The sequence below is a fragment of the Hydra vulgaris genome, chromosome 06 (assembly GCF_038396675.1).
Source record: "Hydra vulgaris chromosome 06, alternate assembly HydraT2T_AEP".
NCBI lineage: Eukaryota > Metazoa > Cnidaria > Hydrozoa > Anthoathecata > Hydridae > Hydra > Hydra vulgaris.
The window spans coordinates 28,871,039-29,015,000 of NC_088925.1; the positions used below are offsets into that span (position 1 = coordinate 28,871,039).

At 28.1% G+C, this 143,962-nt stretch overlaps 7 protein-coding genes across 8 annotated transcripts in view; 5 read left to right on the forward strand and 2 right to left on the reverse strand.

The window, feature by feature from the left end:
• Positions 1-1,986: 1,986 nt before the first annotated feature.
• On the forward strand, positions 1,987-43,027 carry LOC100215142 (proline rich transmembrane protein 1B). Its single transcript, XM_065799807.1, has 4 exons — positions 1,987-2,131; positions 10,466-10,593; positions 42,209-42,367; positions 42,478-43,027. The coding sequence occupies exons 1-4, from the start codon at positions 2,119-2,121 to the stop codon at positions 42,670-42,672; spliced, it is 495 nt and encodes a 164-aa protein (XP_065655879.1). The 5' UTR covers positions 1,987-2,118; the 3' UTR covers positions 42,673-43,027.
• A 737-nt stretch (positions 43,028-43,764) lies between these two features.
• On the forward strand, positions 43,765-44,319 carry LOC100204463 (small ribosomal subunit protein eS8). Its single transcript, XM_065798622.1, has one exon. It carries the CDS (start codon positions 43,765-43,767, stop codon positions 44,317-44,319), a length of 555 nt encoding a protein of 184 aa, XP_065654694.1.
• A 3,714-nt stretch (positions 44,320-48,033) lies between these two features.
• LOC136081314 (zinc finger BED domain-containing protein 4-like) lies at positions 48,034-49,797 on the forward strand. The gene has a single exon (XM_065798623.1). The coding sequence runs from the start codon at positions 48,034-48,036 to the stop codon at positions 49,795-49,797; it is 1,764 nt and encodes a 587-aa protein (XP_065654695.1).
• Positions 49,798-69,558: 19,761 nt separating this feature from the next.
• On the reverse strand, positions 69,559-72,752 carry LOC136081760 (uncharacterized). Its single transcript, XM_065799808.1, has 2 exons — positions 72,498-72,752; positions 69,559-72,030 (listed from the first exon to the last, which is right to left on the reverse strand). Exons 1-2 carry the CDS (start codon positions 72,533-72,535, stop codon positions 70,155-70,157), a joined length of 1,914 nt encoding a protein of 637 aa, XP_065655880.1. The 5' UTR covers positions 72,536-72,752; the 3' UTR covers positions 69,559-70,154.
• Positions 72,753-80,376: 7,624 nt separating this feature from the next.
• On the reverse strand, positions 80,377-82,267 carry LOC136081000 (uncharacterized). Its single transcript, XM_065798344.1, has 2 exons — positions 81,879-82,267; positions 80,377-81,077 (listed from the first exon to the last, which is right to left on the reverse strand). Exons 1-2 carry the CDS (start codon positions 82,004-82,006, stop codon positions 80,858-80,860), a joined length of 348 nt encoding a protein of 115 aa, XP_065654416.1. The 5' UTR covers positions 82,007-82,267; the 3' UTR covers positions 80,377-80,857.
• A 12,957-nt stretch (positions 82,268-95,224) lies between these two features.
• LOC100200841 (uncharacterized) lies at positions 95,225-119,264 on the forward strand. Its single transcript, XM_065799809.1, has 4 exons — positions 95,225-95,299; positions 96,241-96,446; positions 107,905-108,060; positions 119,089-119,264. The coding sequence occupies exons 1-4, from the start codon at positions 95,290-95,292 to the stop codon at positions 119,260-119,262; spliced, it is 546 nt and encodes a 181-aa protein (XP_065655881.1). The 5' UTR covers positions 95,225-95,289; the 3' UTR covers positions 119,263-119,264.
• A 15,353-nt stretch (positions 119,265-134,617) lies between these two features.
• The window catches only part of LOC136081761 (uncharacterized), a 26,634-nt gene continuing 17,289 nt past the window's right edge, over positions 134,618-143,962 (forward strand). The window contains exons 1-3 of one of the 2 annotated variants that reach the window (XM_065799811.1): positions 134,618-134,634; positions 134,799-134,862; positions 138,592-138,655. In XM_065799811.1, coding sequence (XP_065655883.1) covers positions 138,628-138,655 — 28 coding nt within the window. In that variant the 5' untranslated portion in view covers positions 134,618-134,634; positions 134,799-134,862; positions 138,592-138,627. Of the gene's footprint in view, positions 134,635-134,798; positions 134,863-138,591; positions 138,656-143,962 lie in introns of those variants that run through there. The other variant, XM_065799812.1, reaches the window with a different exon arrangement.

Sequence of the window (143,962 nt, forward strand, 5' to 3'; positions counted from 1 at the left end):
AAAAAAATAAGTTTTTCATACATTCCATTGTCTTTAAATAGAGTTTTGTGTAATAAGTCTTAATTTATTTTTTCAAGTCTAACATTGGGTTAGTGGGTCAAATAATTGTATTTCAACCAATGGCCTGTGGGTCACCATTATTATTTGTGCCCTATCTACTATAAAGACCAGATCAAAAAGAGGGTAACCAGCCATATATTTCTTTTTATTAAAAAAATGACTTATAATTAGTTGTACCCTTCGCATAGGCTAGTAGGCAAATCAGAGGGACACTGGTTTCTTGTAACACATTCAACTGTTGATAATTGAAAAATAGGGTTATTTAAAAAAGCTGGCATTTTTGGTGTAAATTTGACAAGTTTATAATGTTTGCATTTTCATATAGTTGGGTCTAATGGTCTTATATGCTGTTAATCTTAGATCAAAATAAAGTGATAGAAAAATTTATAATCATGTCAAAATGGCTGAAAATTGGACTTTTTAGGCAAATGGACATTTTGCTTTTAGATATGTTTAAGTTCTAAACTGCAACAAGCTGCCTATATTTTGCCCATTTATTGCAGGCAGTTGTAGCTCATCAGAAAACTTATCTGTAAAGACTTGTGGATGAATAGAAAAATGCTACAGTTAGTTTCATTTTGGCATGTTTGAGCAATTTTAGGATTTTTTTCAAAGTTGAGGAGGTCATAATTTTTCTCTAATTTAATACAAGTTAATAAAAACTACTTTTTTAAAGAGAAAACTGTCCAGAAAATAGTTCTAGAAAAAATAAGACACTTTTTAAAAGTGAGAAAAAATTTATACAGCTCTAAAGTAGTCTGTTTTAACAATTTGTAAATTGAGGGGGACCACTGTGTCATGTTTCTAAGGCTATAATTTCTTAACCGTTGTACTTGGAAGTGTGAAATTTCAAATTTAACCTATCTACATAATGTACATAACAATATGTAAAAATCAGGAAAATCAGAGATGGTGACCCACAAAGTTTTGTTCAATTTGATTAAAATATAATGATTTGACCCTAGTAACCAATATACTAGTTTTAAATGTTAAATGATTTAAGGCATGTAATTACTTATTAATTCATTTTATTGTGCTAAAAAAATTAACCTACTAAAATTAATAAAAAGTTAGTTATATCCTTATGCATTTTAAACTAAAACTTTTTTTCGTATTTTTAATAAAAATAGCAAAAGTAAAACAACCAATAATAAAAATTTTTGGGCGCTAGTTTTTGGGTGCCTATACCACTCCAGCAGTACAAATAGTATTGTGCATTTAGCTAAGCAATCTGATATCATACTAAAATAGGAAGCTGTGAGATCTTCATTATAAAGTATAAGTGCAAGTATAATAAATTTACCCTTCAGTATAAATGTTAAAGTGTGTATAGTATGTATACATACATATAGTAATATTTTTTTTAAATGTCAACATTATTCTAGACACTTTTTTAGAAAAAAATGAATGAAAAAATTAAAAAAAAAAGAAATTTTTTAAAAATAATCTTATTCGTTTTTGCAAAAAGTATATATTGTGGGCTAACAGCAAAAATGTTCTAACCGACATTATTGCAAAATGGAGAAAATACTGTTCAAAAGTTGATATGTCTTCCTAAATCGATGTTGTGTGCTCACATGGTATGTGGTGAATGATCTTAGGAAAATTCAACCATATTTAGGTATTACCCCAAAGACTACATCAAATTATGCACCAAACTCAATTTTGACCATCTTGTCAGTTACAATGTTTTTGCTCTGAGCCTGTGATATAATATATTATAAGTATAGATAAAAGAAGTTTGAAAAATCAGTAACGTTGTTTTAAAGTTTTTTTTGAAAGTTACTAATGGTGTTCAACAATATAATTACATGGCATATTTTCTAAAATTTTATTCATTTTTTCTTTTCATTATTTTAAATGTTATAATAAATCTTGTTGTATGGAATTCAACTTAAAAAAATGGACATACGGCATGTAATTTAATTCGCCAAATGACATGTGATTTAAATGGACAAATGACTTAAGATTTGATTGGACAAATTACATATGATTTAGCTTATAATCAATAATAAAATTCTTTTTAGTTAAAGACTTAACAGATTAATCAGATTGAAAATGGATAACAAAAGTGAGTATTTTCTTTCATATAATAGGTAACTAATGTTTAAATGCTTGAACTAACAGACAATTATTACTTAGCTAAGACTTTAAAAGTTGATATTTGGACCTCTCAAAAGTTGACAGGGCAATTTGAAATTAATTTAAAATGTCCCACCATATTAACAATAAAAATGTTTAAATATCTAAAATGATTAAAGTTGATTATGTATTTTCAGAATTATTGCAAATAAAAGTTATGTTTTTCAATAAATTACAGTTTTTTAAATATTAACAATAGCTTTGAGGTTTTTTAATTTATAAGTAAAAATGTTAGACCAATGGTCAGTTAGACAACCAGGTCAAAACATATGATGTTTTCAGATGGAAAAAAAAAGATGAATATAAAATAAATCAAAACTAAGTTATTCTTACTATATTTAATTAATGTGTACACAAAGAAATACAAATTTATTGTTTTCGTCAAAATTCGCCTGCTGTTTTTTTTTTTTTTTAGATATTAGAATCTTTATAAAAGCACACAGGTTTTATGGTTCCTTTTAAAATGTAAACTATGTGCATCATATATGTGGTTCTATTAGTGCTTGATATTTATAACTTTTTCTTTTACTTTTATTTAGTTTTTTTTTTTTTTAACTTATCTAAATTAATATTATTTTGAATTAGTTGTGTTTTTATGCTGAACAAAAGACTTGCGTGTACATTTGTTTAAAATTTCTGTATAGAACTCAAAAGGATCATTCCAGCTCAATTCAATTTATGCTTGGCACCATGCCATCTCAGATTTTGGTGATTTTCGCAATACAAGCTCATATTAATGAAAGAAAACTTCACTCCAACTTTTAGTATCTGAATCCTTACGGTTTCAGAGATATTGATACTCAGTCCCAATCTCTTTGTTGATTTTTTTTTCAGTGCTATTTACTTTTTATACTAATTACATAACACAATTAGCTTTAACTTATGAAATACTTGCTCAATAGTGTTGAAAATTTGTACCTAACTATTTTTTAGAGAGAAGAACTCAAAAATGATACCTAAAACACTAAAAAATTAAAGCTTCTTTATGAAATTTTTAATATGGTTCTATTATATAACAAAACTCCTTATTACAAAAAAACTGCATAGGTTTTCTTTTATGAATCTGATTTATTTGCATCGAAAGTTTTATTTAAAAAATAAGAAAAATTGATATTTAATAATGAAAACAAAAGTTATTTACATTAATTTTTGCATTGTTTTAAAAAGATTTTAGAATCTCAGGTACAGTTCTAATATATAAACTTGTTTGCATTTCACATTAAAGATCTTCACTTTGCACAACCTTCATGTTTAATGAAGGATTTTCTATTTATGAATTTTCAAATAATTATTTGAAAAATATTTCTTACAGAACTAAAAAATAATATGAAAATATTAATGTTAAAGAAAGATGTTCAATTGGAATAATAAATAAAGAAAATTCTATAATAAAGAAACGATATGTTCATAATGTATAATTAAATTGATGTCATTTAAGGATGATGGGCTAGGAGAACCGACTAGCAGCCATATTTATATGAGGAAATTAAATGAAAAGCAAATGATATGGATATACTTTAGGAAAAATCAAAGAAAACTTAACTTTCAAATGGAATCAGAAAATTTAATTACTACTGGTTCCAATACCTTGGTCTAACAAATGTATAGAAAAAGAATTTAGTGTTACTTATTATTTGGTGCAGATATCATGCAAACTGCTGCTGAAAAATGGTGTTTATCTTTCCCTGAAAAAAAAAAAAATTGACTGTACGCTAAGTTTAAAATCAGTTATTCTGATATAAAAACTTGTTTTTCTCAATGTTGCTCAAATCGTCCAAAATGGTGCATTACAGTGTGAGCATCTGGTTAATGATTAGTGCAGTTGAATTATTCAAGGTTTATCATGAACTTATTGATTTATTTTTAGTAGGGCTAACAAGAATTGTATCTTACATTGTTGTCCTTTGTGTCCAGAAGATTTTATATTAAAACATTATCTTGAAAATAAATTCTACTCTCAAGAAGATATTGATGAAGATCATGGTTATTGTATAGATTACAAACAATGGAAGACAACAGACCGATCTGAGATAGTAAGTCTAACAGAAATCAAGTAGCTTAATTAATACTTTAATAAATAAGTTACAAAAACTTACTGTTCATTCTTACATTGCAAAACACTCATACATTGCTGATTTTTTATAGAAATTAAAAAATGAGTTAAATAGTACTGAGGTCATTGTCCTTTGTGATTTTTTAAAAAATTATGAGTTTCTTGTACAATACGAAGTACAAATTTTTCACTGGAACAAAGTTCAAGCAACATTACATCCTACAGTAGTTTATTATAAAGTAAATGTCCTTAAATGTGATTCAATATGTTTTATCTCAGATGTTTCCTGCATGATATAGATAGGGTATATCATGCAATGAAGTTATCAATGGAACATATTAAAAGCAATATTTCTCATCAAATAGTAACTGTTCATTACTTTTCAGATGGGTGTGCTGACCAGTACAAAATTGCGAACACTTCATAAATATATGCCACCATGGAAAAGATTTTGCTATGAAATGTACATGGTTTTTCTTTGCAACAAATCATGGTAAATCACCCTATGATGGTTTTGGTGGGACTGTTAAAAAACTAACTTCAATTGCTAGCCTTCATTGAGCAACAACAAATCATACTTACAGCATCTGGAATGTTTTTTTTTTACCAAAATGAAATCATAGGAATTAGTTTTTGATACGTATCTAAGGAGTCAAACATGATAACGCAAATTGAAATTTTTTTCAAAGATTTTCAACAAAAACGTTATCAAGCACCCACAGCTATCACAATTTCATTCCAACAAAAATTCAAACTAAAGTTGTTTCTGAACAAAAAGATTATTCATTTGTTTTTAATTTTCAAACTGATGAGATTATTAAAGATTGCTTGCCTAATATAAGCATTGAAATTTGCCTAATATAAGCATTGATTTATAATAACAACCCATAGATTGGACTAGTGGAGGATATTGATGTTGAAATTAAAGACTTTCAAGTTAGGTTCATGCATCCATTTTACCTTTCAAGGTCATATTGCCAGCCTTCTAGAGATGGTGTGCTAGTTTCCATCAACAAACTTATTCTTAATGATTAATATTCCAACAATTGTCACAGGAAGACAATATGAAATCAGTGAAATTGATCATCAAAGCATTAAAGAAAGCTGAGTAAACTTTAAACCAGAGAACTAATTTTTTATGAAACTGTTAAAGATTGTTAATTCTTATTGCCTTATTTAATTTTTTATTACAATTTAATTATATCCATGGTTTATTTTGGAATTTTAATATTTTTAGGGTTTAGAAATATAAAACTTTAAATGCAAATAAATCTGATTTAAAAAAAATTACCCTTGCAGTTTTTTTGTTTTATGGCATTTGTTATATATAGAACATTAGAAAAAAAAATTTATAATCATGTCTTTCAGGCATCTCAAGATAAACATATTTTGTACAAGGCATCAAAAAACTTACAAAAAACTTTACATTATTTTGAAACTAAATTTTTAGATAGAAGCTTTAATTTTTTAGTATTTTAGCCATCATTTTCGAGTTCCTCTCCCTAAAATTATGCCATAAATAGAAAATCCTTCATTAATCATAAAGGTTGTATAAAGTAAAGATCTTTAATGTGAAATGCGAACAAGTTATATTAGAACATTACCTGAGATTCTAAAACCTTTCTAAAACAATGCAAAAATTAATGTATATAATTTTTTTTTTCACTATTAAATAACAATATTTTAAATTTTTTTATAAAACTTTCAATGCAAATAAATCAGATTCAAAATAGAAAACCCTTACAGTTTTTTTGTAATAAGGAGTTTGTTATATATAGAACCATAGGAAAAAATTTCAGAATCATATCTTTTTAGGCATCTCAAGATATACTTTTTTTTGTACGGGGCATCAAAGCACTTATAAAAAATGTTACACCATTTTGAAATTGAATTTTCATAAAGAAGTTTTAATTTTTTAGTGTTTTAGGTATCATTTTTGAGTTCTTCTCTAAAAAATAGTTAGGTACAAATTTTCATCACTATTGAGCAAGTATTTCATAAGTTAAAGCTAATTGTGTTATGTAATTAGCGAAAAAAGAAAACAGCGCTGAAAAATATAATCAAAAAAGAGATTGGGACTGAGTATCAATATCTCTGAAATTGTAAGGAGTCAGACACTAAAATTTGGAGTGAAGTTTCTTTCATTAATATGAGCTTGTATTCTGAAAATCATCAAAATCTGAAGTGGCATGGAGCTGAAAAATTTTTTTTGGTGTTGATTTGACATGGAATGACCCAAAATTGTTTACATTGTTGGTTATTATATACTAGTAATGTACCGATGGCACTTTTTTGGCCGATAGCGATACCAATGAATTAAGTAGTTATTAAAATTTTGAAAATATAAAACCATACAACTTTAAACCGTGTAATCTTTTTCATGGAATCAATACTGGTAAACAATTACTTGGATGCAAATCAGAGCCAAACCATTATTTTAAAGGATATTAGAAAAAATCAGTTAAAAAAGTATACATTTTTTAGTTTTTTTTACTATAAAAAGAAATCTTTCAAAAAAATAAATACAGTATTTTTATTTCAATTTTATAAAATAAAATGGTACTATCATAGTACCATTTTTTTTTATAAAAGATAAGTTGAAGAAGTCTAAGTTTACTTAGAATTCTTTATTAATTTATTAGTAATTTTTATATCTAAAAAATGATCATATGTTGTTTAGATATCTAAATTATTTTTTAGATATATATTTAGCTGTTTTTAGAATAGTTTAAAGTTGTTTTTAGAATAAAGTTTTTTTAGAATAATTTTATTTTGTGATGTTTAATCCCCACCATGTCCCTGGTAGTACAGTACTCAACTTGTTTCTCTGCACAGTGGTCGTGTTTGTCAATGTTTGTGTTTTGGAGTTATAAAGTTGAGAGAGGGTTGTAACCTTAACTAAAGTAGCCTCCTCGACTGGAGTTGCTTTCATGGCCTTGGGGAGGTGAATCGAACTAAACAATATATATATATATATATATATATATATATATATATATATATATATATATATATATATATATATATATATATATATATATATATACATATATATATATATATACATATATATATATATATATATATATATATATATATACATATATATATATATATATATATATATATATATATATATATATATATAAATATATATATATATATATATATATATATAATATATATATATATATATATATATATATATATATATATATATATATATATATATATATATATATATATATATATATATATATATATATATATATATAGAAATATAGTAGGCTGTTCTTAAACACATATAGGTAACAATGTTTAAATAATAGGCTGTTCTTAAACACATATAGGTAACAATGTTACTTTTAAGTATAACAATAGAGCAACACAAAATAAATTATTCTAAAAACAACATTATGGTAATAAAAGTATAAGTACATTCAGCTGTTAAATTAAATCTTGTAAACATCATCTTAAGAATAAACAATATTGTCTGTAAACTAAGTCAAATTTTCTCAAAAATATAGTAATGCATTAAGTTTAGTTAATTCATTATTTAATTATTGTCATAATGAGGATAAAAATATTAAAATGCCATTGGTTGGAAAATCGGTAAATTAATAAAAAAAGGACGATGTCAATTCCAACTATGCAAAAAGTGGCCGATTAAGCCGATGCTGATTAATCGGTGCATCACTATTATATACATTGATGAAAGCATAAAATGTTTAGTAGAAAACATTTTATGTTTTAGTTAAATTTTAGTGAAAAACATTTGTTGAGAACATATAATATTCATGCCGTTAAATCGTCCCTTAGCTTATAACACCACGCATGTTGAAAGTTAGCAGTTTTTACATTTTAATTTCCATCGATGGAGCTGCTCGTTGCGTATCTAACCACTGGTCACATATAGATTTCAGCAAATTTTGTTGAAATCTAAATCATTTGACTTGTGTGGTATTATAAGCTAAGGACGAAATATTAATAATTATAAGTTTAGGCTATACCAATAAAAAATGCAAAATATTTACACTAAGAACTTAAAATATTTTGATTTAAATATTAAGAACTTAAAATATTTAAGCCATATATACGTAAAATAGTTCACAACAGCAATCAAAACAATTAAGGTGAAGAAATTGTTAACTACCAAGGAAGAACTGTACCTCAAAAGTACACTGGCTTACACCGCAGTCAAGTTGTTTTGTATTTGATGTTACTAATAGATTTACAATTTCATTTTCAAAAGTTTGTAATTAAATGCAGTATAAAAGTATTTTTTTAGCTGCAAGATGAATTATCAACGAAGAAGATCAAATCCTTCAAACCTTGATTGATTCCCAAGAAAAAAGAGAGGCGACCCAGGAAGGAAAAGAGTTCTAAATTTAAAAAGTGCTACCTTTAAATATCACCTTATGGTGGGTTCTGATCAAATGTAGATATGCTTTAAAGCTTTTTTAAGTTCGTATGCTGTTATAAAAATGAATTAAAAGATTGGAAGCTTTAAAAATCATTAAGAAAAGTCCAGTTAATAATAGAGGATGTCATATAAAACAAGCATTGTCTAAAGAAACCAAACTTTCTATCAGACAGCACATTGAAAGCTTTCTAACTAAAGAAAGCCACTAACTTGGAAATAGCCTATATACTATCTAGATGTCACTTTAAATGTTAAAACTATGTAAAGGCTGTTATAGAAAAATAATTTTCAATAAAGATTGGTGAAACAAATTTTTACAACTACTTTAAAGAAAACTATAATCTTTTCTTTGAAAGACTGCAAGTTGACATATGCTGCTCTTGAGAAAAATTCAATTGAAAGTTAAGGAGTCCTTGTTTTAACGAGGCACTAAAGAGATGTGCTCAATCTGAACTTGGTGTATGTAAATGCAAATTTAAAAATTTTTATGATCGAATCGAAAAAGATGTCAATGACAAGGACAATAGTCAAATTTTATTATTGTGTTTTGACTTGCAGAATATACAGATTTCAAAAATACCACTGCAAAAAACCTTCTATCTGAGGCAATTTTTCCTTAATGTTTTTTGTGTTCATAACAATAAAGGTAACAAAGCATACGTTTTTGTTTACCACCGTGGCACATCAGACAAGATGTAATCTGTTCCCAATCATTATTTAGACTACTATTAGTCATGACTAATCTAAAGAAATTTGAAAAGTTTGAGCAATTCTAGCCATTAAGTGTGCACTCCTTCTTACAGTGTGATAGGGATTTAAGTATAACAAAGCGAGAATTTAACCAACACGATAAGCTGTACACAGTAGACCAAGTATGTGACCTTATCAAGATATCCTCCAAAAATGATAAACTTATGGTACAAAAAGTTAAGTCCTCAGAAAGTTTCACAATTTATAAGAAACTTCTTGAAAGACTTTCTTTAAAAAAAAAAAAAATGTTTTTTTAAATGAGGAAAATTTTTGTAAAAATATTGTTTAAATTAAAGATACTTCATATATATTTTATAAAGATAAAGACTTTAAATGATTTTTAATGTGATTTCAAATTAAATTTGAATTTCAATGCAAAACTTTAAAATATGCAAAAAACATAATTTAGATTTTAACAATGTAAATATGATTATTAAGTAAAGTTACATTTACTTGCATTATGTTTTTTTCTGTTATGCAACAAAATCTCACGACAAGGCCTAAGGATAATTTATATATTTTTTAATCTGAGTTCTGAACCTTTTATAATGGAATCGAAAAAAGTAAAATTTAATTTCAAGTCAGTTGAAATATCCTGAATCAATAATGATTACATTAAAGATTTCAAGAATTAAAACTACTTTAATGAATGAAAGTAAGAACAAAAAAGCCTAATTTAGCTGGGGATGCAAATCACCAGGGTCAATTATTATTTATTTTATCTATATATTTTATAATATTGTTGACTTAATGTAAATGTAAAATTATTTCTTAGCTTTATTTTTTATTTGTTACATGATTCTTTTTTTTCTTTTTTTTTAACTTTTTGCGATGGTATGGTAGATGTTTTGGAGAAGGCCTTATAATTTAACTTTTAACTTTTTAAACATTTAACAGTGTTAAATATGTTAGAGTCTTCTACAATTTAAAGTTTAACAGCCTGTCAATATTCATGAAAATAAGTTTTGCACAATTTTAAGTTTAGATAAGTTTGTTAAAAGTTGATTTTAGTTACTAATAGAATTATTTTCTATAAGGTGGACCACCTCCAGATTATAACCAAGCATCAGGAATGAATAATATGAATCAACCGCAGAATCCTGTATATCCTCCTCAAAACCCAAACTTCTACCAACTGCAACCAGGCCAAGTGCCTTACTATAATGTAAGTCAGTTTTAATAAATTTTTATATCCAATATTTGTTTAAAGCTGGGATTAGAATGGGGTTCTACCCTAAACCTAAACTCACCAAAATTTGGAAATCTAGAAACACAAATTTAGGTTAGGCTCTAGAACCCCAAATTTAGATAGGGTTCTAGAATCCCAAATTTTCTGGGAAAAAGGTTCAGAAACTCACACGTTCTAGAACTCCGCAAATTGGGGTTCTGAGAAAGGCAAGCCTTTCCAGGAAACATGTGCGGTTTTTCATCTTGTATGTCTGCGCAAAAGTATTTTATTTTAGACAACTTTGTCATAGCCATTTGCAAGTTTTTTCATATTAGGGATTGCGGAAAAAACTAAGTTTTAAAAACAAAGAAAGCAAAATTAACAAAATAGGAAACTAATATCCAAGCAATCAGAGAGTATTGGCTTCTTATCATGACAAGAATAAATTGTAGTCTCATCAGCAAACAATGCTACCTTAGATGTGAGAAGATCGGAAGATCGTTAATGTAGATTAAAAAGAGTAAAAGGTCAAGAATTGAACCTTGAGGAACCCTTAAAGTTACAGGATATGAAGAAGAGTGCTGTCCATAGAGGACAGCTTTCATACTACAATTGAAAAGAAAGGATTCAATAATCTTAAAGATGCTACCACATACATTGTAAGAAGAAAGCTTATGGAGAAGACCAGAATGCCAAACTTTATCAAAAGCTTTAGAAATGTCAAGAGCGATAGCCTTAACCTCTATCTAATGCACAATAAAACCTATTGGTTATAACTGTTAGCAAATCAGCTGTAGAACGAGAAGATTGAAATCCATATTGGTGATCAGAAAATAATTTATTAGATTTAAGATGAGAGATTAAGTGTTGGTTGATTAAAGATTCAAAAACCTTGCTTATGATAGGAAGAAGACTAATGGGGCGGTAGTTAGACAAATCAGATTGCTTTCCAGAATTTTTGAAAATAGAGATAACAAATACTGCTTTCCAGCATGCCGGAAAACAAAACTCTGATAAGCACTTGTTGAATAGTTCTGAAAGTATAGACGACAGCTCTGAAGAACACTTCTGCAAGACTATAACAGGCATGTTGTCCGGGCCACAAGCTGTAGAAGAGTCTAAGCAGGAAATCACTTTAGATACAGAAGCTGGAGTGATGCGAATGTCAAGCAATGGATCAACCTGTTTGACGGCTATATCAGGTAGAATGCAACTAGTGCAATCAAGAGATGATATTGATGAAAAGTTCCAAGCAAACAATTCTTCTTTGTCTTTAGATGAGGTGATAAATTCAGAACCATACAAGAGAGGTGGAATAACAGTTTTGCCCTTATTATTGATACTGTTAAAGATACTCTAGAAGTCATGAGAGCCTATTTTTTGTGATGAAATAGAGATTTTATGACCTACGAATAGTGAGCTTTGGCGTTTGGCAAAACCTTTTTACAATGATTTTTAGCAATAGTAAACAGACGTCTGTTTTCTGGAGAATTGTTCTGCTGATAGATATGGAAGTTTTGATCGAAAATTACAGCAGCAAAATGTGAGAAAAACCATGGAGAAGAGTGAGGCTTGACCTGATATGTTGAGAGGTAATAGAAAACTACATGCCAGCCAGAAACCACGAAGTTATGTAAGAAGCACATTAGTCAGCAGGACGACAAAAGATTTCTACCAAAGGGCCATCGTGAAGAAAATCACAGAGAGAGTCCCAGTCAGCTTTAAGGTAGTTGTAGGAGGTACGATGATAAGGAGATTCTGATGATGAAGAAGAATGAGATAATAGTTTTAGAGAGATCAAACCATGAACAGAAGCATCTAAGAGTGAATGTGGAGAAATTGAGCACTGGCTAGTATCAGAAACAAGACATAGGTCGATTGAGAAGGGGTGCGAGGCTGGTCAACAGATAGAATCTGTTTACTCCTTAAGTCTTTGCCTATGAGGCCTTCTACAAGACAGTAGCCGGATGTGTTTAACAGCTGTCCAAGATGAGGCAGGTTGTACTGAGTTACATTTTACCAGTAGCAGGATAACCTGACCTGACAGATATAGTTATATTTATGTGTCCATATGTATACGCATGTTTTGTCTATTTGGATAAGGCGTTTACTTCAAACATGGAGAGTCCGTAGTTTGAATCCTACCAATATCAATTCTTTTTAATTGTTTTTCTTTTAAATACCACTGGTCATATATTTATGGTCATAACCATTTATCTTTTTTTTTTTGTTTATAAAAATCTTTTTGTTGTACGTTTATGAATGATACACATCTCTTCACATTCAGATTTCTTATACCATTTAAGCTTTTCATTGTATTTTCTAAGTAAGGCTCACAGACATATATACATAGTTTTAATTGTTTACGTATATATCACCAATGACATAGTAAACAAAAAGGGAGGGTAGGAAAACAAAAATTTTTTGTGATGAAGTGGAGTTCAAACTAGGGACCTTCCGTATCGATGGTTTACGTCTTATCCAAATAAGCTAAACATGCGTTCACCTATGAGCTAATAAATACAATTATTTAATTAAAAAAGTTATATATATAAAAGTATATTTTGTATAACTTTCATGTAACTAGTATATATGCATGCATTACATAGGCTTTTTTATGTAGAGACAATACAACCTTGTTACATTAGGATTATACAAGTATATTTTACAAACAGATAGCAATTTATATTTTCTCTTTTCTCTTTAAAAAAAAGGAAATAAAATACAGGAAAGTCATTCTTTTTAATGTTGACTTCAAACTTTTTTTTTTTTTTGATTTGCCTTATCAAATTTTGTTGTTGAAAACAGGAACCACTCTAAAGTAACAAAAATAAAAACAGTACACAAATTATTTAAATTATTAATTTTTTTTTATTTTTTGCTACTTATTTAGTAGAATATATATTATTTTAATTTCCGATTTTGTTAGCTCTGCTTTTTTTGGTTTTAAAACTTAGTTTTTTGTGCAACGCCTAATATAAAAAAACTTGGTCACGGCAAATGGCCGTGACCAAGTTGTCTAAAATAAAATACTCTTGCGCGGACATACAAGACAAAAAACCACACATATTTCCTGGAAAGGCTTGGAAAGGAGTTCCTGATTCAAAAAAATTTTTAAATCATTCTGGGTTATAGAACCATTTAAATTTAGGGTTCTAAGGGGTAGTGGGTTTTAAACCCCTCAGCGATTCTAATCCCAGATTTAAAGTAAGGGAACTTGAATATGTATTTTGAAGTTAACAATACTATGTTTGTTACATTATTATTATTTTTTAAATTTACTATTGGTTACTGTTTCTTGATATTCTTGAAATACACACATTATTAGAGTTTTAAAAAAATAAAAGGTTTTAAGAAAATTTTTTAAAAACTTAAGGAATAATAGTTTTTTTTTTCCACCAATCATTGACCATCATTAAAGCACCATTATTGGCTATAATACACCATGTTTATTAAGTATGATTAAAGTACCAATGCTTAAAGATTGTTTCCCCCAACCATTTATGCCCACCCTAGATACAAAAAAATTTGAATTAATGTATAAATTTATTATTGACCTCAAAAAGTATTTTAAAATAAAGTATTGAAATTTTGTCATATTAAGCTCGCAATAAGTTATATGCCAACTCAGCTTTTAAATAAAGTTTACATAAAATATTTCGAAAAGATGAAAAATGCAATAATATATTTTTCTTTAAAAGTGACAATTGATACCTATTTTAATACTAAAAAAAATCTTTTTTGTAACTCTGTTTATAATTTCTTAACTTTTGTTTTGCATTTTTTAATTGCTTTATTTCAAAAGGCTTTTAAATTTGACTGGTGATATCCCAAACAATTTTATAGAAGTACCTAACTTCGTGATTGCCACTTCATCTGTGAACAAGTCTTTCACAAGTTCCACTTTTTTGTATCAGCTTTCTTATTTCAAAAGTTGTCAGTTTAACCTTTTTAAATAAGTTACTGAAAATTTGATAGTTTTATAAAATTTCATAATATATTTTTCTTTTTATTCCCATGTTAGTTTATTATTCGCATGTTGTAACTATAATGAATGTTAGAATATCTAGTACAAGCATTTTGTGTGTGTGTGTGTCAAAGTGATTGTAACACTTTGTTATTTTTCTCTTAAAACAATAGTAATAGAATTTCTTATAATTAAAAAATCTTTCTTTGAATTTGCTTTGCACAATACTTCTTTTTGAAATTTACAAGGAAGATTATTGAATTAATTAAAACTGTGTTTTCTAAAAAATTCAATTTGTGGCAATTAATATTGTGAGTTTTTATAATGTCACATTTCTTTATATAACGGGTGATGCGGAAGTTATCGGACCAAATAAAAATGTCAATAACTTATTTATAAATAAAAAAACAAACTACTATTATATTTTTTTTAAATAAAGCATTTACCTTTTAATAAAAATATACTATTTTTTATATGAAAAAACACCACCATCTGCAATTGATCTCAATTTTGCTCTGACGCCATTCATATGTGACTGTAAAAAGTTTAAATCAATCTCTTGTAGTTTTAGATTAATGCGATCGATCAAAACTTGCTCTGTTGAAGCTTGCCAATCTCCCTCGTAAACCTTCTGTGCCAAATGTCCCCGAAAATTTTCAATTGGTCGTGCTTGAGGCACATTTGGGGGATTGGATTCTTTATCAACGTAATAGACATGTTGGTCCATCCAATTTAGAGAATCTTTAGAATAATGAGAACTTGCTAAATCTGGCCAAAATAAATAGTTAAAGTCTCCATGATACTTGTGAATAAATGGAAGAAGTCGTTTTTCTAAACATTCATTAATATAGATTGATGAATTGATCGCTACAGCCTTGGAAGTGCGAAACAATGGCTCGGACATACCACGGTCAGATATGGCTATCCACATTAATAATTTTTTTGGAAATTTCTCTTTTCCCTATAAAACGAACACTTTCTGGGCATGTCTTGTTGTTTGTGTAGTATCCAGAATTTCCAGGCATGTTGTCCCCTGCAAAACAAAAGTATTTTTCGTCATCTTTTCTTTGCCTTTATTTGTTGTTCTATAGTGTATTTTGGAGTCTTTTCACATTTTCTATATTTAATATTCATTTTTTTTAACTGACGACCAATTGTCGATTGATTTACACTGAATTTAATATTTAATTTTTTAATTTAATATTTAAATTTTTAATAAAATATTTAAAATTTAATATTTTGAAATTAATATAATAATTTTTCTCTGACTGACCCCTTTTCGATTGTTGACAAGTCTCGTTAATTCGGCTTTCTATTCTCTAGTCCAGGATGTCGAACAACCGGGGTGCTTTCTATCAGAAAACAATTGAACAGTTTCAAGTCTTTTTAGGTTATCCTTTTAGGTACTTCGAGCAAATCCTTTCTTTTCAAAATGATTTACGATTTTTTTTATTTTTATATTAGGTTTACTTACAAAAAACATTTTTAGTTGCTTTCGAAAAGATTTTTGTTCAGCTGCATTTAACCTCATTTTAAATAATTGTGTTTCAAATAATAAAGTTCATATTTTATAGAACGTTTATGCCTACGCATAAAACAACAAAAACTAATTATTATGCTCAAATAATGAAATTAGGATTTGTCCGATAACTTCCGCATCACCCGTTATTTAATATCGTTATTATTTACTTGCTAAAAAATATTTACCATAAACACTGGTATTTTAATTATTCAAGCAAAATATAACATTTTGAAAAGCAACAAAAGGCCCGTAAATTACAGTTCATGGTAAGTCTGCTCTACACCTTCTACATTTCTATATCTAATCTTTATATGTTCTCTTCACATTAATGTTTTTTAATAAACTGCACACACACACACACACACACACACACACACACACACACACACACACACACACACACACACACACACACACACACATATCAGGCCTTGTTTTAAATAAAAAATGTTTAATGCATGAGCTTAACGCGATATTTGACGTCATAAAATTATCTTTATTTTTTTATTTTTTAAAGACGTTAACTTTTTTAAATTACTGCAATAATATTAATTATTGCAAAACGAGTTAAATGTTATTTGACGTCTTTTTTATTATAACTGAGTAATTCCATATGAAATCATCCAAAAAAAAAACATTTTCAACACACGTCTCAGAATTTGTTCATTTTTACGTCACTTGCAGTCCATATTAAAAAAATGATAACTGCAATAATTTTAGTTAAAAATACACATGGGTTCCAGAGATATCGTCAGTTGAAATAATGCAAACTTAGCATTTTAGTGATTATCTGAAGCGACTACAAAGCAACTTTGACATATAGTATCTTCATAATGGCTTGGGGAAATTTCCTAAAATTTGGTACCCTAATAGATTTTTACTTGAGGAATCCAAAAATAGCACCCTCAAGACTCAATTGTCTTAAGAAATGCCTCATTTATCCAATTTTGTTCAAAACTATTGACTTGTAAATTCATGAATTTTGGAGATAAAAGGAAGACTGTGGCCCAAAATTCACAGTAAAAAGTTTAATTGTATCTCAATGTTTTACTGAAAAAAATTAAATTCATCAATTGTCTATCTAATACTTGATTAAAATTTGCATTTAAAAACTGTGTCTATTTAGAAAAATTTAAATTTTGTAACGAAAGCAATTGAATTGTTTTTTAAAACATTGATTTGAATAAAACATCAAATAGTGTTATTTATTGACTAGTTTAGGACATTTATAGTCATGGGCCAAGAGAGGGCCAGGGGGCCTCTGATCAATTTTGCTACCACCCACCCCCCAACTTCCTAGAATTTTTTTTTTTAAATACATAAAATAAATTATTAATAAATAATTATTAAAGTTCAATTTAAAAGCAGAATTTTTTTAGTTTAAGTTTTAGAAATAACTTAATTTCATTATTTCAAATCAATACTTACCTCTTATTTCAAAGTAAGCTCTCAAAACTGAGATCCTTTCATGATTTTAAAAATCATAAATTTTAAAACCAAAGATATTGAAAGTTTTTTTAAAACATTTTAACAATCAATATCTTTATAGTATTACTTAGTAGTTTAAGACTAATATAGTCATTGGCATAATAAGGTGGACAGTGGTATTTATTTAAACCCCCCACCTTCTCAGTCTTCCATCCAAGGATTTGAAAAAATGAAAAAAAGAAAAAAATTCTTATTGCAAAATAGGTAAATAAAATTACAACAAAATTATTTTAAATATATATATATATATATATATTTTTTTTTTTTTTGTAACCAACTCACAGTGGGCCAGGTGGTGGACAAAAGTAAAAAAAGTACATTTTCAAAAGTGACATTATTATATACCATTTTATAGCTTAAACATTCAGTTTTTATAAAATGTATATATTTTTGTATAATTATCATGATGTATGCTTCTAAGCTGTAGAATAAAAAGCTTCTTTTTTTTTAAAAAAAAAATCTTTCCAAATTTTTTTTTAATTTGAAAATATTTTTTGTTACTAATAAGCATAGAATAGATGTTAATTTTAAAACTTTTCTTTTTATGCATAATTTAATAAAATCAAGTATTATCTTCAAATAAGCTATTACAACACTATTTAGCACAAAAGTTCAAATAAAATGAATTCAAATAATGCCATATTTAAAGTACTTTTTTAGTTGAAATTTCATTTATATAGTCAAATACATTTACAGTCCAAAGCGGTCCAGTAATTTGAGACTTACATAGAAAATACATAGTTCAATATGTATATTATCAATATAAGTTTGGTTTAAGTCCACAGATGTTCACCTGGTTTCAAATAATGATTTTTACAAGTTAAATGGTGTATCCGACTTTGTGTGGTGAAAACATTATATGTATTTTATTCAAAATGGTTATGCAATAATTGGGTCTCAGTTCGACTAGATTAGTGTTACAAACTTGTTTTATTATTAATACATCTTATTTATAAGATTTTGTAAATGAAATTCATATATTTAGTGAAAGTGGGTTTCCAGTTTTTTTTCAGGCAATGATATAATTTCATGCTCATTTTTAACTTTTCTTGCAGTTCGAACAAGACACTTCAAAGCAGCTTGATATCTTTGTACATGTCCATGATTTTGGTGCGAATGTTAACATTTATACCTTATAGCAATAAGAGTCAGTCTCTGAATTTTTTTATTTTATTAATATACATTGAAATGTTTTATTTACATACATTAAAATTAATTACATACATTAAAATGTCTAAATCATGGTCATTGTTAGTGTCGTTGTTTGAAATGGGGCTTTTTATTTCTGTTGTTAAAGAAGTTTTTTTAATGTTATATGCTAATGAGACCATTTTTGGTGTTCTGAAACTTTGGTTTTGCTGCAGGCATTTTGCTGTGTTTTGAAAGACTTTTTAGTTTGACTGGTGAAATTCCAAGCAATTTTATAGTGGTATTTAACTTAATTTTTTTCTCACTTTTTGATTCCCATTCCTTCTGTAAATGTAAATCTTCATCAGTTTCTACTGCTTTTTTGTAAAATTTACTGCAGAATTTCCAACCTGGGGTTACATAAACATTTTCAAAAATTTTGCCAAGTGTAGGGAAATCTTTATATTACCTAAGAAACAAATTTAGTTTTAAATTTATAATATAACTGATAATACAAAATTTTTTATAAATAATAAATAGTTTTTTCTTTTAATTTCCATATCAATTCTGTTGTAATTAATGTTAGATTACTTTTTATAGCAATTTTTTTGCTTTCTTTGTGTGTTCCAAAAGTGTTGCAACACTTTGTAATTTTTCTCTCAAAATATTTTCCATAGAATTGCTCATGATAACAACATGTAACTCTTATTCAACAATATTTTTCCTTTAAATTTTCTCACCATATCGTTTCTTCTTGTTTTTCACAAGGAAGATCTTTGAATTGAACAAAACCTTGTTCTCTAGAAAATCCAGTTTTGTGGCAATGAATATAAAGACTTTTTCCAACATTTCTCCATATTAAACATGTTTATCATTTATAATATTACCTCTCAAAAAAATATAAAAGCAATAAAATTCACAAGTACAACCTTTAAAAAGAACAAAACAAAATATTTGCTTGTTTTTGTTATAATAAGAGGTAATCATTTACCAATTTGAATTAAAATAATGAAAATAAATTGTTTCTCAAACTTGAAAAAAAAAAATATGTTTTTAAATTGAATTATTTATGATTAATTCAATTTATGTATTAAATAAAAAAAAGTTCCAGGGAGTTAGGGGGTACAAGCAGAGTTGGTCAGAAGCCTCCTGGCTCTCTTTCGGCCCATGACTATAAATGTCCTAAACTAGTCAAAAAATATCACTATTTGATGTTTTATTCAAATTAATGTTTTAAAAAACAATTCAATTGCTTTTGTTACAAAATTTAAAATTTTCTAAAAAGAAACAATTTTTAAGCGCAATTGATGAATCTAATTTTTTTCAGTAAAATATTGAGATACATTTAAACTTTTTACTCTGAATTTTGGGCCACAGTCTTCATTTTACCTCCAAAAATCATGAATTTACAAGTCAATAATTTTGAAAAAAATGGATAAACAAGACATTTCCTAAAACACTCAAGTCTTATGGTTGCTATTTTTGGGTTCCTCAAGTAAAAATCTATTAGGGTACCAAATATTAGGAAATTTCCCCAAGCCATTATGAAGATACTATACGTAATAGTTGCTTTGTAGTCGCTTCAGATAATTACTAAAATGCTGAGTTAGTGTTATTTCAACTGACAATATCTCTGGAACCCGTGTACTTTAGGCTAAAATTTTTGCTGTTAATATTTTTTTAATATGGACTGCAAGTGTGGCAAAAATGAACATATTCTGAGACGTAAGGGTGTCATGGTCTGGATGATTTCATATGGAATAACCCTAGTATAAAGGAATGTTTATTTTCTTTTATTATTATTTTTTTAATATTAAATAATTAAATTTAATATTGCATCTTTAAAAATGTTTGATATTAACAAATCTCTTTCTTTTCTCAATATTTGCATAAATGAATTAAAATATGTTAAATTTTTGAATTTTTAAAATGCTTGTTTCTTAAATTTCTATATGCGGCTTTGCAACTACAAATGATTTTTTATTTAAAAAGAATTAGAGTTACAAATAAAAAAATTACCTTAATTTATTTACTTTATTTATTAAAAGTTTATTAGTTTATTATTTTATTATTAAAATCATAGCTTTGTATATATCGTTTATTAAAAAACAATCTCTGCGATATAACTTGCGTTATAAAAAAGAATGTTTAACTTAGGTTTTGTGCGAATTTTTATGCAGCTGTTTATTTAAAATTTAATTTTGCGTAAAAAAAATGTTTAGGAAAGAAAATACATTTGCAATGAAAATAAGCTGATTTTTTTTTAAGAACAAATAAAATTTAAATATTGAACAATATTTACTAATATTTTTAAATAGATGAGACACAAGCTCTTTAGAACAGTGCCCAATAGAGTACTTGTAGAAAATAGAAAGAGAAGCAACATTACAACGATGCGATAATGGTTGGAGGTTGGCTGCAATTGCAAGTCAAACTATGTTTACAATCCGTTTTTCCACCCTGTCTAAAAGAGAAAGGGCATCTTTAGAAGATCTGCCCCATATATGGCAACAGTATTCCATACAAAGACAGTTTTGAGATTTAAAGAGATAAAGAATAGTATCTGGAGGAAGAAAGTGTTGAGCGCGATAAAGAGCAATCTCAGCAGATGTTATCTTAGCAGATGCTAATTTTGCAATGGATTTGATATTTGGTTTCCAAGAAAGATTGGAAGTAAGAGTATATCCCAGATCATGAAAGGCAGATGACCTGTCGTGTACATCACTGTTTATAAATATAGGAAGATCTAAATTATTGCAATAATGAATGGCCGAAAAAAATTGGGTTTTATCTGAATTAAAGTTCACCTGCCACTGTTCCATCCTGTAGCAGAAGTGAGATTCTTTTGAAGCAATCAGAGAGTGTTGGCTTCTTATCATAAAAAGAATAAATGGTAGTATCATCAGTGAACAATGCCACCTTAGATTGAGAATATCTGGAATATTGTTAATGTAAATTAAAAAGAGTATAGGGCCAATGATTGATCCTTGAGGAACCCCTGAAGTTACAGGATATGAAAAAGAGTGCTGACCATGGAGGATTTTTTATTTTTTTTACAGATTTTACCGATATTTACTGGTAAATTATGTTTTTATTTACCGATTTACTGGTAAATTTAAAAGTCTGTGAAGGCTCAACCCTAATATATATATATATATATATATATATATATATATATATATATATATATATATATATATATATATATATATATATATATATATATATATATGTATATATATATATATATGCATGTGTATAAAGATGTGTATATATATATATATATATATATATATATATATATATATATATATATATATATATATATATATATATATAGTTCTTGTTTTAAAGCATTACGTGTAGAGCGATTTATGTATTTCTAAAGCAATTTTACGTAAACAGTAAGCGTAATAGCATTTCGTTTAAGCAACTTTTTATCATTTTTTAACTATTAAATCATTTAATTATCGGTAAGATAAAAGAAGTAATTAGTTTTAAAAAAAGTCATATTAACTTTTGAATGACATTTATGTGAAAATATTTGTTACAAAAGTTTGATTGACAATTATGTTTGCTATTTACTAATGAAAAAAAATCAAATAAAATTAAAAGTTTATTTTTATTTTGTTTTTAAGTTATTGTAATGATTGATTTTTAAGCTTGAAGCAAAGATCATGAAGACATAATGTAATTCTGATAAAAAATATATGATTTAATTTAAAACTAATTTAATAAAAATATATATAATTTTATTCTGATAAAAAAAAAAAAAAATTTAATTTTGATTTTAAATAAATTTGACTAAGGGGTACACAGATTCTATATATTGCCAGCCTTGCACCCCTTCTTTATCTATTAGGCTGATGGAGATGTTTTTTTAATACATTGTTTTCTGTTTAGGATGTTGAATGCTAGATCTTCTTGACTCATTGCATAGGTTTTGCTTGTGTCTGTGTTTTTATGACTAGGCAACTCATTCTATCATCTCCTATTGAGGGTACAGCTCTAAAACTCAGTTTTATGGTTCTGAGGCCTGCTGGTAGTCAGGTTTCCTGAACTCTGTGGTAGCTCTCACTTGGGCTGATTCCATCAACAGCTGAAAAATATCAGAGTACAAACAGTGTCATGTTGAGCATGGATGGTGTCCCTGTTCAAACTTTTATGTGCTTTGTTATGGCTTTGGGTTTATTAATAGTAATGAGGAAATTGCTTGGGCTATTAAACAGTGTACTGAGTACACTCTATGCTTAATGAGTCGAGTTCTTTAACAAATTTAAAAATGACTAAAGTACTGAAAACTATAAAACACAAAAAACCATTGTGATTGCCAAGTTCTCTAAGTCTATCATTCCCTAATTCATGGTCTTCAAAATAACTTTTCTTCTATTGAGTCTTATCTCTTGCAAAGTTCACCAGACCTACTTGCTCTTTGCGAGACTAATTTGAGTTCAGCTATCTCATCTTGTGATCTTAGTGTTAATAGTTATCTTCCTTTAATTCGTAAAGACTCCAATAGTCACATTCTTTGCCTGGGTAATTACATTCGTAAGAATTCATCCATTTGTCAGGAAACTAGGTTTGAATCCACAGACTATTCTTTTACATGCTTTCGTATAGCACCACATCACTCTATCGCCTTTCTCTTTGTTCTATATCGCTCGCCTTCATCTCAAGACTGCACTCTTTTTGATTTTATTTCTGATCAAATTGATCAAGCCCTCTCTCTTTATCCATTTGCCAGTATCATTGTTGTTGGTGACTTTAATGCTCATTATTCTGAATGGCTTGGTTCTAGTGTCAGTGGCTCTGTAGGCAACAATACCCCCAACTTTTGCCTTTCTCAATCCTTAACTCAAATAGTCAACTTTTCAACTTGCTTTCCAGACAACCCGAATCATTTACCTTCTCTCTGTTGTTGTCTATACTTTCAAAACTATTTAACAAGTGTTTATCAGAGTCTTGTTTTCCAGCTTGCTTAAAAGCGACTTTTGGTAAAGTTTGGTATTCTGGTCTTCTCTATAAGCTTTCTTCTTTCAGTGTATCTAGTAACATCTTTAAGATTGTTGAATACTTTCTTTTCCATCGTAGTATAAAAGCTGTCCTCAATGAACAGCACTCTTCTTCGTATCCTGTAACTTCAGGGGTTCCTCAAGGTTCTATCCTTGGCCCTATACTCTTTAAATTTGAATTAACGATCTTCCAGATGTTCTCACATCTAAGGTGGGATTGTTCACTGATGATACTACGATTTATTCTTGTCGTGATAAGAAGCCAACACTCTCAGATTGCTTGGAGGGGACATCTGAGCTTGAAAAGGATCTTAGTTCTGCTTCAGCATGGGGCTCACAGTGGTTGTTGAACATAAAACCCAATTTTTTTCAGCCAATCGTTATTGCAATAATTTAGATCTTCCTATATTTATGAACAGTGATGTATTCTATGAGTCATCTACTCTTCATCGTCTAGGATTAACTTTTACTTTCATTCTTTCTTGGAAACTGAATATCAAATCTTTTGCAAAATTAGCATTTTCAAAGTTTGCATCTCTTTATTGCGCTAGGCACTTTCTTCCTCCAGATTCTATTCTGTATCTCTTTAAATCTAAAATCTGTCCTTGTATCGAATACTGTTGCCATATCTGGGGTGGATCTTCTAATGATGCCCTTTATATTTTAGACAAGGTGCAAAAATGTATTGTAAACCTAGTTGGACTTGCACTTGCAGCCAACCTCCAACCATTATCACATCATTGTGATGTTGTTTCTATTTTTCTTTTCTACAACTACTATAATGAACTTTGCTCTAAAGAGCTAACGTCTTTTGCGACATCTACTAAAATTCATTCTCGTGTTACTCGTCATTTAATTAAGTCTTATCCTTTTTTTGTGACAGTTCTTAAATGCTCCAAAAACTCTTATTTGTCTAGTTTTTTACCTTGAACATCAGTTCTTTAGAATTCGCTTTCTTCATCTTGTTTTCCTGATTCATATAATTTGCAATCTTTTAAGTCGTATGTCTACAATCTTCATCTTTTTTCTTCTAGTAACTTCCAACTCTAATACTGATTGCTTGCAGCCTTGTTGGAAGCAAAGATAATAATAATTAAAAAAATTTATGCTCTTTTCTGCTCTCTTTGAACTTATTAAAAACCTCACATATTTATTTATTTTGAAAAAGTTTGTATGAAATATCTTCCTACTTTAGGAAAGTTGTTTCTTAATATGTTAGATGCACAGATTTACCTAATTGATTGCATAAACACATTAATAACATATATATCTTCAACACAGATGTCAATTTCATACAGGTTTTTTTTAACATCTTAATTTCAAATAAGACAGTATACAACCACTATTAGAGTTAAACATTACTGGAGGAGAAAGGAACTTTATAAGCAAGATAACGGTTAACAGGTGACTTAAAAGATTGCAATTTATATGAATCAGGAAAACAATAGGAATGAAGCGAATTCCAAAGAACTGATGTTCAAGGAAAAAAACTAGACAAATATGAATTTTTAAAGCACTTAGGAACAGTCATAGTAAAAGGATGAGGCCTAATTGAATGACAAGTAACACCAGAACAAATTTAAGTAGATGGCACAAGAGACGCAAGCTCTTTAGAGCAGCGGCCATTGTAACATTAATAGAAAAGAAATAGAGAAGCAACATTATGACGATGTGACAATGGTTTAAGGTTGGCTGCAAGTTTAAGTCCAACACTGTTTACATTGCATTTTTGCACTTTGTCTGAAAGAGAAATGGCATCATTTGATGATTCGCAGCAGATATGGCCACAGTTTTTGATTGAAAGATGGATTTTAGATTTATAGAGATAAATAATAGAATCTGGAGTAAGGAAGTGGTGAGCACAATCAATAGATGAATCTTTAGTTGATGTTAATTTTGTAATGGATTTGATACATGGTTATCAAGAAAGATCGTAAGTAAGATTTAATCGTAGAAGACAAAGGGTAGATGACTCTTCGAGTACATTACTGTTCATAAAAATAGGAAGATCTAAAATATTGTGATGACAATTTTCTGAAAAAATTGAGTTTTATCTGAGTTAAACTTTACTAGCCACTGAAAGCCTCATGGTGTAGCTGAAGTGAGATCCTTTTCAAGCTCAAATGTCCCTCCAAACAATCAGAGAGTGATGGCTTTTTAGCAAGACAAGAATAATTGGTAGTATAATAAGCAAATAATACCACCTTTGATGTGAAAATATCTGGTAGATTGTTAATGTAAGTTAAAAAAAGTATAGCGAAAAGGGTAAATTTTTGAGGAACCCCTAAAGTTACAGGAGATGAAGAAGAGTGCTGGTTATCGAGGACAACTTTTATACTACAATTGGTAAGAAAAGATTCAATAATCTTAAAGATGTGACCTGAGAAACCATAAGATAAGAGTTTATTGAGAAAACCAGTTGCCAAACTTTATCAAAGGTTCTAGAAATACTGTGGGTGACAGCCTTAACCTCCCCAAAACTATCTAATGCAAGATAAAATCTAACAGTTATTTATGTTAACAATTCAGCATTAGAACAAGAAGATCAAAATCCATATTGATGTTTAGGAAGTTAATATATTCAAGATGAGAGATTAAGTGTTTGTTAATTAAAGTCTTTTTTTTTATTTTAGGTCATTAACACTTTAAACTACTGCAATAAATAAATTACCGCAAAACAAGTTTATTTTACTAATTATGAAAAACAAATCTTGAAGTGTTATCTTCTTAATGTATATATTGTGAAATATCTATTTTGTTATATTTATATTAATTATTACATAAATTAAGTTATACATATTATCAGGGGCATTGCCTTGGAGGGGGTAGGAGAAGTCTCCCCCTCCCAGAATCTACAAAAGAGAAAAGTTGGGAATTTCCTTGCCACGAGTTGGGACAGTTGGAAAATCAGTGATAAAATCATAAAATATTTTCTAGTTAAATAAAATTAAAATGTTTGCAAAAATCTATCAAAGATCCAATTTTTTTTTGACTTGAACAAATTTGACATATAAACTTTACGTTTATTAAACAGCTTATGGCTGTTTTCCACAAGACAAAATAAATTTTGAAGTCATAACGAAACGCCCTTTTGATTTCCACGTTGTTGTTTTTTTTTGCGCTACTTTTTTTTGTTATCAACAATAAAAATGGCAGCTGCAAGTTTATGTTTGACTAAAAGCAATAAAATGCAATAAAAATAAAAAATGCAATAAAAATAGCAGTTGCAAGTTTATGTTTGACTAAAAGCAGTTATTCTTTTTTTTCATACTTTCTACTTTGAAACGTGAATATTTATTTCCATGAATTGATTTTAGCATTTCTGTCTTTGTATAAAAGATATGATAACATTTAAAACGATATGATTCATTTTTTAATATGATAATTTTATATAAAGCTTTTTATCAGAAAGTATAAGAAAATAAATCCTAAACTCTGATATGAATGTTTTGCGCCTGTTATTACTATCAACTATCAGTATACTAAAGTAGGATCAGAATTAGGTTTGTAGGAGTAATAGGCCTAATAAGAATATATGATAGGATTATTAGTCTTATTCTATTATTATGAGACTCTTATATCTTATCACATTTATTAAGAGTGATAACTTTTATAAACATTAAATCATTTAAAAATTACAGTTACAAATCTGTTAGTATCTGAGTTTGTTTTCCAGCACTAAATATGAATAGCAAAAGATATAAATTACAATGTTGCGTATGCAAAGCAGTATTTAATAACGACTATAAAACCAGTCATGAAAGATCCGTTCATGGTGGTAGAAAGGTTCATATACAAACAGTGGGAGCCCCAGAGAATCTTTTTGTAGCCTCCTTAGCTTAAAAAAAAACGAAAAATGGAACCTCAGAATGCTGGTTTTGATGTCGAAGTGGATGATGAAATACAAAGTAGTGAACACACAAAGTTGGACTTGGTAATAATTGAAGCATCGTCTTCAACATGTGATATATCCATAGAAGAAGAAACAACATCTTCTAATAAAAAATTTGAAGAGGACGCAAGTTTAAAAATTCAAGATAATGATGCAAAAGGGGAAAACCTGGGTTATGTTGTAGTCCAGGAATAAGCAGAGAAATTTACAGAATTAAATTCTAAATCAGATCATTTGACCCAGTTTCATGACCGAGATGAAAAGGATGACACGAATATTATTAACTTGGATACTACTGAAGTAAGCAGTGAAACAACAAATTTGACTTTGCTCATGGGGAATTTGAGTGTTTTAATAGATAATCTTAAAGATTGTAATGACATTTATAAAAAATATTGTAAAGAAGAATTAGTAAATGAAAAATTCGCTGTAATTGAAATTGTGAATGCAACAAGTTCTGTGGTGGAAATGTCAAAAAATGTTTTGAAAATGGGAAACGCTTTTATAAAAAAACTCGATACCAAAGCTCAAAATATTATAATTGACAAATCAGATTCATCAGCATTGATAAGCCATGACCCAGGTTTACGTCCACATACAATTACGGTTAATCAAAAATTGTATTTAATCCAGTTAAGGCCACACCAACCAAAACTTGCTAGTTTCCCAAGTGACAGTAAAAATAGATTTAATCCCCAGTGGTACAAAGAGTTTAAACATTTAAAATACAGCACCCAGAAGGATGTAACATTTTGTTTTGTCTGCCGCCTTTTCCCCAAGGGTGTTGGAAAGAAGGGAAAAACTGAAGATGCTATGATAAATGTTGGGGTGAGATCTCGGTCCAAGATGAAAAGCTATGGGAAAGACAAACTTGGAAAGCTTCAGGCGCACTCTACCTCTCAAGCACATAAAGTTGCATTAAGTGAATATTGTCACTTTCTTATGAAAAAAGGGCATATAGATCACCTTATTGATAAATCCAATAGACTTGCTCTAATAGAAGAGCAAATAATAGAGGCGCAGAATAGAAAAACTGTCGAAATTCTTATCGATACATGCAAGACTTTAGGAAGACAAGGGCTAGCGTTTAGAGAATCGGACAATGCTAATCAAGGTAACTTTATTGCAGTTGTTAATCTTATCTCTCGCCACAATCCCACACTAAAAGACTACATACACAAATCCATCGTCTCAAAATAAAATGATTAGTTTAATTGCAACTGAATTAAAGAGTAAGATCATTGATGAAATTAACAGCTCCAATTTTTTTTCTGTGATGGCTGACACTACTCTCAATATGTCACATAAGGATATAATGAGTATAGTTGTGAGAACAGCCAGTGAAAACTGTGAGATTCGGAAAGGCTTCTGAAATCCGTCGAATTCACTGATAAGACTGGAAAAGGGATGGCTGAGCTAATTTTATCTTCTTTACGTAAAGAAGGTATTGACACATCAAAGATGGCTTTTCAGTCGTATGACTACGCGAGTTCAATTTCTAGACAATTTAAAGGAGTACAAAAGTATATAACAGAAAAAGTTGGCCATAATGTACCTTACATACCTTGTCAAGACCACAAAACAAACACTGCTCTTGAACATGCCTGCAATGTTAATGCTTTAATACGAGAATTGTTTAATGTCCTCGAACAGTTGCATGTTTTTTTCACATCAAGCACAAAAAGATTTAGTCATTTAAAAGAAAAACTTGAAGACATTGACATTGCAATACAGCTTGTAAACCTGTCAAGAACAAGATGGACCGCATGAGCAAAATTGTTAAGGCTTTAAATCAGTGTTTGGTGAAGGGTATTGATCTTCTTCAGAGCATATCAAATAATAAGATTTTTGATACTAACACAAGAACTAAAGCAATGGGACTTCTGAAAAAAGTAACAATTTTTGATTTCATTATTACTCTTTTCTTCATGAAGAATATCATTGAGAAGATAAAAATGTTAACAGAAATCTTAGAAAGTCCAAACTTCAATGTCATTGACAGCATTAATGTAATTGAAAGTACTGCCAAGAACATACAAAATATCAGTAATGATACAGATGCTATGAATAATTTGATTGAAAGTGCAGTAATATTTTCTAGGTAATTACACATTGATGCAGAAAACGATTACGAACGACACCATAGATTGATAGCAATGGAGATGAAAGCTTTTTACTGGAAAGAATCCAAAGAGGTCATTGACTCTCAAGCCATGGGTTTAACCAAAAACTCGGCAGCATTAAAGGAAATATTGCCCCTATCACCTAAATTTTTAGTTAGTCCGTTAAATAAGAATAATTTGAGTATTGAAAACTTAACAAAAGCAAGCAAACTTTTTCCTCCTGGATACAAGGATCATATTCCAGACGTTCATGTGCTGAAAGGCCAGATGGAAATTTTGATAGATATCTGTTAAGAAGAAGGTGATGAGGATTTTAAGTCATCAAGAACACCAGCCAAGACGCTGCAAAACATTTTGTACCATGTTGTGAAGTTAAAGGATATACTGAAACAAGCCCATAAACTATGCATTTTTGTAATCACAGCTGCTTATGGTGTAGTATCAAATGAGCGTTCTTTTAGTCAACTCAAGATTGTAAAATCACATCTGAGAACAACAATGAGTGACGAGAGATTGGATAGTCTCATGCTACTGAAGTGCGAAAAAGAACTTTGTAAAGGAGTTAACCCCGAACATCTTGTTAAATGATGGGTTCAGTTGAAGAAACGTCATACTAAAATCAAACAGTAGACAAAAAAAGATAGACTGATGATAAAATATTGTGCGTATAAGTTTTATTATAAAATAATATTTTGCAAATTTCTTTGTACTAACTCATTTCCGTTAAACTTTAAACTGCTATATATGCTGCCAGAATGGTTTGTAAAGTTTATTGGATTTGTAAATTGTAACATTTTTTTGGACTAATGCAATTTCATTATGAATGGGTAAAACTTTTAGATGTTTTTTGAATTGAATATTTTGTATATATGTAAAGGAAGCTATGTTTTGTTAATAGAAGTTAATAAATACTGATAATTGGCAATTCATGAGAGTGAGTGCAGTGTAGTATAACAATCAGTAGATTTTGTAAATAGGACAGAAATTGATTTCTTGAACTCTTGAATTATAAAAAACAGTTGTGAAAACTATGTTAAGCAGTTGGGAAAAACAAGGTCTTTTCCCCTTCCTACCCCCCCCTCCCCCTGGAATTTTCTCACGCAATGCCCCTGCATATATATATTATATATTACATAAATTATCTTTTACACAAGTTAAATATTACAATAATTAAATTTAATATTACATTTTTTATTATTATTCAACATAAATTAATTTCTTTCTTATCTCGACAATTGTATAAATGAATTAAAATAAATATATATTTTTTTCCATTATTTTTTAAAATAACGGCTTTGCAAATAATTATGATTTTTTACTTTTAAAAAGTTATTAAACCTTTAACAGTCCATGCCGTATTATTACGCAAATTTAAAGTGGTTTCTAAATTTCCATGCTGTAATATTACGCAAACAGAAAGTTGTTTCCAAATGACCATGCCATAATATTACGGTTTTATAATGATTAATTAATATGATTATGCGGGCATATGAGTATAACATTAGATTTGGTTAAACAATTTCAGAAAATTTAAGTTAGAAATATTTTTATAAGTTTACCATAATAATTCTAATACATTCATTTTCTTAGTAAAAATAACCTAATAAAAAAAAGCATTCTGTTGAGTTTTCGATAACAAAAATATATCAACTAAATTGTATTTTATATATAATAATATATGTATGTAACAAAATATTATCAAAGTCTAAAAATGCACTCTACAAATTAAAATCTTTTCAAACTCTCTTTTTAACTTTCTATTTTATGATTTTTATGATGGGTTCCATATCAATGCACTCATTCAAATCAAATGTCATTATGCTATGTATTTTGCTAACTCTCAACACAATCCTAGAACTTGAAAAAATAGCATCAGCGCCTTAGCGCCTCATTGATCCAAAAAGGAGGATGTTGTTTAGTTTGAATGAGGCCTACACCTTAAGGCGAAAAGCAAATGCCTTGCACTGAGGGGCATGCCTCACCACCTTGAGGCAGCACTTTTTTAAACTTTGCTTGTAATAATTAAATAAAAAACCTCTTTAGATATAACTCTGTTATCAATTTTTCAATAGAATATATCAAGGGTGTTTCGATACCCTTGTTATTAAATACCCTCGTTATTAAATTATATTTATACTTGATGTTTCAAGTATAAATATAATTTAATAATATTATTTATTTTTCAAAATAATATTTTGAGGGAGTCTAAACTCCCTCAAAATATTATTTTTAAAAAGAAATAATAGAGTTATATCCATAGAAGTTTTTTATTCATTTATAAAAAAATAAACTCTTTATAAGATGTTATATAAAGTTTGTAATAATTAATATTTTTTAATTTTTTTGATAAAATCAATTAAAAAAAAAATTAAAATGTCAAAAGTGGCGCTAATATATAATAAAATTTAATGTATACTATTTTTTAACTAATATTTTTTTGTTTTGTTTTTAATTTTTTTTAAATGCTGTAATTATTTTTGTTATTTGTTATGAGAAATTGTCTAAATAAATATTCTTGCGCTTGCAAGATGATAAAGAAAAGTTTTTTTATTAAATTTCTTTTATGGTTTCTTTTTTTACGTATCATATAACATCTTTTTTTTCTTTTGCTGAACATTTTTGATGGAAAAGTTAAGCTAATAAAATAAAATTTTCTCTGTTTTTTCTTAAGTTATTAAATTTGTAAATAGCATGAATATCAAATGTAATTGTCATTTAAACTCTTTTACATAATCGTCAAACTTCACAAGTGGTTTTTATAAAGTAAATTACCTCTTTTATCTTACCGCTGAAACAATATCTTTAGACTTATTTTAAATTTTAAAAATTGATAAAATATGAAAATGAAGCTGTTTAGTTGACGTTGAAGCTGATGTCAATGCTTAACTTTAGCAAAATTATTATTGTCCATTGTATTAAATTTTTTTAAACATATATACATTAAAAAAAATTTGAAAAATTTTTTAGTCAACAGTTATGAACATATATGTTTCTACCTTAAACAACATGAGGATTTAAAATCTGCCAATGGATTGCCTAAAAGTGTCATATCTGAAGTATTAAAAAATCTTGAGGGTGTTAATTCTTTTCATATGACTAATTTATTTGGCTTGTTAGCAGGGTTAAGGTTGATTAAATACAAATTCAAATATGCAAATTCAAGATTCTTAAATACAAGTTCAAATTCAAGTATATGTAATCAGCATTTTCCAAAAACAAATACAACTAATTGTATTTTAGGTTATGAAAAAATACAAATATTTTAAACTTAATTTTTATTTTATTTAGTTAATTACTAAAGATCAACTTTATTTATTTAACTTTATTAACTTTATTTATTACTTGAATATTTATTTAACTTTATTAACTTTATTTATTACTTACATAATTATTTAACTTTATTAACTTTATTACTTACATATTTATTTAACTTTATTAACTTTATTTATTACTTAAATATTTAATTAACTTTATTAACTTTATTTATTACTTAAATATTTATTTAACTTTATTAACTTTATTTATTACTTAAATATTTATTTAACTTTATTAACTTTATTTATTACTTAAATATTTATTTCACTTTATTAAATTAAATATTTAATTAGTTGATTTTTGCTCATTCTATTAAATAACACTGGACAACAAATTTTAACTTTTTTTGTGTAACAACAGAAATTATATTTTTCTGGTGCAATTTTTCAGGCTGAGTTCAATATCATATTGAAATCGCTGTGTAAGCTATGTATCCATACAATTTATTATGTTTATGCGTGTATCATATAAAAATTTGTATGTATCAATATATGTATATGCATGTATCAATAAAAAATATGCATGTATCAATAAAAAACGTTTAGTCATTTCAAGTTAGACACTCTAGGGCGTTTATATGCTCGCAGTGTGTGCACAGCATCTGGACATTCTCTTGCTACTGTCTAACAGTAATCTGCCATCATTAAGGTGCTCTATCGACCTTGGTACCGTTTTTCCACCTCAGCCATCTCCTGATGAAAGCATTTACCATGTTAGTCGCTCACATCTGCACAATTGAATTGAAGAAGTCTAGATAAAGCATAAATTGGTGCTCCATTTACTTACGCGCTAAGCCATTTAATGTAAACAGTAACTCATTTCATGTAAGCCATTTTTATCATTTTTTATTATTTAAACAAGTCTAAAGAAATCATTTGTGGTAAAAGAAGTAATAAGTAGTAAGATAAAAAATTTAAAGTTATAAAAACCACAAAATTTAAAACATCAAAAGTGGCGCTGATATAAAATAAAATTTAGTTATGAAAACATAAACTCGTTATAAGATGTTACCACAAATGATTTCTTTAGACTTGTTTAAATAATAAAAAATGATAAAAATGGCTTACATGAAATGAGTTACTGTTTACATTAATTTTTGAAGTTTGAATGATGATTATGTAAAAAAGTTTGCATGATGTTGGCATATTCGCCCTGTTTATAAATGTAATAGCTTAAAAAAAACAAAGAAATTTGTTTTTTATTAACCTAGTTTTTTCATCAAAAATGGTCAGTAAAAGAAAGTAAAGAAAATGTTATTGGCGCATAAAAAAGAAATCATAAAATAAACATAATAAAAAATTTTTTATTTATCATCTTGCAAGAGCAAGAATATTTATTGAGACAATTTCTCATAACAAACAATAACAAAACTAATACCCAATTTAAAGAATAAATAATAAACATAACAAAAAATTATTAGCTTAAAAATAGTACACATTAAATTTTATTTTATATCAGCGCCACTTTTGATGTTTTAAATTTTGTTTGTTTGTTTTGTTATAATGATTGATTTTATCAAAAAAATAAAAAAACATTATTACAAACTTTCAACACAACATCTTATAACGAGTTTATGTTTTCATAATTAAAAAAAACTATGGATATAACTCTATTAATAATTTTTATTTTTGAATACTTTGTTTATATTTATAAGTTTTATTTTGAAAAAAATAATAGTTTAGAAAAATAATATTATATAATAGTTATATCACTTTTTTATAAATAACAGATTGTGCGATATCTAAAAAGTAAAAACAGAAATTTCTGTTTTTACTTATAATTTTATGATGTCAAAATCACAACTAGCTAATTGGCTTAGTCTTTTTTTATTTGAAACAAGGTGCTACATGAGTCACATTCTTGACACCAGGTTCTAAGGATTGTCTCTCAGGCCATTCCCGTTTGAAGTAATGATCCACCCTCACTCAGCAATCCCACTCACAGAGAAAGCAACAGAATTTTGTATAACCAAGCTGCAATCCTAGAATAAGTGCTACAACTTTTCAAGTTGAAGCTGATGGTAGAGTGTTTGCATTGTGTAGAAGTACAGCCTTGAGACTTGTCTTTGACAAGGCTATAAATAGTCTCCATTCTTCATTAGCATACTGTATCTTTAGTTTATCCATCAAACCAGCCACATTATGACAATAGACAACTTGTTCTGTCATTGAAAAATATGGTTTAATTTACTGTGCTTGCTGCGAAATACACTTATATTCAAACATTATCTTGAAGTAGATTCACTGTTGCAATCTGGGTTATAATAGCTATTGCTCTTAGATTAGTCTTAAATTTTGAGAGATTCGATGAGGATCATCGTCAACTGCAGTAAGTAGAAATGTTATATATTCTGAAGTTGATGGCTCTGAAGCTTCTACATTGTCATTGGCATCATCATCATCATCGCAACTCAAAAAAAATAAACTGGGGCACTGGTCTCAAGGCACTTGAAATATTTGGATATTGCATTGATTATGTCATCTTCTTTATGATGCCATGATCTATGAAGGTCATTCAAAAGTAACAGTTGATAACATGATCAGTTGGTTCCCTCCAAATCATGGGTACCGCAAATGGCATGGCTTGTCTTTTGCCATGCAACCAGTTAGATATCCTTGCACTACAAAAAGTACAACAAATGTGAGGGTTGTTCTTGAACTCCCAACTTACAACCTAAGTACAAATGGTAAGCTTTCTTGATAACTGGTGTGATTGTACGTTTCTGTGAAACCAATGTCATTTTGTCACAGATATAAAAGAATGAATTCAGACTATTGACACAATTTCTTGCCATGTTTGATTAAAATTAATCAAATAATGTGACTGTATGTTGTAATAAAATCTGAAACAAACAGATAAAACAGTTAAATGAAAAATATATGAAACAAAAAATATGATTAAAGAAGTCAACACATTCAATGAAAAACCATGAAACCAATTGACAAGACCTTTAGCAGAAACTTTGAAACTAGAGCTTAACAAAATTTTTCAATATCAGATTTGTGTTCAGCAGTTTATTTCAGTTATTTTTGTTTCCGTTATAATTTCTCTGTTGACCAGTATATTATATTAATTTTAAGGAGGTATTTGAAGAAAACCTTTCATACTCAAAAATATTTCTACTTAAAAAATAAAAGAAAAGAATAGACTGTTACTTTCCTTATATGTTTCTTCAAACAATTTTTTTTATGTATTTTAATTTATTATTTTCAACTTAATATGATGATATTGAAGAAGAATTACTAAAATTATTCGATGATGAACAATTATAAAACAATACTGATGAAATAATATAGGGTCAATTCATTATATTAGAACCAATATCCTGTGGGACACCATCTCTGATTTTCCTGATTTTTACATGTTATTATGTGCAGTGTGTAGATGAGTTAAATTTTAAAAAATTTAGAACTTTTTTCTCAATTTTAACAAGTACTTTTTTCTAGATTTTTTTTTTGAAGTTCTCTCCTTAAAAAAGTGGTTTCTATTAACTTGTATCATATTGGAAAAAAGTTATAACTTCCTCAACTTGAAAAAAACTGAAAATCATTAAAGTATGTATAAATAAAGTTAAATGCAGTATTTTTTTATTCATCCACAAGTCTTTACATGTAAGTTTTTTGATTAACTACTACTGTCGGCAATAAATAGGCAAAATATAAGCAGCTTGTTGAAATTTAGAACTCAAGTATATCTAAAAGTATATTATTACCCCTTCACCAAAAAACCCAATTTTCAGCCATTTTGAAATGCTTGAAAATTTTTCTAACACTAATTTTTCTAAATAATTATTATGATATAAAGTTAACCGCATATAAGACCATAAGACTTAACTATCTAAAAATGCAAACATTTTAAACTTGTTCACACTAAAAATGCCAACATTTTTAAATAATCTTATTTTTTAACTATCAATGGATAAATGCATTGTTGGAAACCATGCATTTAACCATCATTATTGTTTATATGTGATACTTTTAAAATATTTAAATTAATTTTAAACTGAAAGCATTATTTCTTTAAATTTTATTTTATTATAGGTGAATCGCCTATAATAAAATTAAGTTTAATTTCTGATTAAGTTGCTAATAATTCAGTACACAAGGGGCACAATAACACAAAGGGCAGTGGCTTCAGGCATCAATGGTTATGTGAAGTAGAGAAGATGAGACCATAATAATAGTATAATCATAATTTAAAATCTTTAATGTTGAACTTCCTATAAAAGTTTGAAAAGGAAGTACAGCTGACTCTCGATATCTTGAACTCTCAGAGGACAGGGATAAAAGTTCAAGATATTGAAATATTGAGAGGATTTTGGCTCAAACAAGTGCGCATGGAACCGGAAATAAAGTTCTATCCTTTTAGATATTATGCAACCTTTCAGAACTTTACCAGAAACAGATAGAAGAAACCCAAGTCTAATGATATAGTTAAGATATAATCAAAATCCAAATCTTATGGTAAAAGCTTGAAAAAATGAAATTAAGCCAAAATGATAAAAATATTTTTGTTATAATTGTTCTTTAAAAAAATCATAATAGTATTATGATTTTCTTAAAGAACAATTGCCTTAAGTCCCAGCGTCTAATTGCTAAAACAAAGAAAAATAAAAAATCACGCACAGAAATGCTCTATAGCATTTAATTAACTTGTATTTTATATTTAAGTGCGTTGTATTTTTTAAAATATTTGATTTTTTGTATATATCATAAATATATTGCAATGGACTTTTAATTAAAAATAGTTAAAATGGCCTCTTTTTTTTTTGTTATAAAAGGTCAATCCTAAACAAGTTTTAAAATATTTTTTTTAATAAAATAGTACGAGACTTTTCTAAATACATTTTTAAAATTCTTCAGACTTAACTGATTTAAATATTTTTAGATTTTTATTTATATCTGAAACCAAAACAACTGCTAATACACATAAAGCAGTTGCTAAATGATTTGAGAATGTTCCTGCTGTCAAAGGAACTCGCTAATTATATAAAGGAACTTTTTATTATTTCCCACCTCAACATGTTATTTAAAAGTTTATGTATCATTAATGACCAGTAAATTTGACTTTTTTTATATGCTGGAAGATACTTGCTTACACCAAAGTCACTAAATATTTACATTACAAAAACACAACATGCTTTTACTTTCATCTTATTAAAAAAGAATAATAAATAAATAATTATATTTTATGGTCTTTAATTATCAAAGACCATAATATGACTAAGACCAATTAAAGTAAAAAACCAAACCTAATAATAAAATTTTTTAACAAGTTTTCGCTTTTTTTTATATTTTGTTATAAGATTCTTTAATACCCTTTGTATGTTATTATTAGCCTATGTACAGTGTTTTCCTTTATGTAAATCAGAACTCCTCCAACTTGTTTATTAATTTGTTCTTCAAACAAAACTCTTTTAAAACCTGGAAGATATTATTATGCTATTTTAGCGCGCAAAGTAAATGTGCATATTAGGGTTGACTTTTTAAAAAAAAATAATTTCCTCTGTCATAAATTGATAAACTTTTGTTAGAAAACATTGAAAACATATTCAGTTCCATTAGGTTGTAAAAAAAGGTTACCCCACAATTAAAATTAAGAATCCTCATTTATTTAATCTTGTTACTGCTACTACTAATACGTGTGGCTTTGCTGAAAATTATTTAAAACTTGTATAGATTAGAAGTGTTTAGAACTTTAGAACATCTTGGAAAATTCCAGAATATTTTAGATGACTTTAGAACATTCTGGAACAATTTAGAACATTCTGGAACAATTTAGAATATTATTACAATTTAGAATATATTATTACAATTTAGAATATATTAGAACAATTTAGAATATATTAGAATATATTCTAGAATAATTTAGACTGTGTATATATAGCTGCTTATCTAATTTTATAGTTATTACAGAAGCAAACATGGTGAAGTACAAGCCTAGCAATAGTAGCATTTAGAAGAACAAGGATGTCTGGACCAATAATTTAAAGACTCTCATAAAAGAAGAATGGTCCCTATGGAAGAATAATCACTGGAAGAAAAGTGCAGAATGCCTCTCCAAAAGTAAATTATAAGATGCTACCATTTCCTTGAACCAAAAATCAAAGGAAGAAAGGAGCGAATAGCGGAAATTTCCAAATAAGTCACCAAATTGTGAAGAATAAACTGAATTTTTCTCATGTATCTGATCAAGTTATATGAGCAAAGCTTGATAAAATACTGAAATGTTAATGAATGTGTCAAGCATGGAAGCTATGAACCCTTTAATGAAATTTTTGATATTACTTAAGTGGATGGAACATGGTTATCTTTCATGGACAAGCGATTGTACAATCTCCAAGTGGAAAGCAAAGGAACAATGGGATACTCTACAAGCCAAGCGGCCAGTAAAGAACAATCCATCCCTCTAAGAGACAAAAACTTTCTAATAGGTTATCCAACTCATCATCTTACTATTCTGGTTTTAGTGATTCTGACTGAGGATGACGACAGTGAACATGAAAATGATGAAGAAGATGAGACTACCCCTACACCAAGCAGAAAGCAACATAAAAGCAAAATTGCAGTCAACTTGATGACCTACGCAAGAGTATCAACAAACAAAGCTGCTAACATATGCAAGCAATTGGCTCGTGAAGGCATTGACATCCAACTCCATGTCAATCAGCTATTTACAAGTTAACAATCAAAGAGGCAATCAAGCTGAAAAAAAAAATGATTGAGAAGTTGCATATAGAAAGTTGGTCCTTACACTTTGATGGCAAGGACATCCACGGAATTGATTATCAAGTGGTCGTCTTTAAAAATTATGAATTTCACCTATGGAATTCAATATAGACGGTTGTCGCAAATACCACCAGCATTGACATTGGAAAAAAGAATGGTGTTGTTGTAACATCGCAACAAATGTTCACAGAGAAACGCATCAACAAACCTCAGTTTATCAGTTGTCAACACCATGTATTAGATAAAATTCTCCATTTGGTGATGGATGAAGAACTTGGAAGTAAAACACAATTGCCGAACATCGAATATTCATTTGTATCTCAACTATTGAAGGAGTGTGAACAACTGAAAACACAGTTTGATAACGGAATAGAAGTAATTTTTGAAACATCAGGTTGGAGAGGTGATATGAAATTTTTATTTCATCTCACTAGAGTGTTTTGATTTTTTTTTATGGAAAGGGACATTTTCCATTGATCAGGTTTCAGAAATTACACAACATCAGCAATGCGAGGTGGAATTCCAGAGCTATGCTAGCTATCCTGGCCAACAAGGACAGCTGCAGAGAGTATGTTGGTTTATATTGTATGGCTGGGCAGACCATTGGTTTACAGACCAACTTTACAATGAAAATGACTTTAACTTGGCTGAAGTACTGAATCCATACAAGAAGGCTTTAAGCTATTTAAAAAAACACTGGAAGCAAGAGTCATCCATACTACAGATCCCCAGAAGTAATCAATGCGCAGAGGGTGCAATCAAAGTAATGAAGGAAATGAATTCGTCATGCAAACATAAAGATGAATTGCACCGTCAATTACTTCTATCTTCTAAGAGCAAGGTCAACGGTCTGAGTCATTGTTGGATTGAAAATTTATTTTATTACATGACTATGACATTCTAAATACATTTGAATACATAGTAGTACTTATGTCACAATCGATTATTCAATGGCGAGGTGAATTTTTTTCAAAAGATGCAAATAATAGTTCATTTTGTGCTTTTTAGGTAAAAGTTCATCAAACTACAGTATAGGAGCATGGGGTTGAAAAAAATGTCATAGCCTTAATGCATATATGTGACTTCAGTGCCATCAGAATGCACTTTATTGATTGATAGTAGGGTTATGTGGTTTATAAGAACAACTTATACAAAAAGTATTTTTTAACAGTTACACAGGTAGCGACCCATTTTTTTGAAGAGTTCCTTGGTAGAAATTATTACAATTTTCAACAGCCCTAACTTTTAGATATATTTGTATTTTAAACTGCAACAAGCTGCTTATATTTTTTCCATTTATTCCAGACTGTAGTTGCAGTTAATAACCCCCTCTCCTAAAGCATGACAATTTATGGACGACCCCGTTATACACATAATAATATGTAAAAATTAGAAATGGTGTCCCACAATGTTTGCTTTAAATTGGTTGAAATATAATGAACTGACCTTATACTAAATAGAAGAATGAAAGTCTTTTATTTAGTATTTTATAAAACGAAAGTTGTAAGCAAAAATTAATGTTTTATATAAATACTTAAAATACAAGACTTGATAGGTATAAAATGTATAAATTAAATTAATATGATACACAAAAATAAAATTAATAAAACAAAATTTAAATATACAAATAAATATTTTTTATATAAGAATTTGTAAAAACATTATAAATAAACCAAAACAACTAAATTTAAAAATATATAAGTATATTTTCAATAGAGAGAATGATATTTTTTAATTTCCTTTTAAATGCGAAAAAGTTCCAGTTGTGAGAAAAATCAAAATGTTTCAAAATTATTATACTGTTCCATAAAAACGCCCCTCGAAAATAAATGCAATACTTGCATAAATTGGTTTTGAAAACTGGTTGAAGAAGGAAATTATCATTTCTTAAATTATATTTATTTTTTTCTTTTAAGGAATATAAATTGTCAAAAGAAAATTGTGAAAAATTTTCAAAATGTTTTGTTAAAAATGAAAAAGATTATTTGTTACAACAAGGTTAACAACAAATATCTTGGTTTTTCCAAACACAAAAAATGCCAGTCAATATAGTTTATGGAATTATAAATACATTTTCATTAAATACAAATATTTAAAAAAAATGCAATTTCTTAATCAAATACTATTTGACCCCAACCCTGCTGATAAGTACTGCAAAACTATTTTTTCCTATAGCCTGAAATGAATTTGTTTATTTTATATAATTATTTTTTCTGTTAAGTTATTTAAACCAAGCGTTTTAAACATTTAGTTTTTTATCCTTTGATAGAATGAAAACAGTGTTTCATTTTAACATTATTAACTCAAAATATTGCAATTTTCTTGTTCATTTTTACCACCAAAAATTTTATTACTTCCCAAATTATTATTATTTATTTTTTGAAATTTTATATTTATTAAAAATATGATACGCTATTATACAATGCCATCTTTTTAGCCAAATCAGACTACCATTCTTATGACACAACAACCAGGGATTATAACAAATGCGATTTATACAGGACCACCTCCAGATAATCACAGTGCACTTGCATGGTTAACTTGTTTGTTTTGCTGTTGGCCACTGGGCATTGTTTCGATAATAAAGTCCATGGAGGTTAATCCTACTTTTTTGTTAAAATAAGAAAAATTTAAGAACAATATTTTATTTGAAGTTTATTTTTATTTTAAATTTTGTACTTTTATTTTAAACACGACTATATTTAGGTCAACACTGCTATTGGGCAAGGAGATACAATGCGGGCTCGAATGGCTTCTGAATCTGCAAGAAAATTTGGCTATGCTTCTTTGGGTTGTGGGATTTTTCTCCATGCTATATGGATAATCTTTTTAATTATCTATCTGGTTGTAATTATTCCTTCTTTGAGAAGTTATAGTAATAATTGGAATAACATAGGTTAACTTGTTGGTATGGTAACCTTTAGAGTCAAATCTTTCTGTGTTTACATTAAATTTACTATACATTTGATTTTAATGATTTTGTAACGTTTTGAGGAATTAAAATTAACCAATTCTATGAAAATATTCTATGAAATTTTGTTACGTTATAAGCAATTAAAAGTAACCGATTCTATGAAAATGTCCTATGAAATTTTTTTCAAAGTAATTTTCAACTTTTATTTTTACTGCTAATTATTTTAATTGTTTTGCTTTTTAATGTTTGAAATATTATACGGAAGGAAACTATTTTAATTATATAATGTAAGGTAATATATTACATATAGTGATTTTAAATGTATTATATATAAATATGTGATATATGTTGATTTTGAATTTATATTATTTGAATATATGATTAAAGATAATTTTAAATAATGTTTAATATAATAATTTGATTTTATTTTTTTGTAATTTTGATAATATATACTATAAAAATACTGTTGGTTGTAATGTTATCATTAACGTAATTTCGTTCAATGTGGTTTTTATTAGAATTTTAATAAGGAATTATTAAAATTTTTATAAAAGCTGATATTGTGCGAGAATATGTAATATTAGATGTCTAAATCTTTAACTTTGTGGAAATATTTTTTCTTTTTTTTTTTGTGAGACCATTAACTGTGACGAAAATCGGTTTGTTGCTAAATTTATTTACTCAAACTTAAATTTTTTAACTATTTTCAAGCCTAATTTTAGGTTAGTAAACCTTTTTTTAGTTTAATTTAGATTTTTTTTTTGTATGCCATTACCTTTATATTAAATTTACTATCAAAAATATCTTCAAATTATTTTTAATGTTATATCGAGTTTGAAGTTATTTGTTGAATTCATATTGAAGATGATGTTTAATTCATCAGAATACATAATATTTTATATTATATATTTTATTGAATCTGTCATATTTTGTATATGAAATAATTATTTTATATGTAGAGAAAAATATAAAATATAATTATGTTAAATATAAACTTTATAAAAATTGTAATGGGTTGGAAAAGTTTCTTAAAACTTTTTTATTGTTTGTATTTTTTAAATTAGGTTTGAAGAATTCAAATGGCAAATAGTATTAATTATGCAAGAATTTTAAACTGCTTGAATTGTTATTTCACAAAAAGGTTATTCAACACTACATCTAACCTTGAGAGACTTCGTTCAGAGTGGAGGAGAAATAGGGCTCCAGCTAACACAAAGCTTGGCACAGAAAATATTACCGAAGTAAGAAAGGCTTACGGAGGATTTAAAAAGTGGAAAGCTGTCACAGTGAAGAGTGGTAAATATAGTTTAACATCTCAAAATATAGATCCTGAGGAACTGCAACTTGTAGATATTGCTCATTGTACTCAAGCTTATGAAGAGAAAGTTATAACATTGCACACGTATGTTATTGTAGATGTCAACCCTTTAAAAGATAAAATTAATATTGAAAAGCTGAGCTTAAGTGATTCCACCTACATACATATTAAAGAGTTGTTTGATTCGGGTAAACTGTATGCAAAAGTTACTACAAAACCAGGGCAGGTTGGATTGTGTGATGGGTACATTGTAGAAGGGTTGGAATTAGATAATTTAGTTAATAAGATAAAGAATTATCGATCTGTATTAAAATAGTTTATAGGAAATTACATTTAAAATTTGTTTGTTGTCATTTGAAACGAAAATCTTCTAAATGGTTTGCTATCATTTATAATATACAATATAATATTAACTTTAGGTAATGCAAATATTACGCGCAAAGAAATTTAAATATTACGCGCAAATTTTGAAGCTGTCTGGTTTTTGGGCAAATTGTTATAAAGAAATATTTTAGTTTTATACATATAATGAAATATTTATATTGAAATCAATAAAAAAAGTTTTATAAACTGTATTTAAAGAATCTAAATAATAAAAATATAAATCAATATAATATGTAAGTTTGAAAACAAATATAACTTTTTTTTTTAAATTAATGTATTTAGATATATTTTTTTAATTTAAATTTATATATGCTTTGCAATTTAAATATTTCGCTTTTATACTTTAAAACAAATTATTTTCTTTAAAATCATGTTAGTGAAGCGTCAAGTTGTTTTGACAACGACTTGACGTTTCACAAATATGATTTCATCTGCACGTTTTTTTATTTCTAAATAATATACAGTATCGGACAAAACGAGTGCAACCAAATAATGCTAATTTAGTTTCTTTATATAAAAGTGTTGCATTTTTTCAATTTAGAGAAATAACTAAGGTTGTTCACGAAAGCAAATGTTGAATTTTCGATAAAAAAAAAAGTTTTCGAAACTTTATTGTTGTTTCGGTAAGTTCGAAATAATTTCAAACTAATTAATTTTGTATCGAAACGATTTTTTCATTTCGAAATTGTAAAATTTGCTTCGAAATATTATTTTGATTTCGAAATTCTGAAAATATTACCGAAACAATTTTTCACTTTCGAAGTTGTAAAATTTCTTTCGAAATAATTTTGCGATTTCGAAATTCTGAAAATATTACCGAAACAATTTTTCACTTTCGAAGTTGTAAAATTTGTTTCGAAATATTTTTGCAATTTCGAAACTCTGAAAATATTACCGAAACAATTTTTCACCTTCGAAATTCTAAAATTTGCTTCGAAATAATTTTTCGATTTCGAAGTTCTAAAAATAACATCGAAACAATTTTTAACTTTCGGAATTCTAAAATTTGCTTCGAAATATGTTTGAGATTTCGAAATTCTAAAAATTATAGCGAAACAATTTTTCACTTTCGAAATTCTAAAATTTGCTTCGAAATGTTTTTGCAGGGATTAGATTAGAACCCCAACGGTTCTTTTGCAGGGATTAGAAACCTCAGGATAAGATAGGGGGTTGATATTTTGTGACATTTTGTGAAAAAGGTAGGAGGGGGATCTGAAAAGTTTTTTGCGTGACATAACTTGAAAATGACCCCTTACATCTACATGGTGAAATGTTTTATATAAAATATTAGCTCTCTCAAAATTAATAAAACCTACCTATAGCAAAAGCTACTTAAGTGGTTTTGTTTACAATTTAAATTGTAAATTTAAATTGTAAACGTATAATTTTTTAAATTTTTACTTATTCATTTATTCATGTTTTTACTTATTAATTATTGAAAAAAGATGCTTAAAAGCATATTCATTCAATATTGAATAAAAAAAATTTGAACTTCTAATTCAAAATAAAATTCAAAACTATATTTGGTTAAACTATATTTAAACTAGTGCACTAGTTACACTAATAACAGCACTAATAACAACTAGCACTAATAACATCACTATAGTGATGTTATTAAAAAGTTCGACTGTCGACTAATATATTTTCAAAAGTCAACCAAAGTCGACTTTTGAACTTATATTAAAATTGTTGAAATTATAGTTTGAACGAATAACACTTTTTTGAAATCGACTAAGTCGAATAAAAGCCGATTTAGTCGAAATGTGAGGGGGGGGGGGAGTAATAAAAGAAATCAAGTAATTTACGTCTGTTTTATATGTTTTTAAATTATACAACTTAAATATTAATGAAACAAAACAATATGAACGCCACGCAGGATAAATTTTGCTAGGTCTAAATGATTTAATATTGTGGAAAAGTCCTTTTGATTTCTTGATAAATTTAAAACAAATATAAATCTAAAATAGTAAAATAAAAATAAATATAAGTTTTAAAACAAACTATTTAGATATGAAGGGTCTCACAATTTAATTATCTTTAGAGCCCTAGTTAAAGAACGGAACGGATCAGCACTGTATATAGTATCGATATTGTATGAAAATCTTTTTTAATAATCACATGCAAAGACTGCTAAAAAAAAAACAAAAACAAAAACACATAACTATAAAGTTTTTTAATATGATAATTATTGTCATATGTTATGAAGTTGTTTAATAATGCAGGGCCGTCAGAAGAAATCTTTGGACTATAAAAAGGCAGTTGCCGAAAATCATGCGGAAAAACCATTTTTTGGCGAGCCTTCGTTAAATGATCAGTCGTAAACCCAGAAATACAGAAGCTAACTGACAATATTTTGGATTTAAATTAATTGGGATATCGAAAAAAGAAATTTGTAATTTTGATTATTTATTATTTATAAAAATACTGAAGAAATGAAAAAATAATATAAATAAAATGTTAATATAGTAAAAATAAAGAAAGAGTATACAAAAATAGTGTAAGATGAAAATAATAATATTTTTACAAACACACACCCAATGAATCTTTCCCAACTTCTTTTCAGGCCTGGTTGTTTGTATATTATTTTTTAGATACTATGTCAGAACTAAGGTTCGGCAAGTTACTGACTGTTAACATTACGAATTGTTAACTTAGGCGGTATTTAATTCTAGTTACCATACATAATTACCTAAGATGTTGTGAAGCTACTTTCAGTGTATTATAAGTTACTCTTGAGTACTTTTAGTTGTTCTCAAGTGACCGCAGATACCGGTACCGGTAACTAAAAGTAATTTTTTTGGAAGTTGCTGAAATCCTCAAACCCTTAATAGAACTTCAAGAGAGTAAACAAAAAACTTAGTGCTGGATTAGGAGAGAAGTTGTTGGGATGGAGGGAGATACTATATTTTAATTTTTTAATTTAATATGAAAGGAAGGGGGGCAAATACTATATTCCGGCTCTGAAAAAATTACATTCTATTCAACAGTCATATTTGCTTTTGATAAACAAAATGAAATTAAAAAAATTTATAATGTTCAATCAAATAAAAAGATATTAGAAATGCATGTAAAAGTACTATTATTCGACTAAATCGACTTTTAGTCGATTAGTAGATAATCCAAAGTCGATTAGATCCGCTATTAGATTTTTCAAAGTCGACTAATTTCGACTAGTAGACTTTTAATCGATTTAGTCAAAGTCGATAGCAACACTAGTTTAAACACTTTTTAATTTTAAATTTGCATAACGTAAGTTTAAAACTTTAGATTTAGAATTTACATAAAAGTTCGTGCGCTTTTCCTAAATGATATAATTACGATGTTTAAAAGTTATAACGTGCAATTCCCTAAGGGCCTCTAACGCAAGTTATGAAATCATTGTTGCAACGTAAACGGCTAATTACTCTCTAGTGATTATTTAGATGAGATTTACAACGATTTCAAACAATTATATTTATACCTTAGCAATCTTTTTGTTACATAACTCTAAAATGTAACTAAAGTTATAATAATCTCCTTAATCGCTCGGCAACCTAAGTGAAGTAACATGTGTTACACATTTACTAATAACATAAGATACTAATTTATTAATATTTGTTGTATGCGTACGAGTAAAAAAACTACTTGCTTTTTAGTTTGAATAAACATGTCAAAAACAAATAAATCCGTTATTAAGAAAGGAATAAGAAAACGAAGCTTCGTTTGGACATATTTTGAAAAAGACCAAAAGAATCAAACAAAATGCAATATATGTTATAAGATTCTACCTTACAACAGTTCGACCAGTTCAATGCAATCCCATTTATCAATTGATCATTGCATTAATTCAAAAATATCTAAAAAATCAACAATTTTACTCAACGATGACGATATATCCGATATTGAGAGCGGTAATGAAAATAGTTTTGAAGAGACTGGTCATAAAAAATTAAACAAGTTGTTGATAAACTTTATTGTTGGTACTGATCAGCCGATTTCGATAGTACGTCATCCAGATTTTGTAAATTTAGTTAGTGAGTTAAACAAAAGCTACAAAATGCCATGCATAAATACGGTGAGCAAAAAATTAATTCCATCAATTACGGACAATCTAAGATCAATTTTAATGCTAGAATTGAAGGGATGTCATTTCATTACAATTACTTGTGATGTTTGGTCATCATTGAGTAAAAACAGCTACCTCGGTGTGACTTGTCATTTTATTGACAAAAATATGATTCTGGTTGACCGAAACCTGGATCTTAGGTTTATGTCTGAAGTGAAAACAGCTGAATATTTATTTAATACGTTAAACGAAATCTTCAGTGAATGGTCAATCAGTACTAAGATTTTTGCACTAGTTACTGACTCAGGTGCAAACATTTTCTCTGCAGTAAATAAATTTGATGATAATGTTCTTAAGATTCCATGTGCTGGTCATCGTTTGAATCTTGTGGTTAACGATCTTTTAAACACGAGAGATATAAAAGTAAAAAAATTAAAAAATGGTTCAAAGTGTTACGAAGTAAAGGATTACGACGGTAATGGAAAATTAATTAATAAAGAAATTACAGAAAGTGAAGTTAAAGAAATTGAAAAAATTAACGAAGGCAAATTGGAAATCGCCAAGGTAATTTCATCCTGTAGGCATATTGTTGGTTCATTTAAGCATTCGGAGATGTTACAAAAAAAGTTAAGAGAAGTTCAAGAAACACTTCGATATGAAACTAAAATAAAGTTAGTACAGGATATAGCTATTCGCTGGAATAGCCAATTCGATATGATTGAATCTATATTAACTAATAAAACTGCGTTGGATATGATAAGCATTGAATACCAAAATATAAAAGACTATCTTCCCACTGCTAATGAATTTAAGGTGCTGGAGGATTTATGTGATTTGTTACACCCAATTAAAGAGCTAACAAAACTTTTTAGCGGAAAGAAATATGTTACAGTAACATTTCTGTTTCCAACATTGTATTCTCTACTAAATGGAATACTTGAATCGCAACCCATTTTTACAGAACTAGTTAAGACTTTTCAAAAGGAATTATTAAGGTCTCTAAAAGGACGTTTTAAATACGTTTTTGCTAATGATTTTTTCTTAGCAGCTACTTTTCTTGATTTCAAATTTCGTAAATTTGAGTTTATCAAAAATGATATCGATAGATATGAATGCATTACAAAGGCAAAAATGTTTATAAAAACATTTTATGAAATGCATCTAAAAGAATCCGAAGAAATCGATATAACAATTGAAACAAATTGTTTAAATAACACTTTAAACTCATCAAACAGCTCAACTGACAATACCATAAAAACATTTCAGCAATCGTCAACGCCACCGTTTGCAAATACTACCACTTTCGTTAACAACCAAAGACGAAAGCCAATCAACTTAATTGAACTTGTAACAGATAAATCATGATAAACGATTACAGTCTGCAATACTTTCAGAGCTACGAAAATAGTGCCATCGAATTTTTCCAAGCTAATCAAAAATTGTTCCCGGTTTTGACACAAATTGCACGGGTAATATTTTCAGTTCCAGCAACATCGGTACCATCAGAATGTTTATTTAGTTCAACCGGTTTAATAGATACGGAGCTACGGAACCGGCTGGCGTCGAGCTTATTGAAGCAGTTGGTTTTTATTAAGGAAAACAAATAATGAAAAACATTTCTTTATCAAATAATGTTAAAAGAGTTCGAATTGAATTGAAACTTGTTTTCACTTATAATTCTTAGTAACTTAAAACACTTGTATTCTTTTTTGTTTATCTGATGAGCTTTTTTACAAACAGATTAATTGAGGACAAGTTGTTTTCTTTCCAGTCTTTATTTTCTTTTCCTGTCTGGAAAAAACATCATTCAATCATTGAGCTGCCACCAGGTCAGGTGCTAGTAGGTGTCATGTGGTGGGGTGCAATTAAAATTTTTGCTAAGTAAAAAAAAAGGTCCTTGTTTTTTGAAATTTGAGGACTGACTGGTCTAAAAGGTCTACATTTGCCGGCTTATTTAAAAGGGTAAATTTTTCCGACTAAATGCACAAAAAATGCATTGAGGAGGGAAGGGGTGTGAACAATTTTAAATTTAAGTAATCCTTCCCGGTCACTGAATGGTTTGGAATTAATAACTAAAGAGACTAATTTCATAGCTTGCAACAGTAGCATTTACTGTTAAGATAGTGCCTCTTTTTAAAAAATCTTGTTGTCCAACGAACTAATTATAAATTTGTTTTTTACCCTAATTCGTTAAGAAACTGGGTAAGGTTTTTAGATTTTTGGAATAATGGTGCCTTTTCAAATTATATTCTTTGCACACTAAAACAGATTCATTACATACTAAGCATACTGGCACCAAATTAAATTTACCAAAATGGTATTATTTTACTATATATACATATATCTCTCGATATAACAGATATATATGTATACATATATATATATATATATATATATATATATACATATATATATATATATATATATATATATATATATATATATATATATATATCTTTCTCTCTCTCTCTCTATATATATATGTATATATATATATATATATATATATATATATATATATATATATATATATATATATATATATATATATATACATATATATATATATATATATATATATATATATATATATATATATATATATATATATATATATATATATATATGTATATGTATATATACATATTAATATATATATATATATATATATATATATATATATATATATGTACATATATATATATATATATATATGTATATATACATATTAATATACATATATATATATATATATATATATATATATATATATATATATATATATATGTATATATGTATATATACATATATATATATATATATATATATATATATATATATATATATATATATATATATATATATATATATATATATATATATATATATATATATATATATATATATATATATCAGAGCCGGAACCAGCTTTTTTTGGTCTTTGAGATAGCTAACTTCCAGACATGGAGCAAGCTCCAAACATTTATAAATTTATACTTATGTCAAATAAGGATGTTTTGCAAAAAAAATTGCGATGATTGGAGGCTGGAAACTAAAAAGCCCCAAAACTTGTGCCCCCCCTGTCCCAAACGTGAGAGCAACAAATTGATGAAATATTTTTTGTACTATTTGTAACTAGACTTATATTAATCAATAAATTTTAAATTTCATAGTAAAATATTTTAGCTTTCAAAAATTATGACCATATAAAGTCAGAACCCCCCTCAAATTGAGGGGATTGTAAAGTTTATATAGTCATTATTTTTGAACGCTGAAAGATAATACTATGAAACTTAAAATTTGTCAATGAATGTATATCTAGTTGAGAATAGTACAAAAAATATTTCTTCAACTTGTTGCTCTCACGTTTGGGGCAGGTGGGGCCACAAATTTTGGGGCTTATTTGTTCCCAGCCTCCAATAATCGCAATTTTTTGCAAAGCACCCTTATTTAATATAAGTATAAACATATAATTGTTTGGCGTTTGCTTCATGTTTGGAAGTTAGCTATCTCAAAGACCAAAAAAAGCTGGTTCCGGCTCTGTATATATATATATATATATATATATATATATATATATATATATATATATATATATATATATATATATATATATATATATATATATATATATATATATTTATATAGATATATATATACATATATATATATATATATATATATATATATATATATATATATATATATATATATATATATATATATATATTTATATATATATTTATATATATATTTATATATATATATTTATATACATATATTTATATACATATATTTATATATATATATATATATATAAATTTAACTTTCCAAAATTCTTTTTTTTTTTCTTCCTGAAATTAAATAAACTTTTCAAAATCTAATTTTATTTTCGAAATTAATTTAGGTTATCAAATATTGTTTTGTTTTTTTCGAAATTAATTTCACTTTTCGAAATCCACTTTTTTTTTTCGAAGTTAATTTCACATTTCGAAATTCTTTTTTTTCTTTCGAAATTAGTTTCACTTTTCGAAATCCACTTTTTTTTATCGAAGTTAATTTCACATTTCGAAATTCTGATTTTTCTTTCGAAATTAATTTCAGTTTTCGAAATACACTTTTTTTTTTCGAAGTTAATTTCACTTTTCGAAATTCTGATTTTTCTTTCGAAATTAATTTCAGTTTTCGAAATACACTTTTTTTTTTCGAAGTTAATTTCACTTTTGGAAATTCTGTTTTTTATTTCGAAATTAATTTCACTTTTCGAAGTTCAATTTTTTATTTCGAAATTAATTTAACATTTCGAAATTCCTTTTTTATTTCCGAAATTAATTTGACTAGTTCGATTATTTTCATAAGTTTTTATAGATTTCGAAAAAAAAAAAGTATTTCGATACCGTTTTAATCGAAAATTTTCGAAATTTGCAATTTCGATAATGAACCCTAGAAATAACTATGTAATTGTTTAGAGACAAAGTTCTTCAAGTTTTATTCATCACAAAGTTCATTATTTGTACACGAAAATTAATAAATTATTCAAAAGTATTAAAAAAAGTTGATTTCCTTCTGGACAAAACAAGTGCAACTCGACAAAATGTTGACCAAGCTGTATTTCGCTATCAATATTTCGTGGCGAATCCTTTGTTGTCGATCACAGCCTTGCATCTTCGAGGCATAGATTCGATCAGGTGATCAATGAAACTTTGTGGAATCGCTGCCCAGGCTTTTTGGATTTGTTCAAATAGTTGATCCTTATTACGAACACCTTCACAATTAATTCTGCGGTTGACGATCTCCCACAGGTTCTCGATAGGGTTGAGATCCGGAGATTGAGGTGACCAATCCATCACCGATAGGTGGTTGTCTTGAAACCACTGCTTGACTACTTTTGCAGTGTGTTTCGGATCGATGTCTTGCTGAAAAACCCATTTTATTGGCATATTCCATTCAGCATGAGGTAACATAACATCTTTCAGGATATTTTTATACATGAAACGGTCCATTATTCTATCGTTTCGATGTATTGGACCTAGACTGTTAGCAGAAAAACAGCCCAGACCATTACATTGCCTGCACCATGCTTCACGGTCTTATGGCAGTAACGTAAATCGAGGCGTTTTCCGGCCGGTCGACGTACACGGCAAATACCATCGCTCCCAATGATGTTGAACTTCGATTCATCACTGAACAGGACAGTTTTCCATTTCTACACATTCCAGTCAATATGAGATGTAGCAAACAGGAGTCTTTTCTTCTGGTTTTTTAGTGAAATCAGCGGTTTCTTTGCAGGGCGTCGAGAAAACAATCCGGCTTCAACAGCACGTCGTCTGATTGTTCGGTCCGATACAGGCAGCTCTAATTGCTTTTGTATCTCGACTGATGATATCCAGGGATCCTCCTTGACGGATCTGTTCTTTAATAAAACACTTTGATAAAACTCACTTCGATAAACTGTCTTGATAATACTGACTGATTGACTTCCATATACTGACTGAATTACATGTCGATTTAAATGTCTCTTATATAGTAAAATGAATCTGTGTGAACCTGTTCTGGAAGATTCTAGATGCTTCTTTTTGATGATTCTGGAAGCTTCTGGATGTTTCTGAATGTTTTTGGATACCTCTGGATGCTTCTTCTGGAGGCTTCTGCATGCTTCTGGATACTTCCTTTAATTATTAAAAAACTTCCGTGACGTTGACACGGACCAGACTTAAGAAAATGAACAAACCAAAAAAGTTGCACTTGTTTTGTCCGCTGCAAAATGGCACTTGTCAACGAAATTCTGCCTGTGTGCTGTCACCCGTCAGCTGATTGCTCATGTCATGGCATGCTATAACTCCAGACTCCTGAACTGTTTGCTGTGATAGTATAGTTCGTTTCGTTTTTCAGACATGTAAAATTAGGAACACTTTTTAGCATTGTTCGATGTTGGTTGCAAATGTTTTGTCCAATACTGTACGTCATGAGATCATGAAATTATTATTTTATTAAAGAAAGGGAAATTAATTCCCTTGCTTCCTTTCCCTTTAAATTAGAAATTAACTGAATTTTTTTCTTCGTCTATACATTTTTATACTACTTGCATCTGTTGTGTATTTTTTTGTAAAATGGTTTTTTAGACGTAATCATGGTACATCTTAATACATCACAAGAAAAGAAGTCTGTGAAAAAATCGAGAAATGGGATAAACAGAATATCCATTTAAAATCAAATATAATAAACAAAAGTTCAGTAACTCGGACCCTAGATAAGCCGGATGGATTTTCAATGCCCCTTAAACTTCTTCTATCAACTTGCTATAAAATAATCTACTTAAGTCGTACCCAGCTACGGATTCGCTAACTTGTGCTGTTTTTTGGGGTCTTTTTGGAGAAAAAAAACTTAGCTTAACAAGGACTTTTTTTTTTTAATTCCATATAAGTGCATATAAATAACAAAATATCCATTACTTCAATAAAAGTTCGAAACTTTGTTTTTTGAAACGTTCGAAAATAACATAGCTTTGCGCGAAGTATAGTTAAGCATAACTAAACATTTTCACTGATATCTTTGATTCGGTTAAACTTTGCTTAAACTCTATTTATTAATAACTCTTATTAAAAATAAAAATATCAATTAAAATTTAAAACTTAAAACGTTCGAAAAATAAATACTTTTGCATCAAATATAATTTAACAAACTAAACTTTTCTGTCAATATCTTCGATTCGAATAAATTTTATTAAAAATCGCGAGGTTAGAGTTATTGCTCGGTGAAAACATCTTATCTAACGCTCTTAAACTCAAGGGAAAGAATTTATTTATTAACGAAGACTTTAGCGATGAAACAATGCGAATTGGTAAAGAGCTATTTGTCCAAGGAAAAATACATCGTGGTAACGGAAAATACGTGAAAGTCATATAATCGATTAGAGGTAAGAGAAATGAAAAATGAGAACGATGGTGTTGTAAGCAAGTAATTTATTTATTTACGTTTTAAAAGTTTTATTAAGTACTAAATTAAGGTTTTTATTAGTTTAATTATATTAATAATAAATATATCTAAAACAATGCATAACAATGAAGCTAATTTAACAAAATTAATATCACCTAATTTTGTAATATAACAAAAATGATTATAATTTTTTGATTGAAATAGATATTAACTGCTTAAATAATGAATATTATAAACCAAAAGAATTAAAGAGAGAAAAACTTAAAGATTTAAACATTCTATGATGTCAACGAACAAAAATTTTGAATCGTTTAAACATTTTTATTATTCTTTAAACTATCTTTTTGACGTAATATGTATATCAGAAACTTGGGAAGATGCAAAATCACCCATGTCCGAAAATTCCCTATACAATTTAGGTTTATATAAAATAATAAGTCAACCACGTGTAATCAGCAAGAGAGGTTGCGTTGCAGTATATTCTTGAATAATTTGAATTAAAAAAAACAACACATTTTCAAAAACAAACATTTGAAACTTTGTGCATTGAAGTGTTAAATACTTCTGGTAAATCGATTTTAATCTCCTCATTTTATCGACCGCCATGTGGTAAACATGTTAACTTCCTTAATATCTTAAGAAATTTTATCTCTCAAAACAAAATAAGCATGTTTTCTTCGCCGGAGATACAAATATGGACGCATTATGTTATGAAAAGTTTGCAAACATAAAAAACTTTTTCAATTTACTATTTAAGTTTAATATAATAGCCACCATATTTAAGCCCACACGCATTACTAACCAATCATTTTCTGTGATTGACAATACTTTAACAAACAGTTTCCTAAATACTAAATTTGAATTAGGCCTTTTTGTTGCGGACTTTTCTATCATTTTCCGGTTTTCAATATAGCACACGAAGTACTATCTAATATTGACAATAAAAAAATGGTTTGTGACAAAGAAATCTTTCCATAAAAAACCTGAATAATTTTAAAAACAAATTGCAAATAGAACGTTGGGATAACTTTATTCATCAACAGATCCTAATATTGCGTTTGATAATTTCTCATGCACATTTCAAAATATCTTTGATAATATATGCCCAAAAATAACTACAGAAATAAAAAACAAAAGATATAAGAATCCATGGATGACAATAACTTTAATAAAAGCATCAAAAAGAAAACAAAAACTTTACGTATAATTTTTGAAATCAAAAAAATATAGATGATGAAAAAATCTTCAAAAGTTATAAAAAGTTTTTTCAACATAATATAAAAGAAGTAAAAATAAGATATTTTTCCAATCAGCTTGATAAGAATAAATTCGACATAAAAAGGACTTGGGCTGTTATAAACCAACTAACAGGAAGAGAAAAAAAGAAGCATTCTTGCTTACCACAAAAATTAATTTCCGATAAAAAAAATTATAACAAGTGAAACAAATGTATGTCAAGAATTTAACAAATATTTTGTTAATGTAGGCCCCTATCTTGCTTCTTATATTGCGCAACCAAATAAAACATATAATAATTTTTTGGGAGAAAAACCCAACACTAGTATAAATAATGAAAAGATAACTAAACTTGAATTTAATAAAGCAATTATTAAACTTAAACACAACAAGTCATGGGGATGTGATGATATTTCCAATATAGTAGCTATTTATGTTATACATACAGCATTGGTAAACCATTATTTTATTTAATATCCAGTAATGTAGCTATTTATGTTATGCAGACAGCATTAGTAAACCATTATTTTATTTAATATCATCTTCATTTGAAAATAGTATATTCCCTGACAAACTTAAATTAGCCAAAATTATTGCCATTCTCAAAAAAGGTGATTGCAATAATGTTTCTAACTACCGACCTATTTCTTATCTTCCAGTTTTTTCAAAAGCATATGAGAGAGTACATTATAATAAAGTTAATAAGTACTTTACATTAAGTAATTTATAATACAAAAATCAGTTTGGATTTCAAAGCATTTGCTCTACTGAACATGCTATTATTAAACTTGCTGACAAAATGTATAAGTCGTTTGATAGTGATGAGCTGGTATTAGGAGTTTTTATTGATCTCTCCAAGGCCTTTGATACAGTTGATCACAGTATTTTACTTTCCAAGCTAAAATATTACGGCATAATAGGCTCAACATTTAAGTGGATTCAAAGCTATTTGTCTAACAGAAAGCAATTTGTATTACTAGAAAAGTCAGGAGCCCTGATATTACGTGTGGAGTTTCTCAGAGTTCAATCCTTGGTCCATTATTGTTTTTAATATATATTAACGATATGCATAAAGCTTCCCAAAAAATATCTTCAATTATGTATGCTGATGATACAAATTTATTTTTTAATCATTCAAATCAACGTCTAGCTATCAATGAACTAAAAAATTCAACCAACATAAAATTATATCCATTTGATAAAGGTAATGGATTTGCCATTTTAAATTCAGAATATGCAATTCAAAAAATAAAGGAACAACTTGGCAATTGCGCAATATCTACAGTTGATCCAACTCAGAAGTTCCTAAATCTCTTTCAACGTACCCTTAGTAAATTAAAAAAAGATAAAAAAACTAGATAAAAAAACATATGGTAAAATATATCCTTCAGATGCAATTCCGCCCCGTTTGTACGGTTGTATTAAAGCACATAAAAGTGAAAAAGGTTATCCAATGCGAATAATAGTTTCGACAATCGACACACCACCTCATAAACTTTCGCAACATCTTGTTGAGATAATACAACCAACTTTAAATAAAAATGAATGCCGTGTTCAAAGTTCATTTTTGTTTGTATCAACAGCAAAAGAATGGTTTATTAATGACGAAGTTCAAGTGTCATTTGATGTTATTAATTTATGCCCATCAGTGCCACTTGATAAAGTAACTGTTACAATTATTGATATGCTAAACAAAGATAGAGACGATCTAATACAACGAACTAAATTATCTTTAGTAGATATTCATAAACTAATTGATCTCTGCATTAGTAAGTGTTATTTTTTATGGGAAGACAAAATATATATTCTAAAAAACTCCGGTCCAATAGGTCTATCCATAATGGTCGTCTTGTCAGAAGCATATCTATAACATATTGAATCTAATGCTATTCAACAGGCTTTAAATGCCAATATTGCACCAAAGTCTTATAAACGTTACGTTGATGTTAGCCATGCTCGATTTACTAATATTGATGAATGGAAATTTTTTTTTAACACTTTTAAATTCACAAGATAAATCAATCCAATATACATGCAAATACGAAAATAATCAACACCAATTAAATTATTTAGATATTTGTATTTCAACCAATCACTCCCTTCACAAATATGAGTTTTCCATACACCGTGAAAATGCAATTACAAACGTACTTATAAAACCAAAATCATGTATTTCACCGAATATCGCAGTTAGTATTTTTAAAGGTTTTTTAGCTCGAGCATTCAAAATTTATTCAGAACATAATATTCAAGTTGAAATTAATTTTCTTATTAAGGTTTTAACTGAAAATGGACATTCATATAAACAGTATTCAGATATTGCTAAAAATTATAAATACTCCACAAATAAATCTTGTTCTCAAAAAATTGATACCGAAAATCTTGTTATTTTACCATGGGTTCCAAAATTAAGTCTTGTTCTAAGAAGAGAGTTTCGTAAAGTCGGTGTTAAAACAGTCTTCCGTTTTGGTAATCCTTTGATCAATATACTCTGCCAAAACAAGTCTAAACAGATCTTCCGTTTTGGTAATCCTTTGATCAATATACTCTGCCGAAACAAGTCTAAACAAAAACAGACAGGGGCTCAAAGAAGATACGGATGACTGGTGTCACCACAATCTTTTCATAGAGCCCCTTTACAATATGATATTACAATGATACCGTATATGATGATTTAATGCTTATTTTATATATATATATATATATATATATATATTTATATATATATATATATATATATATATATATATATATATATATATATATATATATATATATATATATATATATATATATGTATGTATACGGACATATATACTAAGCAACATTTCTTTTGTTTTTATTACCCCACAATCAAAAATGTGTTTATAATGTCAATTTTGACAATCTCTTCAATATCGCGCTTTATATTAAGTGTATTTGGGTAAGCTTTTGTTACAATCAAGTAATATAAGAATTTTTATTAGTATTGATGATTGCTGTTTCAAGTTTTAGTGTGATTGCTTTTGTTGTAAGAGTATCTGTTTACCCCTTACACTGTAGGCGAAGGTTTCTGTTGCTTAGTCTAAACTGTTTCGGCTAAAAGTGTAAGCTGGGACGAAAATGTAAACCATTAATTAATTATGCAATCGCATTCAATAATTCAAAATGTCGCAAATTGAAAGTCGCCGTCGGTGACCATGATCACACCTTATTAGGTCTAAATGTTACATATTAATACATTATACGTAAAATCTCGGTTACGTAAAAATTACATTTTTGCACGTAACGTTACGTTACCATGTTATGTATTGTTACGTAAAATATTACGTCTCGGTTACGTAAAAATAAAGGACATTTTGCACGTATTGTTACGTAACAATGTTACGTGTCGTTACGTAAAATCTTACGTCTCGGTTACGTAAAAATAACGGACATTTTGCACGTAACGTAACGAATCTCGTTTACGTTACAATACGTAATGTAACCTAAAAATGTTATAGGGGTATCATATCCGATTTTGATCAAATATTATAAATACGTATTTTTGATAAATAAGTGGTATTGAACTCGAATTCGAAACATAAAACTAAATGCGTATTTTTCTGGTATCTATGGCGGTATATTATACGTGATCAATACTTCGAGTATTTACAATACTAGATATGCCGACTGGGTAATTTCAAATTATTAACTTGAAAAACATGTTTTTTCTACGGGCGCCATCTCTTAAAAATTACTTTAGTAATTTTTTAGTGAAAAGATACACTTGTTTATTCCTTGTTTATTCATCCCTTCCTTGTTTATTCATAATTTGTGAAATTATAATGTAGGGTATAATCAAATTTTCAAATAGAAATCAGATTTCAACTTAATAAGTTGAAATTTGAATTCTATTTTTACAGAATAAACAAGAAACTTAGATTTAAAATGATTTTTTAAGTATAGTACAGTTCAATAAATTAATGTAAGAATTTAATTAGTGCATTATTTCATTCATTTCAGCAAAGAAATATAAGAATATTTGACTTTTTCCTTTATTTTAGAAAAAACTAAAAAAGAGGAGCTCAAAAAACCTAAGAAAAAAGCTAAAAAATATGAGGAAGTCAAAAAATTACCAAAGCTTGATCAGTTTTTCATTAAAGTAAATGAAAATGCTACTGGATTGGAAACAAATAATTTGTCAGCAATCACTGAAACATCAACTCTAGCTTGTTGTAAATCATCTCCAATAATTGCAATAACTTTAAATGATCTGAGTGCTCAAATTAATAGACAGAGTGATGCCGGACTATGGGCTGATTTGTCTAAGGAGGATGTTGAATTATGGATTCAAAAAGGGTCTGAAGTCTGTCAGAATATAAATGACACATTTTTGGCTTTAAAAACTTCTTATGCAGAAAACGATCGCTATTGCTCAAAAAACCTTTTCACTAGCAAAAAAGCCAATGGTGAAGAATTTAAACGAGAATGGTTAATATATTCACCATCGCTAGGTAGTGTGTTTTGCTTTGTGTGCAAGCTGTTTAGAGTTTCTTAGTTCGCCCTAGCAACGCATGGATTTAGAGACTGGAAGAATTTGTTTTCATCGTTAAAAAGTCACGAGAATTCACCCGAACATAGAGAAGCTTTGAAGAAGTATTTAGAGCGTAAAAATAATTATAGTGTAAAAGTTCAGCTGGACTCTGAAATCAGAAAGGAACGAAATTACTGGCGACAAGTTTTAAAACGAGTAGTAGCAGTGATTTGTACTTTAATAGAAAAAAACTTGGCTTTCAGAGGATCCAACGAAAGTTTTGGCAAAGAATCCAATGGCAATTTTATAGGACTACTGGAGCTTATTTCGAAGTTTGACCCTTTTCTATCTGAACATATGGAAAATTATGGAAATGTTGGATCTGGAAAAACTATTTATTTGTCAAAGACTGTTTGTGACGAACTCGTTGCATTGATGGCCAAGAAAGTTTTACAGTCGATTAGCAACGAAGTAAAAAATTCAAAATGTTTTAGTTTATCCGTCGATTCTACACCAGACATTAGTCACAAAGATCAGCTTTGTATTATCTTGAGATATGTTGATGATACAACATTTGAACCAATTGAAAGATTTATTAATTTTGTGCAAGTTGAGGATCACTCGGGTGAGAAATTAGCTGAAGTAACCATCAATTTTTTGGATTCAACTCTCAGCTTGGACATATCCAACTGTAGATCACAATCATATGACAACGCGCCAAATATGTCTGGAAAATATAAAGGTATGAAGACGAAAATTTTGAATATCAATAAGTTGGCCACCTTTTTGAGGTGTGCTGGACATTCATTGAATTTAGTGGGTTCATCTGGTGTTGATTGTTGTATAGAGTCAATTAATTTTTTCGGAATAGTTCAATAAATATATAACTTTTTTTCGTCATCGACCAGATAATTCAGAGCAGCCGTGGCGCAGTGGTTAGAGTTCTGGCTCAGAACCCAGAAGTCCCGGGTTCGATCCCGGCTCTAACCCACTAAAAGACATTGGTAAGGAAGGAGGCGTGAACTTCTAGTTAAACGCTCTCCCGCGGTGCTCCGTGATAAGACCGTAAGGACTTCTGGGAGCACCTAAAAAATTGAAAAAAAAACAACCAAACAATGGGCTGTTCTAGAGAAATTTTTGGATAGGTCTGTTAAATCTTTGTCTAAAATCCGATGGAGTGCTCGTGCAGACTCTGTGAATACAATATATCGTAACTACGAAGACATAGAAGATTCTTTAAATGAAATTGCGGAAGATTCAAGTTTTTACTCGAATTCGAGAGCGGAGGCACATAATCTGATTGGAAAGATGGACGAATTTGAATTTGCACTACAAACAGTTTTTTGGAACACCATCCTGAGTCGAATAAACTTGGTTTCAAAATGTCTACAAGATTCAAAAATTACCCTAGACACTTGTTTGAATTTATATTCATCTCTTGGTGATTTTTTTGATAAATTAGTTGGCGATTATAATGTCATTGAAGCAGAAGCAAAAAAGTTGCTTCCAGACACCGACTACACAATCAAAAGCAACAAACAAACAAAAGATTTCCAGATGAATCTCAAACACCGCAAACCAAATTAACTCCTAAAGAAGCATTTCAACCAAATATATTTGAGAAAAGTTTGAAAATACTCAGTGTAAACTTAAAAGAACGGGCTAAAGCATATCAGGATATTTTCGCACTATTTGGATTTTTGACAAATTTAAACATATCACATGAGGATTTAAAAACTAACGTCCAAAAATTATAGAGCAATACAGTGAAGACATCGATGTAGCTTTGTATAATGAACTAATTCATTTACATAACTATATTAAGTTAACCTGCAAAAATGAAGATTTACCTATAAGTCATTTATCATTATATAAAATTATTAAAGAAAAGAAATTGAAACTGTGTTTCCAAACTCCGAAACAATTTTAAGAATCTATTTATGTTTGATGCTCACTAACTGATCTGGAGAACGAAGTTTTTCAAAGTTAAGACGAAAAATTATTTAAGATCAACTATGATACAAAATACATTAAATAGTTTTTCATTGCTATCAAGTAATGTAGATTTCATGAAAAAAATTGATTTTGACAAATTGATTGAAGAATTTGCTAAGGAAAAGTGAAGAAAAAAGTTAATGTAAAGTTTGAAAATAAAACATATTTTCACATACCGAAGTCCTTTTTTTAAATTTGGTTGAGTGTCAATATTTGAAATTGCTTTTAAAAGAACATTCTTGATTCTTGAATAAAGAATTAATATATCATTTTAGGGGCCCCAAAATTTGAATCTGCCTAGGGCCCCAAAGGGGTAAATCCGGGCCTGTATATATATATATATATATATATATATATATATATATATATATATATATATATATATATATATATATATATATATATATATATATATATATACACACATATATATATATATATATATATATATATATATATATATATATATATATATATATATATATATATATACATATATATATATATATATACATATATATATATATATATATGTATATATATATATACACACATTTATATACATATATATATGTGTGTATATATATATATATATATATATATATATATATATATATATATACACACACATATATATATATACACATATATATATATATATATATATATATATATATATATATATATATATATATATATATATATATAAAGATATATATATATATATATATATATATATATATATATATATAAAATCGAAAAATGGTAAAAAGTGTTCCTAATTTTACATGTCTGAAAAACGAAACGAACTATACTACCACAGCAAATGGTTCAGGAGTCTGAAGTCATACCATGCCATGACATGAGCAATCAGCTGACAGGTGACAACACACAGGCAGAATTTCGTTGACAAGTGCCATTTTGCAGCGGACAAAACAAGTGCAACTTTTTCGGTTTGTTTCATTTTCTTAAGTCTGGTCCGTGTCAACGTCACGGAAGTTTTTTATTAATTAAAGGAAGTATCCAAAAGTTTCCAGAAGTTTCAAGAAGCATGCAGAAGCTTCCAGAAGTTTCCAGAAGAAGCATCTGGAAGCATCCAGTAGCATCCAGAAATATCCAGAAACATTCAGAAGCATCCAGACGCATCCAGAAGCTTCCAGAATCATCGAAAAGAAGCATCTAGAATCTTCCTGAACAGGTTCACACAGGTTCATTTTACTATATAAGAGACATGTAAATCGACATGTAATTCAGTCAGTATATGGAAGTCAATCAGTCAGTATTATCAAGACAGTTTATCGAAGTGAGTTTTATCAAAGTATTTTATCGAAGAACATCAATACAAGAAGTGAAATACAACAAGTGTTTCATTACATCAATACAGTCCACATCCAACCAAGACGTTGTGTTCCACAGAGCATTATTGTATCATCACAAGGTAAATGTAACACGGTAAGCCTTGAGAAGCGTGATTATTTATTTTTATTATTTTTATGACTTCAAGTGCAAAAATGGCTCCCAACAGTCTTGGATTGGAACTAAGAAAGAAAATTATTGGCGATTACGTAAATAGAATGTCACAAAAAAGTATTTGTGATAAATATCGCGTGAAAAAATGGACCGTATCAAGACTATGTTCCAAATATCGTTCTTCGGGGAAGTTGGCAGCAGATAACAAAGATGAAAGACCGCGTTCCACCACTTCTAGAGAGGATTCTATGATCGTCAGATCCGTCAAGAAGGATCCTTGGATATCATCAGTCGAGATACAAAAGCAATTAAAGCTGCCTGTATTGGACCGAAAAATCAGACGGCATGCTGTTGAAGCCGGATTGTTTTCTCGACGCCCTGCAAAGAAACCGCTGATTTCACTTAAAAACCAGAAGAAAAGACTCCTGTTTGCTACATCTCATATTGACTGGAATGTGCAGAAATGGCGAACTGTCCTGTTCAGTGATGAATCGAAGTTCAACATCATTGGGAGCGATGACATTTGTCGTGTACGAAGACCGGCCGGAAAACAAAAATTCATTGATCACCTGATCGAATCTATGCTTCGAAGATGCAAGGCTGTGGTCGACAACAAAGGATTCGCCACGAAATATTGATAGCGAAATACAGCTTGGTCAACATTATGTCGAGTTGCACTTGTTTTGTCCAGAAGGAAATCAACTCTTTTTAATACTTTTGATTAATTTATTAATTTTGGTGTACAAATAATGAACTTATATATATATATATATATATATATATATATATATATATATATATATATATATATATATATATATATATATATATATATATATATATATATATATATATATATATATATATATATATATATATATATATATATATATATATATATATATATATATATAAATATATATATATTTTATATATATATAAATATATATATATTTTATATATATATATATATATTTTATATATATATATATATATATATATATATATATATATATATATATATATATATATATATATATATATATGTATATATATATATATATATATATAGTGGGTTGCATAAGTATTGAGTCAGTTGATTTTTAATATGATTTTTTTTTGTTTTTTGATAACTTTAAGCAAACAAAAAAGTTAATTTAAATTATTTTAAAAAACAGTGGTTTTATAAACAAAATAAGAATAAAAGTTTTTTCAAAAAAAAAAAAAATTAAGATTTTTTTTTTTGAAAAAACTTTCACACATGCACGAACACGTCTAGGCATAGATTCAACTAGTCCAATGCATAATTCTCTTGGAACATCTTTCCAAAGCTTTCTAACGCCTGCTGTAATTGCGCAATATTGGCTATGCTCTCTTTGAACAATTTCTTGTGTATCCAAGCCCAAATGTTCTCGATGGGATTGAGATCTGGAGAACAAGCTGGCCAAGGCATGACCATAATGTTTTCCGATCAAGCCACTCTTTAACCAAGATTGCAGTGTGAGTTATAGCGCCATCGTGCTGAAAAATCCATTGTTGTCGTCTTCCATTAAAAGCTCTGGCTGTTGGCAAAAGTTTACTTTTGAGGATCTCTTTGTAGTTGTACTGGTTAATTCTGCCGTTATAAATGTTGTATGACCCTGCTCCTTTATGGGAGAAGCATTCCCATATTCCAACTGATCCTCCTCCACCTTGTATCCTTGGTACACAAAAACACTCTTTGAACTCTTTGAAAATAACTTTGGCCTAGTCTTCTACAGACCAGTGAAGTCTTTCTCTACACCACTTTAATCTTTTTAGGCAATCTGAGACACGCAAAAGTGGTTTTCGAGCAGCGGCATAGCAATCTAAGCCTTACTTATTTAGGTATCTTCGTACAGTCCATCTACTAACACTAACGTTACCAGGCGTATTTTTGAACCCTTCAGCAAGTTCGCGGTAAGAAATTTTAGGGTCTTATCTAACCTTTCGATAAAGATAACTTTGGTCTCTTGAAGTTAGCTTTAAAGGCCTAACAAGCCTTGGTAAATCTTTATCATCATTATGTAGCTTGTAGTTTACATAAAGTACAACAGTCAGTATTTGTGCCCCAAAATTTGAATTTCGGATTACTCGGAATCACAACGTTGTTTGTACATTTAAGCAAAACATTGCACATTTGAACTATTTCTCGTTGGCTTTTTATTTTATCTTTTAAGCAGACCTACAGTTTGCCATCGTATCTTGTCTGAAACAGCTTTTCTGCCCATTTTTGTCTTTTTACTTTACCAAATAATTACCAATGCGAATAACTCACGATATAAAAATCATAATTTTCGCAAGAACGTTTATATAGTTGGAAAGAAATCAACAACCAAATTTTAGATCGCTCGGATAACATTTTGTTGAGATATTTCAACTTAAGTCGTTAAATTTTAGTTGACTCTATTTTTTTGCTACATTAGAAATACAGGTATGTTCTAATTAAATTAATAATTACTTAAGACTGGTTAACCTAACGAGTTCCAATTATATACCATTTGATAGAGAATCAATTAATTAAGATATTTAATACGCTTTTAATTGTGTTAATTAGTTGGTTTCAAAGATAATTATGAAAAAAACAAAATTTTAAACAAACAAAGTAGTGACTCTATATTTATGCAACCCACTATATATATATATATATATATATATATATATATATATATATATATATATATATATATATATATATATATATATATATATATATATATATAACGACTAAAATGCTGCAAATTCCTTAAACATAACCTATTCGTCACAGGATTCATCTGCTTTTCAAAACCTTTTTAACTAAACTTTTTTTTTTTGTAATTTCAAAACAATTTCACCTTCATTAGCTGAAACAAAACATTCTAAACCTTGATAATTTTAAACTGTAAACAGTGTCTCAATGCAATGATTACTGATCCGTCAAAATTAGGAATACTAAACTTCTGTTTATATCCTTGTACGTGTTTATTTGAGCAACCCTTTGTTCTTTGAACAAGCTTTTTAATTGATCTGAAAAAAGTTTTGTATTTGAATAAGGGACATCTATCAAGTACTTAAAATTTAACTGTATCATTTCCTATATGTATTAAAGAATGGACATTGTAAACTAGTTGATCCTTACCGTAAAGTTCACCAAATAACTGCACAAAATAAGTTAGTAACTGACAAGCAAAATCAACATATTTTTTCAACAAAATAAAACATAAATTTAGAACCGCAACTGAAAGTACTGAAAAGTTTGAATAGATTTTTGGCTAAATCATCCCCTTTAAACAACTGGCCCAGTGTATACTAAAAAAAAGTCTAAATTCAGTTGCTTACCATTATTTATGATCTAATTAAGACCTTGGTTTTCTAAAAAATTGTCTTGGAATGTAACGACATATCTGGAACAATCGGCCATATTTATATGGCCGATTGTTCCAGATAGTATACTAGATGCATAAAGTTTCCTTTAAACTTTATGCATCTAGTATACTAAGGGGTATGCGAAGACTCATCAATTTATGGTTAAATGGCCCAAATGCTGTAAATTGTCTCAGTTTACATTTAATAAAGTATTAAATGTAAACTGAGACAATTTACAGCATTTGGGCCATTTAACCATAAATTTATGAATTCTCGCATACCCCTTAGTATACTAGATGCATAAAGTTTAAAGGAAACTTTGTCACCATGTCAAAATTTAATTCCATTTAACACACCACAAAGATGTTCAGAATGCTTTTGATGACAAAAATCTGAATCAGTGCTTATAATTGATAAAATATGTGGGAGTATTATCTTGCCATACCACTCTCCTTCCTAAACACAACACTCACATCAGTTATAACCATTGTGCCCCTAATACACTTAACAAATGCTCTAGCTGGTGCATCACATATGATAACAGCAAGATTGATTTCATACTCAACATTTTAACAGATAAAACAATCTTTTGGAAGAATTTTGAACCCTGTCAAAAAATTATGTAAATAATCAAAAATTGAATTAGGTTTTTGGGCACCACTTTTTAAACAAATCTCTAAAAATCCAATTTGGGTCACCCAAAATTGCGAGTCCTAGGCCTAGGCTCTGACAGCAACATTTATAAACAGCAAAATTTTTTATATGTATGTTTAGATTTTGTCACTATTTTAGATTTTCATTGAATAATTTCCTACATGTTTTTTTAATATATAATGTTTATGGTGTATTATTCTCTTTTACTATCAGCAGGCTTGGTCGGGAAAGGCCTGCGATCGCACTCCAATCTTGACCACGCATAAAATATTTATTTGCGACAACTTGGCCACGGCTCTTCTGATGTTTTGAGAACATTCCAAAAAATAATCAAGCAAAAAAAAGTTTAACTGGACCGATGAGAGACAATTACAAAAAATAAAAGCTGCCTGATTAAATTGTTATAAATTAAGTTTAGAATAATTAATAAACTTCGTCTTTTATAATGTTTAAATTATAATTAAGCGACACTCTTTTATATAAAGTAAAAACTTACTATTAATAATTGTTTAATAAAGAAACAAATGTTATTCAATTTATCAAAGAGTTAAGTATAATTTCTTTTATTTGTGTACTTCTGATTTCTTTCAACAAGATTCTAATAAACAAACGTTTGTTGATTTATTTAATAAATAAAAAAGTCAATCATTTTTTAACCATTTTGCGCTTTGCGTAGCTGGCCTGCGTTTTATTTTTACATATCGTCAGCCGAGAACCAAGAGGCCGTATGTCCACTTTTTGTGATTCCGAGTAATCCGAAATTCAAATTTTGGGGCACAAATACTGACTGTTGTACTTTATGTAAACTATTCCTATTTTTAGATCTAATAGTAAATTAAGTCTAATTTTCTATAGAAGTGATAAAATCTTGTTTGAAAGGGTCGTTTAACAATAAAAACGTTGCAAACTGAACCTGGTTATGGACATGCAGCCTGTTGGTTTTCATTTTTATTAAGTTTATAAAATTTAAATGCTTTTTTTTTCTTTCCGAAAGCGCTTTATTTGATGACATTAAATGTGAAATATAAAAAAAATGTTTATAATTTTCGGTGGGACTTTTGCTGGTTCTATTTTTAACCTCTTTACTGGTTCGTACCTTACTTTACTACTTCGTACCTTACTTTACTAGCTTTTTTAGTTAACCTCTTTGTTAGCCCTTTAAAGTATTTATAAAACTATAATGTAGTTTTAGAGATCATAAAACTGAATAATACTGCAAACATATTTTATTTTGCTAATGAGGGTCAGTTACATTGGCACAAACACAAATGATTAATAGTACAATAAAAGTTACAGAATTTTAAATTTAAAAAAAAAAAATTGTTTAAATGTTTTAAGGTGGTAGCAATAGTTACTATGAATTAAAGACTTTTCCAAACAATCTGTTACAGTTAAAAATTAAGCACAACGACCCTCAAATTAAAATTTATACAATATGATCAAAATTAAAAAGATAATAAAAAGTTCATAAAATAAAGAAGTCAATAGAGCTGCAAATTGCAGCAAAGAACATTGTCCAATAGTTGAAGTAAAACACTAGTTAAATGATTGCAATACTAATGTCATATATTCATTGTCTTGAAGAGGCATGAACTTTATCATTGATTTTAGATCTTCTACCTTTTCCTTCGATATATATATATTTTTTTGGAAGCACCTTTGGTTGCAAAAATGTTTCATGATTTCTTATTATTTTGTTACCTGAACTTTGGTTTCGTGTTTTAAAATTGACAATATTTTCCACCTTATATTCATAATCAAACGTATTCTTGTATTCCACACTTAATGGCTTATCTGCTGAGTATTTAAGTACCTTTACTTTAGCATATGGAATATTTTTAAGCAACGAATAATTCTTTGCAATAGATTGAAAGTCCATCATCTGCTCTTCTTTAATTTGAATCAACATGATTGGATTCTTTCGAGGAATGTATTTTAGTATTCTGACAAGGCCAATCGGACTGTACACTTCAGCTACTGCCATATTTCTTTCAATAATACTATGCAAACTGTCTATTTCCTGTATCACACTATGTCCTGGCTCACAAAATTTCTGAATGACTGTTTTAATTTGCGGATGATTTTGTAAGAAAATTTTTAAAGCAATCGTCATAAAACTATTTCGGTTCTGTGGTACACAAGAGTCGCTCCATAAGCAAATTTCAGTAACAAGAGGTTCATCCGCAACTATTTGATCTAGTATAACAAGAAGAGCACTAGCTATATCATTTCCTGAACGACCACTTGTAAGCTCTGAATAGAGTGCACCGTAATTTTTTTTGGATATTGAGCACTGTGCAGTCAAATGAAAAACAGTCAACTTTCGTTTGTAAAAAAAGTTAGAAACATTTGCTGTTGGTAGGCTGAACACTTTTTCCATATCGAAGCAAACAATACATTTGTTTTTATCAAGTCGATCACGATTACGCTCTTCATTAGTCTCAACTTTGTTTTTTGTGTGGATTTCATGTAATGCTGTTTCATTTAAGTTAGGTGAAGAATTCATTTTCACACTTTCACATTTGTCACATCTATCTTTTTTTAATGTATGAACTTCAATATTAAACTCTGTGTTAAATATTGTTCTATACATACTTTTTTTTGCAGGAACAACATTGTCTAAAACACATTTTTCACAATATTTCTCATACAAAATGGTCATATTCAGATTTTCTTGAATGTACTCTTTGTTTGTACTTTTGCGACAGTAGTGACTGTCAATTCTGGGAATGCTTTGAATATGTTTACGTACAGAATCTTTAATACTATTTGGGACAGTTCGACTAGGTACTTTACCTCGTTTATACTTTTGAGGTGTTCCTGTTGTTTTATTTTTTGTTGAGTGGTGATTTCGAATTCTTTTTTCATCAATATCTAGAGTACATAGATAAAACTCTTTGCAAACATGTATGAGTTTGTCAGAAACAATAAAGTAATATGAATAACTTTTTTTTTTCAATTTTGGATTTTCAGCCAAACGACATCTTTTTTTGTTTTCTACGATTGTAGTTTGGGAGTAGAAAAGACGCTTTTCTTGATCATTCAAAATCCAGTGTTGTTTGTGCAAAGTTTCTTGATCAGTAACACTAATTTTTATTTTACATTTGAAACGACACACTGTGTGATCTCTCTTACAATCTTTAATAAATTTCCCCCTTTGTATTTTATTGTTTGAGCCTACGTACTGCTGACCACTCTGTCTAAGTGTCTTTCTTATTTCTTTTTTCCAGGAGCTAGGGTCTCGTTTTCGTTTGCGTGTAAGATCCTTTCCAGTTCTTCTGTGCTTTCTGACACTTTCTCTGGGATTTTCCTTTGAAGTGGTATGAAAAAGTAAATCATCATTTTTATCAGAATTTTGTGATTGAATCCCAGAGAGAGGTTCAGAGGAGTTGATTTGAATAGCAGGTTTTAATTGAATGTCTGCAACATCTTGTTCCTTTGAGTTTCTAAATTAATATTATAAAAATTAATATACATATATATATATATATATATATATATATATATATATATATATATATATATATATATATATATATATATATATATATATATGTATATATTTATATATATATATGTATATATTTATATATACATATAAGTATATATTTATATATACATATATAAGTATATATTTATATATACATATATAAGTATATATTTATATATACATATATATGTATATATATATATATACATATATTATATATATATATATATATATATATATATATATATATATATATATATATATATATATATATATATATATATATATATATATATATATTTAGCAACAATAATAATAATAATAATAATAATAATATATTAAATATATAATAGTCATAAGAAAGGAGCAGTCTGAACTATTCATAATTTCATAACTTAGAGTATTCAAAAGTTATATTCGTACCTTTGAAAGACTTCCTCAGTAGTTTCTTCTAACGCCATTTTGAATTAATAAGTGAAGTTTTAGCGGCAAAAACAAATTCTTAGCTAAAAAGAACTCATGTTTTGTCTTATGATTGGTCAAAGGATATACGGCCAGTTGATAATAACAGTTATTTATTTTTTGGACATACAGCCTTCTGGTTCTTTTAATATAGACCTAATTTTTATGACTTTTGAGTCTAGAATCAGCCCAAACACAGATTTTATCTTAAAGAACATATTTTAATAATAAACACAAAAAAAAACGAAAAGTGGACATACGGCCTCTTGGTTCTCGGCTGACGATATAACAAACAATTCTTCGTAGTAAGACGAACAAAAGAAACAATTAAATCATTCAGTTACTATGACAATGTTTGAAGGTTGTTTTATTTTAGCAGATCTTTAAAAATGTTAAAAACAAATCCAAACAAATTACATTCCAAATGAATTATATTTTTATTTTTTATTTTACAAACCAAAATCAAGTTTTTAATACGTCAAACTATATGAAAGCATTTTTTTATGATTAAACTCAAAAGGTAAAAATAAATAACGAGGAGGAAGCGGAACTGCTTTACCACTGGTTATGTTTAATTAGTATTTAAAACAGGAATAAGTAAATTTAAGTTTAAGTATAACAAGTTTGTAAAAATGACATCTGAAGCGAAAAAAATTAAAGATAGTAAATCAATATCTAAGAACTTAAAAACTTTTCTTTCATGGGGGAAAGAATCAGTTATCGGATACACGGAAGAAAATGGCTTAGTTGTCAAAATATGGTGTAAGATTTGTGCTAGGAACAAAACTGAAATTTTAACGGATACTTTAGTTAAAGGAGTATCGAACAGTTCTTTGACAGCATTTACGGAGGGAACTTGTGTGGTGACAAAGTATCAGGCAAAATTAAAATAATTAGCTTGTTTTAAATTTGTGACTCCAGGAAATAATTTAAACATAGTTTTTACTAAAATTTTTCTACCATTATATAACTTATAACTGTAGTTATCTTATAATTTACTATATTACTAGGTAAATAAATTTTTTAGAGAATTGCTTAATTTGAACCGTGATTTTTTCTTTGATAATAATAAAGGTTGATCGGCATCTTAAAGGGAAAAGCCATAGATTTGCGGTACTGATTGATAATGGTAACTCAGAAGATCCTGGAAGTAGTTGTGTTGCTAACCTCGATATGGAAAACTCGTTACCTATTACACAAGACAACCGCAAAGCACTTTCAAAAATGATTAGAACAGCCTCTGAAATGGCTCTAAAACCAAGCATGCCACATAGCCGAATGGTCTTATCATTTTGATTAATCCATTTGATTTTTTAATTTGAAAAACATTAGTTATATCTTTTCTTTTCTTTTTTTTATTGTTTTTTAATTTAATTTTTAGCACGCCAATATATTTCATGCATTGCCAGTGCCATTGAAGAAAAAGTAGCTAAAATCGTCAATGAAAAAAGCTTTTTCTCCATTCTTTCCAATGGTTCTCAGGCTAGAAAAACAAAGGATGAGAAAGAGTTGATTCTTGTGCGTGTTGAACGCGAGGGGACCCCTGCCTGTTTTTTAGTTTCTTTACTTGATATGAACAATTTGGGTGGTATGGGCAAGGCTGTTATCTGTCAAATATGTCTAAGACATATTTTCTGCTGACATAAAATATGTCCCACATATTTTCTGTCAACATATTTTGACATAACTTTATGTCTGAATTATTTTCTTCTGATATAAAATATGTCAGACATATTTTCTACGGACATATTTTGACATAAATTTATATCTGACATATTTGCTGTTTGATATTCTTGAAGAAAATATTTTTTTCAGAACATATTCTTGAAGAAAAAATCTAACAAATTTATTGTGCATTTCAGCTTAATTTAAAGAGTAAAGTGAAAATAGTCTAACAAATTTGTTGCTTTTTTGCTTCATTAAACTTTTATTTTAATCCCTATAAGCAAGCAAACATCAGTTGTTTCATAAAGGTCTTTTTCCGCCCTTTTTAGCGATGTATCGTTTGATAATATTGATTAATATTAACTAGTATTGACGCATCATTTGATAGTATTTCATAGTATTGATTAGTAGGGATGGCACTTTTACTTATTTTGATGTAAAAACGCGAATTACTTTTACGCGTAAATTATTTTACATAACTCATATAAAAATATATAATTTACTTACTTTCAAAAGTAATTCGTTTTTTTTATAGCCTATACTAGTTTTTTGTCAACTAGAGACACACGCACACAAAAAAAAGGGTCCTCGATATTTGATATTTGCCAACATTACTTCAAAACTTGCCAACAAAATGTACAAATGCGCTAACTCAAATGCATATATAATAGCTTTGGGGTGGGGGGTACCCCCTCACCCCCATTCGGGACGGCACTGGTCAGCTCTGGTCGAAACAGCCACTCAAAAATTAAAATTAATTTTTTTTTTTTTATTTATTAATAGCTATTCATAAAACTGTTGTCTAGAATGAACTAAATTCAATTAGTCCATTCCAGAAAACAATTATTCCTTTATTATTCTATTATCTAACAATTATTCGAGTTGGTCATTTCCAGAAATAACTTTTTTTGGGGTTTTTAACAACCACGCTGAATAATGGAAGCCAAAATCAAAACTTAGAATAAAATTGCAAAATGTAGAGCCATTTCTAAAGCAAGAACATTAAACCAGACAGTCTTTCAAAAAAAAAACTTTCAAACAACTGATGTAAATAACATCAAGATTAATTTGACAAAAAAAATTAAAGTTAAAAAAGTATAAATGTGAAAGTATTTAACTTGAGAAAAAAATTATAACCTTTTATAACCGCAAAAACCGCTTATTTTAATTTTTTTAATATAGCATAAATTTAGTAGATTTATATTGGCTTTGCAATGACATCGCAAATGGTGGACGCTTTTTTCAAACGGTTGAAAATAACTTTTTGAAACGAAAAAAGTAAAAGGGAAAAGAAAACATTTATAAATCAAACAAAAATAAAATCAACAAAAAAAAAGAATAAATAAACGTTTTAAAAGAAAAAAAGAAAAAGAAATATCTGTAAGAAAATAAGTAAAAAAGTAATGAAAATAGAACTTAAAAAAAAAAGCGTTAATGAATAAAAAGAATGGCAAAGAAAGAAAAAAAAACTATTTAAACATCGGAACCACGATGGGCAAATCAAGATTTTTATTATTTTTTCATATATTTCTTTAGTTTTCGTTCATATATTTCTTTAGATTTCTTTCATATATTTCTTAGGATTATTTATTTATTTATTTTTCTTTAGTTTTTTAGCGTATATAGTTTTACTTATTATTTTTTGTTAGTCATTTATTTATTTATAATTATTATTTATTTTTAATGATATATAAATTTTTTTTATACAGTTATATATTATTTGTTTTTATTTTCATTTTAGCCATTTATCACATATGTTTTATTCTACCGTGTATTATCATTTTTTTTAATATTAAGTTTTTTTTTTTTTTTTTTTTTTTTTTTTTGAAAAAGGTAATTTTTTGTTTGTAATGTTTGTTGTAACTTGTGTTTTGTTTTGATTTTCTCAGTGTTTTTCTGTTTATATTGTATTTATTTATTTGGTCTTAATATTTGCAATATATTTTGATTATTATATTATAACAACTATGATTATATTAATATATTTACTAAATCTTTATAATTTTTTTAGCAATAGCCATTTTTATGTCATTGTTAGTTGTTACGTTTTGTCAGTTTATTACTGTTTGTTACTGTAACTTTGTAAGCAAAAACGATTGCTGTATGAAAACTAATACCGATTTATTTAAATTATTATAATTACTTTATTACTATTACTGTTGTTATTATTATTGTTATTATTGTTATTACTATTATTTATTATGCTATTATTATTATTATTATTACTAAGATTAATTGTATATAAATAAACTAATTTTTTTAAAGTATTTACTTGAGATTAGTATTTCATTACTATTTGTAAATAGCCGTGAAAATTTATTTTCAGAATATATATATGATTGATATGCTATATTAAATAAATTAAAATAACATCATACATTTAGTAGGATGGTTCAAAAAAGCACACTTTCAAGTTTAAAATTATATGGTCGATTGTGAAGAAAATTGTCTTGATGTTGTTTTATCATACAGATGAAATAACATCAAATTCTTTTATTTTTCAGTAAGCTTTTGTTACTTTTTTTACTTTAAATTTTCAAAAAATTTAGAGTAAACTAGTAAATCAAAAAAAAATTCTTTTTTCAAATCCATGCTTTATGCAAGCAGAATTCTATTGGGCCTAGAAATTCTTTTTTTGTTATCTTTTGTAGAAGGAAAAATTATTGTTACGTTTTTAAATTTTTTATAGACCTTTTTAAATTTTTTTTTTATTTTTTTTTAGACCTTTAGACTTTTAGACCGTTTACGTTAGCGACATATCATATTTATCCACCCTAATGCCATTCAGTCCTCGGCACGCATCTCACCTTGACGTTGGGTGCGAGTAAGAAATAGTTCTCAATACTTTAACCGAGATTCGAACTCGGAACTTCCAGAATAATTTTGAAATTTTTCTACAAATTTCGAGTCTCTTCCCAACTAAACCACTGAGGCTATTTCTTACCTAAAATCTTATACAACAGAAGGTATATATATATATAAATAAATATATATATAAAGTAAAATATATATATAAAGTAAATATATATATAAAGTAAAAATATATATATAAAGTAAAAAACATATATATATATATATATATATATATATATATATATATATATATATATATATATATATATATATTTATATAAATATATATATATATTTATATAAATATATAATATAAATTATATAAATATATATATAGAAAGTAAAATATATATATAGAAAGTAAAAAACATATATATAGAAAGTAACCTTATATAAAGCATGGAAAAAACAATAGGTTTTGAATCGCTGCGCTTTAATGTCTTCGAAACTGCAAATAATTTGCAAATCAATGATTTTTGTGACGTAATACGCAATTCATATCAAATAAATAAAATGTATGGGGAAATACAAATTAAATTTTTGTTAACTTAATTAACTTTTTTTGGTCAAATTTTTCCATTTCCTTGTATTGTCATCGAAAATGATTAAGTGTGCAAAATTTGAGCAAAATTGGTTGAGAAAAAAGCTTTCAAAAATTGATTTCAAATTTTGTGGCACACAAACATATATAGAAAGTAACCTTATATAAAGCATGGAAAAAAAATAACAAAAGTCCAAATCACAATATTTAAACAACCAGATTCCAATCACATATTTAAAATCAGGCCCATAGCAAGCTTTTTGTTTTTGTTTGAGAACTTAATTTTATGTAGCGACATGAAGCCAACTCCAAACATTTATATATTCATGTTTATGTAAAGCTTTTCAAAAGCATTGCGATAATCGGAGTCTGCTAAAAATAAACCCTTAAAAATGTTGACTTCCCTTTTGCGCCATTGGTGTGAGAGTGATGAGTTTATAACATTTATAAATACATTTTTTTAACATTTTAAACTAAATTTAATTTCATTAACAAGTCTCCAATGTCATGCAATAATTTCTTAATGTTCAAAAACTATGAACATATAAATTTTGAGCAACCTCCCCAATTATTTAGTGGATTTAAATGGGATTTGATAATTATCAAAGTAATTTTTTTTTCAAATATAATTTCGTCATTGGTTTTTTTGTTTTTGTTATATTAAGACATTCTTTAATACAGTGATGGATTTTTAATTTTTATAATTTTTAATTTTTCTTAATTTGCCGTTACAAATTATTAATTTTCATAATAAAGACATTAAAAACTTGTCATTAAAAATTGATGATTATTTGTTTTTCTGAAGTTTGAGTTTATTTTAGTTGACATTTATAGTATTTTATTTTTTGAAAATATATCTAAAAAATTAAAATATATGTATCTGAAATACCAAATTCTCCTGTTTTAGTATGTTATTTTAGAAAAAGGTGAATCTTTTTCTAAAATAACATACTAAAACAGAAGAAATATTGCATAAATAACAGAAATTTTAAATTATTATTTTTTTTTTAGACATAAATAAAATGGTTTAAAAAAACTTTATTCATGAAAATATAAATTAAACAAAATACATGAGTTAACTTTAAATAGATTTAAATACAAGTATTGCGTGGTATTATACCACATTAAAAGCGATGTAAAAAAGCTTCATAATTTGAAAATGCGGCGCACTATGAATCCAAATCATAAAAATGTGGCCAAAAGTCGTTTTTCAAAAGTATTCAAATATATTTATATTTTTTATAATTTAGAAAGTATATATACCCATTTGCTGAAAAAAATATTTTGCAGAATTTTTAATACGCTTTTTATAAGTTTTGGGAGCGATCTATCGCGCTTAAAAAATGAAATAAAAATTTCCAGAATAATTCACGAATTTTTGTATTTTTTTTTTAAATAAGAGAATTTTTATATTGTTATACAACATTTGTCAACTTTTTTTAAATTTCATTTTCTTATATTATTATTTATTGTTAATATTGTTTTAATCAAAAAAGAAGTAATAACTCGATTATTTAGGTTTCGATTTTGAGTTTTAGAAGAAAGGAGTAAAATTTTTAAAATATGTGTTTTCACGGTCACAAAAAGTGACAAAGCTTAAAATGTCCACTTTTCACCCCTCCTAAATTTCTACCACATTATTATGTATGTATTGGTATTAAAACAAATAATTTTTTAGCTGCTCGAATTTGCTCTATTTTGTTTTTATATCATTTGTTACACAAAACACATTACAAAAGGCGGGGGGGGGGTGAGAACAACAAATGCAAGACACCTCATTTCAGCATTTTTATAACTTGAGATCTTGAAAAGTTTTATATATATATATATATATATATATATATATATATATATATATATATATATATATATATACATATATATATATATATATATATATATACATATATATATATATATATACATATATATATATACATATATATATATATATATATATATATATATATATATATATATATATATATATATATATATATATATATATATATATGTATAAACCAATATTTGCAGCATTTAGTAATATAGTACAAATTGTTATTTAAAAAATATTTATTGTTCATCAAGCAAAAGGTTTAAAACTTCAGAATCTAAGTTAACAGGACCAATAGATTTAGTTATCTTGAAGATGAATGATGATACTATTGGATCACTACGTAACAGCAGATCATATTGGTTTTCCATTGCATTTTTTCTTGAAATTTTACATGTATGGTTTAGTCTTGCATTTCAAATGTATTTATTTTGTGCTTCCTGTGCCTCTTCTGTATATATACCTTCTGGGAGTTCAAAGCAATCAGAAATTTGATAACCATGCTCTAATAGCTTGTGTACTGTAGATGGCATTATGTACCAGTTATATTTTTCAATTATTATTTCAAAAGTAGCTAAACAATATTTTTTGAAGGCCCCCAAATCAAGGTGGTATCCACTGCATACAGCTTTTATTATATTTATCAGTCTAACAACTATTTTAAGTATCTGCATTGTCAAACGCTCTTCTGGCTGTGTTACCTGTGTTTGAGGAACCATAGCCATGCTTTGGCATATCGACAACTAGGCTGAGCTCGCTTCTAAACCGCTTCTGAATTTCATTTTTTTGCTCAATAACAGAAAGCTTATGTTCTTTTGATCTTGCCTGATATTTTTTAATTTTCATTTTAATTTTTACAGAACAGTGCTTTTTATTACTGAGAAGATCTAGATCTAGAATATAGTCTTGCAGATTTTCGATTTGTTTTCTAAGAATTATTTCTTCTGCTGTGATGAGTTCATTTGTTTCCTTTAGGATTGTAGTTCAAGAGATCAACAAAAATGAGGGCTGGATGGTTTAGGATTATTCCAGATGTTTGAACCCCCAATTTTTAATTTCAAAGGAACTATTGCAGTTTGAAATACTGACTGTTCATTCTGCATTCTAGTAGTAAGATCAGTATCATCAAACCTTTGATTATATATACTTTGTAAAGATGCACCATCCATGCCACATTTCAAATTAAATACTCCATGTGTAACTGTTCCATCTAAATTTTGAAGCTGCTCAGATTTAAGTTTTAAAATTCAAAGCAAGATATGGTTAACCATGTTCTGCAAACTGCACTTTGCAGACATTTCTGTCATATGCAAACCCTCTGGATAATAATCTGCTTTTGATTTTAGAATTGCTTTTAATGGGGGATAAATGTCAGCATTTTGCATCAGAGATGAGTTTCGAATAATCTGGTATTGTAAATCACTCAAATCACATTGAGTGATTTCTGCAGATCAAGCTTATCACAAGTGATAAAGCTTGATCTGCAGACATCATAGCTGGCTGATAATTATCAGGTTGGTAAGTTTGGCCTGATAGATCTTTAGAAAACATTTTAATATTCTCTCCCAAATCAGATTTTCCAGGGCTTAATTTTGCACGTACAACAGCAGCTTCTGCTAATTCTTCAGTTGTATGAGTTTTAGCCAAACTAAAATAAATATAAATAACATCATTATTTGATAAACTATTTCCATTATGATAATGTAAAAAAATGATACTATGGAAAACTGCATAAACCACACAAGTGTGAAACTGTGGACATAAATTTTTGACAACAAAAAACTGTGTCTGATGACCTCTTTACATTATTATAATGGAAAAATGACTTCTAGAATAGGATTGAGTATTTTTATTGTGGCATCATCACTAGGAAGATTACTATCTAAGGTTTAAGAGCTCCTCTAACCTCTTATTTTATATTAGAGTTTTCCTGCTCCACCACAACTACTCTAGACACAAGGTTTCTCACCTGCCCTGTTTTATATATATATATATATATATATATATATATATATATATATATATATATATATATATATATATATATATATATATATATACATATATATATATATATATACATACATATATATATATATATATATATATATATATATATATATATATATATATATATATATATATATATGTATATATATATATGTATATATATATGTATATGTATACATATATATATATATATATATATATATATATATATATATATATATATATATATATATATATATATATATATACTATATATATATATATATAATATATATATATATATATATATATATATATATGTATATATATATATATATATATATATATATATATATATATATATATATATATATATATATATATAATATATATATTAAAACTTATGTTTTTAATCAGTGGCTTTTAAAAACAAAAATAATAATTCTAAATTAGAAACTACCTGGAAACTTTCCTCCTTTTTGTTTTTAATGAACACTCTATCCATTCTTTTTCTGGTCGTCCAGTTTTTGAAGTTGAATTAAGTTTAGTATTTTGATTCTGAAACAACTCACCCTTTAACCAAGGCATTTCTTGTTTATTTAATCTTTTAAAATTACGATTATGCTTTGCATATTTAACTCTAAATTTATAAATAAAAAGTCTAATTTTTTCTGAGAGTTCTACATCAGACAATTATTCATCGGTTAGCAATTTATTTTTTGCTTCAGTTTCTAAAACGGCTTGCAAATTCGCATGATTAATACCAACTTCTTGAATTATGTTTATAAGTTCTAATCTTTTCATATTTAATCAACAACAAAGAAAAAACACCTGAATAATCTTCTAAATGCACTCTTTGCAATAAAATATTTTTTTAAAACAAAGATATAAACTTTATTAACATAACACGACTCTATGTTGAGTTTAAATAACTGTATGTTGAAAATAACTCTATGTTGAGTCAACATCTGTTTAAAGTAAAAAGATTGCACAAAGTTCACTTTCTGCTAAAAAAATAAAATCGGAAAAGAGTTTTGGCCACTTTTTCGCAATTCGGATTCATAGTGCGGCGTATTCTTTTATTACCAAACCTATTAAAGTTACTTAATCAACAGCATCTTTAACTAATAGTATTATTAATAGCTACGTATAAGTGAGGTCTTTAAATGTGTTGTTAAAAACCATATTAAACTTATTTAAAGACTTTATGGTAACCAATAATATAATGATGTCTACTTGCGTAAACTCTGAGATGTAATTTTATGATTATGAAAAACCAACGGTTTTGGTTAATAAGTATACTTTTGGTAAATAAAACATACTTAAGTGCCAAACTCAAGTATGTTCTTGTTTCTATCACATTAGAATGTTTAGGAAAATGTAAAAAAGTTTTACAATTTGTACATGCGACGGTTTCTTTTATCAACAAACCAATTACAATTAATTAATCAATAGCCTCTTCTTTAACTAATAATATTATTATATAGTTGCGTACAAATGAGGTTTTCTAAAAACCTTTCAATGTGTTGTTAAAAACCACATTAAACTCATTTAAAGACTTTATGGATAACCAAATAATTAATAACACAATGATGTCTTTAATAATTACATCAATATTACATCTTAAAATTTACGTTCGTAAGTTATGAGATGTATTATTAATATAATTATGTAAACGCAATAATTTTGGTTTTTATAAGATTTCAGATTAAATTTTCTTTAAAATTATGCAATGTTGTGGTATAAACAAAAGCATACTTAAGTACCAAACTTAAGTGTGTTCTTGCTTATCACATTAGAATGTTTAGAAAAAGATTGAAACAACCACTTCATTTGGCGAGGGTGTAAACTTAGTGTAAGAAAACAAACACAATAAAAATTACTAATTTATTGCCCTCACATTTGTAGTAGGGATGGTTAATGATTAAGGGCATTTTTGTATCCAGGCTCTAATCACCACAATTTTTATTTCTTTATCTACTTATAAATCGTTTTTACGCTACAGCTCGGGATATAGGTATATTGCACAGCGGCCAAGCAAAGTGTATTTTGTTATTAGACATACGTGGCCAAGGTGCCCAATTACTGTTTCTCTGGAGCAATAACTTTTCTAAAAAAAAAAAAAAAACTCTTTAAATATATCTTAGAGCTTCTAAACCTTGCGGTTCTTGGATTAGTTGCTTGTGGGACCGTAAGTTTTGCTTATACTGGCCTCGCGGTAGCTAGGCCACTGATACTACACGCAGATAAAGATATAAGACTTTTAGAGTCATAGGATATTCTTGAGCAGGTGGACTTTTTTGTATCAAAGTGGCGAAAAATCTTTACAAAAATAATGAGTCCTCATAATAGAGTTTGGGGCTCCTTAATCTTTAGTCCATGGTGTTATAGCTCCCATAATTCAGGACAAGTTTAAACTTTCCCTCCTTAGTTTTTAAATAATAGATGCATTTACGCAAAAAAATTGTAGAAAAAGACTAACAAATACGCCAATTATTTTCTTTTCTAATAAACTACCCTTTCTGAGTCTCCCATGGGTATATGCGCCTTCTGCTAAATGCTTTATTTTAGCTTTGTCTAAATTCCAGACCTTTCGAATGGTTGGCCAGAGAGTGAACATTTTTGAGACGGTTTGATTCAGAGAAGGGTTATAATAGTTAAAACTATCATGGACCGGAATTAAAGAGGATTTTAACCATGGGTGGAAACCTATTATTGATATTTTCAAACTTTGTCGAATGTTGCGGTAAACTAAATGTTAGTGCCTTAAAGTTTTACTTTTTTGCATTTCTTTTATTCAAGATCATGTCAAAGTTATCTTAAAATATAAGTAAATTTATTTGCTTACTTTATATAAGTTACTTTTAATTTACTTTACAATTTATATAAAATGTAAGCTTATCTAATTTAAATTTTATTTTATGTACAGAGCCGGAACCAGCTTTTTTTGGTCTTTGAAATAGCTAACTTCCAGACATGGAGCAAGCACCAAACATTTATATGTTTATACTTATGTCAAATAAGGATGCTTTGCAAAAAATTGCGATGATTGGAGGCTGGGAACAAAAAAGCCCCAAATTTTGTGCCCCCCCCCTGCCCCAAACGTGAGAGCAACAAGTTGATGAAATATTTTTTGTTCTATTTTTGTACTCAACTAGACTCATATTCATCGATATTTTTTAAGTTTTATTATCTTTCAGCGTTAAAATATAATGACCATATAAAATTTATAACCCCCTCAAGTTGAGGGGAGTTTAAACTTTATATGGTCATAATTTTTGAAAGCTAAAATATTTTACTATGAAATTTAAAATTTATCGATGAATATTAGTCTATTTAAAAAGACTCTGATGTAATTTATTTTTAATAAAGATTTGTTATTACTTTTAAAATAAAAAATTCCTACTTAAAAAATATTATTTTATTTGTAAATTTAATTTACATTTGGTAGCATATTACTTTTATGTAATTTACTTTCATATGTAAGTTACTTTTTAATATAATTTCTTTTTAATAAGTTATTTTTATAGGTAAATGTAAATTACAGTTTGAGGAACTTTTATATTATGTAATGTAATTTTCAAAAGTAATTAACTTTTTAATGTAAAAGTAAAAAAGCTTTTTCACGTGACTTACTTTTACAAGTAAAAGTAAATTACTTTTTCATGTAATCTTCTTTTACATAACTTTTTTTTGAAAGTAAAAAGTCCTACTTTAAAAAGTAAAAGTTGTTTCAAAAAAATAAGTTACTTATACGGAAATGTAAATTTACATAAAACGTTTCAATTACTTATGTAATTTACTTTTTGATAAAAATTTACTTACTCGAGTAAGTAAAAAAAAAGTAAGTAAAAGTGCCATCCCAATTGATTTGTATTGATTAATATTGGCTATTTCCATTATAAGAATGTAAAAACCATCTCAAGCTGAGTTTCTATTACTGAAAGTGGTTTTTATTAGTATAAATAAACTCAAAATTATTTTTTTGATTAAAATAATAATAAAAAAAAACTGTTTCAGTTATTTTGAATTAATAATTGATCCTGAAAAAGATTTTATTTTGAAAAATTGAATTCAAAAGATTCTATGAAAAAACGGATCACATAATTTCAAAAATTTCGTGCCAAATTAAATTCGTTTAAGCTGAAGAATTTGAAATATTTCGCAAAAATTATATTCTGCTCATTAAATTCATATTATAATTTATAACTAATTACAAATAATATGCTTATAGTTATAATAGCTATGATTTATTTAACAAAAAAATAATTGACAATTCCTCAAAAGTTTTCATAATGAAAAATGAAATCTCAAAAGATTCTATGGAGACAAAATTGAATCTCAAAAGATTCTATTGCAAATTAAGAGGCCTTGTAGAAAAACAGTTGTTTGACTAAAAGAAAATGAGAATTGTTTTTTAAATAAGTAAGCAAGTTTTTTAAACGAATTTTATTTTATCAATTAAATCCAGATTGTTTTTTACCACCACGATAGAGTTTAAGAAATCATTTGAAATGCGAGTACGAATATGGCTATAAACCAAAGCGAATCCAGAGAAATCACGTTCAACTTTTACGCTGGAGAACGCTGCACCGTAAAATACTTGCAAAATTTCATAGAGCCGATCCCATTTTGTTTTTTGATTTTTCTTCCAGTAAGCAAGAATGTTGAATTCAACGTCTAATGTCACTCGCGCTTCATTAAGAGCCCATTTTAAAATTAGTTGACGAATATCTTCATCTGATTCTGAAGACGCATTAAAAATACCTTGCCTTGTTCCTCCTCCCGTATATTCAATGAAACGGCGTACTTTTTCAGCTTCAACATCTTCTGAGTTCATCGGAATTATCTCTTCATAAGTATTTGATAAATATGACGCATTTAATTGTATGGATTCTTCTGTTGATGAAGAATTTGAGTGTTCTTGTCAAGTGCAAAGTTTTTGATGGATTTTGATCAACTGTGTGATTCCTCTATTCAACAGTTCTGTATTAAACAGTTGATGACCCGATGTAAAGCAAAATCTAGGATCCAGAACTAAAGCAGCAATAAATGCTTCACATTAAAAAAAAACTTGTTCTCGTGTATTAATTGCGTTGGTCAGTAACAATTTTAATCCCAAATCACCTGCTGGAACGTCCTCGATTTCTATTTTCATTTGAATTCATCGAACGTAGAATTCACTCATTGATAATTTTGGTGATTGAAAATCCATCATGGCCGAATGTATTGGTAAAAATGCGTTGAAATATTCATCTATTAAGCTCCACGATGCATCATTTAACTTTAACTTGTCGTGTCTTATTTTTTGATATGGTTCTGCGTTGGTATGAAAATCTTTTATCATCAAAAAAGTGGAATCCCAACGAGGTGCAATGTCTATACGAAGCTTTTTTAGATTTTTGGAGAATATTTGAAGCCTTCATCATATTCTTTCCCTGATCAGTGCAAGTTGTGTAGATATCATTAGCACATTTTCCAATTTTTCCAATCACATTTTCCGATTGAGCAGCCAAAATTTCGCCAAACTGTTGACCTTCTTGAGTAATTATGCCTAAGGTTCTGTCAACTATTTTCCCGTAATTTTGCACATTTTACATTTTTCCTTGATATATCTGCAACTAACTCCAAACACTTTTCTTCCATATCACGACGCACTATCAAACATCAACGACATAAGAACATTTTCAGTTTCTTCTCTTATTAGCGAAAAAATTTTTTCACATGCATGTTGAATGTAGCGTTTCATGCTGTGACGATTTATAAAAAATATTGAATTTTTTGAGTTCATTTTTTACTAAAGACATTTGTCCGATTTCATCAGCTGATGCTAAAGACAAGTTACGGCGCATCATTAATCGAATCATTTCTCTAATTAATTGATTTACATCAACTTCTAGCCTGATTCGTTTAATTAATTGAATTTCATTGTCATTTCGATGCCTTGTAGCTGGGGTAGCTTCAACTAATTCGATTTCGTTGGCTTTTTCTTTGTGTTTTCGAAGGTGATCTTTGAGGTTACTTAATTTGCCTTTGTAAAATTTTTTGCACATTTTACATTTTCCTCCTTCTTTATTTATTTCAAATTGAGTTTTCACTTGTTCATTTAATAAATTATTCTCCATTTTTGACTTTAAATCGTAAGGAAAACGAAATAAATAATTATTAAAATATATATTTCACTCAAAACATTTTATGCAAGTTTATGGCAGTAAACTATGCAATTATAATGCAATTGTCAGTTTTTTTAATGATAAATATATCATAACTATTATAACTATAAGTATATTATTCGTAATTAGTTATAAATTATTAGACTCTTTTGAATTCAATTTTTCATAATGAAACCTTTTTCAGGATCAACTATTAATTAAAAATAACTGATAATGTTTTTTTCTATTATTATTTTAATCAAAAGAATAGTTTTAAGTTTAGTCATACTAATAAAAACCACTTTCAGTAATAAAAACTCAGCTGGAGATGGTTTTTAGATTCTTATAAGGGAAATCACCAATACTAATCGATACTAATCAATACTATCAAATGATGCATCAATACTAGTCAATATTAGTCACTACTATCAAATGTTGCATCGCTAAAAAGGGCAGAAAAAAACCTTTATGAAACAACTGATGCTTGCTTATAGGGTTTAAAATAAAAGTTTTATAAAGCATAACTGAGTGCAAAAAAGCAATAAATTTGTTAGACTATTTTCACTTTACTCTTTAAATTAAGCTGAAATGTGCAATAAATTTGTTAGATTGAAATAAAATAATGTCAGACATAAAATTACGTCAAAATATGTCCAAAGAAAATATGTCTGACATATTTTATGTCAGCAGAAAATAATTCAGACATAAAATTATGTCAAAATATGTCGATAGAAAATATGCCTGACATATTTTATGTCAGCAGAAAATAGTTCAGACATAAAATTATGTCAAAATATGTCTGTAGAAAATATGTGGGACATATTTTATGTCGGACAAAATATGTCTAAAAATATGTCGACAGATCTGCCAGGCATATTATGTCGTAACAACCCTGGGTATGGATGCCAATGCCATTAAAAAGACTATTGATAGCATTTTTATTGGAACCGGCAGTGTTCCTTTAACTGCGTTAGCTTACAAATACAAACTTGTTAGCGCTACGGCCGACGGAGCTAGCGTTAATTTTGGAATTTATAATGGCGTGTTCACACAATTAAAAAAAGATAGAATGTGGCTGATAAAAATTCACTGCGTAAACCATCGTTTAGAATTAGCAATAAAAGATACTGTGAAAGATATTTCCCAGTATAAAGAGTGTGAACCCTTTTGTATTTCCATATTTAATTTATTTCGCAATTCTGGAAAACTAAAATGCGCAGTTAAAAAAGCTGCTGAGGCTTTGAACATTACATACTACACCTTGCCTAAAATATTCGGAACGCGCATTTAAGTCACAGAAGACGCGGCTTTACAAAACTGTTACATAATTGGCCTTCGCCTATTGTGGGTTTCGACAATGCTCTTGCTAATCGTGACGCTAAAGCAGATATGCGTGCTAAACTTTCTAGGATATTCAAACGGTTGCATGACTAAAGACTATTATTGTAGTTATTTGGACATCTTAGAAAAGTTATCGCCATTATCATTGGTTTTTGAAAAACAAATGTTAATAGTGAATGAGTTAAAACCAGTGGTGGATATAACTAAGGCTAGCTTAGAGGAATTAAGCAATGAAGATATTGATAATATTATTGATTCATATTTACTCAAGTTTATAATCAAGGTAAAGACCGTAGTATTAAAGTTGCTCTCAATGGACAGCACTCTTCTTCAAATTCTATAACTTCAGGGTTTCTCAAGGTTTAATCTTCGGCCCTAAACTATTATTAACTTACATTAATGATTTCATCTATGGTAGCATTAATTAGCATATCTAAGGTTCGCTAATGATTCCACCATTTATTCTAGTCTTGATAAGAAACCAACAATCTCAGATTGCTTGGAGGGGGTATTTGAGCTTTAAAAGGATTTTACTTCTGCTACTGCATAGGGCTGACAGAGGTTGGTGAACTTTAACTCAGATAAAACTCAATTTTTTTCATCTAATCGTTATCAAAATAATCTAGATCTTTCTATATTTATTAACGGTAATGTACTCGATGAGTCATCTACCTTTCATCTACTAGGATTAACCATCCATTGCAAAATTAGCATCTGCTAAGGTTGCATCTCTTTATACCCTCATCGCCACTATCTTACTCCGTATTCTATTCTTTATGTCTACAAATCTCTAATCCGTCCTTGTATGGAATACTGTTGCCATATCTGGGGCGGATCTTCCAATGATGATCTTTTTCTTTTAGTGAAGGTGCAAAAACGCATTGTAAGCATAGTTGAACCTGCTTTTGCAGCCAACCTTCTACCATTATCACATCGTCGTGATGTAGCTTTTCTTTCTCTTTTCTATAAATACTATAATGGGTACTGCTCTCAAGAGCTAGCGTCTCTTATACCATCTACTAAAAATCATTCTCGTGTTACTCGTCATTATATTAAGTCTCATCCTTTTACTATGACTGTTCCGTGGTGCTTTAAAAATTCTTATTAGTCCAGTTTTTTTCCTCAAACGTCAGTTCTTTGGAATTTGCTTCCTTTATCATGTTTTCTTAATTCATGTATTTTGCAATATTTTAAGTCGTCTGTAAATCGTTATCTTGCTCCATAAACTTCATCTTTCTTTCTTCCAGTAACTTCCAACTCTAATAGTGGTTGCTTGCGGCCTTGTTGGAAGTGAAAATGTTAAAATAAAAATATGCCGAGTTTTTTTTAGCTCGATGCAATTAAATTTATTTTGTTTGTAATTGGTTAACGTACATTTTTCACAAACTACGTGTCCACGACATTTCACTGGTTTTGAAGGAAAAAAGTACTTATTATTTGAAAATCAAAAACTTTTTTTTAATTATTTTTGATCATTTTACTTAATACTTTGCTTATTTTAGATTTCAATAATATTCATAATTTTAAAACTATTATTTTGGAAACAAACTATTTCAGCATTTTTATGATTCTTATGTAAGAAGCGATAAAAAATATTATTGTAGAAAAAAAGATATTATAAAAATTAAAATACGCATCCATTTTTGGTTACTTATTTTTCAATGGCCGAAATTTTTTGGTGACCGAACATGGGCGATTTTACGGTGATGAAAAAAACAACAAAAAAACAGTACAAATTTAGATGTTATTTTTTTACTACAGTTTATGTTTTTTGTGCAGTAATAAAAACTTACGTCATTTCTCTAACAATTATTCATTTCGTAAGTAAGAAAGTTGGTTTTTAGAATTCATTTAAACCAAGTTAAATCTATCGTTAAAAGTATAAATTAGCTTTAATAACAAAGTGTTGCGTGTCGTCTTGGATATTTTATAAAATTATTTATTCATTTTTATTAAAAAGTTTTTACATATATCAATCTTTTTGAAATTCCAAAAGATTGATATATGTAAAAACTTTTTAATAAAAATAAATAAATCCCCCCCCCTTCCTCAATAATTTTTAAAATAAATAATTTTGAAGAAATTGACTGAAAAAAAGACTAAAAAAAAAAAAATTGGTTCTTAAAACTATTTCGGGTAGTACTGATCCCCCCCCCCCCATATAACTTTTGTCCCTACGTTTTTATTCCTTTTTGCCTTATAAATATACTTTTTACTGTTTTAATATTTAAAAATTGATTGAGCATCCTCTTTGTGACGAGCAACTAATACATTTGCTTCTCTTAATAATATTAATAATATTTAATAATATTAATAATATATTATATATTAATATATTATATATTATTATATTATATATTAATATATTAATAATAAATTAATAATATTAATGATAGATATATAAAGAAAGACTCTTGAGTGTAAATTTAAAACAACTTTCAACTTGGGTATTGAGAGACGAATTGATGCAAATTTTTAAAAAATTAATAAAATAGATAATCTAAATCTAACGAATTCAGATTCTTAGAACAGTTAAATATTCAAGTAAATCAGATTCAAACGAGAGGACATTAATTTAAATACTGAGTTAGCGACAAGTGTTTTTAGACGTAATTATCTTAATTGAGCCGCAAACACTCGTAACGAATTACCAGATGAAGTAGTCAATTCTCATAGCCTAAAAAATTCAAATAACATCTTTAAAAAATATAAACAATAGAATGCCAATAAAGTAAACTTATTTTAGTAACGCGCATAAATTTTTTTAATCACATTTTTATTCGCTTCTTACACAAATACGCAAAAATCATAAACAATACTATATTAAACTAAATATAACTAAAGACAAGAAAACGAAATAAAAAGTAAAATGTAATGAAAATAAGGGTTTCAATTAAATAAAAATTAATTGTTTCATTCACTATATATTATTAAATGAAAGAGTCAAAGGAAGGATCAACTTTAACTTTATCTAGTAATAACAGACCAAAAAAGAGTATAAGACCCAAGTTCTACGACAAACAATCAAAGTTTTCAAAGTCTCGTCTGGTTTTTAATATATTGGAAATTCACATATATTTAGATTATTAATTATAAATCATTTAATTGAACAATTATTTTGTAATAATTCTAATAATTCTATTATTGATATTGAATGTAACTTTATATTTTATTTACTATTTATTCTCAGAGGAATATTATTTCACGATTTTGTCGAAAAACTGGGTTCAATACACAATAAATATTTTCCTGTATAGAGCTATTAGCAAAGTTTCTTTTCCCGCTTAACATTTGATTACTCATAGTAACAAAGGAAAGGGAAGCATTTCGTACCTATCTAAAAAATTTATGAAGAGTTCGTCCACTTGATAGCCAGCAAATTTGTGGAACTTGCAGTTTATATGATCATCCCTAAAGCATAGTTTTAATATATATGTTTTTTATCAACTTCAAACACAATTTGTTTGTTTGCAAAATCGAATGTGCAAAATATTACTTGATCATCGTTGATTCTAATTCTATTATATCGCTTAGCAGCTAATTCTTATTTGTTCAGTGTTGACTAAAAATTTTTTTCGAAAAGTTTCTTAACTTTTATCACTAAATACAACTGTTGAAGTAATTTTCGACAAATTCTTTTGACATGGCAAAAATGTGATGATTATAAGGCGATTGTTTTCTATATGGAGAACTAGTTGAGCGGTTCCTATCCTTCATTCCCAAGCATTATCATTTTGAGTTTTCATTTGAATTGAAATCATTTAAAAAAAGTTAATTCTGCATGAGGTCAACATTATTTTATTATTATCAACATATTAAGAATATTAGCAACTGTTATATTTAACGAACAACCAAGGATACCAGGGGCCCGGCTACTAGATTTCTTAATTTCACGTTAAAAAAGTAAAAAAATTATTGAAATTTTTAGAAAAATTGTTAGAAAATTATTTATTAAAATTATTAGAAAAATTGTGAAATAAAAAACAAATTTTAATTGTGTTCTTTTGTCTTCTTCCAATTGCCTTCTTTTTTCTTCTTCTATTTTCTAAAATAATTAATTTTTTTTTTAATTTTATCTCTACAGCACGTATATTATGGTAATTTATTTTTATAGTGGTGGGCGTCCGTGAAAATGAAAATTTATTATTTATAAAGTTTTAAGCATTTATCATCTAAACCCAGTGAACCAGGGCCGACGACACGAGTTTCAAAGTGGAGGGGCATAATAGTTAATTTAAAAAAGTCCTCTATATCTAGAATTTTCTTAAAAAAACAAAACAAAACAAAAACGTTCATTAGAAAAAAAGTGTGTGTGGGTAAGGGGGGAGGGGAAAGGCACGTGCCCAAAAACAAAAAGATTTTAAAAACCATAAAATTTTTTAATAGAAAAAATTAATATTTAAATAAAATTATAGGGGTTCATTTTTTTTTGTGAAAATATTTTGTTAAATAAGGGTCTCTATGAAAAGGTTGTGGTGAAAGCCCCTTAAGGGACTCAATGAAAAGTTTGTGATGATAAACGCATCATCCTTACCTTCTTTGAGTCCCAGACTGATTATAACAGTTTATAATCAGTCCCAGACTGATATATAATATACTCTATATATTTATATATACATATATATATATATATATATATATATATATATATATATATATATATATATATATATATATATATATATATATATATACATATATTTATATATATACATATATGTATATATATATATATATATATATATATATATATATATATATATATATGTGTGTGTGTGTATATATATATATATATATATATATATATATATATATATATATATATATATATATATATATATATATATATATATGTATATATATATATATATATTACATATAATATATTTATGTATATATATATATATATATATATATATATATATATATATATATATATATATATATATATATATATATATATATATATATATATATATATATATATATATATCTTTTTATCAAGGTTTTTTGTGTTTACGGTGTTATTTATTTTATATAAAAAATTATAATATTGTTTAATCAGCGAAATAAAAGGTAATAATAAAAAATGAAATAAAAAATAAATAAAAATATTTTTCATTGATCGTTTTTTGCTTCAATAAATTACTCAGGTCAACATAAAAAAAGTTTTTTTCTGGTACCGAGCAAACAATTTGTTTTTTGTATAGCATTTCTCATTTTGATTTCAAATATGCAATTCTTTTTTTACCATCACGTCAAGTTGTAAAGATATTTCAAAAGGTTCAAATCTTAAGAATTTAGGGTAAAGTCCCTAATATTGTCGAAAAAAAAGTTATTCAAAAGTATTTCAACCTGGGTCTCAAAAGAAGTGTATTTTCATAGAGATTTTAAAAATGTTATTCATTTGTAATAAAAATAAGTATTTTTTGTATTATTGCTGAATAACATTCTGTCGAAATTTTTTTAAGAGTCTTTAGCATTTTTTCACATAATTTTTTTGTCAATAAATTTTAAGGAAAAATATTTATGTTTTCTAAAATCTCTATGAAAATACGCTTCTTTTGAGACCCAGGTTGACATACTTTTGAATAACTTTTTTTTTGACAATATTAGGGACTTTACCCTAAATACTTAAGATTTGAACCTAAATATCTTTACAACTTGACGTGATGGTAAAAAAAGAGTTGCATATTTGAAATCAAAATGAGAAATGCTATACAAAAAACAAATTGTTTGCTCGGCACCAGAAAATTTTTTTTGTTGTTGACCTGTGTTATTGCCTTACTTTGGAGATAAAAAAAATGCCTCTGACGTCCCATTGACGTGTGTTCGACGAGGACAAAAAAAATCCACGTAAAAATAAATTACGTCAACATACAAAATGATCTGCAAAAAAAAAAAAAAAAAAAAAAAAAAAAAAATGGAATTCTTTAAAAACATACAACAAATTATTTTGTAATAGCAGGAAGAATTTCGTTATTATATAAAGAAAAAAATGCTTTAGTTGTATAATATATATATATATATATATATATATATATATATATATATATATATATATATATAATATATATATATATATATATATATATATATATATATATATATATATATATATATATATATATATATATATATATATATATATATATATATATATATATATATATATATATATATATATATATATATATATATATATATATATATATATATATATATATATATATATATATTATACAACTAAATACTAATATATATATGTTTTATTTGTATTATATTTTATTTGTATTACAATTTTGTTTGTATTGCATTTTTTAAACAGTAAAAAGTTCTCAGTTTAAACATCCAAAAGAAACTGTAAACAGATCTGAAATGGAAAAAGGTAACAAGTAAAACTTTAATTGCTATATGTTTTTACAATAACCTTATAAGTAAAAGATGACTTTCAGATTTTAAAAAAAGGTACCACCTATAAGTGATATTGTCTTGGTCTGGTTTGTCATTTTTTTTTATGAATAATAATCTTTTTAATAAATTTTTTTATTAAAAAGAATAGTATTCTTTTTAATATAAAATATGTATGATTTATGCTTTATTTGTAAATAAAGCTATGCTCTATTTACAAATAAGTTATTAAAAATAATACAGACTGGTTTAGTTAAATTGCCATCACATTTAATTAAAATATTGAATGAAATTATCAATAACTGGAGACTTTTCCACATTTAAGTTAATTATTCATTTTAAAAATCTTCCTCTTTAAACAGTTAAGCTTTTGTTAACAAATACACAATTGGAAAATCTTTTTATTTATATCAATAACTTGATTTTGTAAAAAAAAAAAAAATGCTTATTTATACAGAGAGTAGGGCATCAATAACCAGTAATTTTAATGATTATTGATTGACACCCATTTTACTGGTTATTGACCTTTTAAAAATTTTAATTTTACTGCTTATGTACTTTATGGATGCTCCCTTAGATCTAAATAATAGTATAAAGAAAGTATAAAGAAATTTATGAGAAATTTTATATTGGTTCCAAAGGTTATGCTTAAATCTCTATAAACGAATAAAATTTTAAACACAAAATTGAGTTTTGTGTTTAAGTTCTTTATTCATTTGTAAGGATCTTCTGCTTTTAGCTATTTTTTTAAATTAAACATCACTGTAAAATAAACACTCTAACAGTGTCACACACAGGTAACAAAACTTGTCACACAAGTAACACTAAAGTTTATTATAAGTTTATTACAAATTACATTGTTACTAATATATTGATGAAATTATATCTTTTTAAAAAACTGTTTACATTTTTATTTAGTCGGACCACCTCCTGATTATTACTTAACAACAGATCATTCCAATCAAGCACAAAACCTTGCACAGAATCCTTCTCAAGTTCCTAGCTACTATCAAGGTCAACCAATACCCTATTATTCAAATCCACAAAATGTTACCTACCAAGTACCACCTGCTCCAGGAAACCAAGTACCACCTGCTCCAGGAAACCAAGTACCTTACTATAATGTAAGTTATTTTGTTATGGATAATTATGATTTTATTTAATTTTGCAGCATTGAGTTTCATTTTTTAAAATTTAAATACCACATTTAAACTTAATTAGTTTTTTTCAAATCTTCATAAATTTAGTTTTTACTAATAGCAAATGCTTTACAAAGAATTATTACACTATTACAAAGAATTACAATTGGTATTGCAAAGAACAAAATTGATTATATATATATATATATATATATATATATATATATATATATATATATATATATATATATATATATATATATATATATATATATATTCATTCTTTAAGTATAAGAAATGTATATAATTTAGATAAATAACTTTTATTAAAAAAAATATAAATGTTAAATTGTTACTGATACTACTTCATGTATAAATAGATTTATAAATCTATATATTCATGAAGTTATAATTTATTTGTAAATATTTTAGTTGAAGAGCAACATAGGATCAAAAGATTATTTAAAAAAGTTAATACTTAATATTAAAAGTTAAAGTTTGCTTTATCTCCTTTGTTCCACGAAATTTATAAAAATTTTGTACCCATTTTATAAGATTATATATATAGATTTAACAATTATTTACTGGATAGTTGGTAGACATTTTTCTTTTACCTGTAACTTTATTGCAGCACTTTAAGTGCTGCAATAAAGTTATTTGTGCTGGCATAAAATTTATCTTTATTCCAGCACAAATTACTTTTGTTTTTTATCATTGTGTTTCTCCTCCATGTTTTGTCATGGGTACATACCTATTAGTACTGCAAACTTTGTTTTTTCTTCTGCTCTTAAAGACAAAAATGGTAACATCTCTGGCTCCGCTAGTTATTGTCCAATTACTTTGGTTACAATCAAGATTTTAGAACAAATTTTCATTTCACGTCTTAACTAAACTTTCAATGGAACTCCTAATCAACTTTTGTTTTAAGAAGAAACATAGCACTTTTATTCCCATTCTTATTTTGAAAGACCTTTTAAATTTTTACTTGCCTCATGGCTCAAGTATGCATCTAGCATTTATTGATACTAGCAGAAAGTAACCCGTAATACGGGTTATTAGTAATTAAATCATTAATAACAATATGACTTGATATTTCATCTTAAAAAATATAATTAAGTACAATTTATCTATGAACAATATTTTAAATTGGGCCCCTTATCAGCAATGTCATTGCTTATAGTTAACAACATAAAGACAAAAAAGAACTTAACATCAGTTAAGTTTTTTTTTTTTAAATCTGTTACAACACAGCAGGTACCAGAAGAGGAAAATCAAGAAAAGCTTGCCAATACCTAAAGCAGTGATTCCAAGGTAGCATGTTAAAAAAAGTAAAAAAGATACGCAATAAATATTTATGAACATAAGAAAAGTTACTGTTACTGTTAACAACAAAAATAACGTCGTAGCACAAAATAGCTAAAACACAAATAACCATAAAAACTGGTTTTATTATGTTAACAGTAAAAAAAATTATTTTTACCTTATTATGTGAAATTCCAGCTTCTCCTTAACTGTTGACTAATGATTAATAGAGTAAACTTTACATCATATAAGTTTACTAAATTAAAACCATGTTTCAACAGTAAGCAAGCTAATCAAGTGATGACAAATGCAACTAAAAAAAGGACATAATTGTTTGAATTTATAAAAAAGATTAAAATCATTAAAATTTAAGACTTACTAATTGTTATTATAAATAGTAAAATTTATACTTAGTTTTGTTCTTAAGTTAATTTGATTTTACTTAAGTGTCTTAAGTAAAATCAATTTAACAGACTTTAACACTTCTTGACAATGAATTCTGGCAAGTATGCTTTCTGCTCGTTGAGCAGCATATCTTACTTTTCAATGACAATTAATTTTGATTATATTACTACTACGATTAATACTACGATTACTACCGTTACAACTGAATAAATAAAAGTAAAAAAGTCTTAAGAATTATGATCTTTTCTAATTAAAGATTATATTTTAACTGATGTATTGAAATCCATATCTTTGTATAAGTTTATATAGATAACTGTATATTTAAGTTAAAAATTAGTATGGCAAAAAAATAAATACAAACTGAATATGAAATTAACTGAGAGTTTATTAAAAAGATAAACTAATATTGATTAACATCAATTATTTTATATATATATATATATAAAATAATTGTATATGAGTGATACTATGAGTGACGAGTGAAAAAGCTTTAAAAACAAATATATTACAAATGTATAAACCTAAACTTGTATGTATGGAAAACAGGGATGCGTAGTCCCAAAACGACTCTGGTTTTATATCTGCTATAAGAAAAAAGTTCATGAGATTTAATGACTTGAAACTTATTGTTTTTAAGCCCGGAGTCCTGGAGTCCCGGAGTCCTTGCCGCCATTATACCTAAGGACTCCGGGTTCAAAAAACAATTGTTCCTCAAACCTAAAAGTCTTTATTTTTTTCCAATTCGTAGTCCATAAACTTATTTATATTTTTAGAGCTCCTGGATACCAAAAGCTAGGATAAAGTAATCTTTTTGTGACTTAAATCCGGAGTCCTTTTTGGGACTCCGCATCCCTGATGGAAAATGTTTTGGATATTCAAAACATAATAAAAATATAAATAAAAATAATATAAAATTAAACAAAATTGTCAACACCAATCAATACCAGCGCGACTGTCTAAAAAATTTTATTATTATTACCCCTTCTAATAAAAAAAAAAAAAAATTGGGAAAATAAAAAAAAGAAATTCAAGTAACTAAAATGCATTTCAGCTCTTTTCAGTTACTCTAAGTAAGAAAATAAAACTTAATAAAAGAAACTGACAAACAGAAAAAAACAAAAACAAACAAACATTTGTTAAAACTAATATATTCAAACAAATTATATTAAGCAAAAAAACAACATCAGTTATCCTACATAGAATTCTCCTTCAATTCAACATCAATTCTCCTATATAGAAGAAAAATTTATCAGTTCAAATTTGCTTGTAGACCTTGCTTGTAAAGTCGTATGAATAAGAAAAGTGTTTAGAAATGCCTTTAAAATTAAATAAAAATTATGTATGCAACATTAAACATTGAATGTCGACTCAGATAATTATTAGTAAATGTTTTTAAAAATTCACAAAAATTTACAATATTTTGTACTTTTATACCACATAAATACTGAATAAATAAAATCTGAAATCTAAAAGATAAGTCTGAAATAAAAAATGTAAGGAATAACTAAATACAAAGAAAAAAATTATAAATAAAAAATGGAAATCAATGTACCTGTTAGAGATAAGCTGTTTTGATATACCAAAGTAGAATTGTTAAATATTATTTCATGTTAGCTTTTAGAAAATAATTCATGCTGGTACATCATGGTCCCAAAATTTTTATAGTAAAACCATGTAATGAATAGTGCTTAAGACAAAAAATTAAATTGAGATAAAAACAAATTGTATATATGACAAAATAATTTGTCTTGGTGAATATCTTTTAGTGAATGATTAAAAGCAGTGAGTTCCAATAATGAAACTACTTATATATCATTTTTAACAATAGACACCAACGTGAAGCCAAATGTCACAAAACATGACAAAAAAAAAAAAAATTTGCCACAAAAACACACAACAATAGCACATACTATAAGATAATATAACATGTATATAACATAACTTAAGTGAAATAACATGCATATATAACGGAACATCATATATAAAGTAACAACATTAAGCAAAATTTTATTAAAAGACATTATTATGTGTTTCCAGAATAATTATTAATAAAGACTGGAAAACACCTAGACCTAAAGCAATGACATAGTTTGACACTAAACACTGCCAAGTCACATCTAATATTTAAACTTCCTAATATTTAAACTTCACTTTTAATTGAAAGTAGTAACAAAAAATCTTAAAAGAATCTTGAAGATTGTAACCTTTTCTATACAATTTTTTTTAATACAGAAAAATTAAAATTAAAAACGTTGTAAACCCCTTTTTGTAAGCTTCAATATTATTACTTTAAAAAAATTGTTAGTAAACCTTTTTGAAAATTTCACAAAACTTTACAATATTTTGTACTTCTATACCACATAAATACATATGATAAATCTGAAATAAAAAATGTAACGAATAAGTAAAGAAAAAAGAAAAACATTGCATGCAAAATATGGAAATCAATGTACCTGATAGAGAAAAGTTGTTGTGATTTACCGGAGTAGTAGTTGTTAAATATTATTATTTTATATTAGCTTTTAAACCAAACATAAAATAATAATATTTAGTATAATTTCAACTACTACAGCGCTAAAGACAAAAAATCAAATTGAGATAAAACAAGTTGTATATATGACAAAATAATTTGCCTTGGCTTTTAGTTTATAAAATAATCTATCTTGGCTGTAAGTTTTTAGTTTTATAAAACAAACTGTATATATGGCAAAATAATTTGTCTTGGCTTTTAGTGAATGAATAAGAGCAGTGAGATCTAATAATTTATCATTTTTAACAATAGGCACCAATGCGAAGGTAAGCCAAATGTCTATCAACTCAAAAGATTACAAAAAAAAAAAACATCGCAATAACGACACACAACAATAGCACACACCATAAGATAAAATAATATGCATATAACAGAATATAAGTAACAACATTACGCACAATTTTATTAAAACACATTATTACGTATTTTCAGAATAGTTAATGATAAAAACTTGAAAACACCTAGACCTAAAGCTTGCTAATCTTGCTCTACACATTTACCAAGTCACAGCACTTTGAAAACATGGAAACAACACAATATAAACATATGTACCAACTATAAATACAATATATATATATATATTTAAACTTATATAAACACATTGATAAAACAATTATATAACACATATTGCCACATACACTAACAATAAAAAAACTTTTTACATTTTTATATAAAAACATGCATATAACAGTTATAAAGCACGTATTACCACATACACATACTTATCAAAAAAGCTTATATGCAAACAATAAGCATATATAACTTGAATTGTGCAAACAAAAATTTTAAAAATGACATAAGAAAATTTAAAAAGATTCAAAGTAAACAAAATATAAATATATTTATACAAACAATACTCTTTACCTTTATTATTTTTTTTTTCATAACTGTAATCCTCATAACAAAATTTAACCTTTACATACAATAACATGTCTGTGTTAGCACAAAATTTTAATTTATCTTTCTAAATTTTCTAAAAAAGAACAATAGTTAACATTATCACAGAAATTTTATAGCAGTAATAACTAATTTTGTGGAAATAGCATTAGTATAACTTTTTTGTTGCATAAAAAATTGTTAGGCCTCATCCCTATTTTCCTTCTAAAAAAAAAAAAATAAAGCTCAAAGAAAAACTAAAACAAACAAAATGTAGACGATTTAAAAATGAAAAGGAATGATCCTTTTTAATTTATATCTAATAAAAATGTTATATATAAATTGCTAAACTATTTTCTATATTACTTCAATTATAATATGATCTTAATTATGATTATTTATCTTAATATGATTCTTTATGTAATATTTCTAAATTAATAAATAAAATTAAATTCCAAAAAGTCAAGAATTTTAGATCTTTCTCCAATGACCATGTGCATTTTGAGAACGTGTTCTTTCAAATTCAGAAAAGCCTAGTAACTAATTAAAACTGCTTTAAAAACAAAAGCAAAATGACGTTGAACATTAAATATATCAAACGTTGACTCTAGCAATTATATTAAGACTTTTGATAGAGTTTGTTTTGACAAATTTTTTTTGAAACTCTCCAAAATTGTCTCTGGCATGACTTTACACTTACTCATTGTGCTGGTATGCTAGTTAAACAGGTCATATATCTTGGACTGGCTTACTATCCAATGCATTTACTGTTGGTAATTGGTAATACTATCTCTCTTGGTATTTAGTTTATACATACATGATTGTAGTGTTCAACTTAATACAACTCCCATATGATGCTATTTGGGTCCTTCTCTCATAAACCATCACTTTTATGCTGATAGTGTTGTCCAATGTTCACCCTCAGTCAAAGGTCTTCATAACCTACTTTACTGATGCTCTAGTTTTGCTCTGAAGAATAATGGGTCATTCCAAATCACCTAATGGTCCCCAAGGTACCACCTCAAATTTGCTTCAAATTTTGACCACCCACAGTATTTATAAAAAAAAATACAAACCTCAAAATTTCAGCTTGATTGGCCAAACCTTTCTAAAGTTATGATTGATTTAATATTGACAAAAATCAGAAAAATTTGAGTATCTGAAGCTTACAGCAGATTTTTTTGATTTTTGACAGAGCATAACTTTGTAAATAAAAAAGGTGATAGCCCTAAATTTTGTATCTTAATAGTTTTTCACCCAAATAATCCAATTTTGCAGGTGTTTTTGACTGATTTTAAACAATTTTTGAGTTCTTGTACCTCAATGTTGCTAATTTATTGCAATGTTTGACAAAGTTTTGGAAACTTTAATGTGCTACGCTTCAATACCAACAGACAAGCTGTGTCAATTTGTTGTTACTTTTGTGTATTTAGAGTAACCATATGTGGAAAAAATTAAAATTATGTGTTGAAATTTATTTTAGTACTTGCAGCAGCCTGTTAAAATATCACTTTTTTAAAAAAGTATGATAAATACATTCACTTTGTAGGCATAGAAAGTAGCGTAGACAGTTAAAATAAATTATGAAATTTTTTACTGGCGAGGTTCTATATATAGACAATCACCAAAAAAGATTCAAAGACCTATACTCTATTTTATGACATAATTTTAGCATTTTGAGTGCAATGCTTTTTTAGATTAAAAGGATACCTAATAGCGCAAGTTATATTTATTTGACATATTACTTTGTCAAATGGAACCCAACGCTGATATGATCGTGCATCATAAGTCCATTTTAAATTTAATTTGTTTCTAAGCATAAATTTTACATTTTGGTTTTCATTACAAATCTCAAGTACAAGCCCTATGTTTGATTCATCATCGTAAAAACATGCAATTTATTTAGCAGGTTGAAAGTTGAAAGGATCAAAAAATCAAAATCATTATTTTCAAACACATTTTCCAAGTAAGTCTTCAAATTTTCTATACCGGGACAGTTAGAACATAGATGAAACATGCAGCTTCGACTATCTATATTATAAACACATATTTTAATCAAATCTTTGTAATATATTAAATGGCCCTTTGGTAAAACAGCACACATCAACTTAACATTTTGATGATAAGAACATACGCAAACTGAGTGACTTCCACTAGTGTCAACTGTGATGTACCACTTCGGCCTTAGTTCGCAGAACTTGCTGAATCCAATTTTGTGTGTAGGGTATAGCTTTTTAAACTCAAGATAATTTCTTTTAATCGCACTAATATTAAATGTTTTTGTTTATGAACTTTTACATTATTTATACGCACTGAAACAAAGTCTTTTTTTCTTGGACATAATCTCGTAAACTCTTTAGATTCACAAATTCAATAAATTTTTGTTCAACAATATCTTCCAATGGCTGTCCTATTCTAGCCTCAGGTTTAGCAAGTATTCCTTTTCCATTTTTCAACTTTCAAGCTTTCTTAGCGAGATGTTCTGAAACTGAAAATGTTTTGCAAGTTTTTTCAATTGACCAACTATCAGGAGTTAGTGTTAGTAGTTAAACTTTTTCTTCCTTTAAACTTATTTTCATTTTATTTTTGATTGCATCTAACAATTTGTCTATATCATTACAGTTTATACATTTTTGCTCTTTTTCGGATTCTATATCTTTTAGGCCTATATCCAATGCTGACACTACTAGATTTGCCATACTTGTTGCAATTTTTTAAGCCTTTTGTCTTCCATATCCTAATTTGTCGCGCCTACTTACATTTTTGAGTGGAGATATTTCCAATAAAGACACACTCTTATTAAGAACTGTCTTATCAAGGTCTGAACAACTAAAATCTTCTTCAGCAGCTTCATCTTGACTAACTTCTGTAATTTTTTCAAGTTTGAATTAATTCAAACAATTAGTACAAACTTTTTGATCAGGTTTGATCCTAAGTTGATTTGCTATTGATATTTTGACTTTACACATATTGTACATTTACATACATTACACATATTGTACATTACACATTTTGACTTTACATATATTGATATATTGACTTTACACAATCCCTTGATAATTTTTTTCTTGTGGACTTTAAATGAATCACAACAGTATTTTTGAAGTGCTTCATATCTAGAAATATAGGCTTTTTCATGGTGAAAACATATCTTCTCCTCATTTGGTTCGAAAGTGTATCCTATCTTTGAATTAAAACTTCAATATCAGTATCTTTTAGTCTTATTCTTCCTACCATTCTATAAAATGACATTTTATCACAATCTTCATTTAAAACTCTTCCCACACAACATTTCTCTGACATTTTTTACTAATCTAAAAATATTAAAATTAAGGGTTTATTATGTAACATTATAATCTAAAATAAAACATTTTTATATTTTTCCAGTAATAAAATCAGTAAAAATGAACTCTCGAGTATAAATGTGATTAAAACTGTCTAAAGTGCAACCAATAAACTATTTATACATATAACTATTTCTGCATACACAAAACATTTTAGTTTTCGGTTCTCACAATATTAAAAGCTAAAAGAATAAAATCCAAAAAACACTGTGCTGATTTAGATTTTACTACAAACTCTTGAAGCAATTGAAGTATTTTACACACAAATTATAACCATGTGTAAATTATATCATTATAGTTATATTATATGCATAAAATTAAACAAATACATATAAATCAAATAAATTAAGTTAAGATGCTGATAATGTTATTTTTAAAACTGATTATATTTATTCAGGGAAGAATCAAAATTATACACCTAAGTCATAGGGCTACAATTATGTCATAAGATAGAGTATAGGTCTTTAAATTTTTTTTGGTGATTGTCTATATATGGAACCTTGCCAGTAAAAAGTTTCATAATTTATTTTTACTGTTTATGCTACTTTCTATGCCTAAGTGAATGTAATTTATCATATTTTAAAAAAATATCTCAACACATAATTTTAAGTTTTTTCGCAAGTGGTTACTCTAAGTACACAAAAGTAACAAAAAATTGGCACAGCTTGTCTGTTGGTACTGAACTGTAGCACATTAAAGTTTCCAAAACTTTGTCTAATATTGCGTTAATTAGCAACTTTGAGGTACATGAACTCAAAAATTGTTTAAAACCAGTCAAAAACACCTGCAAAAATAGATAATTTAGATAAAAGCTATTACCATAAAATATTTCAGGTGATCATCTATTTTATTTAAAAAGTTATCTGTCAAAAATCAAAAAAATCTACTGTAAGCTCCAGATACTCAAATTTTGCTAATTTTGGTCTATATTAATTCAATTATAACTTTTGAACAATTCGGTCAATCAAGCTGAAGTTTTCAGGATTGTATTTTTTCCACAAAAGCTGTGGGTGGTCAAAGTACAATTTCCTTATTGAAAAATATTTAATTATATTTGCCCTAAGAATTAAAATCAATCAAGTTAGGCCTAAGTATTACGTGGTTAAATATGAGAAGTATATTTTGTATATATGCTAGCTTATTTTAGGCATACATGCTTTTAATGAATGCTGTGTCTGTCAAGTGATATAATTGATCATTATATAGAAACCAAACAACTAAATTTTTACTAAACTAAAGATTCAATTTAAATTAGTCTTCTTTATTTCCAGTATCCTCAAGGTTCTATCCTTGGTTCTGTTTTGTTCCTTATCTACATTAATGATCTACCAGAAAACCTTACATCTAAAATGGCTCTGTCAACTTTATACTCCTGTCTTATCTTAACTTTTTGATGGTTTAGAACAGGAAGGCGACCTTGAATGTGACATCACTTCTGTAACAGATTAGGGCTTGCAGTGGCTTATGAATTTTAACTCCAACAAAACTCATTTATTAGCAAACATCTATTGCAATACTCTCGACATTCCTATATTAATGAATGGCAACCCTCTCACTGAGTCCTCTTATTTATGTCTTCTTGGATTATTGTTCATTACTGACCTCTCATGGAAACCATATGTACAATCGGTTGCTAGATTAGTATCTGCTAAGGTTGCTTCTCTTTATTGTGCGTGCCATTATTTTACTCCTGATTCCATTCTCTACCTCTATAAATCTCTTATTTGAATTCTATTGTCCTATTTGTGCTGGTTCTTCTGATGATGCTTTTTCTCTTCTAGACAAGGTACAAAAACGCATAGTAAACGTAATTGGACCCACTTTATATGCCAAGCTTAAGCCTCTCTCCCATTGTCATAAAGTTACATCTCTTTCTTTTTTGTACAAATAGTAACATGGTTGCCACTCTAAGTTATCATCTTTAGTTCCATCAACTAAAACTTATTCTTGCTTGACTCCTCATTCAGCAAAGTCTCATTCTTTTACTGTATCTGTCCCTGCATGCTCTAAATACTTTTATTTGTCTAGTTTTTTTTCCCAGCATTTCAACCTTTTGGAACTCTCTTCCATCTTGATGTTTTTTAGACTCATAAAACCTACAACTTTTTAAGTCTTCTGTAAACTGTTTCCTTGTTCTTTAACTCTTTTATAATATTTAAACTATTTTTATAAAATGTCCAGTAACCAACAGGTACCCATATGCCTGGGTACGTGTTGACAGCCTTACTGACAAATTTTTTTTGGAAATAAAAAAAGAAGAATAGTAAAAAAACAGAGATTGCTGCCCTAACCTAAACTGCGAAAATCACATTTGAAAATTAGGTGGTTTAATTTGGATGGTTGTAGGGGCATATAAACTTTTAAATGTGAATTTCAAATATAAGTGAATTTTAAAGTTTCTTCATTTGTTTGTAATTGCCAGAATCTATAATATAGATTTTGTTCTAATTTTAAAATAGTTGAATAAAACATTCCTGTCATCACATACAAAAAAAAACTGATTTATCTGAAAACAGAATTTTGATATTTTTGATTTTGCAAATATTTTATGATGCATTTCACCCTTTTAAAATGATTTCTGTTGTGTTACTCTTTCAATTAGCAGACATTGACACTAGAAATAAAAGATACGTTTTATAGTATTATTTTTATCCAGTTTTCTTTTCTTTTTATTTCTAGTTTTCATTCAGTTTTTATTTTGTTATCCAGTTTTTTTTATTAGTTTATGCAGTTAAGAATTTAAGAAAGATTCTAAATTTTTGATGGTCCCAATTAAAAACCCTATAGAAAATGGTATATAGGTATGGGTTGTTGTAAGTGGTGAAGCTAAGTGTGTAAGGGTCAAGTGTAAGAGCCAGGTACATTAAGTTAGGTAGATACATTATTTTAAATAGGCATTGCATATTTACCATACATTCTAAATATAATACAAAGACCTTTCTTAACAAATACTTTATTAAAAGTTTTATGAATATTATTATTTTAGCCATATCAAACAAATGTTATTATTCATCAACCAGCAGTTACGACAGGTGTAGTGTACACAGGACCACCTCCAAATAGTCATAGAGCACTGGCATGGTTAACATGTTTGTTTTGCTGTTGGCCACTTGGTGTTGCATCTATAATTAAATCTATGGAGGTTTGATTTTTTTGTTTTATTGTAATGAAAATCTAATACTTAAAATCATTATTTGGATGTTTAAAATAGTTGTATTCAAGACGATACATTTAACTAAAAAATGTTGAAGTTTCTTTTCTTTTAATAACTTTTAAAATTTTAATAAACCTGCAGTTCAAGTTTTTATTATAAATTTATTTCTCGGAAATTAAAAAATATTTTTTCTAAAATCGTTTGGTTCATATGGGTTGAAAGCAAAATGAACTTTTGAATCACAAATAAACAATTTTTCCGAAATCATTAGGTTTGTTTTTACTATAATGAGTCATGTATGGTTATTGATGCAAAGAAAATATGAAGATCTAGATTTTTATACATCAAGACTCTTGAGTCTTAATGTATAAAATTTAATATAAAACCCAGCGGGCTAAAAAGATCTCAAGGAGAAAAGTACAGGGTCAATGTTCTGTGTTGTCAAATGTCATCAGATAGTGCTACAATATGGTGATCATAATGGTAATGGTTCAGTTCAACTGAAATAAAAATATGTCCAAACAATCAACCTGTTAAATGTCATGATTTTGTTAACAATCAACCTGTTAAATGTCATGATTTCAAACTATTACTACTACAACTGTGATCGAAAAAAGATGTAGGAAAGGTTTTACTTTTAAGGTTTTAGCATTTGAATCTTGTACCTACAGATTACCAAATCAACTTAGTCTGACCATGCTATATAAGTAATGCTTTCAACCAAAAATTTAGCTTGTTTAAGAAAAATTAAAACCAGCACAAGCACACAAATAAATGTACAAACACACAAATAAGTATATACAGTATTGGACAAAACATTTGCAACCAACATCGAACAATGCTAAAAAGTGTTCCTAATTTTACATGTCTTAAAAACGAAACGAACTATACTACCACAGCAAACAGTTCAGGAGTCTGGAGTCATAGCATGCTATGACATGAGCAATCAGCTGACAGGTGACAGCACACAGGCAGAATTTCGTTGACAAGTGTCATTTTGCAGCGGACAAAACAAGTGCAACTTTTTTGGTTTGTTTCATTTTCTTAAGTTTGGTCTGTGTCAACGTCACGGAAGTTTTTTAATAATTAAAGGAAGTATCCAAAAGTTTCCAGAAGCATGCAGAAGCTTCCAGAAGTTTCCAGAAGAAGCTTCTGGAAGCATCCAGTAGCATCCAGAAATATTCAGAGACATTCAGAAGCATCCAGACGCATCCAGAAGCATCGAAAAGAAGCATCTAGAATCTTTCTGAACAGGTTCACACAGGTTCATTTTACTTTATAAGAGACATGTAAATCGACATGTAATTCAGTCAGTATATGGAAGTCAATCAGTCAGTATTATCAAGACAGTTTATCGAAGTGAGTTTTATCAAAGTGTTTTATCGAAGAACATCAATACAAGAAGTGAAATACAACAAGTGTTTCATTACATCAATACAGTCCATATCCAACCAAGACGTTGTGTTCCACAGAGCATTATTGTATCATCACAAGGTAAATGTAACACGGTAAGCCTTGAGAAGCGTGATTATTTATTTTTATTATTTTTATGACTTCAAGTGCAAAAATGGCTCCCAACAGTCTTGGATTGGAACTAAGAAAGAAAATTATTGGTGATTACGTAAGTGGAATGTCACAAAAAAGTATTTGTGATAAATATCGCGTGAAAAAATGGACCGTATCAAGAATATGTTCCAAATATCGTTCTTCGGGGAAGTTGGCAGCAGATAACAAAGATGAAAGACCGCGTTCCACCACTTCTAAAGAGGATTCTATGATCGTCAGATCCGTCAAGAAGGATCCTTGGATATCATCAGTCGAGATACAAAAGCAATTAGAGCTGCCTGTATCGGACCGAACAATCAGACGACATGCTGTTGAAGCTGGATTGTTTTCTCGACGCCCTGCAAAGAAACCGCTGATTTCACTAAAAAACCAAAAGAAAAGACTCCTGTTTGCTACATCTCATATTGACTGAAATGTGTAGAAATGGCAAACTGTCCTGTTCAGTGATGAATCGAAGTTCAACATCATTGGGAGCGATGGCATTTGTCGTGTACGTCGACCGGCCGGAAAACACCTTGATTTACGTTACTGCCATAAGACCGTGAAGCATGGAGGAGGCAATGTAATGGTCTGGGGGTGTTTTTCTGCTAACGGTCTAGGTCCAACACATCGAAACAATGAAATAATGGACCATTTCATGTATAAAAATATCCTGAAAGATGTTATGTTACCTCATGCTGAATGGAATATGCCAATAAAATGGGTTTTTCAGCAAGACATCGATCCGAAACACACTGCAAAAGTAGTCGAGCAGTGGATTCAAGACAACCACCTATCGGTGATGGATTGGCCACCTCAATCTCCAGATCTCAACCTTATCGAAAACCTGTGGGAGATCATCAACCGCAGAATTAATCGTGAAGGTGTTCGTAATAAGGATCAACTGTTTGAACAAATCCAAAGTTTCATTGATCACCTGATCGAGTCTATGCCTCGAAGATGCAAGGCTGTGATCGACAACAAAGGATTTGCCACGAAATATTGATAGCGAAATACAGCTTGGTCAACATTATGTCGAGTTGCACTTTTTTTGTCTAGAAGGAAATCAACTTTTTTTAATACTTTTGATTAATTTATTAATTTTCGTGTACAAATAATGAACTTTGTGATGAATAAAACTTGAAGAACTTTGTCTCTAAACAGTTACATAGTTATTTCTCTAAATTGAAAAAATGCAGCACTTTTATTTAAAGAAACTAAATTAGCATTATTTGGTTGCACTCATTTTGTCCGATACTGTATATTTTAAGCAATCATGATGAAAACTACAGAAAACTAATGTACACATATGCATATACATATACACATATACATATACATACATATATACATAGTGAGCAATCATAGGTGAGTTATCAACTAATTGATACTGGCTAGCCAACAGGTGGCCTGTTGGTATCAGGTATCTGTGATGGCTGTATCAGGTATCTGTGATGGCTGTACAAGTTGCTTGAATTAAGGTGGTAATGCTTCCACAAAACAGAAAATTTTAACTTAAGATAAATTTATCTTTTGTCATGCTCAGGTTGGAAGAACTTAAATTGTTTCTTATTAAGTTCAGAAATAATCCAGAAAACATTGACTCAACTGATAAATTAGAGGTACTGAAATATTCTTTTATTATTACACTTAGTATTTACTTTATTGCTACCTAGTGTGGATTCATGGTATGTCGATTTTGGGAAAATATTAAACAATTTTTCCATTTGTGGTAGGTGTGTAAGTGATATGCTTTACATCTGATTTGACCTAATTTTTTTTTAACAAAGAAACACTTTTCTTTATTTCTCAAAGTAGAAGTCGCTTGGCACTTGAATCTGATTTTGGTTCTTGTCTAATTCTGTCATAGCTAAAATCAGTAATATAAATTTACTAAAATAAATAATGATAGCCATAATAAACAAATTAATATTACTTAATATAACCAAATTGCTTATGATTTAAATAACAATTCCATTATGAATTATTCCCTAATGAATTAAAAAACTATTCAAAAATTAAATAATATATAATAATTTATGAAAATTTAACTGTTTTTGTTGTTTCAGTAATTGTTATTAAAGTAAAGAATTCATATATTGATGTCATTAATTATAAGATTCATTTTCACAGACTTCTATTATTGATGTTATTAGTTGTATAGACATTTTCACAAGTGATTGACTAAATGTGGTTCCTATAGAAAAAGTCATAAAAAAACAAAAAAATCAAAAAATTTATAACTACTGTTACTTGTTGAGAATATACTGCTCTTTCATGTTGGTCATGTTGAGACAGGTTGTGTTCATATCATAGATATTCATTAGAAAATAAGTTAAAAGTTAATTAAACTTTCCAAAACAAATTATTGAATGAGATATTAACAAAAATCTTTTTAATTTTTAATGCCATTTTGTCTCTGGCGAAGGAAAGTTCCTGCTCTTTGACTTTTTTTATTTTTTAAATCAGGTTCATTCCTATTTTTAAAACTTTCTATTGGTTCTCTCTGTTAAATTTTTTCAAAAATGAATTTGATTTAGAGGGGCCACCTTAAGTCTGAAACTTGCAATGAGACCCTAAACAGAAGACTAAAATGTTTTTCAAATGTATGTCATGTTGGGTCTCAAAAGAAGCAAAATTTTATAAAAATTTTAAACAATAATAAAAATTTTACACAAGAGTTATTATTCTAAGTTTTATTGCATAAAAATTATTATTTTTTAACAAAAAATTAAAAAAAAAAACATTTTTTCATGGTTTTTGTTGAAATTTTTTCATAAGATATTTTTAACAAAAAATGATAATTATTTTTGAAATTTTTATAAAGATTCGCTTCTTTTGAGACCTAACATGACATACATTTGAAAAACTTTTTTTTCTTCTGTTTAGGGTCTCATTGCAAGTTTCAAACTTGAGGTGGCTTCCCTAAATCTCATTCATTTTTGAAAAAATTTAACAGAGTGTCTTGTGAGAACCAATAGAAAGTTTTGAAAACAGAGACAGATCAATTTTTGAATGTACGAGGCGTTGGATGCACCCTATTATTTATGATTAATAATCCATTGTTATTATCTAAAAATGGAAAGAATTCATCAAAAAAGTTGGGTTAGAAATCTTTTTACAATCTTAATTAGTGGCCCTAAGTATGTTAATTGTAATATTAACTATATCAAAAATCAAGGCTTTTTCATCATTATCTTAGCAAAGGTCTTGTCTGACTCATAAATAAACTAAATCATCAATATCTTTTACATAAGAAAAAAAATCGAACATTGTTGTACACATTTTATATCTGCATCTTGATATTATTCTTCAAAATAAAAGTTGATTTAAATTTTTGGCATTTTACAATTCTTTAGCCTTTTTCTAACCAGTTCTTTATTTCAGTACAATAACTTAGGCCATCACATGTTTATGTTAAATGAAATATGTGACCCAATCAATGTTGCAGATACCTTATGCCAAAAGTCTAGAAGTTATTATCATATTCACCAAACCATTGTACACAGTATTCCGCTTCTACAAGGTCTTTTCTACAAGTATTCCATCTCATATCACTACAAGGTCTTTGAAAAAATTCTTGAACAATGTCTTGTTGTAAAACTATGCTATTTAAAACTATCACATAACTTTTTATATTACTACTTAATGAAGAAATCCCAATCTTGTAAATTTTTGATAAATGTGAGGAAGCTAAAGATTATATTTTTTGTTGTGACTTTGTATTGACTCAAACTTTGCGTCAATATTTAACCATAATAGTCCCATATTAATCAACATTCTGTAGTTTTTTTATAAATGAGCTGCACAGTTTAATGTTCAAATACAGTATTTAAACATGCAAGAAAAAGTGGATGTAATACTTTATGAGGAATTAGTACTTTATTACTCTCTCTGCAAGATTTTACAAAGAAAATCTATAAGCTACACTAAAAAAAGCTTTTAAAAATTTGTTGTTGCTGTTAAATTATAAGTAAATTTTTTTGTCAAAAGCAGCAACTTTAAAATCAGCTGTAGCTAAGTAAGCAGTTTATTTGCTTATAATGTAAAGTGGAGGCTGTAAAAAATAAGTCAAAGTAGCAGTGGCTTCTCACTAATGGTAACATCTTTAATCTCTTATAAGTTCTGAGATTTTTTTCACATACCCAAGAAAGTTTACCAGCATTTGTTATGCCTAATAGTTTAAACAGTGCAGTTTTTTTAATGTCTTCTGCAAACAATAAATGCCCTGATTTCACTAACTTCATATTTATACTGGTTTTTATACCTCTCTCCTTCAAAATACATAAGTTTTCTCAACCCTCAATGTTACAGATTTTTACTAAAGATTTCGTTAGCTATTTAACAGGGTTGTAATTTTGTAATTGGGTTGTTCCATTTCTCCTTTTTCTCCTTTAGGTGGTTCTGACCATGCAATGATCTCTTTAAATCTTTCATTTCGTGCTTCCTTTTTGAACTCACCCTATCATTGCGCTACTTACTACTTCCCTAAAGCTGACTGGGATTCTTTTCGTGATTTTCTTTGTGAGTTTCCTTGTGTTGATGTCTTTTCCCTCTCAGCTGAAAAATGTGCCTCTTACATAACCTCCTGGATTCAGGCAGTAATGGAAGCTTTTATTCCTCCTCGTCTGTTTCAAGTCAAACCTCATTCTACTCCATGCTTTTCACCCTCCTTTTCACCACCCTTTTTTATCTTTTTCAAAAAAACTCTCTTGAGAACAAGCGGCTATTTATTATTGCAAGAAATCGATGTAAAATGGTGCTGTCAAATGCTAAGCTCTATTATTCTCAGTTCACTAAATCTTTTGTCTTATTTCAGTAGTTAGGTTTTAGAGACTTTTAGAAAATCTTCAACAGAATCGTTAACAAGAGTAGGTCTAACATTCCATCTCTCAGATTATCTCTCCCAAGGATAAGGCAGAACTATTTGCAATTGAATTAAACAGTTTAGCCCATTGTTAGACATTTAAATAGCCCCAGCTTCCATTGCTAAAGTCATTTCTCAATTAAACTCTTCTCCGGCTTGTGGTCCAGACAACATTCCTGTCATAGTCTTACAAAATTGTTCTCCAGATCTCTCTTCGATTTTCTCTAAACTATTTAATAAGTGCTTGACTGAGTCTTGTTTTCCTGCCTGCTGGAAAATGGTATCTGGTGTTCCAATTTTCAAAAACTCTGGTGAACATTTGACCCCTCCAATTATTGTCCGATCAATCTTCTTTCTGTTATTAGCAAGGTCTTTGAGTCTTTGATAAATAAATTTCTCACATTCCATCTTGAGTCAAATAACTTACTTTCAGACAATCAATACAGTTTTCGATCTTGTTGCTCTACAACTAACTTGCTAACTACTGTGACTGAAAGATTTTATTGTGCATTAGATGACGGATAAGGTTGTTTCATATGGTGTATCTGGGAAAGTTTTTGAGATAATCAAATCGTTTCTAATCATTTTATTAAAGTCCTCCTTGAAGGCCAACACTTTTCTTTATTTCCAGTAACTTCTGGGGTACCTCAAGGTTCTATCCTTTTGTTTCTTTTTTTGTTTCCACATCTGAAGTAGCTCTTTTTGCTGATGATGCTCAACTTTATACTCCTGTCTTAACAAAAAGTCTTCTCCTTTTGATCGCTTAGAACAGGCAGCCGATCTTGAATCTGATCTCACTCTGTAACAGGTTGGGGCTCATAGTAGCTTGTAAATTTTAACTCCAACAAAACTCAGTTATTTACTGCAAACAACTATCGCAGTACTGTCGACATTCCTATATTAATGAATGGCAACCCTCTCACTGAGTCCTCTTCTTTACGTCTTCTTAGATTATTATTTATTACTAACTTTTCATGGAAACCATATATACAATCAATTGCTAAATTAGCATCTGTTAAGGTTGCTTCTCTTTATTGTGCTCGCCATTTTTCTTTCTCTTGATTCCATTCTCAACCTCTACCAATCTCTTATTTGTCCCTGTTCAAAATACTCTCTTATCTTCATGTTTTCCTGACTCCTTGCTCTATAACTTTATTTTTTTTTTCTAGTAACTCCCAACTTTATAGTGGTTGCTTGCAGCCTTGTTGGGAGTGAATCAGAATAAAAAAAAAATTTTTGTTGGGACTTACTTTGTAAGGCATAACACTTGTCTCTACAAGTTTTACTTCTTTCCAACAACTGTAGTCATCATCAAAAAATTTTTTTATTAACCTATATGCATTTTTAGTGTTTATTTAGAATTGACAAAATTTTTTTTGATTGGTTCAATCATATATGATTATGACATAATGGAGCCTGACTAAGAAGTTGGACATCTGATATCAGGTTACGCACTTAAATTTTACTGCAACAATAGCAACAAATAATATAATTTTTCAAAAATTTTTTCATCTTAAAAGTGCTAATTCATTAACTAATGCTTCTTATGTTAGTATTATTGTTATTTTCATAAGAAAATACTGGAGTATCTGGAAGTTATTATTTTTATTGTATATTCCTTTAATAAGAACAGATGTTTTTTAGCATTGACCAAAAATCTTTTTTTGGAAAATTTCATATATTCCAATATGTTATATTTTATTATATAATGGTAAAATGAATTAATAAAGTTTCATTGAACAAGAATTTTTTGTTCAAAATATTTTCGAAGTCATCCAAGTGTTGTTTTTTAAAGATAATAATTTTTTAAAGATTATAAAATCTTTGCTCAAACATTTATTTTGATATCATAATATTTTCTAGTTGCTAGTTTTAAATTACTATTGTTGAAGTATTTGAGTTTAATGGAATGCATCTAATTATCAAATAATATTTTCCTTTTTTTTCTCCAAGTTATTCTTATTTTCAAGTTATGTGATAGTTGCAGGTCTTTTAATAAGCGCTCCTAATTTGCATGAAGGAATTTTTTTTTTAAATGAAGTCACTTTTTATTTATTTAGTACTTGTTTTTCATGTTCTATTAGTTTCATAAAATTTTTTTTATATCAGTTTTTAAAAAAGTGATGAAAAGTGCTTTGTCAACTATTGATTTTTTAGTTTTTCTTTTTGTTTTATCAATAGCCGACAATTTCGGCAATATTCAAAGTTTTATCTGTAAAAGTTCAATTTATAGATTTTTCTGCTTTAAAAATATGAAAGAGTAAATAACAAATCTTGATATTCTAAGAATTCCAAGTGTTGTATTTAATTTTTATATAATTATTCTTGTTTTCATGATTCCAACTAAAAACAATCAAATTAAAAAACTTCTTGAGAATAAACATGTCATCTTAATCAATCTTTATTGCTGAGAAGCTGTTTCGAGGATTATTAGATCTAATGTTTTTGTAATACATTTTTTTTGCAATACTATGTTAACTATATAAAATTGTTGGAGCACCAACAATTTAAAAAAAAATTGATCTATGATTTTTCTAAATATGTGCTGTATATCATAACATAAAGAAAAGCTTTCTAGAAGTATCTGATAAGTATGCTGAAAAACAAAAAAGAAACTGAAGATCAAAGAAGAAGCTAAAGAACAAAGAAGAAGCTGAAGAACAAAGAAGAAGCTGAAGAACAAAAAAGAAGCTGAAGAACAAAGAAGAAACTGAAGAACAAGAAGAAGCTGAAGAACAAAGAAGAAGCTGAAGAACAAAGAAGAAGCTGAAGAACAAAGAAGAAGCTGAAGAACAAAGAAGAAGCTGAAAAATAAAGAAGCTGAAGAATAAAGAAGAAGCTGAAGAACTTGGTTAAAATTGGTAAAGAAAAAGAAGAAAATGTTATAAAATGTGCACAAAGTTTGAGAATGAAGAAGCTCTAATATTACTGACTGAGAGTGCAGCAAAACTTCCATTCAAAACTCAATTGTGAGATTTGTTTGGTAAAATGCTAGATTTAAATGTCAAAAGAAGTGCAGTATTCAGAGTTGTAAAGTGAATGTTGTAAAGGTTACGCAAAATTGGGATGTTGAAGAAGGCTGTGTTAAAGGACTAGATGGAAAAATTCTTACATATGAAGAAGAGATGACAAAATGGATGAATCATTTTGTAAAATCTTCCTAATTAAAGAGTTTAATTGAAATAGGTTTATCTGTAGTGAAGGTTAGTGAAGTAGCAGAGCTGAACGCACAACCTGTCTTGAAGTAAAATCAGCTTTTCAAAGTAAAAAAAAGTAATAAAATATATAAGGTGGAGTGTGTTAGTAAGTTTTTTTTTTCTTAGAGATACATTTGGATTAGCTGGTGAAGCAAAATAGGCATCAATGGTTAGAATAAGCAGTACATGAGCATTGACGGATCCAGGGGGGTATGGGGTGTGCATCCTCTCCCACCAGAATCTGAAAGTCCTAAAATATCTTAGAAATTGAGGACCTTTTTTTTTTTAGGAGACGCAAATGTGGTACAAAATACAAAAAAAATTTCAACATCCCCACCCCCAACAACAAAAATACCTGCGCCCGTCACTTTGCGTGAGCCAAGTTCAAAGAATTACTTTATTATCTAACATGAAGAATTCTATCATTAAAAATTAGAAGAAATCTATACATTACTTGCATTCAGAGTGTTATGGTGTATGGCAGTGAAACATAGGCGCATAAGGTTGTCCGGTGTCTGAGAAGAATAGAGAAGATGAAGGTCAAACGGATGTGCGACGTGACTCTAAAATGTAAGAAAAACAGCTTTTTTGACAGAGATTAGGTATTGCGAGCGTATCTGATTGGATGTGTCCTAGGCAAGATTAAGGTGGTTTGGGCATGTAGAACATAATAATGAGATAATAAGATATTAACATGTACAGTTTTTTCGAAGAAAAAAAAAAGTAGAAGTAGGTAAACATGAAGGAATTCGTTACAGATGACATGAAAACTTCAGTTAAGAAAAGTTGATGGTCAAAATTGTGTATATTGGAGAAACTTTATCATTTACGTAAATGATGTTCACCCAAATTCGTTGTTGTAAGTTATCGAATTAAATCTACCAAATATGTATACAATCTTTCTTTGTTTACATTCTGCATATTGCTAAACCTTTTAAACATTCTTGTTTCTGTTGCTGAAGGAGATTTTTCAGTAAGCTTGCAGTAATCAACACACTGCTAGGGTCTACAAAGAGTCAAGCCCGTCTCTCTTTTTTTTTCTTTTATATTGTTTTAAATGTATTTTTCCATCTCCAATAATTTTATTTTGACTATACTTCAGCTCTACACCTTTAATTCAAACGCCTTTAAATGCTTTTTACGTATTCGAAAAAAACGCAATTAAAATTAATACTTGAAGTTCTTTATAAAACGTTTTTTGAAACAAATGATTTTCATGAATCTCTTCATAATTCTTCAAAAATATTCAATAACGTTTAAAGCCATCGAAATTAGTTTATTTTGTAAAAAGTCTTTGAATTTTTTTACTTTAAGGAGTTTAAAAAAAAGCTGTAGATTTTACAATGACAACATAATGTCTCATAATTGTCTTTTTCAACTCCGCTATTTTAAACATTTTTTTCTTAGGTTGACACTGCTATAGCCCAAAATAATTTAATTAGGGCTCAGATGGCATCGGAATCTGCAAAAAAATTTGGTTTTGCCTCATTGGGTTGCGGAATTTTTATGCATTTAATATGGATTATCTACTTAATAATTTATTTTGTTATTTTTGTACCTAATTTTTACAGTCGATACTAAAATATACAATGACAATAATAACAATACAGTAACAACAAAATGCACTAATGACGTAACTAAGTTTGAAATATTTTATTTTATCAATTTTAACCAGATTTTTGTAAAAAATCATTTAATTCATAAATCATCGTTATTTAAATAATTATATTTATTAGCAATGCATTTTTTTTTAATTTTGCCATATATTAGCATTTTTTTTAACTTTTGCATGAATATTTCACCGTTGTATTTTAATATTTATTAATTTTTATAAACTTACCACTGTTTAAAGTTTAATTAACTTATTATCACTCTTGATTATGTGTATTTGCTTTAATAAAATAAAAGTTGTTTTTAATTTTGATTTACAACAATTCCACGTTCATTTTACGTCAGTTTATCCGGGTTGAAATAGCATTCCGGTTTTATTGTCTATGGTTTAGTCTGTGTGGGTTTTTCAGAATTTTTTGATGACCTTATACGATTGAATTATTTTCGATTTGACTAGATCTAATTAGGATCATATGAACTTTAGATCTAATTCGGATTGTAATTTTTGATTGTTTATCTTTCCATTATTAAATTATTCTTTCCATTATTAAATTATTCTGGTCTAATTAAATTTTGCATTTTGTTAAAGAATAAATAGATATATGATATCTTATATAAAATAGATAACTTTAAAGCATGAAGTAAACATTGAAAATAAACTAGTGATTGGAGCCTGGATGCAAAAACTTGCTCTCCATCAACTCCTAATGTTACGGCAGTTAAACTTTTATTTGCTAACCTATACTAAATTTAATAAAATACCATTATTGCTTAATACTAATTATTTTTAATCTTTCTTTAAAACAAGAAATATTTCCAGAAAATTTTTAAACTGCTGGAGTTATACCGGTTTTTAAATTCTTCTAATATTTCTCATTATAGACCTCCATTCTCCCTCGCCTCTCTAAAATTTTCAATTGACCATTCTATTCTTAAAATTGTTCATAATATTTTTCGAGCGTTTGAGAAATAAAAAAGTACCGTAACCTAGAACAACTGTGGGTAACAGCACAACCTAAGTCAAAGATACTTTACTCTCTAGCAGTTTAAAATGTGAACTACAACTTCAAAATACTTTTGAAGTCAGCTATTTATTCTAGTTTTAATACAAAAAAAGTCATTTAAACGAGGTTTCTGTACAAGTAATTTTACTTAAACATAGAAAAAAGCCACGCTAGTAGTTTCTTGCAAATTTTATCTGTAAAGCAGATCAAAATTGGACCCTAAGGTGAGTTAATGGCATAACATGGTAATCATAATATTAGTTTGAAGCATTTATTTTTTAAGGTGGTACCCCTAGAAAAAAACTATTTTCTTTTATAGTAATAGCGAATTGTTTTCTTATCAATTTTTCAATACTAGAAATAAACACGAATTTAAAAGTATAATTTTATAACAAAATGGGCATTTTTTAAAGATGAGTCAGCATTTTTTTATTATTTTATGGGCAAAATTAGGAGAAATTTGGGACACAACTTTAAAACAACTAATGTATATAATATGAAATTTGGTAAATTATAATGATAAATTACATATATACAAAGGAAATGAGCGAAAAAAAAATCTATATAGAGGCTTATAAATTCATAATGGCGGTCAACGTAAAAAGAAGACACTTTTAAAACCCGCCATCTAAATATAAAATTAAAATAAATGAAATTAAATAAAGAATTAGTAATTTCTTTGCGCTCAGTCTCTAGGTATATGTTTGAAAAATCTTTCCTGAAAATATCAAGTCATAAAGTTAAATATTTATGAAAATATGAAGGTTTAAAAAACTTTTGCATGAAAATCATGTTTCGCAAAAAATGCAACTTAAGAGATTAAATACAAAAAGAAAACTACAAATTTAAAATCCACCAGGTAAATAACTTTCCTTAGCTTTTTCTTCGTCAATATAACCCTTTTAGCAGCCCTTATCTTTTTTCTTTTGATTATTCCTTTTTTGTTTGTCTTTTTAGCGCTCTTAAGAATGCGTTCTTTATCTCTCTTAACAGATAATTGGTCAAAACAGTAACCGTTTGAAATTCCAATATATTTTAAAACAGAACTTACACCAAAACTACCATCGTTAAAGTCTAATACAGCTGAATTAGTTCCAATTCTAACACTGATCCACCAAGGTAAATATTTTTTGGACATTTAGTCCATATGATATGATGAAAAGTTTCATTTGAACTTTGCACGGCGATTTTTTTTAATGATTTTCTCCCACTTGCTATGAAATTTATCTTTATAAGTAATGACATTGAAACCGTCATTTAGTCTATCCAGCTGATTATTTCTAGATTTTGTACTACTTTTTTTAATAAATTGAATTTTAATATCTATATAACTTTTAAAGAGCAGATTTTATAAAAAAACGTATGATATATATTAACACTTTAATAAAAATTGAAAAAAAAATACATAAGTTTATATTTATAGTCTTAATTCAATGCTAAAGATAGTAATTTTTTGCAACTTTTCATAAAAATTAAAAAATTGCGGACGTTTTGGATCAAATTTCGTATTTCTTCAAAAAAAGCTTTGGAAGTTTTTAAGGAAAAAAAATCGCCGTGTCGTGTTTCACCATGGAAACATTTTTGGAGTAGTTCCTCATCAGACAACAAAATAAATACTGATAAAAGCAGGGTATGAATCCATATATTTAAACTAATACTAGGTTTGTAATCACTGTTTTGTTTGTATTTACACCAGCTATCTTAGCCAACAGGACAAAATCTAAGACGGCACTCAGAGTTTTCAAAGTCAGTACAATTCCAAAGAATAGCCCCAGTGGCTTTTTTCATTGCATACAGATTGTTTTTATTTTTTCTTATAACCCTGCCAAAATAGTTTTGCATTGAATTGATGGTCTTTTCTGTAAGCTTTTCTTTGCCTGACAAAGGAGTAGATGTTCCTTAACATTTTTTTACCATGTTTCGCAATCGGGTACCAAGACGTCTTGGTACCCGACGTCATTGGTACCAAGACGTCATCCACTTGATAATTTTGTGTGATTAATTTCACATTCATCGCTTTTAAAATGTTCTACTTTCCATTAATCATAATCGTAGTCAGGATTGTTTTTTCTATTTTCCCAAACAGAATACTTTTTGCAACTTTTTGACATAACATGAACATCAATGCATTTACCACAGTTCATTGCTGCTACAACTCCATTTAACGATGAAAACCCACATTTTTGTGGTGTCTTGAACACACCAACTCTGCTTATAATGAGTTCTTAAAAGTATTATTAAAGCACTATAATAATTACTTCCCAATAACAGTACAGCGAGTAAAAGCAAAATGTTTACAATTTTTTTTTTTAACATCTTCACTTCCAACAAGGTTGCAAACAACCGCAATTATAATTGAAAGTTACTGGAAGAGAAAAAATGAAATTTATAGAGTTAGATAATGAGAAACATTCAACTTAAAAGATTGCAAATTATATGAATCAGAAAAAAAGAAGAAGGAAGCGAACTCCAAAGAACTGATGTCCGAGGAAAACTAGACGAATAAGAATTTTTGGAGCACTTAGGAACAGCCACAGTAAAAGGTTAAGACTTAATTGAGTTACGAATAACACGAGAATGAGTTTTAGTAGATGGCACAAGAGGCGCTAGCTTCTTGTGTAAATTCGACATGGTTTTCTTATTATTTTTCTTCTAAAGAATTTAGAAAACTTGGGTCCATGCTACCACTCAGTCTTGTTTGCTATCTCATTTGCTGATGTTCTTCTAGTTAGAAAATCACCCATATTAATCTTTGTTCCGATATAGCTCATATATACAATATTCTTTTAATCGATTCTTTGATTAAATGTCCGACGCGGTTGGTAACGAATGGCTTTAACTTTCGCCTTTAATTTCTTATCCACTATAAAACGTTAAGACTATCACATTATATAATTATGTCATTGAATTCAAGCTGTAAGACTTTAACTATCTTTTCTGCAAGTCGTAAATCGACGATAGCTCCAAGAAACTAAAGTCTATAATTATTGTTTACTGATATATTATATACTGATAGATTGTAATAAATTTATACTGGCTTTCAACATTATGATCACACAACAGCATCATATAATTTACAAGATGCATCAATAAAAACGTGTATTAATTGGTTTATTTGTTTATCATCGTCAAGTCTTTTTAACTCTGAAAGTATTGATTAACATTATTATTAACTTTATCTGGAACTTCATTATTCCAATCAACTCCGTCTATTGATAATTCTTGCACAACCATACTGGTACGATTGTTATAGATTGATAAAAAACTAAAAAAAAAACCCTGTAATTTACATTTTTTGAGCAACCCGCTTTTATAACGATCTTTTATAAGTGAGCACATTTTTCATATATTTTCGCATTTTTAAAAAAAAATTTGCCTATGTAGCCTATGAAAAATTTAGAACTTTTCACGTAAATATCTTTATCTGCGTGTAGTATCAGCGGCCTAACTACAGCAAGGCCAGTGTAAGCAACATTTACTGTCCCTCAAACAATTAGGCCCAACGCCGAGAGGTTTAAAAGCCATAAAATGTATTTAAAGAGTTTTTGTTGTAATTCTTTTGAGTAAAAGTTATTGTTTCAGAGACACAGAAATTGGGCACCTGAACCAGTATGCCTACTGGCCAAAAATATTTTGCTACGCCACTGTGTAATATACGTATAACCCGAGCTGTAGCTAAGCAATCATTTATACGTCGATTAAGAAATAAAACTTGTGGTGATTGGAGCCTGGAAAAAAAAATACCCTAAAACATTTACCATCCCTACCCCAAATGTTAGGGCAACAAATTAGTAACTTATTTTTTATTTTCATACACTAAATTTAAGTCGACAGGCTTTAAAATTCAAAATTCAAAGGTTATGATTATATAATGTTTACACCCAAACCGAATAAGGTGATTGTTTCAACATTTTCCTAAACATTCTAATGTGATATAAACAAGAACATACTTAAGTTTGGCATTCAAGTATGTTTTAGTTACCAAAAGTATATTTATTTAACCAAAATCATTGGTTTTTCATAATTATATTAATATTACATCTCAAAACTTATGCAAGTAGACATCATTATATTATTGGTTACCATAAAGTCTTAAAATGAGTTTAATATGGTTTTTAACAACACAATAAAAGACCTCACTTGCACGTAACTATTAATAATACTATGAGTTAAAGATGCTGTTGATTAAGTAACTCTAATCGGTTCGGTGATATAAGGTATCGCCGCATTTTCATATTGTGAAACCTTTTTACATTGCTTTTCACGTGGTATAGTACCACGCAATACTTGTATTTAAATCAATTTAAAGTTAAAAGTTGTATTTTGTTTAAATTATATTTTCATGGATAATATTTTTTTAAATCATTTTATTTATATGTTAAAAAATAAAATTATTCAAAACTTTCTATTATTTATGCAATATATCTTCTGTTTTAGTATGTTATTTTAGAAAAAGATTTATCTTTTTCTAAAAGAACATACTAAAACAGGAGAATTTGGTATTTCAGCTACATATATATTAATTTTTTAGATATATTCCTAAAAAATACAAAGCTATAACTGTCAACTAAAACAAACTTATTAAACTCAAACTTCAGAAAAACACGTGATCAACAATTTTTAATGACAAGTTTTTAATGACTTTATTATCTACGGATATTTAGGGCTTGGCAATAAGACTATTTTTGTCTTCTTCTTGTCCCCACCATTCGTATATTTTACAAAACAAATAAAAAATTATAAAAATTAAAAACCAAACACTGCATTAAAGAATGTAATAAAAAAAATATGTAATAAAAAAAACAAAAATCAATGACGAAATTAAATTTGAAAAACTAAAATTAATTTGATAGTTATCAAATTAATAATAATAAAAATAAGAATAATTTGAACAATATTATAATATTGTTTGAAAAATACAAATGATCTTGTAGACTAAAGCCACTTAAAAAACTTAATTTTCTTCGTTATTCTTCGACAAGTTTTATGTCCGCATCATTTGATTACTTATTAACGAAAAAAGAATTAAATTAACTTTCGCCTCGAACTTTTGAATGAGGAACAGAACTCGATTGTCAGACAAACTTATAACTTAATTAAAGGTAATATTTTAATTCCCCTCAATAATTAGGGAGGTTGCTCAAAATTTATATGGTCATAGCTTTTGAACACTAAGAGAATATTGCATGACTTTAGAGACTTGTTAATGAGCTTAAATTTAGTTTAAAATTTTAAAAAAAATGTATATATAAATGTTATAAACTCATCGCTCTCACACTAATGGCATGAAAAGGAAGTTAACATTTTAGATGTTTATTGTTACAGACTCCGATTATCGCTATACTTTTGAAAAGCTTTACATCTCTATATATTATTGCCGATTTAATAGTGTTAGTAGTGTTAGTGCTCATTCGAGCGTGTTTGACACGGAACCCTTGGCAGCCATTGCAACCGAGGTAGTGGCGAGAAAGAGTCGCAGCACTTTGTTTTTTAAGAAAACGTGAACGAACTTGGATGTAATTATCTAACGTACGTAAACTTCAAATTAAGTAATGTTAAAACGTACTGAAACATTTATCAAGTTTTACACTTTGATTTTCACTTGAAAATTGTATTACATCAAGCTCCTTTAATTATATAACATTTATTTCCGTTAAAAAAATCATTAAAAAGTTTTAAAAATTTTCATTTTATAACATGCCAGGGTAGCCAAGTGGATATCGCGCCGAGCTTCTGTACAAGTAAGCCGTGATTCGTTTCCTACCTCGATTTTTATTTTTTTATTTTTATTTATTTATTTATTTATTTTTATTTATTTATTATTATTATTAAAATACAAAACACTTTTGAAGTTTTATAAAGATTATATACAAACATATGTAACGATATTATAAACTTTAACTAACAAAAAGGTTTTAAAAAAGTTAAAATTTCTAAAAACATCAAAACACCAGGAGAAAAAATTTGTTGCGTATGTGTCATGATTGAAATACTTATGTTATTAATGTGCTTATGTAATTAGTCCTAATAAGCTGCGGATGGTCTGAAAAAAAGTTGTCTGAAACTTAATTAAAAAATAAACTTTATTAAGTCAGTTGATGCTGCTGTGGAGGCAAAAAAAAAAAAAGCCCGTAGCTAGAAAAAATTTTAAACTATCTTTTGACAATTAAAAGTTTGTTTTGCTACATTTATTTTTTTACTATATATACAGTTGCGAAAAATAAATAGCACCACTTAGCGTATTTTCCTTTTTTTTTTTAGCACCACTTAGCGTATTTTCCAAAATAAATTTTTTTTATAGCTTTGGTGTTTAAAATACTAGCTAACATGTTTATTTTCTAAAACAAATCATTTTGGGAAAAAAACTGCTTGGTGTTGCTCGATTTTAATCAAAAATGCCAATTCTGACCAAAAAATAAAATAGCACCACTCACTCTTTTGTTGTAAAATACTCTGATAACGGTAAAAATAATTGTGAAAATAGCAAGCGTTAGGTTTTTTTTTGCAGTTTTATTTGTTTTATGTTAGAGCGTATTAGTAGGAGACATTTACATACAAAAATGGGACGTGGAAAGCATTGTAGTGCAGAAAAACGAGAACTGATCCGAAAGTTGATATCAGCAGGGAAATTATATAGAGAAGTTGGTCGTTTAGTTGAGTGTTCCAATAAAATGATAAGAAATGCCATAAAATTTCAAGAAAAGCCTGAAACACGTGGTCGAAAACATTCTATTTCAACATTGCTGGCCAATCTCTTAGTGCTAAAAAAGGAACGTTTTAAAACAGCTACCGAGCTGAAAAAGGACTTTAACATCGATGCAACAGTACAAACAGTTCGGAGTTGTCAGCGAGTTAATGGATTAAAAGCCTGTAGCCCCAGAAAAGTTCCACCTCTAAGTGCCAGACACGTTGTAAAGCGTATTGTGTTTGCTAAAAAACACTCAAATTGGCCACTCGAAAAATGGAGGAATGTTTTATGGACAGACAAAAGTAAGATTGTGCTTTCGGGCTCTCGGGCGTATGTCAGAAGACCGCCGAATGCGGAATACAATCCAAAATATACCATCAAAACTATTAAACATGGAGGTTGTAGTATAATGATATGGGCATGCTTTTCTTATTACGGAGTAGGGCCCATTCATCACATTACTACTATTATGGACCAACATGTTTATGTTGACATATTGTATAAAGTGATGTTGCCGTATGCAGACTATGAAATGCCGTTGTCCTGGGTGTTCCAACAGGACAATAACCCAAAGCACACTAGCAAGAAGGCGAAAAATTGGTTTGAGGAGCATAAAGTAAACGTTATGGAGTGGCCAGCACAGTCGCCAGATCTTAACCCAATCGAGAATTTGTGGGCAGACGTAAAGGAGGTGGTTGCTGCTGCCAAACCCATCACGAAGGAGTACTTTGGAACGTAGTTAAGGAGACATGAAGCGAAATTCCGATAAAGCAATGTCAGGACTTGGTTAACTCGATGCCAAGACGTTGTGTAGCCATCATTGCCAATAAAGGTCAAGCTACAAAATACTAATATGTTAAGAAATAACTAATATTTATTGTAAAATGTTTAAAACAATTGATCTCATAATATTTCCTTATTTTAAAGTACACATTAAAGCTGTGGTGCTATTATTTTTTTCGCGTTTTATTTGATTTTTTTTGAATTTTTGTTTAATAAATGAATGCTATATATTAAAACTTGTATATACATACATATATATATATATATATATATATATATATATATATATATATATAATATATATATATATATATATATATATATATATATATATATATATATATATATATATATATATATATATATATATACAGTACTATGAATAAGTTTTAGACCACTTGTATAATTAGACGTATTTACAATTTTTTTCCTATGTATTTTTTTTAAAGTTTAATAATATATAAGAAAAGTTGAAAGAATATATTATTTTGAATAAATAAACAAAATTGATGAGAAAACATTAGGTGTATGTATATATAAAATGTTAACATTATATCTATTTATAATTAAATTATGCAAAAATAATTTCAGACATTTGATTCAGATAATTTAAATTTTTCGTTTCCGTTAAAGTGTCTGCGCAGACGTCGGCGCCGACGTCTGCGCAGATATGCGCATATTTTGTTTGCGCAGATCTGCGCAGACACATTTTCCAAACCCTAGTGTAAATATATTGAAGTTTAGTAGGCACTTCACATGATTTTTATTTCGTTACTGTTTTTAGCCATAATTATTGACAAAAATACGTGAAAAATATAGACGATTTCAAAATGAGTTTATTTTTTAAATTTGGATAATTGGTTCCGGAGTTATGATGACTTATGTGCTGCCCAATAATGCATTTTTTGGGTCGAAATTTGTGGAGTTTTTCTTAAGGATATTTGGCACCAAAATTAAAAATTTTATTTACTTTTCAATTGACATCGACGAGAAGACTTACAGTTAAGCACACATAATAAAGTATATTCATTCTATTTTTTTTTTAAACAAAGGAATGAATGCAGTAAATTATAAAAATTGTTTTGTGGTATAGTTAGCCTGGGCGTTGTTTTTCCCTTTTGGGGGCATTTAGGTCAAGAGCAGAGGCGTAGAAAAATTTTTTTGGTGTTCGAGATAGGTAACTTCCAGACATGGAGCAAACTCCAAACATTTATATGTTTATACTTATGTCAAATAATGAGGGTTTGCAAAAAATTGCAATGATTGGAGGCTGGGAACAAAAAAGGCCCAACATTTTTTCTCCCCTGCCCCAAACGTGAGAGCAACAAGTTGATGAAGTATTTTTTGTACTATTCTTAACTAGACTTATATTCATCAATAAATTTTAGATTTCATTTTAAAATATTTTAGCGTTCAAAAATTATGACCATATAAAGTTTAAACCCCCTCAATTTGAGGGGGTTGCAAATTTTATATGATAATAATAGTTTTTAAACGCTAATAGATAATACTATGAAACTCTCGTCAAAGGCTATAAAATCACGGTAAAAGTAGTAAAAATTAACTTTAGTCAAGAAAAAAAAGAGCTTTTTATAATGTTATTAATTGTCAGAGTGAACTAATTCATAAAAATTTATGAAAATCTAGAAACTATTTTGGAATCGCAGGGCTCGTTTCCCCTTTTGGGGGTAATTAGGCCAAAAGTAACAAAAGCTCTGTAAAAAGTCCAAATATTAACTTTAGTTATAAGAAAATAACCTTTTTAATCTATAAGAGTAAACAAATTCGTAAATTTATGAAAATCCTAAAATTATGTATGAATCCAAAGGCTTGTTGCCCCCATTTGGGGTAATTGGGTCAAAAGTAACAATTTCTTTGTAAAAAGCATAAAAATTAACTTTTGTTAAAAAACAGCTTTATCACACTATAAAAGTGAACAAATTTATATAAACTTATGAAAATTCTAAAGTTATGTTACAATCTTAGGGCTCGTTTCCCTATTTGGGGCAATTGGGTCAAACAAAATACGATTTCTGCGAAAGCCGTGACAAACAAGAGTTTTTTTAAACTATTAGAGTGAACATATTAGTATACACTTATGAAAACGAAGAAACTATGTAATGGGTCAAAAGCAATAAAATCTCCGTGGAAACCATAAAAAACAACTTTAGTTGAAAACCAGAGCTTTTTTAATCTTTAAAGCATTTCATAGTGTTCATATGTTCCTGAAAGTAAAATGTTAATAATAAATTTTATTATCATTAAAAAAATATAATAGATTTATCTTTGTTTACATTTAAATAGCAGGATCTGAAATAACAATCACAAGATTTTAATTAATAAATACTGAAAAAAAATTTCAGTGATTATACCTTTTAACTTTCTAAACAACTTTTCTTTTTGTTTCTTAATCAAGTCATTGCGTTGGCTTTTTTCTTTTAGTGTATTGTTCCTTTGTTCTGGTGGAGGCAAGTTGCATGTGCAAATGATAGTTGCCAAGTTTTCCATCAGCTAACTTGAATTTAAATCAATACATTTATTTCCAGAAACTTTAGTTTTAAAAAACAGCTTCAATGAACATTTTTCCTCATTACATATCGATAAAAATCTAATTGATTTCTAAAAACTTGCCTCCTTAAAGTATTATTATCAATTTTTGAAGATTTATCTTCTGCTTCTTCTACTGTTAACCAAACTTGTGATTTCAATTGAATAAGAATTTTGAATTTGATCATTTGAATTTTGAATTGAATTTGCTTGTCTTTCAAGTATTAAAAATTATTTGATAGATTTAGAATGATAATACAGTGCAGCCCCATTATAAAACAAAATGTTAAATCTATTGCCTATAAAAGGAGAAAAATACACTTGCCTTCACCTTTTCCAATGAGAAAAGAATTGAAATATCCTGTCACATCAGCTTCATCACTACCTCGTTTGTGGAATGCTTTACATGAAGTGCGTATCAGTCTAGCAGCTCCAGATTCAAAAGTTTTAAATGCAAAAGTGTTTTCGTGAGCATCACTAAGAGCAATTTTTTCAAATAAGTCCAGTACTTTATCTGTCTCAGTTGCAAAGTTTGTTAAAAGATGTAACTTGCAAAAAAAGTTTGACATATCCTTAAATTCATTTTTCTGTTCAATTGTTAAACTATCCCAATGTTCTATAACTTTTGGTAACAATAGCTCCCTCATTTCTTTAAACTTACTGTTAAACAGAGGATTGACAGAATCTAAATCTGACATAGTTGTTTTAAATTAACAAATTAACTTTCCAAAGTTTTTTTCCCTGTCCTTTGTGTCTAGAATATCACAAATATCATATAACATTTCTGTTATATGATATTTGTGATATTCTAGACACAAAGAACTCATAGTTGATGCAGCATCCCCAGAGGCCATTTCTGATAGTCCAAATGATAGTATTCTATCGCTTTTGGTAGTCAACTGAAAGTTTTGATAATGTCTGTAATATTTGGTTGTTCCATCTCCATGTAAATAGTTTCCTGTATCTTATTCAATATTATCTAACATTTCTTCTGATACTTGAAGCTGTGCAATAATTAAAGCTTCTGACATAAATCTAGATCTTGTACCTACTGAGGGAAGTTTTGTGATTCCTTTTTTTGCAAGTTTCTTTAAAACAATTTTAATAGCATCATTGACCTTGTTTGCACTGACATTTAATAATAACAGCTCCATGATAACTTCTCGAATATCACTTGAATAACGTCCTCTTTCAAATGTTACAATTTCCTAAACAATTCTAAAAGACCATTTAAGTAAATATTTTCTTTGTTTAATGATTCAACTTTTGCACTTCAATTGAAAATCTCTCTTTTTTAAAGTCAGAAGTTCTTTAACTTCTGACTTTAAAAAAGAGAGATTTTCAATAGAAGAAAAGGAAATTGTTTCCTTTGTTTTACTTAAATTAATTTTCACACGGCTTAATTTCTTTTTGAGATTTCTTTTTTCTTGACACAACATTTCAAATTTTGAATTACTATTTTCTAGCATTTGATTAAGGTTATTGAATTCCATATTTAAAGTTTGAGATTTTCCATATTTAAAGTTTGAGTTTTTCAAATTGTGCTTTTAATGCATCAATTTCTTTTTCTTGTTTTTTCAACTTTATATCTCGATAAACAATATTCTTGTTTAAATTTCAAATTTTATTTGTTTTATTCTTTAGTTTCAATGCGGTAAACTTTTTTTCTAGACTCAACAGGCTTTTATTTGTTGCTGTATATAGTGCTTTACACTGTATGGCTTGTCATACAAATTCTAATTTCTCTCCATTGCTGGTTTTTACAGCTAATTTAAGTTTTTTATTTTCACTTTTAAGACCATTTAACTGGTTACAGCGGTTTTCAGAAACTTCTTTAAAATTGTCGATTTCTTTGTCTATTTTCGAAAACAAAGTAAAGTCATTTTTAGCAATTTGGAAATTGGAAAAAAAGTGTCGTCTAAAAACTGTGCACACATTGGCTAAGACTTTGTCTTCTAAATTTTGATACCAGAAATACAGATCTCTATTCTGCATTTCAAACAGCTAGATATAAAAAAACTAATTATATAAAGTCACACCAATAAGCGCTTTCTAAATATCCATGTGGATAACTAACTATATAGGTTAAACGGAATACCATTATGGCGCCTAGGAAAAAATCGAAAAAATGATGGAAAGTGTATTTTTTAAACTGAAGTAAATTTAAGTCCAGATATAAAAAGCAAATGGTTATAAAGATAATATCAAATACTATAAATTAATAATCTTAATATTCTTTTTTGAAGCTCTAGAATGCCTAAAAAGCAATGTAAATTAGCATATTTATTTGTCAAAATGTGTAAATTAACGTAACTATGAACAAAACGACTGGCTTCTTTTTTAAGGAACTTTAAAGAATAACCTTCACAGAACAACATTTTTATTTAACATTTCCCAAACGTATACAACGGGCAATTTGGTTTGAAATTAGATAGCTTTAAAATATTTCCCGAAAAAAGTTGCCGAAAAAATCACGTTTATTTATGCGACACGGAAAAAGTCACGTGCGACACGGAAAAAGCCACGTGACTAAAATCCCTAAGTTTAGTAAAATTAAGTCACCTCGGAACAGGGATGGCGCCAGCATTTTTTGGTCTTCGAGATATCTAACTTCCAGACATGGAGCAAATTCCAAACATTTATATGTATATACTTATGTCAAATAAGTATGCTTTGCAAAAAATACTATTTTCAACTAGTCTTATATTCATCGAGAAATTTTAAGTTTCATAGTAAAATATTTTAGCGCTCAAAAATTATGAACATATAAAGTTTAAACCCCCTCAGTTTGAGTGGTTGCAAATTTTATATGGTCATAATTTTTGAACGCTAAGAAATTATAATATGAAACTTAAAATTTTTCGATGAATATAAGACTAGTTGAAAATAGTACAAAAACAATTTCATCAACTAGTTGCTCTCACGTTTGGGTCAGGAGGGGGCTAAAATTTTGGTCTTTTTTGTTCCCAGGCTCCAATCATCGCAATTTTTTACAAAGCATCCTTATTTGACATAAGTATAAACATATAAATGTTATGAGTTTGCTCCATGTCTGGAAGTTAGATATCTTAAAGACCAAAAAATGCTGGCGCCACCCCTGCCTGGGAATCTCTTGGGCAAAATACAAATAACTTAATAATATAAGTTAGTTCAAAAGTATTGTTGGGTTTAACAGATGACACTTAAAGCCCGAATTTGACTTTTAAAATGGCGTGCTAACTAACTCCCATAGTTACAGCCAATTTACTCCACCTTACCTGCTGGCATTTTTTTCTTTTTTCAGACACATGTTGGATTCCTAATATACATTTTCAAATGTTTATCAATAGTGCATATTAGCTAAGAATTCGATTGTCCTAGTTTTTACAAAGGAGAGCGCAAAGCAAAACACAATTTTTATTCTGTTTAAATAAATTTAATATATAAATTATTTCATATTATTCATAAAATTTAACTATCTTTAATAACATAGTTTAACTATTTAGTTTAAATAGCTAAGTAACTTTATTGACATCATTTACCTTATCCTTATTATTTATCTTATTCTTGCCTTTTTACTTTTATTACAAATTTTATCTGTTTAAGATTTCTAGAAAGAAAAACATGTGTAAATGTTTTTGCATTTTGAAAAAAATTGATAATGCCATTAATACAGGAGATATAAATAGGCATTTATGTTTTTAACTTATCTCCTGTAAAAAGATTTAATTAAACTTTGTAAATAAAATTCGAATTTTTAAATAAAATTTAATGCTTTGCTATTTCAAACGTTAAATTTATTATCCGTTAATATTGTTAAAACTATTGTTTAGTTATTCTTTCCATAAAAAAAATAACAAAATGCATCTTTTGTATTCAATATGAAACATTTGTGGTGAATTTTTTTTTTAACTTTTTTTTTAACAGTTAACAATCTTCAAGAATACTTTTTGCTTTGTTTCAATAAACAGAGTAAATAATTTAAAAAAAATAAAATTAGTTCATTTGGTTTAATGGTAAAATTGGTTTAATTGGTTAAATTAAGCTATGTATATTTAAATGAAAATTTTTTAACTACATAGTTTAATTTAAACCATTAAAAGTAATTTACATAACAATAATCCAAAAAATAGATTAAATTAAGCTATATTAGTAAGCATTTTTTTAGTGAAAATAATTACGGTAACAAAAGTTCATTTTTATTTTATATTTTAATTTATGTGCTAAAATTCAAAGTAATTGATTTTAAAGCTTTGGTATAAAATTACAAAGTTTATTTGTTTTGATTTCTTTAATTTTAAATGTTTCATATTACAAGATCAAGTGAAAGTAAAAATGAAAGTAATATTCCTTTACTTTTTAAAAATATTTATTAACTTTATAGAGTTTAATAGTAATATTTGTAATTATTTTTATTAAATGTTATTATTTTATTTTCATTTCTAACTCAAGTAAATTTTGATTAAAATTATAGAATAAAAGTTAATAAAGTGTTTTTATTTCAGCAAACAATTTATTATTCAACGCATATATCAATCGTAAGAAAGTTGATAAATTATTTTATTTTAGGTAACATATATATGTTTATTAAGTTACTTATTTTAGATAAAATCATTTTTTATTTGTAATAAAGTTTTTTAAATGTGTGTGTATGTATGTATGTATGTATGTCCGGTCAGGTCAGGTTATCCTGCTACTGGTAACATGTAACCCAGTACAATCTGCTTCATGTCCTGCTGCCTTGTAGGGTACGCCTTTTTAGGCAAAGGCTAGGAGATGCAAACTCCGACTTAAAACACCCCCTGCCTTAGGGCTATTGATTGAGTAAAGGCTAGAGATGGTGTCTCGATAAAAATATTCATCTTGGGCAGATGTTAAATGCATCCGGCTGCTGTCTTGTAGAAGGCCTCCTAGGCAAAGACTTAAGGGGTAAACAGGTTCTATCTCTTGACCAGCCTCGCACCCCTTCTTCATCTATTAGGCTGGCGCAGATGTATTTTTAATACATCGTTTCCAGTTTAGAATGTTGAATGCTGGATCTTCTTGAATTAAGGCATGGGCTTTGCTTGCGTCTCTATTTTTATGACTAGGCAACTCATTCTATTACCTCCTAATGAGGGTACAGCTCTAAAACTCAGTTTTATGGTTCTGAGGCCGGCTGGTAGTCAGGTTTCCCAAACTCTGCGGTAGCTCTCAGAGAGGCTGATTCCACCAACAGCTGAAAAATATCAAAGTATTAAAAGTGTCATGTTGCACATGGATGGTGTCCCTGTTTGTAGTTTTGGTGTGCATTGCGAAGCCACATTTGGGGCCTTTTGTTACGGCTTAGGGTTTATTAATAGTATTGAGGCAATTGCTTGGGCTATTAAACACTGTTCTGAGTACTATCAATGCTTTGAGTCAAGTTCTTCAATCTAATTTTAAAATGAATAAAGTACCAAAAGCTATAAAACACAAAAAACCATCATCATCACCAAGTTCTCTAAACCATCATTCATTAACATTCGTGGTCTTCGAAGTAACTTTTCTTCTAATGAGTCTTATCTCTTGCAAAGTTCATCAGACCTACTTGCTCTTTGTGAGACTAATTTGAGTTCAGCTGTCTCATCTTGTAACCTTAGTGTTGATGGTTATCTTCCTTTAATTCAAAAAGACATGCTTGGGCTAGGCATTTACATTCGTAAGAATTCACCTATTTGTCGTGAAACTAGATTTGAATCCACAGATATCTTTTATGTGCTTTCGTTTAGCACCACTTCACTCTATCGCCTTCCTCTTTGTTCTATATTGCTCTCCTTCATCTCAAGACTGCACTCTTTTTGATGTTATTTCTGATCATATTGACCAAGCCCTGTCTCTTTATCCATCAGCTAATATAGTTGTTGTCGGTGACTTTAATGATCACCACTCTGAATGGCTTGGCTGTAGTGTCAGTGATTCTGCAGGCATTAAAGCCCACAACTTTTGCCTTTCTCAATCCCTAATTTATATAGTCAACTTTCCAACTCGCTTTCTAGATAACCCGAATCATTTACCTTCTCTACTAGACTTATGTCTTGTTTCTGATCCAAGTCAGTGCTCAGTTTCTCCACATTCACCCTTAGGTGCTTCTGATCACAGTTTGATCTCTTAAAACTAATATCTCATTCTTCTTCATCATCTAAATCCCCCTATTATCGTACCTCTCACAACTACAGTAAAGGTGACTGGGATTCTTTCCGTGATTTTCTTCATGATGGCCCTTGGGTAGATATCTTTTGTCTTCCTGTCGACAAATGTACTTCTTACATAACTTCGTGGATTCAGGCTGGCATGGAACCTTTTGTTTCCTCTCGACAATTCCATGGATTTCGATCTTCTCGTTCTACAGCTGATTTGCTAACATTAATAACTGATAGGTTTTATCGTGCATTAGATAAAGATGGAGAGGTTAAGGCCATCGCTCTTGACATTTCAAAAGCTTTTGATAAAGTTTGGCATGCTGGTGTTTTCCATAAGCTTTCTTCTTATGGTGTGTCTGGCAACATCTTTAAGATTATTGAATCCTTCCTTTCCAATCGTACTATAAAAGTTGTCCTCGATGGACAGCACTATTCTTCTTATTCTGTAACTTCAGGGGTTCCTCAAGGTTCAGTCCTTGGCCCTTTACTCTTTTTTATTTTACATTAACAATCTTCCAGATATTCTCACATCTAAGGTGACATTGTTTGCTGATGATGCTACCATTTATTCTTGTCGTGATAAGAAACCAACACCTTCTGATTGCTTGGAGGGGGCATTTGAACTTGAAAAGGATCTTACTTCTGCTACAGCATGGGGCTCGCAGTGGCTGGTGAACTTCAATACAGATAAAACTCAATTTTTTCCAGCCAATTGTTTTCGCAATAATTTAGATCTTCCTATATTTATGAACGGTGATGTACTCGATGAGTCATCTACTCTTCATCTTAACTTAAATTAACACTCACTTCCAATCTTTCTTGGAAACCATATATCAAATCAGTTGCAAAATTAGCATCTGCTAAGGTTGCATCTCTTTATCAAGCTCAACACTTTCTTACTTCGGATTTTATTCTCTATCTCTATAAATCTCAAATCCGGCCATGTATGGAATACTGTTGCCATATCTACCCTTTCTCTTTTAGACAATGTGCAAGAACGCATTGTAAACATAGTTGGACCTGCTCTTGCAGCCAACCTCCAATCATTATTACATTGTCGTAAAGTTGCTTCTCTTTCTCTTTTCTACAAATACTATAATGGGCACTGCTCTAAAGACCTAGCGTTTCTTGTGCCACCTACTAAAATTCATTCTCGTGTTACTCGTCATTTAATTAAGTTTCATCCTTTTTCTGTGACTGTTCCTAAGTGCTCCAAAAACGCTTATTCGTCTAGTTTTTTTTCTTGAACATCAGCTCTTTGGAATTCGCTTCCTTCATCTTGGTTTCCTGATTCATATAATTTGCAATCCTTTAAGTCGTCCGTCAATCGTTATCTTGCTCTACAATCTTCATCTTTTCTCTTCCAGTAACTTCCAACTTTAATTAGTGGTTGCTTGCAGCCTTGTTGGAAGTGAAGATGTTTACAAAAAAATGTATGTATGTATGTATGTATGTTTGTATGTATGTATGTATGTATGTATGTATGTATGTATGTATGTATGTATGTATGTATGTATGTATGTATGTATGTATGTATGTATGTATGTATGTATGTATGTATGTATGTATGTATGTATGTATGTATGTATGTATGTATGTATGTATGTATGTATGTATGTATGTATGTATGTATGTATGTATGTATGTATGTATGTATGTATGTATGTATGTATGTATGTATGTATGTATGTATGTATGTATGTATGTATGTATGTATGTATGTATGTATGTATGTATGTATGTATGTATGTATGTATGTATGTATGTATGTATGTATGTATGTATGTATGTATGTATGTATGTATGTATGTATGTATGTATGTATGTATGTATGTATGTATGTATGTATGTATGTATGTATGTATGTATGTATGTATGTATGTATGTATGTATGTATGTATGTATGTATGTATGTATGTATGTATGTATGTATGTATGTATGTATGTATGTATGTATGTATGTATGTATGTATGTATGTATGTATGTATGTATGTATGTATGTATGTATGTATGTATGTATGTATGTATGTATGTATGTATGTATGTATGTATGTATGTATGTATGTATGTATGTATGTATGTATGTATGTATGTATGCATGCATGTATGCATAAAGAAGCATAAAATTATTTTCAGCTTGACTTATGACACATTTCACAAATAGATTGAAAAATGGAACAAAGCTACCCAAGAAGACTTAGTAAGATTTTTATTATGTTATTAAAACATTTTTAATTTTAACCATTTTTATTATGTTTACTATTTACTAATACTGTTACTTAATATATTGTTTTTTATTTATACTAATAAAAGTTACTTAAATGATAATAGATTTTTAGGCCCTAAAAACATTGTTTCCTTATGAGCTTTTTTATCATGCTTTTAGCCTAAATTAGAATTTTAAAATTTGAGAAATTTTAATACCTTTTGGCATGCCAGAGTAAAAGCCAAATTTTTTATCAAAACCAAAACAAAACAAATCAAGTTATGACTTTTGTGATAGGTATCGTAAAAACGTTGATCCGCTATTAATATAATATTTATTAATAGAAGACCTCGGCGCAAAAGAGATGTAACTCCGATTTTGGTTGGTTTTCAGATTTAAACGGAATGTTACTAATTATAAAATGCTCTAACATTTGATGCTAAAATAAGTTAGAATAGAGTAATATTTATGCCATTTTTCTAAAGAATTGACTGAATGATATTTAATTGCTACATTTAAAGTTATTCTTTTTTTTTTTAATTCTCTGAGCAGTTTGTAAAAATGGAGTTACGTCGTTTTTGCACCGTGGTCTTCAATTTTACAAAACCTTTTATGAATTAAAACTGTGTTGATGTTTTTATTTTTAATTATAAGAAGTATCGCATTAAGATTTGTTTGAAACAACTTTAAAAAAAAGTCCTAAGCGTTTTGCTAGAGAATATAATCTATTTGTATGATGTTAAAAAAAAAAATACAACTAGTAGCAAAAGTTCACTAAAAACAGGCAATAAGTTTGAGTTATTACTTTGGGCGACGAACAATATTAAGTCAACTTTATTTATTGATAACATAAAATTTATTAACAAAAAATTGCTTATTACTCTTTATTAAAGTTTTATAGATGAAGTATTTTTGTAGAACTTTTTGAAGCCACTTTTATCAGTCGTATCTTTTAAACACAAAAATATATTTGGCAAACTAAAATAAACTATAAACTATAATCTTAGTTAACGTACTACGATTGCTTTTGAAAATACTATTTTTTTTCAAGCAAGGAAAGGAAAAGTTACTGGAATTCTCAAGGAGTTACTGGAGGACTATGCAAAGATACTATTGTTTCTGTACTTTGATTACTATATTTTTTTTAGCATGATATTATTAATTTAAAATATTATCGCAATAAGAATATGCAACTTTTTCCCATGCCTAATATAAACCTGTTTTAAATGCAAAAACCTTTTCCTCCACTACCTAAAACATGCATTCAACTTTAATTACAAACTGCTTTTAAAAACAACCACTATTATTATGGCAATGTCTGATAAGTTTTTTTTTTAAGAAAGTTTTTCAGATTTTTATTAGTGGAGTTGAGACAAACAATTTTATCAGTGGATGAGAGATAAACAATTTAACTTATGTTGATAATTTCTTTAACTAATTTCCCACAATAGATTAGAGACGCTTTTGTTATATTTCATACACACACGATATTTGCATTAAATTAGTATTATTTAATTATTATTATACTTGATAACGAGGGTATCCATACTTCCTTGAAATATTGTATAAAAAATAATTTAAAAAATAAAGATTTACATCCATAAAAGAAAATTTTATTTAATTATATATTAAACTTTTTAATGATGTCTTTTGAAATTTATTATTCAAGTTTTTTCCTTAAGATCCCAAAGTTCAGTACAACTTCTTTCTCATCTACTGGCCCGTCATAATTCCAACGTGAGTATTTCCCATTATAAACTTTGATTAAGAAAAAATCTTTTCAGGTATTGCTTAAATTGCACCTTAAATCAAGATCTCAGTGACCACGCCTCGTCCGGGGGACGGCTGTCGAACGTTTCACATGCGTCCGTACGATGTCTGACAAAAGTCCCCCGGTCAATGCATGCCCACTGGGATAAGATGATTATAAATAATCTAAAGATGATGATGATAATTTTAAAGTCAGAGGCTAAAATTAACTTTAATAGATTGATTTAAAGTAATTGAAAAAGTGTTTTCAGATTGTGATATTCCTTCCTAATATTTTTAAGTACGCTAGAATACCTTTTTTACCACAGTGTACCTTCGCTTCCTTGCGTGAAATCCTAGTACTAATGGGTCAAGCATGTTTATGAACATCTTTAGAGATGCTTATCCTTTATCACTTCAAACAGCACAACATGTACAGACTAGAAAGATCTAACTTTTTGAAGGAACACCTTCATTTACTAGCATAAATAGTATAAAAATAAGTATTTTTTTCAAAAAAACTTTTAATACCATACACTGAAACCAATTTAAATAGTGTGACTTGTTCGTAATATTAGCTCAGATGTTTGTTTGTATTTTGTATATATATCATCACCTTATCTCTTTCATTAGTCTGAACACCACACAAGTTCAAGATGACTTCACTTCTCATCTTATTATCATTCATTCTCACCAACTTTTAACTTTACAACCATTTGACTAGAAAACCTTTACAGCTTGATTGAAAGTTTTACCTTTCTGTTTAAAATATACTTTTCCTTATAGCTAAAAACAAATTGCATTCAAATTAGAATTTATGTTTTTTTCTAAATGAAGTCTTAATTGTTTCAGGCTCATTTAAAAAAAAAATTTTGCTACGGATTTTCTATATCAAATTAATCTAATTTTTTTAAAACAATTTTTGACAACTGGTCTGAAAATTTAACAGACAGCTGACGTAATTTATTAGAACTAATTAAATATTTATTTTTAATTGCTATACCTAAACTATAATGTTTTATCATATTTATTATGGCAGGGCCGAATTTACTCTGGTTTAAGCCCCTTCGCCATGTAGATGTGAAAGCCCCCTGCCTTTGTAACGGGCGTTCTAAGGTGTGAAAGTTTGAAGATTTTTGGAATTCAAAATTGCTATAGCGCTACCCAACTAGCACACTACGCTAGGTCAATATCTAAACTTAGGAAGCGTCAGGCCAACTTTATTCTGAGGTTGGCCCCAGGGCCGTCCAGAAAAGATTTTAAAGGGTGGGTGACGTTTTTTGCTAACTGAAGGCAACTTATCTAAAAAGAAAAAAAAATGTCCTTGTTAGCCAACTTTTGCCGATCGTTAACCATAGATCCCATTCTAACGACTCCAGTGTCTAATTTGCCGACCAATAAAATTCTTAGGGGGGCTAGACACCCCACTCGGGACGGCCCTGGTTGGCCCTATATGGTGTACCCTATATGGTGTGGGTATTTTAGTGATAAAAAATTGGTTTATTGGAAAAGAATGCGAGGAAAGCCTAGAGCTACCACGTGATTTACTCATCTAGTGCAGTCAGCAACCTATTCCTATTGTTGGTGTTAACTATTTACAATTTAAATTTTTTCAAGAAACCAGCAAAAAAGTGTCTTAATATTTAACTGTTCAAAACGTATGATTAACAAGACCGAATAGTTATCGAAATACTCAGTCAACAACTATTGTGTATTTACCTACAGTCAATTATTAACGGTAATTTGTTTTATAAATTACAATATGCTTAAAACTATTGTTTAAAAATATTTAATTGATAATCACTTTTGAAAGTTCTAAACTAAAACGTTGTTATCAAAACAATTGCTTTGACAATTACATTAATTAACTTTATTTGGTAAAACTTCATTTTTTAACACTCCTTTGGAAGTCGTTAAATTTGATATAACAAGTATAACAAATTAATTTCGAAATACATTCTCAAAACTTAAAAAACCTTGTTCTTAATATAGATTCAACAAAATATAGATTCAAAATTACATAGTATTGTTTTACTTCACTTTATAAATCAAAATTTGAACTAAAACAATGTAGAACGTAAAAAAATGTCGGATTTATATATATATATATATATATATATATATATATATATATATATATATATATATATATATATATATATATATATATATATATATATATACATATATATATATATATATATATACATATATATATTTATATATATATATATATATATATATATATATATATATATATATATATATATATATATATATATATATATAGTTGCTATTTGCGTTCCTAATTGAATAACTTTATTTGTAGAATTGCCTCTGATCATATTACTGATGTGGTTCTGGTTAATAACGGATAATTGTTCTTAAAGTCATAAAACATTTGTTTTGTTAACTTTGATCGAAACCTGTTTTTCCTGTTTTATTGAATTGGTTATTTAGTAAATATTACTGAATTAAAGATATTATTTTTTAATATTCTTTTTTTCTTTTTTTAATTTAAAGAGAATTGTTAAAAAAAAGAGAAAAAAAAAGGTTTTAAAATTGTCTGTTAATGAGGCTTACACTGCAGTTAACCTTGTTGGTTTACTTATTGGAGAAGTTGCTCCGTTTTCAAATAAGTCAAAATTCTTTGCATTATTTAAAACAATCTAAATTCAAATTGCCAATTAAGTAATTTTGAGAAACGTTTCACAAAAAGAAATTTTTAATATCTTTTTGTGAAGCGTTTTATAACCACTAAAAAACCGTAGATTTGTGCTTACATAAACAAAAACACCTCTGTCTCGCTTATTTGTTTTATTTGCGTTGGATGAAGCATTTCCAGGGCTGTGCAACGTTTCAACATAAAATATTATGTTGAAAAAATAATTGAATTTAAATTTAATAGTTCAATAAACTAAAGATTGACAGGTCTGCAGAAGTTTTATATAGAAACATACCTGCAATCTTTAGTTTACTGAACTATTAAATTTAAATTAAAAAGTTTATTTTCCACTTTTTAGTACAAGAAAGATTTTACTTTTCATCCAATGCTTTTGCTATATTTTATCAAAAACTTCTTTAAATTCATTAATATAAGAAAACAACAAAACAAAAAAACAATTTAAAAAAAATAAGGTACAACAAACCAAAGTAACAAAACTATTGACTAAGTTTTTACATTTTGCAAATGAGTGGCGCAAAATGGGGTAGTTAAAAAGCAGCAGATATTCGTTAACTTTAAAGCCCTAAAAATAATAACAAATAATGGCTATCTATCATTTAAACATGTTCAAACATTAAACTTTCAAAAAAGTAACATACACGTTTATACTTAAACGCCCAAACTTAAGAAATTGCTCTAAAAATTAAGTAGGGCAAAACTAATTTGTATTATTAAATTACTACGAAGTTTAAAATGAAGCAAAAAATATGATGGATCTTATAAATCACACAAAAACTATCCTAAAACTATTTGGCAATATTTTTTAATAAGCTGGCTTATTAGTAGGGATGTATCGGAATTCCGTTCCGGTCGGAATTCCGAACGGA

Coding starts and splice junctions, on each gene's coding strand:
- LOC100200841 (XM_065799809.1), top strand. Junction 96,447..107,904: donor ACCAAGTACCTTACTATAAT/GTAAGTTATTTT, acceptor TTATTATTTTAG/CCATATCAAACAAATGTTAT. Junction 108,061..119,088: donor CTATAATTAAATCTATGGAG/GTTTGATTTTTT, acceptor TTTTTTTCTTAG/GTTGACACTGCTATAGCCCA.
- LOC100215142 (XM_065799807.1), top strand. Junction 10,594..42,208: donor GCCAAGTGCCTTACTATAAT/GTAAGTCAGTTT, acceptor CCATCTTTTTAG/CCAAATCAGACTACCATTCT. Junction 42,368..42,477: donor CGATAATAAAGTCCATGGAG/GTTAATCCTACT, acceptor GACTATATTTAG/GTCAACACTGCTATTGGGCA.
- LOC100204463 (XM_065798622.1), top strand. CDS start 43,765: ATGGCAAATAGTATTAATTATGCAAGAATTTTAAACTGCTTGAATTGT.
- LOC136081314 (XM_065798623.1), top strand. CDS start 48,034: ATGTCAAAAACAAATAAATCCGTTATTAAGAAAGGAATAAGAAAACGA.
- LOC136081000 (XM_065798344.1), bottom strand. CDS start 82,006: ATGCCTTGGTTAAAGGGTGAGTTGTTTCAGAATCAAAATACTAAACTT. Junction 81,078..81,878: donor AAAAGGAGGAAAGTTTCCAG/GTAGTTTCTAAT, acceptor TATTTATTTTAG/TTTGGCTAAAACTCATACAA.
- LOC136081760 (XM_065799808.1), bottom strand. CDS start 72,535: ATGGCGTTAGAAGAAACTACTGAGGAAGTCTTTCAAAG. Junction 72,031..72,497: donor ACTGAGGAAGTCTTTCAAAG/GTACGAATATAA, acceptor ATATTAATTTAG/AAACTCAAAGGAACAAGATG.